Here is a 144179-nt window from a genome sequence, read left to right on the forward strand (position 1 = left end):
TTTAGCAATGTTTTGTATTTCTTCAAGATCTTTATTAGCTAAAATCACTCTCTCACATTTTCCTTGTATGTCTTTACCTACATCGCCAGGAACTTTATGAATATCGTCAGTTACTTTGTTTATAACCAGCAAGTTATTCACTAATGTTTCGCCACGTTTCTCAAGGGAAGTGATAGCTTGTGGGAAGTTTGCAAAATTGGAAGCAATAAACACAAGATCGCGGTGGAGGGACTTTTTCTGCATGATTTCACTGACGATCCTGACTGCAGCAGATTCTTCTTATTCAAAACAGTTGACGATTTATTTTATCTTTTCAAAATTTGCAGCAAAGTAGAGTACAGCAGAGAGCCATGTACCCCACCTAGTCATAACGGGCTGAGGAGGTAGCGGAGTCTCGGTTGCCATTTCCTTGAACAACTGCACACGTGACGGTGCTTTGAGGTAGATTTTCTTGACACTGGAAACTAGGCGATTGACATTTGGAAACATGCATGTCATCATAAAGTCCTTGAGCTGAGCATGTCAAATGCAACATTTTGGGAATAAAACTTTAAGACGACGAGCAGCATTTTTCATGTGTGGAGCTGCATCAGTCACAAACAGGAGAACATTCTCGTATTTTATACCTTCTGGCCAAAGTACTGCAAGTGAAGATGTAAACAACTGAGCAATAGTTGAGCTGTTTGACTTCTCCAATACATCCGATGTCAACAAATACTCCTTTGATGGTTGACCTGCCTCCAGTGTACCGATGACCACATCGGCCAACATATCTCCATATCTAGCATTAGTTGGCTCGTCTATTGGGATCTATATATTATTGCATGCAATTTCATCTCTAATTTTCTGCACAACAATGTTGAAATTGGTGTCAACATAATTTTTCCATAATGATGACTTGCTTGGTATATGTTCCTCTGTGTATTTCTCTAAAAAACCTCTGAGAGATTTGTTTTCCAATTTCCACAGTGGAATTCCAGCATCAATGAATGCCTTGCACAAATCAATCAGATTTGGGACTGGAGCCAGCAGTAAATGTAGTGAGGAGACAAGCTTGGGTATTTTGCTTGGGTAGTCTACACCCCAACGGTATCAACATTGACTTCTCTAATTTTAGATAGCCCTTGTCTTCTCCCTCCTCCCCTTCCCCCTTCCCAGTTCTCCTTTTAGTCCTACTGCCTCCACCTCTTCCATTCTTTTTCCCGCCCACCCAACATCAGTCTGAAGAAGGGTCTCGACCCGAAACGTCGCCTATTCCTTCTCTCCATAGATGCTGCCTCACTCGCTGAGTTTCTCCAGCATTTTTTGTCTACCTTCGATTTTTCCAGCAACTGCAGTTTTCTTAAATAGAACTTGGAGATGACTGAACCAGCGGGCAGCGGCACGAACGAATGAATGACCGATGGTGGCGCCCCCGGTTTTGCCCAGGTGGTGGAAGTTTTCTTGTAAGTTATACTATGTTAACGTTAATTAAAACATTAATATTAACGTGTTAACATAGAAAACGTCATTGTAATCAAGGTACAACTAGAGAAGGTAGCACGACCTTTTAGCAAAACGGCAAAAATAGGCTAATTTAGGCATCTGATCGTGAAAAAGGCATTATCCTGGTGAAATCACCAAAAACGGCATGAACAGGCACATGGCATTTGTGGCAAAATCCTGGCTCTAGTAATCATGTACAGTCTTTTTTCTGACTGGTTGGCATGCAACAAGAAGCTTTACACTGTACCTCAGTACACATGACAATAAATCTTCTTCTTGCGTGTGGCATGCACAGCCTAAAATTGTAAGGCAATGTGTTCTGTTTGATCTTCTGTTTGCGCACGCCAGGTTGATTGCATTCGTTGAAACAGGGCGGACCACGGGAAGGTTGCAATCTTCCCACCCCGTAACAACAAATAAACTAAACTAAACTAAAAACAGCACCCGAGGTCAGGATTGAACCCAGGTTTCTGGCGCTGCGAGGCAGCAGCTCTACCCGCTGCACTATTGTGCCTTCCTTATGGTCCTGTCCCACCAGCATACGATAGCATGTATCTAGCGCGACCAAACGTGCTCGCTTGTGGCATACGGCCTCGCAGGGTCGGTCCCAATTCGAACCACGGAGACATCTGGGGTTGTGCGGGGCTGGTCCCGACATCAAACTCACCAATCAACAGGGCAGGAGGCGGGCCGACTGAATTTGGACGTCGCACGTCGTCGGGTGGTGACGTCATCACGCAACGGCATGCTGGGCGGTGATGTCATCGCGCAACGCCACGCACTAGGTGTACGCCGTCAAGACGCTGTGTAGCCTGTCGAGACGCTGCGTACGGCCTCAATGCGGCTGCGGGCCGGCAGGCCGTAGTCGCGTGGGATTTTCGGGCAGTGCAAGATTTTTGGAGCCCCGCGCGATGTCGGGACCAGCCCCGCACAACTCCATACGCCTCCGGCGATCGAAGTGGGACCGGCCCCGCGAGGCCGTATGACTCAAGCGACCACGTTTGGTCGCGCTAGACGCATGCTATCGCATGCTGGTGGGACAGCCCCTTAAGTTAGTTGCAGCCGACATTCGAAGATGGTGCAAGTTAATTTTTGGCAAACGTGAAAAGGCGAGAACTACAGAGGCAAACTTTAAAGTGCTCATTGGATATTCAGAGGATAAATCCCTGTTTGATATGATTATTTATGTCTGAATTATTGTTAATGAAGTGAGACAGGAGGTGACAAATTAATGCTTCATCTAGTTAAGAAAATAATCAAAGCACTACATCAAGGAGTCCCACTTGTTTCAGAATCAGGCATTACATTCAATGGTTTGATAGATAAAGAGAAGAGAAACTGCGCTTACAAAATTCAACACTTTATAATTACAGACAGTACCTTCAGGGAAATTTCACATTATTTTTGATGTGGATTGCTGACATCAGCTTTTCTCTGTGCCTCCGTGCCGACTACTTTTTGATCTGCCTGATATCTTAATGCTCTGATATTTTATCCCTCATCAATTAGTAGATGCTTCCATCCACCCTGATTTTCAGACTAAAAGATAAGCCAATAATAATAAAAATAATAAATTAAGTTATTTTATATTTATTTATTATATAATGACAACATATAAAAATTTTAATAGACAATAGGTGCAGGAGTAGGCCATTCGGCCCTTCGAGCCAGCACCGCCATTCACCGCCATGCCTGATCATCCACACTCATTACCCCGTTCCTGCCTTCTCCCCATATCCCCTATCTTTAAGAGCTCTATCCAACTCTCTCTAGAAAGCATCCAGAGAATTGGCCACCACTGCCTTCACAGAATTCCACAGATTCACAACTCTCTGGGTGAAAAAGTGTTTCCTCATCTCCGTTCAAAATGACTTACCCCTTATTCTTAAACTGTGGCCCCTGGTTCTGGACTCCCCCAACATCGGGAACATGTTTCCTGCCTCTAGCGTGTCCAAACCCTTAATAATCTTATATGTTTCAATAAACATAGAAACATAGAAAATAGGTGCAGGAGTAGGCCATTCGGCCCTTCGAGCCTGCACCGCCATTCAATATGATCATGGCTGATCATCCAACTCAGTATCCTGTACCTGCCTTCTCTCCATACCCCCTGGTCCCTTTAGCCACAACGGCCACATCTAACTCCCTCTTAAATATAGCCAATGAACTGGCCTCAACTACCTTCTGTGGCAGAGAATTCCAGAGATTCACCACTCTCTGTGTGAAAAATGTTTTTCTCATCTCGGTCCTAAAAGATTTCCCCTTTATCCTTAAACTGTGACCCCTTGTCCTGGACTTCCCCAATATCGGGAACAATCTTGCTGCATCTAGCCTGTCCAACCCCTTAAGAATTTTGTAAGTTTCTATAAGATCCCCCCTCAATCTTCTAAATTCTAGCGAGTACAAGTTTCTATAAGATACCCTCTCATCCTTCTAAACTCCAAACTACATGCCCAGCTCTCCATTCTCTCAGCCTATGACAGTCCCGCCATTCTGGGAATTAACCTTGTAAACCTACCTCAACAGCAAGAATTTCCTTCCTCAAATTTGGAGACCAAAACTACACACAATAGTCCAGGTGTGGTCTCACTAGGGCCCTGTACAACTGCAGAAGGACCTCTTTGCTCCTATACTCAACTCCTTTTGTTATGACGGCCAACATGCCATTCACTTTTTTCACTACCTGCTGTACCTGCATGCTTACTTTCAGTGACTGATGAACAAGGACCCCCAGATCTCGTTGTACCTCCCCTTTTCCCAACTTGACACCATTCAGATAATAATCTGCTTCCTGATTTTGCCACCAAAGTGGATAACCTCACATTTATCCACATTAAACTGCATCTGCCATGCATCTGCCCACTCACCCAACTGGTCCAAGTCACCCTGCATCCTCATAGCATCCTCCTCACAGTTCACACTGCCACCCAGCTTTGTGTCATCTGTTAATCTGCTAATGTTACCTTTATAACATTTATAATTTGTTATTATAATAGTTTAGTTTTGTTTAGTTAAGCTTAGAGATACAGCGCCCTAAAGACTAAAATATTCAATCAATCAATCAATGAAGTTTTATTCGTCATTTGCACATAAGTGCAGTGAAATTAATTTACCAGCAGCGGTACAATAAAAAAAAGAACACACACTACACAATAAAAAAATGTAACACAAACATCCACCACAGCATTCATCACTGTGGTGGAAGACACAAAATGTGGCCAGTCCTCCTCCTCCATTTTCCCCCGTGGTCAGGAAAGGTAAGTCCTGAATAAGTCCTGAATCGGTGCCTCCCCACCGGAGACCGCAGCTTCAAGATGATGCCGCGGTCGAAGATTTAAAGTCCCCGCCGCGCCGCGCCGCCGCAGCCAGAAGCACCGCTTTTGGGGATTTCCGAAGATCTTTCCTGGAGCCAGCACACTGATGCAATTATAAAGAAAGCACATCAATGCCTCTACTTCCTGAGAAATTTGCAGAAGTTCCGTATGTCAGAGAGGATTCTCTTGAAATTCTACAGTAAAGAGCACATTGACTGGTTGCATCACGGCCTGTTTCACCAACTCGAACGCCCAGGGGTGAAGAAGACGGCAAAAAGTGGTGACCACTGCCCAGTCCATCACGCGTACTGACCTCCCCACCATCGATGGGATCTACAGGAGTCACTGCCTCAAAAAGGCAGCCAGCATCATCAGAGACCCACACCATCCTGGCCACGCTCTCATTTCACCATTTCCATCGGGAAGAAGGTACAGGATCCTGAAAACTGTAACGTCCAGGTTCAGGAACAGCTTCTTCCCTACAGCCATCAGGCTATTAAACACGACAACCTCAAATAAACTCTGAACTACATAGACTATTATTGTTATTATGCACTATTATTGTTTGTTTGCTTATTATGCGTATATGTGTGTGCATGTGAACGTTATTTTCTCGTTTATCAAATTGTTCACAGTGTACTATGTTTACATATCCTGTTGTGCTGCAGCAAGTAAGAACTTCATTGTTCTATCTGGGACACATGACAATGAAACTCTCTTGACTCTTGAATCTATACGACCAAGTTATCATGAATCCCGTTCATCTTAATCTTCTGGATCAATCTGCCATGAGGGATCTCATGTTCATAAATGATAGGAGCAGAATTAGGCCATTTGGCCCATCAAGTCTACTCCGCCATTCAATAATGGCTGATCTATCTCTCACTCCTAAAGGGCCTTGTCCCACTTACACAATTTTTTTCGCTTGCCGGCACCCGACATTAGTCGCCGCAGGTGGCCGAAAATTTTCAACGTGTTGAAAACCCAGCGGTGACCAGAGCAAGGTAGACTCTTTATGCCACTACTCACGGCCATACAGGCGTCACTCTGTAACATGTGGTGAGTAGTCGCCCAAAGAGTCGTGTATGGTCGTGAGTAGTGGCTCAAAGAGTCGTACATTTTTCTGGTCGCCGCTGGATTTTCAAAGTTGAAAATTTTTTAAATAAAAATGCCTAAAAAAATCGCTTAGGTGGGACAGGCCCTTCATTCCATTCTCCTGCCTTCTCCCCGTAGTCCCTGACACCCGCACTAATCAAGAATCTATCTATCTCTGCCTTTGTAACATCCATTCACAGCCTCCACAGCCTCCTGTGGCAATGAATTCCACTTATCTTACCAAAAACCTTATTAAAAACCATGTATACAACAACCATGTATAGGAGCAGGGAGGTTTTACTGCAGTTGTACAGGGTCTTGGTGAGACCACACCTGGAGTATTGCGTACAGTTTTGGTCTCCAAATCTGAGGAAGCACATTATTGCCATAGAAGGAGTGCAGAGACGGTTCACCAGACTGATTCCTAGGATGTCAGGACTGTCTTATGAAGAAAGACTGGATAGACTTGGTTTATACTCTCTAGAATTTAGGAGATTGAGAGGGGATCTTATAGAAACCTACAAAATTCTTAAGGGGTTGGGCAGGCTAGATGCAGGAAGATTGTTCCTGATGTTAGGGAAGCCCAGGACAAGGGGTCACAGCTTAAGGATAAGGGGGAAATCCTTTAAAACCGAGATGAGAAGAACTTTTTTCACACAGAGAGTGGTGAATCTCTGGAACTCTCTGCCACAGAGGGTAGTTGAGGCCAGTTCATTGGCTATATTTAAGAGGGAGTTAGATGTGGCCTTGTGGCTAAGGGGATCAGGGGGTATGGAGAGAAGGCAGGTACGGGATACTGAGTTGGATGATCAGCCATGATCATATTGAATGGCGGTGCAGGCTCGAAGGGCCGAATGGCCTACTCCTGCACCTAATTTCTATGTTTCTATGTTAACCACTAACGTGCCGTCTCTTTTGTCACCTCCTTAAAAACCTCACTCAAGTTAAGGGCCTGTCCCACTTTCAAGACCTAATTCACGGCCTGCCGAGTTTGCCCTCGAATCATTCTCGCAGCATGGTCATCACGAGGTCGTAGGCAGGTCGTAGGAGGTCGTAGGGGGTTGTAGGTAGGTCGTGAAGCTAGTCATAGGTAATCGTGGCATCAAGTAGGTCGGGTGTTTTTCCAACATGATTAAAAATGGCGACGAGTAAAAAAGGTTGTGAATTAGGTCATGAAAGTGGGCCAGGCCCTTTAGCATCATAACATATGTGTGTGAAGAGAGGCCCCATCCAAAACGTCACCTGTCCGTGTTCTCCAGCAGGCCAGACGGCTTCTGGAGAACATGGACAGGTGTGTTTCGGGTCGAGACCCTTCCTTCACCCATCCGCAGACAAAGTTGTGCTGGCTATCCCTATTTAGCCCGTTCTCGTCCAAATGGGAGTAAATCTTATCTCAAAGAATTCTCCCCAAGCTAAACATGAAACTAAACCGTTCCCTCTTCTCTGCTTTTTGCCTCCAGTTGACTCAACAGACAATAGGTGCAGGAGTAGGACATTATGCCCTTAGAGCCAGCACCGCCATTCAATGTGATCATGGCTGATCATCCACAATCAGTATCCGGTTCCTGCCTTCTCCCCATATCCCCTGACTCTGCTATCTTTAAGACCCCTATCTAGCTCTCTCTTGAAAGTATCCAGAGAACCTGCCTCCAACACCCTCTGAGGCAGGGAATTCCGCAAACTCACAACTATCTGTGAGAAAACGTGTTTCCTCGTCTCCGTTCTGAATGGCTTACTCCTTATTCTTAAACTGTGGCCCCTGGTTCTGGACTCCCCCAACATCGGGAACATGTTTCCTGCCTCTAGCGTGTCCAACCCCTTAATAATCTAATATGTTTCAATGAGATCTCCTCTCATCCTTCTAAACTCCAGAGTATACAAGCCCAGCTGCTCCATTCTCTCAGCATATGACAGTCCCGCCATCCCGGGAATTAACCTTGTAAACCTACGCTACACTCCCTCAATAGCAAGAATGTACTTCCTCAAATTAGACCAAAACTGCACACAATACTCCAGGTGTGGTCTCACTAGGGCTCTGTACAACTGCAGAAATGACCTCTTTGCTCCTATACTCAACTTCTCTTGTTATGAAGGCCAACATGCCATTCGCTTTCTTCACTGTCTGCTGTACCTGCATGCTTACTTTCATAGACTGATGAACAAGGACCCCCAGATCCCTTTGTACTTCCCCTTTTCCCAACAGATGTCAAGTTGTGTAGGTAAGAATAAGAAAGACAGACAGAAAACTTCACCATGCACCATGCCTTGTAATACGCTGAGCATTTTAACTACACACATTAAAAATGTAGGAACTCAGAAACATAGAAAATCGGTGCAGGAGTAGGCGATTCGGCCCTTCGAGCCAGCACCGCCATTCAATATGATTATGGCTGATCATCCAGAACCAGTACCCCGTTCCTGCCTTCTCCCCATATCCCTTGATTGCATTAGCCCTAAGAGCTAAATCTAACTCTCTCTTGAAAACATCCAGTGAATTGGCCTCCACTGTCAGAGAATTCCACAGATCCACAACTCTCTGGGTGAAAAGGTTTTTTCCTCATCTCAGTCCCAAATGGCCGACCCCTTATTCTTAAACTGTTACCCCCTGGTTCTGGACTCCCCCAACATGGGGAGACATTTTTCCTGCATCCAGCCTGTCCAATCCTTTAAGAATTTTACATGTTTCTATAAGATCCCCTCTCATCCGTCTAAATTCCAGTGAGTACAAGCCAAGTCGCCCCATTCGTTCATCGTAGGTCAGTCCCCCCATCCCTGGAATTAACCTGGTGAACCTGCGCTGCTCTCCCTCAATAGCAAGAATTCTGACCCCCAGTGTATTAACCCCGTGCTTTGGAATAAGGAATATAAAGAAATCAGATGAGCCTCCGAGCGATTGATGTTCAGTTACAGCACCAGTTCCTCCCGCTCTGGAGAGCACCTGTGCATAGAAGCTGGGAGAGAACATGAAGAGACAAGTGCCAAATTGGCACCTCTATAAAGACTTGAACAAGAGGTTGAGGGCTTGCGAGCTTTTATTTCTGATAGATTCCTTTATTAAGAGGCCAGACAGAGAGGATCTTTGATCCATAAAGAAATTCATCACAAAGAATTGGTGAGAAAGAATTCAAGGCGGGTAACGTCATAAATTGTCACACAGACCATTAAGGCAGTCAGACAGGATACGCACAAAATGCTGGAGTAACTCAGCGGGACAGGCAGCATCTCTGGAGAGAAGGAATGGGTGACGTTTGGGCCGGGCAGCCTTCTTCATACCCCGGACCAAGGGTCTCGAACTGAAACATCACCTATTCCTTTTCTCCAGAGATAGACAACAGACAATAGACAATAGACAACAGGTGCAGGAGTAGGCCATTCGGCCCTTCGAGCCAGCACCGCCATTCAATGTGATCATTGCTGATCATCCACAATCAGTACCCCGTTCCTGCCTTCTCCCCATATCCCCTGACTCTGCTATCTTTAAGAGCCCTATCTAGCTCTCTCTTGAAAGTATCCAGAGAACCGGCCTCCACCGCCCTCTGAGGCAGAGAATTGCACAGACTCACAACTCTCTGTGTGAAAAAGTTTTTCCTCATCTCTGTTCTAAATGGCTTACCCCATATTCTAAAACTGTGGCCCCTGGTTCTGGACTCCCCCAACATCGGGAACATGTTTCCTGCCTCTTGCGTGTCTCGTCGGGATGATCAACGTTGGGACGGATTGAACACACACTTGGAGTTCCCGATTATGCCACTTCCTTACCGGAGACCGTGGCTTCAGGTCAAAGGCCATGGTGGAAACGACATGTTTCCTGCCTCTAGTGTGTCCAAGCCCTTAACAATCTTTTATGTTTCAATGTGATTCCCTCTCATCCTTTGAAACTCCAGAGTGTACAAGCCCAGCCGCTCCATTCTCTCAGCAAATGACAGTCCCGCCATCCCGGGAATTAACCTTGTAAACCTACGCTGCATTCCCTCAATAGCAAGAACGTCCTTCCTCAAATTAGGGGACCAAATAGTGGAAGTGAGTCCTAGGCCGCTGAACGTCTCCCTTCAGCTCGAGCCCTCAAATACTGGCAACATCCTGGCGAATCTTCTCCAGCACTCTTTCCAGCTGAACGACGGCCTCTGATGGGCCTTGGGCAGAGGGCATGTGTCCAGCAGCTGCTTGGCCGCGACCAAGGTTCGTGCTTGCCTCGCCCGCTGGCAGTATGCCTCCAAAACAAACAGGGATTATGCGTGTTGTGTCAAGCGGTCAGGAGCCATGAATCATTCTGGAGAGCGTTGGTTATGTACACAATTAACCAGAGTTTACTTTCTTCAGCAGGCTTCCTGGAAGTCTCTGAGACAGTTACTGACAGACCATTACACAACATTGGCGAGAAAGCTTCGACTGACTCACCAGAGCCTGCAAAAGTGACATTTTGATAAAATGATGTACGGGTGTCCGATTGAAAATTTAGCGCACGGCTCTAACATTTTGTGTGGCACGGTGGCGCAGAGGTAGAGTTGCTGCCGTACAGCGCCAGTGACCCAGGTTCAATGGACAATAGACAATAGACAATAGGTGCAGGAGTAGGCCATTTGGTCCTTCGAGCCAGCACCGCTATTCAATGTGATCATGGCTGATCATCCCCGATCAGTACCCCGTTCCTGCCTTCTCCCCATATCCCCAGACTCCGCTATTTTTAAGAGCCCTATCTAGCTCGCTCTTGAAAGCATCCAGAGAACCGGCCTCCACCGCCGTCTGAGGCAGAGAATTCCACAGACAAGCGAGCGATCCCGACTACGGGCGCTGTCTGTACGGAGTTGGCACGTTCTCCCCGTGACCTGCGTGGGTTTTCTCCAGGGTTACGGTTTCCTCCCACACTCCAAAGATGTACAGGTTTGTAGGTTAATTGGCTTCTGTAAAATGTAACTTATCCCCAGCATGTAGGATAGTACTAATGTACGGGGTGAAGGGCCTGTGTCCATGCTGGATCACTAAAGTCTAAAGTGTAAAGGTGGTAAGAGGTTTCAGTTTAGAGATATAGGAATGGAAACAAGTGGACACACTGGGTTCACTCTGACCATTAGTCACCTGTTTACACTAGTTCTATGTTATCTCTGTGGATTGTCACCTTGTCGTGGTAGAAAAGCTTGTGTGGACCTGAGATCCTGAGAGCGATGCCGTCTGGAGCTACGCTCCTGGTAGGGCCACCCATGGCGGTAAGGTCGAGGGGGAGGTCCCTGACAAAGAGCAATCCAACCAAGACCTCAACGGTGGAACAGGCGGAGGACGATGGCTGACCTTAGTGGGAGCGTCACAACGGCTGGAAAGGCGGATGAAGGCTGCAGCTGAAAAGGGTCTCCGGTCGTCTTGGACTCCATGCCACTGGATCCTGACCCAGATCTGTCAAGGACCGTGGGGTGGCTGTCTGTGCACCAGTCTCCCCACGTTAAACAAAGTCACGCACAGGCGTCCTCCAACCCTGGAGACACCCATGGTCAGCCATGACCGAAGGGGGCCTAAGAAATGTTATCCCACTTTCGTATCCATTCCCGACACACAAAGGACAATGGACAAAGGGCCAATTAACCTACAACTCCGCGCGTGTTTGGCATGCATGGGGGAAAACCGGAGCACTTGGAGGAAGCCCATGCAGCCACAGAGAATGTGCAAACTCCACACCGACAGTACCCGAGGTCAGGATCGAACCTAGTCCACTGGCGCTATGAGGCAGCAGCTCCACCCGCTGCGCCACCGTGCCACCCTACTGAGATTTCCTTTCACGTTTTAATCACCTCTTAACGGGAACATTTTTAAATCCGAGACAAATATATGAGGTAATTGGCCAACTTGACTGCAACAGGCCCTGGGCAAGTTGGGCCGAAGGGCCTATTTCTGCGCTGTGTCACTGTATGATCCTATGACTCTGACAACTGGAAATGGAATTCCTTCCCCTCGCCATCCTTCATGCAACCGTCGAAAAGATGGTGAACGCAAGTCCAGGGACTTGCAAAACACTCAATCCTCACAGCCGGTTGAACAACAAGCTCGTTTCCTGCCAGTCTGATTCCCCTGGTACCTGGTGTATGGAGTAATAACCAGGGGCCTGGACGATTGAAATGAAAATATGTCTAGACCCTGCAGAAGCTGTTGAAGTGTGTTCTTGCAACTAAATAAAAAGCTCGAATTGGTAAAGCTGGGATTGGTAATGGTGGCCACGCAATTTCCAGGTTTTAGTAAAGCTGAACTTGATTTATAGGGTACTCAAGCACTTTTTTTTTACCCAGGTCATTTCCTCTTTAAGAATAAGGGGTAAGCCATTTAGAACGGAGACGAGGAAACATTTTTTCTCACAGAGAGTTGTGAGTCTGTGGAATTCTCTGCCTCAGGGGGCGGTGGAGGCAGGTTCTTTGGATGCTTTCAAGAGAGAGCTAGATAGGGCTCTTAAAGATAGCGGAGTCAGGGGATATGGGGAGAAGGCAGGAACGGGGTACTGATTGGGGATGATCAGCCATGATCACATTGAATGGCGATGCTGGCTCGAAGGGCCGAATGGCCTCCTCCTGCACCTATTGTCTATTGTCTATGGTCTATTCTACCCTCTCCAGTTGTGCAGAAGGTATCCAAGCTTGCAACGCTTGCAGCACCAGTTTCAGGAACAGCTTCTTCCATGCTGTTATCAAATTACTGAGCAGGCTGGGTTAGCACTCCAGTCTGTGTCTTCCGTGAGAAAGTCACCCAATAAAGCTACGGAAAGGCCTAATGAACCACTATGGCCTAAAAATCCATCAGGCGAGAACAAAATGCTCGGAGAAGGAGAAAAAGGTGCAGGGCACAGGCCTTGAACCTGGTGAGATGCAGAAGGAGCCCAGCCAGGACTCACCCCCTCAGAGCCCAGTCCCTCCACGCACTAGAGTCTCCCAACCCCTGCAGAGTAGCAAAAATGTTCCCAATGTTGGGCGAGTCCAGAACCAGGGGCCACAGTCTTAGAATAGTAGTTATTAGGTTCAGGTTTAGGAATAGCTACTTCCCCACAGCCATCAGGCTATTAAACTTGGCTCGGACAAAACTCTGAACATTAATAGCCCATTATCTGTTTATTTGCACTTTATCAGTTCATTTATTCATGTGTGTACATATTTATACAATGGTATATGGACACACTGATCTGTTCTGTAGTCAATGCCTACTATGTTCTGTTGTGCTGAAGCAAAGCAAGAATTTCATTGTCCTATCAGGGACAAATGACAATAAACTCTCTTGAGAATCTTGGGAATTCTCTCTTGAGAATCTTGAGAAGATGGCTGATCCGTGGGAGGTTGCTGCTGGGACGCGAGTCGGGCCTGATCAACCCCGGCTGGGTTGCCTGGGCGATGGTGTCTGATGTTGTGAGACCCGAAACACACGATGACCACAGATCACATCACTGAGGATGTGTCCCAGCACATCTAGAAGGTGCATATTGTTCACATAAGCCATATCCTAGCGATTGAGGCAGTGCTGCCTCACGAGGTTAATCTCCGGGATGGCGGGACAGTCGCGCGAGGAAAGGCTGGAAATACTGGGCTTGTCCTTACTGGAATTTAGAAAGATGAGAGGATATCTTATAGGAACGTATAAAATTATAAAAGGACTGGACAAGCTAGATGCAGGAAAAATGTTCCCAATGTTGGGCGAGTCCAGAACCAGGGGCCACAGTCTTAGAATAAAGGGGAGGCCATTTAAAACTGAGATGAGAAAAAACGTTTTCACCCAGAGAGTTGTGGATTTGTGGAATTCACTGCCACAGAGGGCAGTGGAGGCCAAATCACTGGATGGATTTAAAACTCATGGGCCTGTCCTACTTAGGCGATTTTTTAGGCAACTACAGGCGACTAATTTGTCACCACATGTTCGCCGGTGGTCGCTGGGAGTCGTCTCCTCAGTCGCGCAAAAAGTTGTAGCGGCTTTCTGGTCGGCACTAAATTTTCAACATGTTGAAAATGTTTTGGTGACAGTGGGTTTGACGCCAATGAGCGTAGCTTGACTTCTCCTGACGTAGGTGTTGTCATAGGTTGGCGCCAGGATGACGCCGGCAGTTGCCTAAAATAATCGCCAAGTGGGACAGGCCCATTAGATAGAGCTCTATGGGGCTAGCAGTGTCAGGGGATATGGGGAAAACGCAGGAACGGGGTACTGATTGGGGATGATCAGCCATGATCACAGTGAATGGCGGTGCTGGCTCGAAGGGCCTAATGGCCCACTCCTGCACCTATTTTCTATGTTTCTATGAGCTAGGGTTTAGTCCCTACCTCATTACAGCCTCTGGAACTGCAACATAATCACACTGTCACAATATATTCCGCACTCTGGTATTTTTCGGTTTCTATGTTTTTATTAGAAGCATTTGCGCAAAGAACTTGGCCACAAGCCCACTGTCTCCGCCTCTTCCTTTCTTTTTCCTGCCCTCCCCCCCCACCCCCACCCCACATCACTCTGAAGAAGGGTCTCGACCTGAAACGCCACCTATTTCTTCTCTCCATAGATGCTGCCCGTTGAATTCCTCCAGCACTTTTGTCTACCTTCAATGTTACCAGCATCTGCAGTTCTTTCTTAAACCAGTACCAATACTGTCTATTTGTGGCGTTACGAGCTTAATGCTGGATCAGGATACGTGGACGATAGGACGTGAGTGTTTAGCATTTGTTGTAAAGTGAATTAATCAGTAGTTTCCTTTATTTAGTAGATATCTCTGCCTTAAAAAAATTATCCACTGACTTGGCCTCCACAGCCTTCTGTGGCAATGAATTCCACAGGTTCACCACCCTCAGACTAAAGAAATCTCTCCTCATCTCCTTCCTAAAAGAACGTCCTTTAATTACCAGGCTATGATCTCTGGTCCTAGACTCTCCAACTAGTGGAAACATCCTCTCCACATCCACTCTATCCAAGCCTTTAACTATTCTGTACGTTTCTATGAGTTTCCCCCTCATTCTTCTAAACTCCAGCGAGTACAGGCCCAGTGCCGACAAACGCTCATCATAGGTTAACCCACTCATTCCTGGGATCGTTCTTGTAAACCTGCTCTGGACTCTCTCCAGAGCCCAGCACATCCTTTCTTTGGATGTTGCTATAACCAGTTGAGTTGCTACTTTGGCTTTGGGCTTGGGCTTTCTTGGTTGGCGGCTTATCCTGGTGTTACAAGTACTTTGTGATATAATTGTAATCTGTGGACAGGACTCTTACAACCACCTGAAGGCCCTGGCAAACACGCATAGTTCATGTCAAACACCAAAACACCCATCAAAGGCATTAAGAAGAAAAACAAAGACACTCCCAAATATTTGTGCAGTCAAATTAAGTAGAAAGGAAGTGGCTTGTCCTCGACGTTTTCACAAGGGAATTTATATTGGGCACAGATGACAGACATCAAAACAAAACAACCGATCAACTCCGATAAGACTTGTTTCAGGCCGATGAGATTTCAGTAGAAATGACATTAGCCATAATTAGTTCTCTTTCAAAGTTTCAGGGTTAGGACCAAATAGACTCGTCTGCGGAATTCTCTGCCTCAGAGGCTGGTTCTATGGATGCTTTCAAGAGAGAGCTAGATAGGGCTCTTAAAAATAGCGGAGTCTGGGGATATGGGCAGAAGGCAGGAACGGGATACTGATTGGGGAACTTCTTCTTCTTTCATGTGGCGTGCACAGCCTAACGTTGTTGGACAACTTGTTCTATTTGATCTTCCGTTTGTGCACGTCGAGTTGATTGCATTAGTCGAAACAGGGCAGACCACGTGAAGGTTGCAATCTTCCACCCCCCTGATTGGGGATGATCAGCCATGATCACATTGAATGGCGATGCTGGCTCAAAGGGCCGAATGGCCTACACCTGCACCTATTGTCTATTGTCTTTTTATCCAGGCAGTCCCCCTGATAGCTTGTAGAAACAAGGAACTGCAGATGCTGGTTGACAAAAAGAAACTACACAGAGTGCTGGAGTAACTCAGTGACTCAGAAGGACAAGGAAGAGCATGAGGGTCATCATTTAACTTATTCTGTCTCGGTTACTAAGGTTGACTGCAAAAGCAGTAAGAGACGCAAAAGCAGGCATGGACACTAACTCAGCTCCAGGTTAATCCAGAATAAACATTATAAGAAGATAGACACAACATTCTGGAGTAACTCAGCGGGACAGGCAGCGTCTCTGGAGAGAAGGAATGGGTGACGTTTCGGGTCGAGACCCTTCTTCAGACTGAAGAAGGGTCTAGACCCAAAACATCACTCATTTCTTCTCTCCAGAGACGCTGCCTGTCCCGCTGAGTTACTCCAGAATGTTGTGTCTTGCTTCAGTTTAAAAGCATCTGCAGTTCCTTCCTACACATAAATATTACAAGGCAGACAAAATTGCTGGAGAAACTCAGCGGGTGAGGCAGCATCTATGGAGAGAAAGAATAGGTAACGTTTTGGGTCGAGACCCTTCTTCAGACTGATGTCGGGGGGGTGGTGGGAAAAACATCACCTATTCCTTCTCTCCATAGATGCTGCCTCACCTGCTGAGTTTCTCCAGCATTTATGTCTACCTTTGATTTTTCCAGCATCTGCATTTATTATAACATAAATATTACAAGGTCATTTGATCTAAATCATGGGTGCTGTTTTTCTTCTACCCATGGATGGGTAGAAAGAAACAGCATCCATTTCTTGATAATTGGGATTCTAATATCAGCCTTTGAGACAGGAATAAAAGTGGATGTTAAATACTGAAGAAACAAAGAACTGCAGATGAAATGTGTAAGAGGAACTGCAGATGCTGGTTTAAACCGAGGATAGACACAAAATGCAGGAGTAACTCAGCAGGACAGGCAGCATCTCTGGAGAGAAGGAATGGGTGATGTTTTGGGTCGGGACCCTTCTTCAGACTGAGAGTCTGGGGAGAGGGAGACACAGAGATAAGGAAGTGTAGGTGTGAAAAGAGACATCAAAGGGGATAAAATTCGAGGAAAATGTAGAATAGATTGGTTAGCTCGGAGAAAGTGACAATGAAGCAGACAGAGATAACATTTAATCGGGTGAAAGACAAGAGAACTGGGAAGGGGAAGGGATGGAGTGAGAGGGAAAGCAAGGGCTACTTGAAGTTAGAGAAGTCAATGTTTATATCACTGGGCTGTAAGCTGCCCAAGCGAAATATGAGGTGCTGTTCATCCAATTTGCGCTGGGCCTCACTCTGATAATGGAGGAGGCCCAGGACAGAAAGGTCAGATTGGGAATGGGAGGGGGAGTTGAAGTGTTGAGCAACCGGGAGCAGGTAGGTTAAGACGGGCTGAGCGGAGGTGTTCAGCGAAACGATCGCCGAGCCTGCGCTTGGTCTCGCCGATGTACAGGAGTCCACATCTGGAACAGTGGATACAGTAGATGAGGTTGGAGGAGGTGCAAATGAACCCCTGCCTCACCTGAAAAGACTGTTGGGGTCCGTGGATGTAGTCGAGGGAGGAGGTACAGGGACAGGATTTGCATCTCCTGCGGTTGCAGGGGAAAGTACCCTCAGTGCGTCAGGCAGCATCTGTGGTGAACATGGATAGGTGATGTTTCGGGTCAGGGCCCTTCTTGAATGAATGAATTAATGAATTAATTAATTAATTAATACGTTTATTGGCCAAGTATTCACATACAAGGAATTTGCCTTGGTGCTCCACCCGCAAGTGACAACATGACAAGTGACAATTAGGAATGACACATAAAACATTAAAACATTAATAATAAAACATTATTGATTAAACATGTGAATTAAATAAAATACCAGAACAAAAGGAGGCTACAGATTTTTGGTTATTGAGTAGAGCTACTACTCGTTGATAAAAGCTGTTTTTATGTCCGGCTGTGGCAGCTTTGACAGTCCGGAGTCGCCTTCCAGAGGGAAGTGATTCAAAGAGTTTGTGGCCAGGGTGAGAGGGGTCAGAGATGATCTTGCCCGCTCGCTTCCTGGCCCTTGCAGTGTACAGTTCATCAATGGAGGGAAGGTTGCAGCCAATAACCTTCTCAGCTGATCGGACGATTCGCTGCAGCCTCCGGATGTCGTGTTTGGTGGCTGAGCCAAACCAGACCATGATGGAGAAGGTGAGGACAGACTCTACGATGGCCGTGTAGAATTGGACCATCATTGCCTGTGGCAGATTGTGCTTCCTCAGCTGCCGCAGGAAGTACATCCTCTGTTGTGCCTTTTTGACTGTGGAGTCAATGGTAGCCCCCTATTTAAGGTCCTTGGAGATGATGGTTCCCAGGAACTTAAAAGACTCCACAGATGTGACTGTGGTGTTGTTGATGGTGAGTGGGGTGAGGGGAGGGGGAGCTCTCCTAAAGTCTACAATCAATTCCACTGCCTTACGAGCATTGAGCTCCAGGTTGTTGTGATGGCACCAGGACGCCAGTCTTCTTCAGACTGATAGTGGGGCTGGAATAAAATTGGAAGCAAGGAGGAGCAGCACCAAGCATGGCAGATAATGTTGATTATAGGTGTGGGGGTTATTGATAGGCAGATGCACCAATTAACGTTCAGTGAAATGAATTACCATGCAGCCATACGATTAAAAAGAACACACAATACACAATAGGATTAACATAAACATCCAACACAGCATTCTTCACTCTGATGGAAGGCAATACAGTCAGTCAATTTTCCTCCTTTGTTCACCTGTGGTCGGTGCTAAACCCTCAGTAGTCGCCGCTAGGGACGGCCCGATGTGTAAGCCCTCTCAATAGACAATAGACAATAGGTGCAGGAGTAGGACATTCGGGCCTTTGTGCCAGCACCGCCATTCAATGTGATCATGGCTGATCATCCCCAATCAGTACCCCGTTCCTGCCTTCTCCCCATATCCCCTGACCACTATTTTTAAGAGCCCTATCTAGCTCTCTCTTGAAAGCATCCAGAGAACCGGCCTCCACCGCCCTCTGAGACAGAGAATTCCACAGACTCACAACTCTCTGTGAGAAAAAGTGTTTCCTCATCTCTGTTCTAAATGGCTTACCCCTTATTCTTAAACTGTGGCCCCTGGTTCTAGACTCCCCCAACATCGGGAACATGTTTCCTGCCTTGAGCATGTCCAAACCCTTAATAATCTTATATGTTTGGGGAGTGGATGAGAAAGTGTGAATGGGTGATCGATGGTCAGAGGGCTGAAGGGCCTGTGCCCATGCTGTATCTCTAAACTAAACTAAACTAAACTCCCCAAATGCTGCCCGACCCGCTGAGTTCCTCCAACACTTTGTGGTTATTATTTCACCCTTCGTAAATGTGATCAGCCATGATCATATTGAATGTTGGTGCTGGCTTGAAGGGCCGAATGGCCTACTCCTGCACCTATTGTCTATTGTCATCGTGCCTTAAAACAAACACAGACGAAACGAAAGGATTTTTCCTCTGAGCTCTCTGCATCTCGCAACATGCTCCATATTAAGATGCCAGCTCCTTCCCAGCCTGACGTCACTTGACTTTGGTCTGCAGGTGTGTTGTACACCTTGTCAGGTAGCCGCTGTGCGTGTGTGCATGTGGCAACTCGCTCCCCCATCTGCAAAAAGCACAAGTGGCTGCCAGATTCTCCCTGACTTGGCAGCGCAGCCAGCTTTCTGACAACAAGGTGGGGCATCAAAACACCAGGGAGGAGCCGCCCTGCTTTTGTCTTCTTATCATGGTCTCAGTCCAACCATTCAACTGCTTCCAGAAATGCTAATATCAACCTCATCCCTTCAGCTGAGCAGTGGCAGGTTGCAGTAAAACGATCTGCAAATTCCTCGGCGTGCTCTGACATATCGCACTTCACACAGACTGAATCCTTGCCTGGGAATCGCAGCGCATGGACTCAGCCCAGTACCACTCTTAACTCTGTGTGACTTGAGCAGTTAATCTGGTCTGACACTGAGAAAACAACCCCATTGGCAAGCAGAAGAAGGGATGATTTAGATTCATATTTCCTAATCTCTCAAAGGGGGATTTTAACTCATAAATTTAAGTCATATTTCAGATTCTGAAGCAACAACAGGCAGATACTATAACAATGTTGTTTTGTATGGGGCAGCCATGGCGGTAGAGTTGCTGCCTTACAGCGAATGCAGCGCCGGAGACCCGGGTTCCATCCCGACTATGGGCGCTGCCTGTACGGAGTTTGTACGTTCTCCCCGTGACCTGCGTGGGTTTTCCCTGAGATCTTCGGTTTCCTCACACACCCCAAAGACGTACGTACGGGTTTGTAGGTTAATTGGCTTGGTGTATGTGTAAATTGTCCCCTAGTGTGTGTGGGATAGTGTTAGTGTGTGCAGGGATCGCTGGTCGGCGCGGACTCGGTGGGCCATAAGGCCTGTTTCCGCTCTGTATCTCTAAACTAAACTAAACTAAAGTCACAAGGCCAGATGCTGAGGGTCAATATATAAGCTTGAACCACAATGGCTGAAAAACATGGTTAAGTTTCTAAAGGGCTGCTAAGGGGTTGATTGGCCAGGGAGTTGCTACGAGGTTGACTGGTCTCTCACCCAGATATTGTAAACACCTGCCATTGTTTGGTAATAAATATATATATATAAACCAGCTGTGAGGATCACTCAGTCAGAAGGTGGTCTTGACCAAAGATCCTATAGCGAGCAAGATAGTGCACTCGACGAAAAAGACGTAGTAGGGTCATGGGCAGATTCATGGGCAATCTTCGGCCCCATTTCCGTAACCGGCTTCCGTCTCCGCACTCCTATCTTTGCTTTGGCCATGGCGTCCACATCTTGTGAACAGTGCGATCAAATGAATTACAGAGTGCAAGTTTAATACAAACATCAACTCAAACACAGCACATGAGCCATTTAAAAAAAAAAATTCTTAACTTAAAAAAAAAAGAAAATTAAAAAAAAAAACATTTAAAAAAGAAAAATTAACAGAATTATAATTTTTGACATATTAATCAGTAACAAAAAATTATGAATTGACAGAACTATGAATAATGGGTCTAACACTATATCACACACACAAACTGTTCCCCCGCAATGCTGATTACACTGTGAGAGGGTTATACAAAGTCGGGTCGGGTTACTGAAATGGCCGACAAAAAGGCTGACGTTCCGCTCCGTAGCGTACTACACGTCAGCCCGTTGGTTTTTAGCAGGAGTGGACTATCTTGCTTGTTATAGGATATTTGCCCTTGACACTTCTCCCAGGGCTCTGTCGACAATAAGGTTGCAGCTTTTCTCTTACTCAGTGAATATTTTCACTAACAGTCCCAGGGCATTTGGCATCTCAGGGGGATAATATTAGCATGAATATCTTGTCATCTGGATGAATGAATCCCACATGCCTCATCAACTCCTGTACGGAGATCTGATACAGGGTCACGGAAACGCTTAAAGAAATGGTTCGACGACCTTTCTGTCCTGGGCCTCCTCCATTGTCAGAGTGAGGCCCAGCACAAATTGGAGGAACAGCACCTCATATTTCGCTTGGGCAGCTTACACCCCAGTGGTATGAATATTGACTTCTCTAACTTCAAGTAAACCTTGCTTTCCCTCTCTCTCCATCACTCCCCCTTTCCCAGTTCCCCGATCAGTCTGACTGTCTCCGACTACATTTTATCTCTGTTTGCTTTGTTGTCACCTTCTTCCAGCTAACAATGGTCTATTCTACATTCTCCTTGATCTCCGTACCCTTTGTCCTGTTTTCACACCTTACTCTTCCTTATCTATGTACCTCCCCTCCCCTGACTCTCAGTCTGAAGAAGGGCCTCGATCCGAAACATATGGAATTCTCTGCCTCAGAGGGAGGTGGAGGCCGGTTCTCTGAATACTTTCAAGAGAGAGCTAGATAGGGCTCTTCTTCTACTTCTTCTTATGTATGACGTGCACAGCCTAAAGTTGCAGGACAACTTGTTCTATTTGATCTTATTTGATTGTGCACACCAGGTTGATTGCATTCGGCGAACCACGTGAAGGTTGCAATCTCCCACCCCGATAGGGCTCTTAAAGATAGCAGTCAGGGGATATTGGGAGAAGGCAGGAACAGGGTACTGATAGTGGATGATCAGCCATGATCGCATTGAATGGCGGTTCTGGCTTGAAGGGCCGAATGGCCTAGTCCTGCACCTATTGTCTATTGTCAATTATCTATTGTCACCCATTCCTTCTCTCCAGACATGCCGCCTGCCCGCTGAGTTACTGCAGCTTTTTGTGTCTATCTCAGTTCAAAGACTTTGTATATTGAGGACCACCTCCAGCCCATAGGCCTAGTCCCCCAACGAACTGAAATCCGGTGCCAGTGACAGGACTGGCTGACGTTACAACCACTAGGAAGCCGGTCAGAAGTTTCGAAGACATTCTCCGAAGCCGACTCGTTAGTGCAAGAGGCAGGAGGAAGGCTGCAACCCTAATCCTCCCACAGCGGCCTTCATCTGTCCCCACTGCTCCCACATGTGTGGCCCGCGCATCGGACTTGTGAGCCACACTCGATCCCACAAGACAGCACAACAATGCTATCGTCATCCGCAACGGGCCAGTACCATACCATAACCAATATCTTTCCAAACCCCTTGACCGCGTGGGTTTTGTCAGGGTGCTCCGATTTTGAATGAATTAATAGGTTTATTGGCCAAGTTTTCACATACAAGGAATTTGCCTTGGTGCTCCGCCCGCAAGTGACAACATGACATACAGTGACAGTTAGGAATGACACATAAAATATTCAACATTAATAATAAAACATTATTGATTAAACATGGGAATTTAATAAAATACCAGAGCAAAAGGAGGCTACAGATTTTTGGTTGTTGAGTAGAGCTACTACTCATGGGAAAAAAGCTGTTTTTATGTCTAACTGTGGCAACCTTGACAGTCCGGAGTCGCCTTCCAGAGGGAAGTGATTCAAAGCGTTTGTGGCCAGGGTGAGAGGGGTCAGAGATGATCTTACCCGCTCACTTCCTGGCCCTTGCACATCCCAAAGACGTGGGGGTTTGAGGGTTAATTAGCCTCTGTTAATTAGCCCCTGGTGTGTAGGGAAAGGATGAGAAAGTGGGATAACATAGAACTAGTGTGTGTAAGAAAGAACTGCAGATGTTTAAGAAAGAACTACAGTAGCTGGTAAATCTAAGGTGGACACAAAATGCTGGAGTAACTCAGCGGGTGAGAAGGAAGGGGCAACGTTTGATACAACTTCAAAAGCTCAAGAACACAAAAGAAAATGGCAGACACAAAAAGCTGGAGTAACGCAGTGGGTGAGGCAGCATCTCTGGAGAGAAGGAGTGGGTGACATTTCCGATCGAGTCTGAAGAAGGGTCTCGGCCCGAAACGTCGCCCATTCCTTCCCTCCAGAGATGCTGCCTCACCCACTGAGTTACTCCAGCATTTTGTGTCTACCAAAGAACTGCAGATGCTGGTTTAAATCGAAGGTAGGCACAAAATTCTGGAGTAACTCAGCAGCTGAGACAGCATCTCTGGAGAGAAGGAATGGGGAACGTTTCGGGTCGAGACCCCGCTTCAGGAAATATCGCCCATTCCTTCTCACCAGACATGCTGCCTCACACGCTGAGTTACTCCAGCATTCTGTGTCTACCTTAGAACCAGCGTGAACGGGCGCGGGTTGAGTGGGCCGAAGGGCCTATTTCCATGCTGTATGTTTCAATCAATAGAAAATGAAAAAAAGAACAAAAATAGAGATTTGCGATGTATGGGTCATTTTCAGGTTGCTAATGGTTGTATCACATAGATTAGTGCTGGAGCCTCAACTATTTATAATCCACGCTAATCGCTTGGGTGACGGAACTGAGTGTATTATACACGAATGATACTTATGATGCGTTCATAGCCTGTTATTGTTCGTGGAGATCTGTGCAGAGATAATATAAATTAGAATGTAACAAAGCGGAAAGTAAAAGTCTGAATTCTAGTCAATCATTCATTTGGCCAAAGTGCCAAATACTGTCACAGTAAAGAATTATATACCGAGGAGTAACTAAAATTGATTCCTGTCAAAACTATTTGGAACAGGAGGCTCTTAATACAATTTAAGTGGTAACTTAATACTTTACTACAATGCTGAATTGAAATTTCAGCAGCTCGGTTGGGATTGACTGAGATTCTTGGAGTCGGTTCAAGGCTGACATTGATAAGGAACATTCAGGTGCAGAGAGAAATTAGATTCCCATTATATCCAACTGTAAAGAGCTTGTCGCACTTGGCGATTTTTTCGGCGATTGCCGGCGTCATATCAGTGTCGCCAAAAGATTTTGAACATTTCAAAATCCAGCGGTGACAAAAAAAATGTTGCGACGCTTGAAAAAACACCGCACGTCAATACGTCGTTACACCGCAAATTTTTCGGTGACCTGATATACGTCAGTCAATGATGCTGGCAGTCACCGATAAAATCACCCAAGTGGGACAGGCCCCCTTAACTCTTGTGTTATAGTCATACAGCGTGGAAACAGGCACTTCAGACCAACTTGCCCACGCCAACCAACATACCCCATCTACACTAGTCCCACCTGCCTGCATTTGGCCCATATCCCTCTAAACAGTTAGACAGGTACATGTATAGGTCAAGTTTGGAGGGATGTGGACCGAATGCTGGCACATAGGATGAGTGTAGCTGGGACATGTTGGCCGGTGTGGGAAAGTAGGGCCGAAGGGCCTGTCTCCTCACTATGACTATGATTAAAACTTTCCTATCCATGTACCTGAATAATTGTTTTTTTTTTAAATAGTGATAGTACCAGCCTCAAGTACCTCCGCTGGCAGCTCAGTTCATATACCTACCGCCCTTTATTAAAAAATGGTGCCCCTCAGGTTCCTTGTAAATCTTTCCCCCCTCACCTTAACCCTACTACATCCATCCCCTGGTTCATCTCCCCACCCCTCAGCCTCTTTCCTCGAAGAAATAAAGTCCTAGCTTGCCCAACCTCTCCCTGCAGCTCAGGCTCTGAAGTACTGGCAACATCTTCATAAATCTTCTCTGCACTCTTCCCAGCTTAATCACATCCTTTCTGTGGCAAGGTGACCAAAACTGGGCACTATCCTCCAAATGCGGCCTCACCAATGTCTTAAACAACAGTAACATAACGTCCCAACTTCTAGTTTAGTCTAGTTTAGAGATGCAGCACAGAAACAGGCCCTTCGGTCCATTTAAGAATAAGGGGTTAGCCATATAGAACGGAGACGAGGAAACATTTTTTCTCACAGAGAGTTGTGAGTCTGTGGAATTCTCTGCCTCAGAGCGCGGTGGAGGCCGGTTCTCTGGATACTTTCAAGAGAGAGCTAGACAGGGATCTTAAAGATAGCGGAGTCAGGGGATATGGGGAGAACGCAGGAACAGGGTACTGATTGGGGATCAGCCATGATCACATTGAATGTGGTGCTGGCTCGAAGGGCCGAATGGCCTACTCCTGCACCTATTGTTTATTGTCTATTGCCCATCGAGTCCGCACCGACCAGCGATCCCAGCACACTAACACTATCCTACATACATTGGGGACATTTTATTACATTTATACCAAGCCAATTAACCTACAAACCTGTACGCCTTTGAGGGAGGAAACCAAAGTTCTCGGAGATAGAGTGTCACGGGAAGAACGTACAAACTCTGTGCAGACAAGCACCCATAGCCAGGATCGAACCCAGGTCTCTAATGCGATGTGCTGTCAGGCAGCAACTCTACCATTGTGTCACTGTACTGCCCCCTAGGTTCTATAGTTAATACACTGACTGATAAAGGCCAATGTACCCAAAGTCTTCTTCACCACCCGATCTAATGACATCCTTCTGATGTCAAGGTGAACAAGACTGAACATTATAGAAACATAGAAACATAGAAAATAGATGCAGGAGTAGGCCATTCGGCCCTTCGAGCCTGCACCGCCATTCAATATGATCATGGCTGATCATCCAACTCAGTATCCTGTACCTGCCTTCTCTCCATACCCCCTGATCCCTTTAGCCACAAGGGCCACATCTAACCCTCGTAAATATAGCCAATGAACTGTGGCTCAACTACCTTCTGTGGCAGAGAATTCCACAGATTCGCCACTCTCTGTGTGAAATCTTTTTTTCTCATCTCGGTCCTAAAAGACTTCCCCCTTATCCTCAAACTGTGACCCCGTGTTCTGGACTTCCCCAAGATGCGGGAACAATCTTCCTGCATCTAGCCTGCCCAACCCCTTAAGAATTTTGTAAGTTTCTAAAAGATCCCCCCTCAGTCTTCTAAATTCTAGCGAGTACAAGCCGAGTCTATCTAGTCTTTCTTTCTTCATTTGAAAGTCATAGTGGCATGGTTGAACACACGATCTCACATAGGATAATTACCCACAGACCACGACTCTGGAATATAACATCACCAGGATACTTGAACTCACCTTCCATGGCTGAAAATATGTCAGAGAGAGAGAGAGAGAGAGAGCAATATTATTGTATTGCCATTTTAGTCAAATGCAAATGTCAGCAGCCAACAAAGTCGATCATTGGGTCAACAGCTCAAAATGCTCCATTCATAATCACCCAATTTCAATCTCTTCGCATAACCAGTCTGATGTTGAAGATGATAGGATAGAAGTTGTTAACGTTTAGTATTTTAACTAGTCGTATATGAAGAGGACTCAGGCTGTTTATTCCCATTGAATGAAAGAATGAATGAATAAATGAAATGAATGAATGAATACGTTTATTGGCCTTGTAAATTCACATACAAGGAATTTGCCTTGGTGCTCTGCCCGCAAGTGACAACATGACATACAGTGACAGTTAGGAATGACACATAAAACATTAAACATTAATAATAAAACATTATTGATTAAACATGTGAATTAAATAAAATACCAGAGCAAAAGGAGGCTACAGATTTTTGGTTGTTGAGTAGAGCTACTACTCGTGGAAAAAAAGCTGTTTTTATGTCTGGCTGTGGCAGCTTTGACAGTCCGGAGTCGCCTTCCAGAGGGAAGTGATTCAAAGAGTTTGTGGCCAGGGTGAGAGGGGTCAGAGATGATCTTATCCGCTCGCTTCCTGGCCCTTGCAGTGTACAGTTCGTCAATGGAGGGAAGGTTGCAGCCAATAACCTTCTCAGCTGATCGGACGATTCGCTGCAGCCTCTGGATGTCGTGTTTGGTGGCTGAGCCAAACCAGACCATGATGGAGAAGGTGAGGACAGACTCTACGATGGCCGTGTAGAATTGGACCATCATTGCCTGTTGCAGATTGTGCTTCCTCAGCTGCCACTGGAAGTACATCCTCTATTGGGCCTTTTTGACTGTGGAGTCAATGGTGGCCCCCCCCCACTTAAGGTCCTTGGAGATGATGGATCCACGGAACTTAAAAGAACTTAAATTGATCTTTTGGTACGAAAAACAGAGGAATACCTTTTTAGGATTCTGTCTCAATATATGTATTAAGAATTGTGCGCGTAATAAGTGGATGACCCAGTACATTGATGCAATTAATTAGAAAGCCCAACAACACCGCTAATAGTAGATTGAGGAGATTCAGTATGTCTACAAATACATACAGGTATACAGTAGAAAGCTCATTGACTGGTTACATCATGATCTGGTTTGGCAACTCGAATGCCCATGAATGAGGGGGGTAACAAAAGGTGGTAACAATGCCCAGTCCATCATGTGTATTGACCTCCCAACCCAAACCACCCCCTCCCCGGGCACTTTCCCTTGCAACCGCGGGAAATGCTACACTTGTCACTTTACCTTTCAAGATTCAAGATTCAATTTATTTGTCATTTGGACCCCTTGAGGTCCAAACGAAATGAAGTTTCTGCAGCCATACCTTACAAACAAATAGACCCAAGACACAACAACACAACATAATTTACATAAACATCCATCACATCGCTGTGATGGAAGGCCAAAAAAACTTATCTCCCCCCTGCACTCTCCCCCCCCCCCCCCGATGTCAGAGTCAAAGTCAAAGCCCCCGGCTGGCGATGGCGATTGTCCCGCAGCCATTAAAGCCACGCCGGGTGGTGCAAGGTCGCACACCGGGTCTTGATGTTGGAGCCCCCGGCGTGCGTTCGCAGAGTCCCACGGCCATTCCAAGCCGCGCGGGGCGGTGCTGTAAGGCCCCGCTCCAGGAGCTCTTCGACCCCGCAACTCGGGCGGGAGAAGTCGCGTTGCGGGAGCCCTGAAAAGCGGTCTCCCTCCAGGGACCCGCGGGCTCCCGGAGCCGCCGTCGTCCGCCAGACCCGCAGTTGAAGCCTCCGAATCTCCGGAGGTCGGGCCGCAGCAGCGCAGCCGCTCTCCACCACCGCTCCACCCGCTCTGGACTCCGCCAGCTCCGCGACGGTGAGGTGAGTCGTCGGCACCAGAGCCCCCGGTCTTCTCCTGTTGGAGGCCGCTCCTCGTTGCAGCCCCAACGACAACGGAGACCCGACAAAGAAAAGGTCGGGTCTCCCGTGCAGGGAGAGATTAAAAGTTACCCCCTCCCCACACACACACACCCCCCAACGAAAAATAACAAAAACTACATAAAAACATAGACAAAAAATAATAAAAACGCAGATGGGCTGCAGAGGCCGCTGCTGACGAGAGTCGCGCCGCCTTACCTCCCCCCTCGACTCCATCCAAGCACCCAAGCAGTCTTTCCAGGTGATGCAGAGGTTCATCTGTGCCTCGTCCAACCCCATCTATTGCATCCGCTGCTCCCGGAGTCAACTGCTCTACATTGGTGAGCAAGTGCAGGCTTGGCGATCGCCTCGCCCAACATCTCCCCACAGTTCGCATTAACTAACCCGATCTCCCGGTGGCTCAGCACTTCAACTCCCCCTCCCATTCCATATCCAACCTTTCTGTCCATGGCCAGTGTGAGGCCCACCATAAATTGGAGGAGCGGCACCTCATATTTTGCTTGGGTACTTTAAAGTGCGAGGATCATTGGTCGGCGCGGACCCGGTGGGCTGAAATGTCTGTTTCCGCACTATAACTCTAAAACAAAACATGCGAAACAAAGCTTTACACTCTACATGTGTACATGTGACATGTGACAATATTAAACCTAACCTAACTTAACCTAATCTAAATCCTTACTTCATTACAGGTATGTAAACACAACACACAGATAAAGAAGGGTTTTGGCCTGAAACGTTGCCTATTTTCTTCGCTCCATAGATGCTGCTGCACCCGCTGAGTTTCTCCAGTATTCATCAGGGGATATGGGGAGAAGGCAGGAATGGGGTACTGATTGGGGATGATCAGCCATGATCGCATTGAATGGCGGTGCTGGCTCCAAGGGCTGAATGGCCTACTCCTGCACCTATTGTCTATTGTCTATTGTCCACTCAGGAAGTGGAGGCATTGGTGTGCCTTCTTGGCTGTTCCGAAACCAAGCTGTCTTGCAACCTAATAGTGTGCTTTCTATGGTGCATCTGGAGAAGTTTGTGAGAGTCTTTGGGGACGTGCTGAATTTCCTCAGTCCACTCAGGAAGTGGAGGGATTGGTGTGCCTTCTTGGCAGTTGCATCGATGTGGTCAGTCCAGGGGAAGATGGTTGGTATTACTAACGTCAAGGAACGTGATGTTCTCAACCATTTCCACTTTGGCACCGTTGACGCTGATCCCATCATTCACTCCGTCTACACTGCGCTGCCTCGGAAAAAAACAACAACATAACAACAAACATGTTCCCAATGTTGGGGGAGTTCAGAACCAGAGGCCACAGTTTAAGAATAAGGGGTATGCCATTTAGAACAAAGATGAGGAAACACTTTTTGTGAGTCTGAGAGTAGTGAGTCTGTGGAATTCTCTGCCTCAGAGGGCGGTGGAGACCGGTTCTCTGGATGCTTTCAAGAGAGAGCTAGATAGGGCTCTTAAAGATAGCGGAGTCAGGGGATATGGGGAGAAGGCAGGAACGGGGTACTGATTGGGGATGATCAGCCATGATCACATTGAATGGCGGTGCTGGCTCGAAGGGCCAAATGGCCTACTCCTGCACCTATTGTCTATTGTCTATTATCTATTGTCTATAAGTGAAGACTTGTTCAATGCTGAACATTCCTCGGAAAGACACAAAATCCTGGAGTAACTCAGCAGGACCAAGGAAAGATACAAAATGCTGCAGCAACTCAGTGAGGCCCAGGCCATTCCTTCTTCTCCCCACTCTCATCCGGCAGAAGATGCAGAAGACCACCAGGCTTCTTTCCCTCTGTTATCAGGCTGCCATAAGCTAAGCACTGTCCAATTCACCTCAACCCCATAACGGACATTGGACTTTGGCTCTGGAACTGGTGCGCTACAGTGCTGAGAACTATATTCCGCACTCTGTACCTTCCCCTTTGCTCTACCTATTGTACTTGTGTTTGACTTGATTGTTTTCATGTACAACAAGGGTTCCCAACCTGGGGTAAATCTCACCTACCCAGGGGGTAAATTTGTTGATTCCAGATTTGAACATATTTTTTCCCATTGACTGACTGTGTTTGGTTCTGGTATACCGGTATCTGTTCATCATTAGTTGTTCACAAATAAGTGAAATAACATTGTTATATGTGCTATTAATCTTCTGGAATTTTTTGAAGATGTAACTAGGAAAATTGACAAGGGAGAGCCAGTGGATGTAGTGTACCTGGACTTTCAGAAAGCATTTGATAAGGTCCCACATAGGAGATTAGTGGGCAAAATTAGAGGACATGGTATTGGGGGTAGAGTGCTGACATGGATAGAGAAGTGGTTGGCAGACAGGAAACAAAGAGTAGGGATTAACGGGTCCCTTTCAAAATGGCAGGCAGTGACTAGTGGGGTACCGCAAGGCTCGGTGCTGGGACCGCAGCTATTTACAATATACATCAATGATTTGGATGAAGGGATTCAAAGTAACATTAGCAAATTTGCAGATGACACAAAGCTGGGTGGCAGTATGAACTGTGAGGAGGATGCAATGAGAATGCAGGGTGACTTGGACAGGTTGGGGGAGTGGGCAGATGCATGGCAGATGAAGTTTAATGCGGATAAATGTGAGGTTATCCACTTCGGTAGCAAAAACAGGAAGGCAGATTACTATCTAAGTGGCGTCAAGTTGGGAAAAGGGGAAGTACAACGGGATCTGGGGGTCCTTGTACATCAGTCTATGAAACTAAGCATGCAGGTACAGCAGGCAGTGAAAAAAGCGAATGGCATGTTGGCCTTCATAACAAGAGGAATCGAATATAGGAGCAAAGGACATTGTGACCGCCCTGAAAGAATGGTGGCGCAGCGGTAGAGTTATGGCCTTACAGCGCCTGAGACCCAGGTTCGATCCTGACTACAGGTGCTGTCTGTACAGAGTTTGTACGTTCATTGCGTGCAGTTTTGGTCCCCTAATTTGAGGAAGGACATTCTTGCTATTGAGGGAGTGCAGCGTAGGTTTACAAGGTTAATTCCCGGGATGGCGGGACTGTCATATGCTGAGAGAATGAAACAGCTGGGCTTGTACACTCTGGAGTTGAGAAGGATGAGAGGTAATCTCATTGAAACATAGAAGATTGTTAAGGGCTTGGACACGTTAGAGGCAGGAAACATGTTCCCGATGTTGGGGGAGTCCAGAACCAGGGGCCACAGTTTAAGATAGAGTAAGCCATTTAGAACGGAGACGAGGAAACACTTTTTCTCACAGAGAGTGGTGAGTCTGTGGAATTCTCTGCCTCAGACAGCAGTGGCGGCAGGTTCTCTGGATGCTTTCAAGAGAGAGCTAGATAGGCTCTTAAAAATAGCGGAGTCAGGAGATATGGGGAGAAGGCAGCGACGGGGTACTGATTGGGGATGATCAGCCATGATCACATTGAATGGCGGTGCTAGCTCGAAGGGCCAAATGGCCTACTCCTGCACCTATTGTCTATTGTCTATTGTCTATAAGCGAAGACTTGTTCAATGCTGAACATTCCTCGGAAATACACAAAATCATGGAGTAACTCAGCAGGACCAAGGAAAGATACAAAATGCTGCAGCGACTCAGTGAGGCCCAGGCCATTCCTTCTTCTCCCCACTCACATCCGGCAGAAGATGCAGAAGACCACCAGGCTTCTTTCCCTCTGTTATCAGGCTTCTGAATGACCCTTCCATAAGCTAGGGCACTGTCCAATTCACCTCTACCCCATTGTGGACATTGGACTTTGTCTGTGGAACTGGTGCGCTACAATGCTGAGAACCATATTCTGCACTCTATATCTTCCCCTTTGCTCTACCTATTGTACTTGTGTTTGACTTGATTGTTTTCATGTACAGCAAGGGTTCAACCCCCAGGGGGGTAAATCTCACCTACCCAGGGGGTAAATTTGTTGATTCAAGATTTGAACATATTTTTTCTCATTGACTGACTGTGTTTGGTTCTGGTATACCGGTATCTGTTCATCATTAGTTGTTCACAAATTAGTGAAATAACATTGTTATAGGAGCTATTAAAGTTGCCAGGGGTAAACGGGCCGAAAAAGGTTGGGAACCCCTGATGTACAGTATTAAAGTGTGCCAAAAAAAATGTTTCACTCTTCCTCAGTATACGTGATAATAATAATCCTAAGGCTAAACCTAAAGCTGAACACCCTGCCCCCACCTGAACTGCACGCATCCCCCGTGCCACACCTGACATCTTGTACGCTATGGATTCCACGGCCTTTTTACCTTGGTAGTAAATTATTGCTTTTTCCGTAGATGTTCGCTCGCTTTGTTTTCATTGGCAAAATGCCAGCTAGGTGTGGTACAGGTTATTTATGCAAACACCAACCCTGTCATTATATCTGAACTGCTTCACGCTGGCCAAAGTTAAATCACAACCACTCAAATGCTGTGCGCTGGGAAAGATCTTGCCCAAGACTTCAGTATAATAGAACCCCCTTATCTCTATTAATCTTCCCTTTCTCCAGCAATAGCAGACTAGTAAAATGCTGCCCTCGTAACATTGAGCCATTACTTGTTTTGCTTCACATTCTCAGGCATTTAAAAAAAACTGATTACCTTCAAGCCAGCGCCGCCATTCAATGTGATCCCCAATCAGTGCCCTGTTCTTGCCTTCTCCCCATATACCCTGACCGCTATTTTTAAGAGCCCTACCTAGCTCTCTCTTGAAAGCATCCAGAGAACCTGCCTCCACCGCCCTCTGTTCTAAATGGCTTACCCTTTATTCTTAAACTGTGGTCCAGAACCAGGGGCCACAGTTTAAAAATAAGGGGTAAGCCATTTAGAACGGAGATGAGGAAACACCTGTGGAATTCTCTGCCTCATAGGGCGGTGGAGGCAGGTTCTCTGGATGCTTTCAAGAGAGAGCTAGATAGGGCTCTTAAAGATCACGGAGTCAGAGGATATGGGGAGAAGGCAGGAACGTGGTACTGATTGTGGATGATCAGCCATGATCACATTGAATGGCGGTGTTGGCTCGAAGGGCCAAATGGCCTACTGCTGCGCCTATTGTCTATTGTCTATTGTCTACTGCATTTTTCTCATTGCAGCTTGATTTTTCTCAACTGAGGCTTTATACTAAAATTGAACATTGGCTTCTCTGTTGCAGAGTGAATAGTTATTTTCCGATGTCCACCTTTAGAACTCGATGGAAGCCATTTAGATCGGAGATGTGGAAACACTTTTTCTCACGGAGAGTTGTGGATCTGTGGAATTCTCTGCCTCATAGGGCGGTGGGGGCCAGTTCTCTGGATACTTTCAAGAGAGAGCTGGATAGGGCTCTTGAAGATAGCGGAGTCAGGGGATATGGGGAGAAGGCTGGAACGGGGTACTGATTGTGGATGATCAGCCATGATCACATTGAATGGCGATGCTGGCTCGAAGGGCCGAATGGCCTACTCCTGCACCTATTGTCTACTCATGTAGACAGATAGGAAAGATTGAAAAGACCAGGCTTGCATTCACTGGAGTTTAGAAGGATGAGGGGGTATCTTATAGAAATATATAAAATCATGAATGGGCTGGACAAGCTAGATGCAGGAAAAATGTTCCCAATGTTGAGCGTCCAGAACCAGGGGCCACAGTCTTAGAATAAAGGCAGGTATGTTGCAAAACATACCTCAGCAGTGCCGCAGTTCTGTCACTGCATGTGTGCGCGACTTTGGCGCCTCTGAGAGGGGGGCGGGTTTAAAATGCCGTTTCCTCCAGGCTGTTGAAATCAATGTTGTTCAGCCTGTTTAGCTGCTGACGAAAAATCGCTGCGACATTTGTTCTCTGCAGTTATTTTTAAACTAAGTTGGATCTTTTAATTGCTATAGTAAATTAAAAATTATCTTCTAAAGCCGCGAACGCCGACAACGAGACAGATCTCACGTATTGGACAAGGCAAGTTTATTTTTACTTTAAAAAGTGCTTCTTAAGATCCCTTTAATCAAAATTTCAAGTTGCGAGAAAGTGACTTGGAGCCCATCAGAATCAGCAGTATTTTTCCTGCCAATATGCGGTTCAATTCACTGCAACCGCAACGTTCCAAATGATCGCGTTCCAGAAAAACCCACTCGCAAGATGATTTAAATGGCCATTAATTTGCAGGTATTAAACACTAAATTCCTTGCATTTGGCCTATAAATCCATGACAATGAGATTTAAAAATCATGTTATATTGTGAATTCTTGTGTGTATGTTATTTGGACACAGGCTATTTAAAAATGTTGATCTTTTCTTTAGAAATGGATAGATGTTTAGATCTAGTAATTGAATTGTGTAATTAGCTACAATTAGGTAGCTAACTAATGATATGCTTTAATTTCAGGTCATCGAAGTAAGATTGTTTCATATTTGTTTCAGAATGCTTCAATCTACAATAACTGAAAATGTCTTTCAGTTCTCTTAATTTTTAAGGAAGTTATGGGCTTTTTACTGCCCTCGATCACAGCTTTTGTGTTAAGTCAACGGAAAAGCAATAGGGAACAAGATGCTAATTTCTGAGTATGAAAATGGCCATAACTTTTTAATACTGAAGATATGAAAGTGAATTAGGTGTCAAATTAAACTTCTTTTTATGCTTTATCTGATGGGATAAATTGCAGACTTGATTGAGATGAGAAAAAACTTTTTCACCTAGAGAGTGGTGAATTTATGGAATTCCCTGCCACAGAGGGGAGTGGAGGCCAAGTCACTGGATGGATTTAAGAGAGAGTTGGATAGAGCTCTAGGGGCTAGTGAAGGGATATTGGGAGAAAGCAGGCACGGGTTATTGATAGGGGACGATCAGCCATGATCACAATGAATGGCAGTTCAGGCTCGAAGGGCCGAATGGCCTCCCTCTGCACCTATTTTCTATGTTAGTATGTTTCTATGTGACTGTGTGGGTTTCCACCGGGTGCTCCGGTTTCCTCCCACATCCCAAAGACATGCTAGTGTATAGGTTAATGGGCCTCTAATAATTGCCCCTTGTGTGCAGGAAGTGGATGAGAAAGGAGGATCACATAGAACTGGAGTGAACCGGTGATCCACAAAAGAACACGACGCTCTGGAGAAACTCAACGGGTCAGGCAGCATCTCTGGAGTACATGGATAGGTGACGTTGCAGGTCAGGACACTTCTTCAGAAATGAACAGGCGATCAAGTGCAGGCACGGACACGGATCACTGAAGGCTTGTTCCATGCTGTATCTCTAAACTTCATTGGGTGTTTTATTTTCTAGGTTTAGTTTAGTTTGGAGATACAGCGCAGAAACAGGCCCTTCGGCCCACTGTGTCCACGCCGACCAGCGACCCCCCCCCCCCACACATTAACACCACCCCTACGCACACTCGGGACAATTCTTACATTGATACCAAGCCAATTAACCTAGTAAACCTGTAAGTCTTTGGAGTGTGAGAGGAAGCTGAAGATTTTGGAGAAAACCCATGCAGGTCAGGGAGAGAACGTACAAACTCAGTGCAGACAGGCACCCGTGGTCAGGATCGAACCGGGTCTCCGGCGCTGTAAGGCAGCAGCTCTATCGTGTTTCATTTAATAAATGATTTGACATTTTCCATACATGATACTTGCCCCCACTGTGTTCTACGTTTTGATTGATGCATGTTTCATCGATCTGAGTTCTGTTCGACGGGTGGTTCATAAGGTTCACATTCCATCTTATAAATATATTGTTTTTTGAAAGAAGCACAAAAAACAAAAAATCGCAAAGTTGTTTAAGTTGCTGAAAACTTAATTATAGATTTCTTGCCAAACATTGTTCAACTTTGGATAATCACACCTGTTTTTAGGAAGAGGTTTGTGAGTTACGAGACCCTCAGTAGAACTCTGAGTCACTTGCTTTAAAGTCCTGTCCCACTGTATGAGTTCATTCAAAGAGTTCTCCCGTTTGCCCTGATTCTAATGGTGGCTTGGGAAAGGGGGAGATGCAGCGAGATGGGTGTCATGGTACACCCAAAGGTAGCATGCAGGTGTTAAAGAAAGCGAATGGTATGTTAGCTTTCATTGCAAAAGGATTTGAGTATAGGACAGAGGTTCTACTGCAGTTTACAGGGTCTTGGTGAGACCACACCTGGAGTATTGCGTACAGTTTTGGTCTCCAAGAGGAAGGACATTATTGCCATTTGCAGAGACGGTTACGAGACCCTCAGTAGAACTCTTATGAGTCTGGACTTGCTTCTAAAGAGAGGGATCTTATAGAAACTTACAAAATTCTTAAGGGGTTGGACAGGCTAGATGCAGGAAGATTGTTCCCGATGTTAGGGAAGTCCAGGACAAGGGGAAATCCTTTTCCCAACTGTATGAGTTCATTCAAAGAGATTCTCCCGAGTTTGCCGCAGAGATTCGAACTCGGAGATTTTCATTGGCTATATTAAGGAAGGAGTTAGATGTGGCCACTCGTCAAAACCGGTATGGAGAGAAGGCAGGGCTCTCGTGGACATGAGTTTCATCATCAGCCAAATCATCTTCATGAGTCTTCGGTGCCGAAGGGCCGATGCCTACTCCTGCACCTAATTTCTATGTTTCTATGTTTCTATGATTCGAACTCGGAGATTTACGGTAATGGCCACTCGTCAGTACTCGGGGCTCTCGTGGACATTTTTCATCATGTTGAAAAATCTTCACGAGTCTTCCCGTGCTTACCTGCTGTTAGCGAGTCTTCCCGAGTACCTGCCGTTAGCGCTAAGAGACGTCCCCGAGCTCCGACGTACCCGCTACGTTCATTCTCCGTGCTTACCACGAGTTTGATTTTTTTTAAAACTCGGGAGAGCTCTTGGAATGAACTCGTACAATGGGACAGGGCTTTCAGACACTATTTCACTATTTTCTGAGTGAAAATATTTAATTTCTGACCTAAATGGTCGACTCATTATTTTGATTTTTTTAAAAGACACAGTGTGCTGGAGTATCTCAGAGGGTCAGGCAACATTTCTGGAGAACATGGAGAGGTGGCGTTTCAGGTCGGGACCCATCTTCAGACCTGAAACCTCACCCAAGCATTTTCCCCCGGGGATGTGGCCAGACCCACTCAGCACTTTGTGTCTTTTTCTGCAATACAGCATCTGCAGCTTCTTGTTTCGACTTCTCTACTTTGAGAATTTGGCGCTTGGGTCTAAAAACGTCAGGCAAAGGAAACATCAGACCTGTGTTTACCAAGTCAAGCCCTGGATGAAGCTTCAATTGAATCATCTCTTGTTCTTTCAAACTACTGAGTCGTACCCCAGTGTACTCAATCTCGACATGTGCGATAACCAGACACACCACCAGTCAACCAGTGGACTGCTTGCTGCCCTCTCTCTCCGATGCAAGTGTTCCCTACCTGTCCTGGGCTCAGCATATCAATTCAATTATTTTTCCTTCATCATATTCTATTCGCCATGTACGCACTCGTTCACGTAAACCTGCACAAAAACGTTTGAAGATTCAAGGAGCTGTAGATGCTGGAATCTTGAGTGAAACACAAAAAGTACCAGTCACTCAGCGGGTCAAGCAGCATCTCATAACTTCATGAGTGATAGGCTCAGAATTAGGCCATTTGGCCCATCTAGTCTACTCCAACATTCAATCGTGGCTGATCTATCTTTCTCTCTTAACCCTATTCTCCTGCCTTCTCCTCATAACCTCAGCTATTGATTGAATGGTGCAGTATTGTTGGGCCGAATGGCCTAATTCTGAGCCTATCACTAATGAACATGAGATGCTACATCGGGCCGTCCGTGGTGGCAGCTGCAGAAGGTTCATGGCCCCGACCACGGATGAACAAAGGAGGAGGACTGACTGAACATTATTGCCTTCCACCACAGTAAAGAATGGTGATTCCACTGTGGTGGATGTTCATGTTGTATTTTATTACATATTGTGCTCTTCTGTTTGTATGGCTGCATGGTAAGTCAAATTCCACTGTACCTTAACTGGTGCATGTGGCAATTAATGTGAACTTGAACTTCAACTTGAACTATTGAAGGGCAGGAGAAGATTGCAACACTTTCACAGCTTCAGGAAACTCACCGTTGTTATACAGCCTGACAGGCCTGGAAAGAGTGGATAGAGTGGATGTGGAGAGGATGTTTCCACTTGTGAGAGAGTCTAAGACCAGAGGCCACAGCCTCAGAATTAAAGGATGTTCTTTTAGAAGAAGATGAATAGGACTTTATTTAGTCAGAGGATGGTGAATCTGTGGCATTCTTTGCCACAGACGGCTTTGGAGGCCAAGACAAGGGATATTTTTAAGTCAGAGATAGATAGATTCTCGATTGGCATGGGTGTCAGGGGTTATGGGGAGAAGGCAGGAGAATGGGGTTTGGAGGGAGAGGTAGATCAGCCATGACTGAATGGCGGAGTGGGCTTGATGGACCGAATGGCCTAATTCTGTTCCTATCACTTATGAACTTATGAAGCCCCAACACCCATACTAATCAATAATCTATCTATCTCTGCCTTAAACAAATATCTATTGGCTTGGCCTCCATTGCCTTTTGTGGCAATGGGTTGTACAGATTCACCACCCTATGGAGGGTACATCCATTTTGGGTCAAGACCCATCTTCGGACTCAATCTGAACTTTGTCTGTCCATTCCCTTGAGAGACGCTGTCTGGCCCACTGAGTATTTGATACTTTTGCAGCCTCACTGTATTTTCCTCATAGCCCACACTGACACCTAGATTATATCATCAGACAAGTATGTTCCAGATAGACCTTGCCAGATATTGACCTGTACTCTGAGTTTATTTGATTATCTCTATTTATATTCAATGACCTTGGTCAAATTCCAATCAAACTTAACCACATACTACATATCGTGTGCTTGTTACAGTTATGGGAAAGGTTTGACAATAGACAAAAGGTGCAGGAGTTGGCCATTCGGCCCTTCGAGCCAGCACCATACAATATGATTATGGCCAATCATTCACAATCAGTACCCCGTTCCTGACTTCTCCCCATATCCCCTGACTCCGCTATCTTTAAGAGCCCTATCGAACTCTCTTTTGAAAGCATCCAGAGAATTGGCCTCCACTGCCTTCTGAGGCAGAGAATTCCACAGATTCACAACTCTCTGGGTGAAAAAGTTTTTGCTCATCTCCATTCTAAATGGCTTACCCCTTATTTTTAAACTGTGGCCTCTGGTTCTGGATTCCCCCAACATCGGGAACATGTTTCCTGCCTCTAGCGTGTCCAATCCCCTAATAATTTTATATGTTTCAATAAGATGCCCTCTCATCCTTGTAAATTCCAGCGTAGACAAGCCCAGCTGCTCCATTCTATCAACATATGACAGACCCGCCATCTCGGGAATTAACCTCGTGAACCTAAGCTGCACTCCCTCAATAGCAAGAATGTGGGCCAAATGCAGGCAAGTGTGACTAGTGTAGATAGAGTACCTTGGTCGGCATGGGCGTTGGGCCGAAGGGCCTGTTTCCGTGCTATATAACTCAAAGACTCTAGTTATAGTTGCAATTAGGGTTAGGGTTAGGGTGCTGGTTTAAACCGAAGATAGACACAAAAAGCTGGAGTAACTCAGTGGCTCAGACAGCATCTCTGGAGAAATGGAAATTGTGAATTTGTGAATTTAACTCAATGAATTTTTCTTCAGACTGACCTTTTTCTCCAGAGATGCTTTCTGACCCGCTGAGTTACTCCAGCTTTTTGTGTCTATGGGCAGGCAGATGGATGGGAAAGGTTTAGAGGGATATGGGCCAAATATAAACACTTGGGACTAGTGACAATGGGACATCTTGGTCGGCCTGTTGGGCCGTGGAGAATAGACAATCGGTGCAGGAGTAGGCCATTCGACCCTTAGAGCTAGCACCGCCATTCAATGTGATCATGGCTGATCATCCCCAATCAGTACCCCGTTCCTGCCTTCTCCCCATATCCCCTGACCGCTATCTTTACCAAGTCTGTTACCAAGCTGTATGACACTAAGGCTCCATGGTGGAAAAACTGGGTGTGCATCCAGGGAGGGCACAAGGAAGAGAAGAGGGAGAGTGTTGTTGGTTAGTTTCCAAAAAATTGATATATTTAGCTGCTTAGGAAATAAGATATCCTAAAACGCCCTCTGCTGTTCTGGCTTTACTGGAGGGCAGCTAGAGATAGCAAGGCCTTTCAGCACCACCTTGTGGTTTAACTCAGTGACAGTATGAATGAATGAATGAATGGATGTATGAATGAATGGATGAATGGATGAGTGAATAAGTTTATTGGCCAAGTATGTACACATACAAGGAATTTGCCTTGGTGCTCCACTCGCAAGTAACAACATGACATACAGTAAGTCATGAAGAATAAACCATAAAACATTAAAACATAAATGGGCCTGTCCCACTTATGCCATTTTTAGGTGACTGCCGGTGACTTAGAACGGAGCTGAGGAAACACTTTTTCACACAGAGAGTTGTGAGTGTGGAATTCTCTGCCTCACAGGATGGTTCTCTGGAAACTTTCAAGAGAGAGCTAGATAATGCTCATGAAGATAGCGGAGTCAGGGGATATGGGGTGAAGGCAGGAACGGGGTACTGATTGTAGATGATCAGCCATGATCACCTCGAAGGGCCAAATGGCCTACTCCTGCATCTATTGTCTATTGTCTATTGACTATTGACTGTCATAGTCGTAGCAGGTCGCCGAAAAACCGACAACTGGATCCCCCCTGCGACATAAAATTCGAAATAGAATCATTACGTTAACAACAAAAAAAAACAAAGTCAGCACCTGGCAACAACTGCGTCAGCACCAACGTCAGGAGAAGTCAAGCTACGCTCATTGTCACCGACTGTCTCTGAAAATGTTTCAATATGTTGAACATCCAGCGGCGACCAGACTCTACAACTCTTTGGGCGACTGAGGAGACGACTCACGACAACACAGGCGAATTTTGGTTATTGAGTAGAGCTACTGCTCGTGGGAAAAAAAGGTGTTTTTATGTCCGGCTGTGGCGGTTTTGACCGTCCGGAGTCGGCATTCCAGAGGGAAGTGGTTCAAAGAGTTTGTGGCCAGGGTGAGAGGGATCAGGCAGTGTTTGGGGAAGGAGAATTTCGTGATGTCACAAACATTGCTATAAACTCCCCAAATCTAATGTTCTTTGTAACCTTGCAAGATAAAATTCCATCTTCACAGTCAAGAGCTCCAACTGCTTCGAATACATTAAATAAATAGCCCACCAAACCCCCCCCCCCCCCCCCCCTCACATGTATGCACCTACCACTTACAAACATCACAAAGTACTGGAGTAACTTGGCAGGTCAGGCAGCATCTGTGGAGGGAATGACCAGGTGATGTTTCAGGTCAGGACCCTTCTTGTATTGTTGTGGTGGAGAGAAAGCTGAAAGAGATGGGACAAAGACGGGCAAGTGATGGCTGTATTTAGGTGAGAGGGGTTTGACCGGCTGCTGAATGGATAAAGAAAAGAGAATACATAGACAACAGGTGCAGGAGTAGGCCATTCTGCTTAACCCTTATTCTTAAACTGTGTCCTCTGGTTCTGGACTCCCCCAACATCGGAAATATTTTCCTTTCTCTATCGTGTCCAAACCCTTAATAACCTAAACAGCCACCACTCCCTCCCTCCTTAATAATCTTATATGTTTCAATAAGATTCCCTCTCATCGTTCTTCAGTCTGAAGCAGGGTCTTGACCCAAAATGTCACCTATACCTTCGCTCCATAGATGCTGCCTCACCTGCTGAGTTTCTCCAGCATTTTTGTCTACCTTTTGAGTAATCTCTTATTGGTTTTAATGGGTGGAGCTGGAAATTTGATGTGTTTTTTTTCTCTCTATCTATTTTTTTAATTTCAAAGTAGCAGGATATTTCCCAAATTTACTGTATTTTTAGGATGTTCACAAAGTTGAATAAAATAAACACATTAAGAAATGAGTTAATTTATGTTTTTTGCTCATGTGACAAAATAAATTATATATAAAATTATACACAAGACGAAAATTACCAAAAGAAACGTAAGAAAATTTAGCCGAGGGTGAATGATATTTTGTGATAAAGACTCAAGGGTGAATAACAATTAAATAGTTTAAGAAGCACTGACTTTGATAGTAAAGCATAAATAACAACTACAAACGTACAGCTTAACAGAAAAATGTAAGAATGTTTTCACAGGAATGGATTTTTTAAAGACATGGGCAAAGAATGAATATACAGTTAGTCTGTATGAGATTTTATATTATTTCAAAATAAAACTTTATTCAGAATAAACAATATTTAATGGTCAAAACCTTCATACATTTTTGTGTCTATACGTTTAATAGTGTCTTACTCAGTAGTGTTCGCACCTATTTTTACACAAAACACACTTGACACTCATGTGGCCTCCTGGAGTGATATCCCTTCTCTTGCTTGAGGGGTGTCCCCATCAGATTCTGACCCTCAATGTCCAGCAGTGGAAGGACCCGAGACTGTAGTTCTCCCCCACAGAGCCTTGACGTTGGCTGCACCGAGCTTCAGTGTGTTCCTCGGCACATACTCCTGCAGACAGGAATGGGCTAGCCGGCAACATTCCCTGACGGACATCCAACTGTGCTCGGAGACCAACAGGTTTTGGCAGACCAAGGAGCGTCTTTCACCGAGCTGATGGTCTTCCAGCAGATGCAGCTCCCATTTTAAATGGCAATAGGATTGTTGCTTCATCAACAGAACCGGACAAGCCCAAATTCCATCCACTAGAACTACCTTAATGCACTGCTGGTCATTTTTGTATTGCTCTATTTTATAGAAAATAGGTGCAGGAGGAGGCCATTCGGCCCTTCGAGCCATTCATTGCGATCATGGCTGATCATCTCCTATCAATAACCCGTGCCTGCCTTCTCCCTATATCCCTTGACTCCACTAGCCCCTAGAGCTCTATCTAACTCTCTCTTAAATCTATCCAGTTACTTGGCCTCCACTGCCCTCTGTGGCAGGGAATTCCACAAATTCACAACTCTCTGGGTGAAAAAGTTTTTTCTCACCTCAGTCTTAAATGACCTCCCCTTTATTCTAAGACTGTGGCCCCTAGTTCTGGACTCACCCAACATTGGAAACATTTATCCTGCACCTAGCTTGTATAGTCCTTTTATAATTTTATATGTTTCTATAAGATCCCCCCTCATTCTTCTAAACTCCTGTGAATACAAGCCTAGTCTTTTCAATCTTTCCTCATATGACAGTCCCACCATACCAGGGATCAATCTCGTGAACCTATGCTGCACTGCCTCAATCACAAGGATGCCCTTCCTCAAATTAGGAGACCAAAACTGTACGCAATACTCCAGATGTGGTCTTACCAGAGCCCGATACAACTGCAGAAGAACCTCTTTACTCCTATACTGAAATCCTCTTGTTATGAAGGCCAACATTCCATTAGCTTTCTTCACTGCCTGCTGTACCTGTAAGCCAACCTTCAGTGACCGGTGTACAAGGACGCCCAGGTCTCGCTGCACCTCCCCCTTACCTAACGTAACCCCATTGAGATAATAATCTGCCCCCTTGTTTTTGCCGCCAAAGTGGATAACCTCATATTTATCTATATTATACTGCACTATAAATTTTAATTCATAAAATTGTTGTCGGCTGTGATCCTGCGGATGTGGGATTGAGCTTCCTCTTGCTGGAACCACTCCTGGGGCTGCGAGATTCAGAAGGCGGGCAGCTCAAGTGTGACCACGTTTTGTTGGTCCTGATCGGCGGCAACAGCGCGTTGAGTGTTGGCCGCGTCCATTATTGCAATCCAAGATACGTATTTCGGACCGTCGGGGTCACCAATGAAGCGCGGCACGAATGTCAAGCAAAGTTTTCTTTATTCAACAGCTCTCTAAACCACAACGAGTACCACTCCAACGGCCAATCCTTCCAAATCCAACTGCCGACTTAGAATTCCAATCACCCAACCAAGTCACGTGACCCAACCCCTAGAGCTGAGGGTTCGTACCACGTGTGACTGACCACCGCAAAATAATGAATATTTTATTTTATTACGAGTTTTATTTACAACACAAACTGTTACTGAGCCCCCAGGTTTACAGCGTCTGTCAAAATGATTACCTTGTCAAACTCAATGCTTTGCACTTTAAGTAAGAAAACCGTTATTATATGGTTGTTATCTGGCAGAAATGTGAAGTGTTAACCTTTCTTTTACTTCAAAGACCTGGATCAAGAGTCAGACGCTATTTCTCACATGAAATAAAGTGTTGGAGGAACTCAGCGGGTCAGGCAGCTTCTGTGGAGGGAATGGAAGGCGAAGTTTCATATCAGGATCCTTCCTACGACAGGTTGTGGGTAGGGGGCGCGGCGAAGGCTGAAAAAGAGGTAGGGGGTGGGACAAAGTCTGGCAAGTGATAGGTGGACACAAAGTGCTGGACTAACTCAGCTGGTCGGGCAGCATCTCGGAAGAACATGGATAGGTGGCGTTTCAGGTCGGAACCCTTCATCAAATTGTAGCAGGCCGGAGTTGTCGACTTAACTGGGTTCTAAGCCCCTTTCCAAGGTTTCCTGCTGTCCCCCCATCAACATGGAACCTTCATTATTGCACCATTGGGTCCTACTGCCCTTCCCCCTTGCCAATCATGCCTCCTATTCCCGCTATGCCATTTCTCCTATCCTCAGAAGGCAGTGTAGGCCTTTCTCAGGATACTTTCAAGACAGAGTTAGGTAGAGCTCTTAAAGATAGCGGAGTCAAGCGATATGGGGAGAAGGCAGGAACAGGGTACTGATTGTGGATGATCAGCCATGATCACAGTGAATGGCGGTGCTGGCTCGAAGGGCAAATGGCATACTCCTGAAGCTTTAGTGTAGACAAGGAACTGCAGATCGTGGTTTACAAAAAATGACACACAAAGTGCTGGAATAACTCAGTGGGTCAGACTGCATCTCAGGTGAACACAGGTAGACATCTGAAGAAAAAACTGAAATTTATCCATATTCACTCATCCATGTTCTCCAGAGATGCTGCATGACCAGCTGTGTTACAGCAGCACTTTGTAAAAATGGCAATGACCTATGGGGTTTTGTCGACAGGAAGTAGTTAGGGTGTCATGCTTTGGTGATTCCTCTGGTCCAAAGATGTTGTCAGCTATTCATGTGCAGTACAGCAGGTACAAGAGCTTTGTATTAAAGGCGATTGCGGAGGCCTCAATAGGCCCGACTATGGGTGGACAAGGGGATGGGGACTGGACATTGTGCCTTCCCTCACAGTGGGAACCATCGTGGGGGGATGTTTTTTATGTTAAATTTCTTTATTATTGTTATGTTGTTTTCTTTTTTATGTGCTGCACTGGCAATACACATTTCACTACACCAATTAATAAAGAACCTTTGAGCCTTTTGAGTTCAAGAGAGTTTATTGTCATGTGTCCTGGATAAGACATTGAAATGTCTTGCTTTGCTTCAGCACAACAGAATATTGCAGGCATAATTAATACAGAACAGATCAGTGTGTCCATATACCATTGAATATATATATATATATATATACACATAAATAAGCATATAAAGTGCAGTAGGCTAATTAAAGTTCAGATTTTTGTTTGAGTTAAATTTAATAGTCTGATGGCTGTGGGGAAGTAACTATTCCTGAACCTGGTTGTTGCAGATTTCAGGCTCCTGTACCTTCTACCTGAAGACAGGAGAGAGATGAGTGTGTGGCCAGGATGGTGTAGGGCCTTGATGATGCTGCCAGCCTTTTTGAGGCACTGACTTTGGTAGATCCCCTCGATGGTAGGGAGGTCAGGAAAGAGCCGATGATGGACTGATTCAAACTAGTTTCAATATCTGTCAAGGCAGCAAAGCAAATTAGCAATCTGGCAGGAAGGGCTTGAGATATGGAGACACGAGGAACTGCAGGTACTAGAAAGTTGAGCAAAACACAGTGCTGGAGGAACTCAGTGGGTCAGGCAGCATCTCTGTAGGGAATGGACAGATGACTTTTTGGGTCAGGATAGTTCCTGAGGAATTGAGATACTATTGGTGAGTGTGTAACAGTTAAAAAAAAAAGACATTTAAGGAAAAGATTTATTGAAAAATATAAGATTATTAAGGGTTTAGACACGCTAGAAGCAGGAAACATGTTACCGATGTTGGGGGAGTCCAGAACCAGGGGCCACAGTTTAAGAATAAGGGGTACGCCATTTAGAACAGAGACGAGGAAACACTTTTTCACACATAGTGGTGAGTCTGAAGAATTCTCTGCCTCAGAGGGCGGTGGAGGCCGATTCTCTGGATACTTTCAATAGAGCTAGATAGGGCTCTTAAAAATAGTAGAGTCAGGGGATATGGGGAGAAGGCAGGAACGGAGTACTGATTGGGGATGATCAGCCATGATTACATTGAAGAGCCGAATGGCCTACTCCTGCACCTATTGTCTATTGAAAACTGTAAACACTCAAATTAAAGGAGTTGAATCAGTCCACGAGATATTCAGCACAAAACTGGCGGCACATGTAGGCAACTTAATCGGTGTTACAGAGACAAAATAACGTGGAAGTTTAAATATGTCGGGGTTCTTGACATTTAGAAACGTCGTGTGAAGTGGAAAAGAAACGGAGGGATATCTCTTATAATAATAACGGATGACGTAAAACAGTACAAAGGATAGAACACTCCTTTGGAACAGGAAGTAGAAGCAGTATGTTGGAGATAATATATAACATAGAACAAAAACACACACCAGCTTACTGGTTCATCATCAGCAAACGGAGAGGAAATTATTACGAAATTAATAAGAAATGCTTGTAGGATGGGGTCATATAACAATAATATGTGCATTATTGCCATATGGGCTGAGCAACTCAAATTGGTAAAATCAGTTTAAAGAATGTTTCATAGATTCATTTTGAGGGCGTTTTCACCAATTGCCTCACGGGGGAACAGGTTATCTTTAGAATCCACCTTGTGCAATGAATGAGGCATAGTTAATTAGTGACCTAACTGTAAAACTTCCTCGGCAAAAGTGATCCGGTTTAATCAAGCCACGCAAGGTGGTTTAAATGCTAGGGAAACTCAGCGGGTGAGGCAGCATCTATGGAAAGAAGGAAAAGGCGATGTTTCGGGTCGTGACCCTCCTTCAGACCCTTAATCAAGGCACAGTTCAATCAGAAACCAGAGAGTAGCATTTCATTCTAGCTAATTATCAAGTTAAAATGGTTACCAGTTAAATTAAATGCTGACAAATAGATTTATCTGCCAATTGATAAAGATTGTGAAAGAAGAATTTCAAAAATCTAATAATTACATTCTATTGAGAATTAAAATTCCACGTAAAATGATTATTTTATGCGTAAGATTGCTTATGCCTTAAAAGAAGAGGCATTTCATAACATAAAGTAAAAAATCCAAGGATTTGGAGTTTACAAAGTAGTTGTAAATGGTCATAAATTGATAAAGAGCAAACACAGAACATGGAGCATAGGAACAGGCCGATCGGCCCACAATGTTTGTGTTGAACGATACCAAGACCAATGTTTATCTGCCTGCACATGATCCATATTCCTCCATTCTTTAGACTTTAGAGATAGAGCACAGAAACAGACTCTTCGGCCCACCGAGACCGCGCTGACTAGCGATCATCCTGTGCACTACCACACCAGAGACAACTTACAATTTTAGCAATTAACTTACAAACCTGTATTTCTTTGGAGTGTGGGAAGAAAGCGGAGCACCTGGAGAAGAGCCACGCAGTCACAGGGGGAATGTATAAACACCGTCCGGACAGCACCTATTGGACTGAACCCTGGCGTCACTGGCGCTGTAAGGGAACAGTACCGCTTGCATATCCACATGCCTATCCAAAAGTCGGGTATATGCCACAATCACCGGACCTTTCAGCTTCTTCCCACATCCTAACGACTTACTGGTTCATTCTTCGTATGCCTTTGCAAATTGCCGCTGGGGGAGGGGGAGGGGGTTGATGGAAACGTGTCCCTTCCTTTTGGAAGAGTGTGATGTGTGAGGAGATGTGTCCCCGACTTCTACGAGGAGATGTGATTGATTTTTAACTTTATTCAGGATGTAAAAGTACATACAAAACAAAACAGTTGCCCCGGGCGCTAAATATTTAGGGGCGCAAAAAAATTGTTGGATAAAAAAAAAAATAATAAAATTAAGAGGCCTGGGGAGCTGTTGGAGCGAGGAGGAGTTACCTGGAGCTGTGAGTATAAAAATAGCGCGGGGCTTGCCTCTACAGAGGCCCGGGGAGCCGTTGGAGCGAGGATTGGTTACCTGGAGCTGTGAGTATAAAAACAGCGCGGGGCTTGCTTCTACAGAGGCCCGGGGAGCCGTTGGAGCGAGGAGAGAAGGACTTACCTGGAGATGTGAGTATAAAAAAAGCGCGGGGATAGCTTCTACGGAGGCCCGGGGAGGCGTTTGTGTGAGGAGGGTTTACCTGGAGCTGTGAGTAAAAAAAGCAGCGCGGGGCTTGCTTCTAAATTAAGAGGCCCGGGGAGCCGTTGGAGCGAGGAGGAGTTACCTGGAGCTGTGAGTATAAAACAGCGCGGGGCTTGCTTCTACAGAGGCCCGGGGAGCCGTTGGAGCGAGGAGGGGTTACCTGGAGCTGTGAGTATAAAAACAGCGCGGGGCTTGCTTCTACAGAGGCCCGGGGAGCCGTTGGTGCGAGGAGGAGTTACCTGGAGCTGTGAGTATAAAAACCGCTGTCGTCCACTGGGCCCGCGCTCGGGTTGAGTGGCCGCAGCCGCCGGAACGTGCCCCAGCTCCGAGTTCTGGTCGCCGCTGCCGCTGTCCCAGCTCCGAGGCCGCCAGCTCCGCATCCCCCGAAGGAAGAGACCAAAAACGTGTTCCTTCCCCTTCCCTTCTCCCCTTCCCTTCTCCCCCTCCCCCCCTCCGCTAATGAGGAGGCGCAAAACTTTAAACTGCCCCGGGCGCTCAAAACCCACCCTACGCCACTGTTCGCAGCTATCATTAAAGAACACACCCTTGCCACAACTGTAGCCCCTGTGGTGATGACCTTTCCTTGTTTGAGGTTCACGAGTTCTATGTTATCATGGGCACCCTACATACGAGACATCTCCTCCACTCCACCTCTAACTCCTTCACCATAAGACCTCCTTCACATTAACACCTTCTGCACCTCTTCATCTCCTCATTCCTCCATCCCTTCCACCATCCCCATATCTCCACTCCTCATCCCCTCTCACTCCTCCCTCCTCACCTCATCTGCTCCTCACCTCCTCCATCACTTCACCTCCTCCAACTTCTCATCTCTTGGACTCCTCACCCACCTCCTCCATCTCCTGCATGATCTAACCCCACTCCTCAATCTCCTCCACCTCGTTCTCCCACTGTACTCCTGCACCTCTCCAACAACCACTCCATCACTCCATTCATCTCCTCAAACCTCCCCCACCTCATTTCTTTATCTCCCCTTCCTGCATCTCCTCATCTCCTTCTCTTTCCACTCGCCTTCTCCACCACTCCATCTCGCCACCTCCACATCCCGATCCCCTCACCACTCCCCCAATATCTCTCCTTCATCGCTTCTACTCCTCAATCCCCTCACCGTCCTTCCTTACCTTCAACTCCTCACCTCTGCCATCTCCTCCACTCTTCCAATCCCCTCCACCACCTCATCTCCACCCCTCACCTCCATCCCTTCCACTTCTCCATCTCCTCACCTCCTGCATTCCCACCTCATCTCCTCCATCCCTCCCACTTCAACTGCTCCATCATTTCCTCTTCTATCTCCTCGCCGCCTCCATCTATTCCACTCCCCTACCCCCTTCCTTCCTCCTTCCCTCATTTCTGCTCATCCCTCCCCCACCTCCCTATCTCTTCATCTCATCCACTCCTGCATCTCCTCAAATCCTTCCTTCTCATTCCACTCCCCTCCTCATCCTCACCTCCTCCACCCAACCTCCTCATCCCATCCCACCATCTCCTCCATCCCTTCCACTCTTTAATCTCCTCACCTCCATCTCCCTCCACAACACTCCCTCACCTCCACTCCCTCAACCACCTCTCCACCTCCACCCTCTCTCACCTCCATCCCTCACCTCCACTCCCTCCCCCACCCTGACCTTCCTACCCCCTCCACTCCCTCCCCACCCTGACCTTCCTACCCCCTCACCACTCCTCCTCCTCCTCCTCCTCCTCCTCCCTCCTCCTCCTCCTCCTCCTCCCTCCTCCTCCCTCCCCCCCCTCCCCTCCCTCCTCCTCCCTCCCCTCCTCTCCTCCTCCCTCCTCCTCCCCCCTCCTCCCTCCCCCTCCCCCTCCTCCTCCCTCCTCCTCCTCCTCCTCCCTCCTCCCTCCCTCCTCCCCCCTCCTCCTCCCCCTCCTCCCCCTCCTCCCCCTCCTCCTCCTCCTCCCCCCCCCCCTCCCGTACTGATGTGTCTGACGTCAGGACGCCGCTCGCCCCCGCGACGTCCCTGGGCATGACGTCACCCCGCCACACACACACACACCCCTCCCCCTCTCCGCGCGTGCCCGTGCGCGCTCCACCTGACGTGGCGCTCGCTCGCTCACCATCACCATCACTGGCGCAGGCAGAGCGAGAGAGCGCGCGCGCGCGGGCCACCGAGAGAGAGAGAGAGAGCGCGAGAGGAGCTCGAGCGGCGCCCGCTCGTCGGCCATCACCTTCCCGTTATCACCTCCCCGTTATAATCTCCACACACCGAGCGCCGTGAGGAGAAAACCAACACGCACACGGCCCCGACGACGCCCGCTTCGAGGTGAGCCGTTTTAATAAGAGAGAGAAATACTTTTAATGATGGCCGGGCCGGGCGGGGCTGCGGATAGCACAAGGCCGCGGCCATTCGCCCGCCCGCCATTCCCCGCACACACACACACACACACGGTGCAGGCAGGCAGGCAGGCAGGCATCGGCTCTCCGCGAGTTACCTACATGGTTGTGGTTTGGTTTATTTTTTGCTCGGAGGGGAGGAGAGGGGAACTCGATGCTGTTCGTGTCTTGGAGAGGAAGGAGGGGGGGAGGAAGAGGGAGGGTGCGGGTTGGAGAGCCGCCATCTTGTGTTGTAGAAGTAGAACGGTTCTCTTGTTGGAGGAGGAAGAGGAGGGGGGAGAGAATGGGAGAAGAGATGAGGAGCGTAGGGGGGAGGAGGGGTAGAGAATGTGAGAAGAGATGATGAGGGTGGGGGAGGAGGGTAGGAGGGGTAGAGAATGGGAGAAGAGATGAGGAGGGAGGGGGAGGAGGGGTAGAGAATGGGAGAAGAGATGAGGGTAGGGGTAGAGAGGGGGGGGGAGAGTAGGAGGAGAAGAGGTAGAGAATGGGAGAAGAGATGAGGGTAGGGTAGAGAGGCGGGGAGAGGAGATCAGGAGGAGGGGGGGAGGAGATACGGAGAGGGAAAGCGGGTGGTGGTGGGTGATGGTAAAGATGGGGGGGGGGGAGAGGGGAAATGGAAGGTGATGGTGCAGTGAGGAGGAGGAGGGGATGGTGGTAAAATTGGGAAAGGGGAGAAGTAAAGGGGTGGTAAAGCGGTGACATTGAAGGAGGGTGGTAAAGAGGGATTGCAGTGAAGGAAGAAGGGGTGGAAAGAGGAGGTGGTGCGGTGACAGCATAGGGGGCCGTGTTAGGTGGATGATGAAGTGGTTGACGGGAAGGTGTGGTAAAGGGGGTAACGGTTAGGGGAGTTGGTAAAGCGGGTGACGGGAAGGGGGTTGGAAAACGGGGTGACAGGGAAGGGCGGCAGATGGGATGGTGAAGGGGCTTGTGAGGGGCGGATGGTAAAGAGGGTGATGGGGAGACAATAGACAACAGGTGCAGGAGTAGGCCATTCGGCCCTTCGATGCGTCGATAAAGGGGGTGATGGGGGAGGGGGTTACAGCGAGGGGGGTTGGTACAGGGTGTGACGGGGAGGAGGGTGGTGAATGGGGGGACAGATGACAAGACGAGGTGATGAAGGGACATGATAAAGAGGGTGGCAGTTAAGGTATTTTGTGTCCATCATCTATGTTTCAAACGTTGGGCCAGGCTCTTGCACAGTGGAGAGCCTTCTCGTTTGCCACCGCTATATCTTCCAGGCAGCAATGTTCACCAAGAAGTGGGCATCTTAGTAGATTCACATTATGTGTCTGCTGCTAAGGTAGGCCCTAAGTTAAGGTAACTTAACTTAGGCCCTAAGTTAAGGTAAATAGTGGTAGTTATAAAGGGTAACGGTGTAGGAGTGGTGTGGTAAAGGGGTTGTTGATGGGAACGGGAAGGTGGTAATGGGATGAAGGGGGGGGGGGGGGGGCAGAAAGGGGCAAGTGGAGGAAATGGGAGTAGGGATGACGGAGGGGAGAGGAAGAATAGAGGCTGGAGTGATGAAGGGTGGGCAAAAAGGAAGGGCAGAGGATTGAAAGGGGAAGGAAGCGGGAGCAGGGAATTTTGGAGAGAGGGTGGGGGAAAGGGTGTAGAGGAGGAGGAGGGGGGTGCTGTGGCTTTATTATAAAATGGGCTTTAAGTATTAAAGAATTTTGCCTCCCACCCGTTATTTGTTTCTGATCATCGTAAATTAATAAACCTGAATGGGGGGGGGGGGGAGAAAGTTGTTTATCTATTCAATAAGATTGGGGTCAATGTTCCAGCATTGACATTGAATAGTACAGCACAGGAATGGGCCTTTCAGTCCATGCTGTACACAGTCATCATTGGTGGTCATTCAAAACGATTAGGACTGTCTTGGTGCAACGTGGGCAATGGAGACTTGCAGTGGTTGGTAGTCACCGGGCCTCCTCTGTCTCTCCTTATGGTGCTGATGCCTTGTCTCTGCGTCACAGAGTAGTTCCGTTTCATGACATGCAGCTCATTCCTCCAGGAGTGCCTGTCCAGTGCAATGTGCTCCCAGTTGCTCGATGTTATGTGGAATTTCTTCAGACTGTTCTTGATGTCCTTGAAGCTTTTCTTTGGCCCGCCGGGAGCTCGCCAACCTTCCTTCAATTGAGAGTACAGGATTTGTTTAGGGAGGTGTGTTGTACATGCGGATGACATGGCCAGCCAATCGAAGTTGGTGCTGCATTATTGTGGTGGTGATGCTGGTCATGTTGGCTTCCTCCAAAAAGATGTTGGTGCGTTTGCCATCCCAGCTGATCCTCAGAATCTTTCGTAAGGATCTCTGATGGTATTGTTCCAGGGCTCTCAGGTGCCTCCAAAGAACCTGGGGGTATACCGAGTCAAAAGCCATGTCGGCCATGTACAAAGGCTGCCTTTAGGCACAGCATTTTTCCTTGAGTTGGCGTGCTGTGAATCATGTTTGCTGTATCTGGATGGGCGGAAGCCACACTGTGACCTCCTCAGACAGTGGTAGAAGTCAGTTTGCGAGGACACGAGCAAGGGCTTTACCTGTTGTTGACAGAAGCGAGATTCCCCTGTAGTTTCCACATTCAGCCTTGTCCCCCTTCTTGAAACTGGTCACTATTAGAACATCCCTGAGTTCTGTGGGAAGTTCCTCTTTTTCCCAGACCTTGTGGAGTAGGGTGTGGATGTGGTACAGGAGCTCCGGTACACCTTCCTTTTAAGATCTCAGCTGGGATCCCATCTGGACCGGTGGCCTTGTTGTTCTTAAAGCTCTTAATGGCAACTTGAACCTCGTTCATAGTGGGAGGTTCTTCCATGTCTTCTCTGATGGGACTCTGGGGATGTGGTGGGTTGTTCCTGGTTCAGTTGTGCTGTCACGGTTGAGGAGTTCCTGGAAGTGCTCCTTCCATCAGGCGTTAATGGACTCATTGTCCTTCACCATAGATGGCCTTAGTAGCACTGAAGAACCTTCTGGTGTCACCCGAGTCTGCCAGTCTGGATTTCTAGAGCCTTTTCTGTCCACCAAGAGTTCTTAAGCTCCCTCACCTGGCTCTGGACGTCCTCCTTAGCTCTGGATTGAGCCGCTCTTTTGGCCTTGCAGGTTACATCATTTTGCCAGGCATGAAAGGCTTTCCTTTTCATGGAGATGAGCTGTTCTATCTCTGTGTCGTTCTTGTCAAACCAGTCCTGGTATTTTCTGGACTTGCACCCAAGGATGGTTTTGCAGGTATCAAGGATGGTGGATTTGAGCTGGCTCCAGTGCCAGTTTAAAGAATGAATTTCATTGTTCTGTTGTTACATTTAACGACTCTTGAACTGATCTCCTCTGCCTGCACTTGATCACATCCTAGCATTCCCTGCACATCCATGTGCCCATGTAAAAACCTCTTTTTACGGCAATATTGTATCTGACACCACCACCATCACTGGCACCGCACCACGTTCCAGACACCTGCCAATCTGTAAAATAAAATCCAGTCTTGTATATTTGCCCCTTTCACCTTGAATCTTAGTGTCACTGATTTCTCTAATGTTTTGGATATCTGTTTTAGTTTAAATTTAATATCTGTGTGAGCATTCATTGCATTTGGTGTTAGAAAATAAAAAAAATATCTTAATTGCCATGGAGGGTCTGTTTCCATGCTGAATTACTACAAATAACAATATGGTCCCCAGGTTTTGGGTAGCCTTGTCAATAAAAGCACCTCCCACTGTATCTGCGCCATTCATCCCACTCAGAATTTTGTATGTTTCAGTGAAATCAAATTCTTCGAAACACTAAATGGAGGCCAGATCGATCTCTTTATAGGACAGATCAACAATTCCAGTAATCAGTTTGGAGAACCTTCATTTTGAGAAACTTTGTGGCAGGTCTATCCTTCTTTTGGAGTGAGGAGACCAAAATTTGACACCATACTCTAGGTATGGTCTTGCCACGACCCTTTAAAATTGTAGTGAAACAATTCTGTCCTAGTTCTCAAATCCTGTTGCAGTGATGATTTTGCTACTTTTAGTGATTTGTTTATTAGGACACTCTTTGAATGCAGTATTTTCCAGTCTTTTACCATTTATTTAAAAAAAAATCTACAATTTACTGAACTTTGTTTCCAATTGTACACCTAACTGTCATGTTGCATCTTAGCTTCTCCTCATTGCATTTCTACTTGGATTTGTGTCCTCAACAAACTTGGAAATGTTACATTTCGTTCCCTGAGCCAACTATGTTGTAAACGTTTGTGATCCCCTTCACTAATTGCAGCTTGTCAATCCAATCCTGTTGCTTTTTGTTTTCTATTTATTTACCCCCCCCACGGATAATAGCAGTATATTAGCAGTTAATGTGGGAGTTTTGTAATGGTCAGCTCTTAAATGCTACTCAGTGACATTGGAATCAGCTATAATTATATTCTTCATGTAAGTTTTGAACTTTTTCAGCCGAGAATCAACTGAATTCCCCAATCTCCAGATATTCCACCACTAGCACCTTGTACCAATCCCTTTAACGATATGTGGTTTCTGCCACATCATAATTACAGATACAAATATATAGTGAAGCAATGGGAATAGTTCACTGGTAAACTGGTCATTGCTGTGATTATACCACCTTCGGGTCAAGGAGAATGCATTTCAGTATATGTTTACCTGGATATTTTCCAATATAGTAGGAATTTACACCATCTCGTGTTATGCTCCCCAACAGTGGCCTTACTTGGCTTAATTTTAACTTGTTGCATCCACAGAACCTCCTGTTCCTTTATGTTCTTCTTGGTTCACTTTAAATATTTAAACTCTGAGATAATCTTATGTGATTCAACTATTGCCATGTGATTTTGAGTTGTAACCATTCTTTTCTAAAAAAAATGTTCATCTTAGATTTGCAAACTTTGATTTCTCCACATGTGGAAATATCCTCTATAGGGTGATTTCACGAAAGGTCACCCGCACCCATGTGGCCGAAAATCTGAAGTGGAGTACATGCTATACATCCGGTACATGTTAGTGAATGGGAAAACACGCACTTTCACACCCGTTAAAAACATCGAAAACGGCCAGTTTTTGAGCTGCAATTTACTGTACCAGTCGGGGTGACCGTGAGGCACAGCTACCTAAATTTACAGTCCAAAAAAAAGATAGAAACTAAGGTAAATTCGAGAGGGAGCTGAAGGTGCAAATCCAGCGGATATTTGCCGTGGAGATTTAAAGATCCAAAATATCGGGAATTATCACGTTTGCTCGCTGCATTTCATCAAAAGCAAGGCATTATTGACTTTTTTATCTTTATTCATTTGTTATATGAAAAGTTTTAAAAGTGAAAAATCCGTCAGTAAAATTGCAAAATCGCCCATGGTTCTCAGGTGGGGTTTAACATGCAAAATGAAAACGCTTCTGAAGCTCCATTTACCATTTAAATAATCGTAAACTATCAATGCGTTTTGAATTTATTGAATTTATTTCAAAACGCATTGAATTATTGAATTTATTTCAAAACGCATTGATAGTTTACTTGCTTTTGATGAAATGCAGCGAGCAAACGCGATAATTCCCGATATTTTGTATCTTTAAATCTCCACGGCAAATGTCCGCTGGTCACTTCCGCTGGATTTGCACCTTCAGCTCCCTCTTGAATTTACCTTAGTTTCTATCTTTTTTTTAGACTGTAAATTTAGGTAGCTGTGCCTCACGGTCACCCCGACTGGCACAGTAAATTGCAGCTCAAAAGCTGGCCGTTTTCGATGTTTTTAACGGGTGTGAAAGTGCGTGTTTTCCCATTCACTAACATGTACCGGATGTATAGCATGTACTCCACTTCAGATTTTCGGTCACGTGGGTGCGGATCTACGCTCCAGTGACCTTTCGTGAAATCACCCTATAGACCATCATTCTTGCAAGGGAAAGGGCCCTAGTGCATTTAGTTCCTTAATGAAGAATCCAACTGTGGCTACACTAATGACTGCTGCATCCTAATCACTAGGTTGCAAGTCAACCATACATTGTACAATTATTCTAAGGTGTTTGCTGAGAAAGAAACATGCATTTTTGTGAACAGGTTGATAAGGTATTAAGTTGCAGGAAAATATATTGCTTTTGGCTTTCATATGCTGCCAAGGAATTGAATTTTATAAGAACCAGATGAAAGACCAGAGTAAAATATGATGTGTGCAGACTGAAATATGTTGGCCTTAAATTGATGGAAGGATTGTTCGGAACCATTTCCAGTATAGAATTGACCATCTACTAAAAGCAAAACCGTACGAAAGTACAACTAATTGGATGTTGTGTCCATGCTAACTTGTTCAATGGGTCGAACAGCATTCTTCTGTTACGCAGAATTCCACAGATCAGTATTGAAACCAGGATTAAAGCACATGACGAATTCTTCCTCTGCCTAGTGCAGGATCAGTATGCCCCATGGCTCAATATTATTGCCTACATAGTGCTGTCAGGCTTTTGAACCAATCACCTCTTTCACATCCACTTCCAGAGGTGTCGTATCTTTCAGTTATTTTTTTATTGTCCATTTAACATATTTTGGGCTACTATCTTGTACCAAATCTGCATTTTTGCATTCATCACTGTATTTATTGTTGAGGGGTAGTTATTGACAGCTGGTAGAGCTGTCACCTCATATGGCAAGAGACCCCGGTTCAATCCTGACCATGGGTGCTGTCTGTGTGGAGTTTGCACATTGTTCCTGTGACCGCGTGGGTTTCCTCCTACATCCCAAAGACGTGGGTTTGTAATTTAATTGCTCCCTGTAAATTGTCCCTAGCGTGTTGGGAGTGGAAGAGAGAGTAGGATAACGTAAAACATGGTTGGGCCGAAGGGCCTATTTCCATACTGCTTCTTTCAAATCAATTCATAATTACTGTATGTGTACTGTCTACAATGTGAACTTCATTTGAACAAGGAATTTCTTTGCACCAAGGTGTATACGACAATAAACTAGTCTGAATCTATTATTTATGTCTAATTATTGAGAAATTGCAGTTGCTAATCTAGTGCCGTTACGGGGCCAGATGATCAAGAAATAATAACATGCTAGAATTTTTTTAATGTTGATTGACAGATGAATATTGACTGGTATATTAGGAAATAATCTATTTTAAGTAGTTCGATGGGGTCGTTATCAGATCTTACAGCATTAACATCCATTTCAAGATATTCTGGATTTTGCATTGATCATTTTACTCATCCTATTCCCATTCTAAAATCTAGATTACTTGTGTACAGATTTGTTGATATTAAATTAAAATCATAATGAAACCCTTTGTTAAGATCCAGTGAATGCTGGTAATGTATCAACTGTTATCTTAAAATGTCTGCTAATAACTGGCTAAACGTAAAATAAGCTCTCAGTGGTCTGGTGATTTTTTTTTTCCCTCTTTCTACCGTCCCCTCAGCTCTTCATAATAGTTATACTACTGGTGCAAAGCTACTAGCTCATTTTGGATGTCCATGTGCATTTTTCTAAATCATAAATAATGCAATGGACGTCTGAATGTAGGCTTTCAGAATCCGAAGGTAAGGAGTAACAACAATTTAACCTGATAGCTTTACAGCTGATTGCAACTTCCAATCTTGCGTTAAGTTTTAAAAAAAAATGATTTTGACAACTTAAACTGGTTCCAGTGTATGCAATCTGTTTGTCATTAAACTCTTTCTCATAATCTAATTCCAATTTGAGATGTAACCTATTAGCTGACTACACCTTCCTAATATTTGTATCATCTATGTTACATCATAAATATATCTTCCCAAAACGGGAGATGATGTAATTGACGCGCTGTTACGAGTGAGCCAAAAGGTTTCTGCCTTATTTATAATTGATATCTTTCGACCTCCAGTCCTCTTTTGTTCTTTTTCGCTCTTTTATAAAAGGAAACAATGTAATGGTTTGCAAGTAAAATATGCTTGGACAGTCTCCTTTCAAATAAGTGCAAGAATCACATGTAAAGCAGTTTTTAAAAAAGGCATTAATGCAAGTCGGAATTCTTCTCCAATTGCCATTTTGGTAATGGTTGAACTGATGGAAGTTTAGAATGCAGGCTGTTCGTTGCATCTGGGGGGCTGTGGACTTTTGAGAACTACACCATGCTTCTTTTGATGGAACGTATTTATTCTTTTTATTCTCTTTTCCCCTCCCCCATTTGCTACAGTAAAACTATGATTACTGCATATTTTCCTTTTTGAAGATCAAACCGCAGATGATAGAAATATGAAAAACACCCCTGAAATATCTCAACATTCTGCAGATGAAGTTGCATCTGTGTGGGCAGGGAGTTAAAGTTTCAGACTGCGTCCAATGTCAACAGATTGTGATGAAGGGCTTTTGTTATGAAATGTTAACTGTTCTCTTTCCACAGATGCAGCATTTTCTGTTTTTTATCATTTTTAATAATAATATAGGAAGAGTGTTTCCCTTGAAATAATCTAGATATCTAATTTATCTTTAATTATAGACATTTGTGATAAGGGTGATATTTTTGCTATGGGAATGAGCGAATTTCTCCAGGATTAAGGATTGCATTTAGTAAAGCAAAATGCTAAAAAATACTTGGTCAGACAGTGTTTTAAGTCAATAAGCATTAATCAGGAATCCATTCGTATTTGCTTGTGCAATGTCTGGGTGAGGTGGGGCTATGGATTGCTACATTTAAAATTAATATGGGAAGAAATAAAACTGGATATCATGTGAGCAGTCAGCTGATATATTTCGAAATGTGAGGGCATCATTTCCTTATTTGGCCTTTGTAGAACAATCAAGGTTTTCAAAATTGAATCATTCATACACTTTACTCTGCTTAGAAATGTAGTTTCTTTGCTTGTTTCTATTTTTTGATGTGAACTATTGGAAGTGTTCAAGGTTATTCTTTCTTTGCTTCCAGGATAGTTTTATTTCCCTCAGTTTCAAGGAATTATCCGTTTAAATTCCTTGTGTTTGGCTAGTTTTGTAACACAACTAGTAGAGCTACTGCCTCACACCTTCGATCCAGACCTCCGGTGCTGTCTGTGTGGAGTTTGCATGATCTCCCTGTGACTACGTGGGTTTCCTCCAGGTGCTCTGGTTTTCTCCCACATCCCAAAGACGTGCAAGTTATAGCTTAATTTTCTACTGTAACATTGCCCAATGTGTTAGGGAATGGATGAGAAAGTGGGACAATGTAGAACTAGCGTGAACGACTCGGCGTGGGCTGGTGGGCCGGAAGGCCTGTTTCCATACCAAATCTTAACTTGAAGATGACGCAGTGATTGGAGCTTCTCATTTTCTATGGTCTCGCATCTCTGGTAGACTCTTCTTTCTCTGACATCGGCCTGATAATCTTATTTCATGCAGATTCTGGCTTTAATGCTGTAATGTAAGGCAAAGTAAAGCAAAGAACACTGTGTACTCATCCTGAGCAGCACATAATTTACTCTGCTTCCTCTTCTTCAGCCAGCATTATGTGCATGCCTGTACATTCCACCATAATGGTTTCATGGATATGGGCAGGCAGTCGGTTACCACGTCAACATAAATCATGTTTCTGGTTTGCAAACTCCAGCAATTCAGCAAACTGTACTTTACACTACTGGTTTTGCTAAGATGAAGATGCACTCATCCCTTGGGCAATGACTACACCTGAAAAACATGAATGCTCAGTTGATGTTATAATCGTATTAGCTATGATCTTATTTAATGGTAGAACTGGCTTTGGAGGTCCACTGACCTCCTCCCTCTTATCTCCCATCATCAGCTTTTTGCTATACCTTGGTACACATGACAACAATAAACCTTAGTCTAAGATGGTAGAATGTGGTAGTGTACAAAGTATTTATAGAGATTGACTGCTGATAATAAGATGGGCATGGACACTTATCTCTGGTCTCTGTACTATGCAGAACCTGTGACTTGAACTTGCTATTTCTATGATGAACACTCATTCGGATTGATGCTTGTTTCTGTGTGTCTGGGAATATTAGTTAACTTTCAGATAGACACAAAATGTTGGTGTAGCTCAGCACTGGTCCGGTAGCATCTCCGAAGAACATGGATAGGTGACGTTTTGGGTTGGGGCCCCTCAGAGTTACTCCAGCATTTTGTCTTTCCTTGGTAAACTGCCATTAGTAGCTCCGGTGTAGACAAAAGTGCATCTATGGAACAAATGAAATAGGCAACATTTCGGGCCAAACCCCTTCTTCAGTTTGTAGTTCCTTGTTTCTGCATCTTTCAGATAAACCCATACAGCACGGAAACTGGCCCTATGGCCCAACTTGCTATGCAAATTAAGCTGTCCGATCTATGCTAGTCCCACTTACCTGCGATCTGAGACCATGGCGAGATTTGTGGATGAGAGCTAGTTTACATAAAGTAAATATGAACGGTGTACAATATCAAATGATTAGATGTAACTGAATGTAGTGCTTGAATTTATGCAATGTTTTGCAGTGTATATGTCCAGCCACCTTAACCTGCTGGAAATAAAGACATTACTAGGCTAAATGCAACTTTTCGTGCAAATTGTCTTAATTAATTCACAATATCTAATATCTCTGCTTATAAATTCCAAGATTATCCATGGCTAACAAGTAACATATCTATTGTAAACCAAGATAACACATTGGGTCGGGCAGCATTTCAAAGTTCATGACCCTTCATACCCAAAACATCGCACATTCTTTTTCCCCAGAGATGCTGCCTGACCCACTGAGTAACGGCAGCATTTCGTGTCTGTCTTCGGTGTAAATCAGCAGCTGCAGTTTCTACCTACACAATGAGATTTGTCCGTCTGGTGTTCTGCCAAAATGTACATATTTAAAGACAGTTAAGTAACACTGTTATAATATTGGTATAATTGTTACAAATAACAATGATCCATTCACTGGAAAGATGGGATGCTTCCCATTATTTGAGGAAAATGTAGTACAAGGTATTTAAATTATTTTCTTCATTATCCTTTCTTTTACCATTAGTCTCCTCCACTTCATTAAATATTTAACTTCTAGTTTTACTGATTCATAAGAGCAAGTATTACTTTTTTATATTTTCTTCACGTATACTTGGTTTGTAAATTTCCTATTTCAATTTCCATTGGTTTATCACTGTTCCTCAAATTTCTTTGCTTCCCCTTTAAGCTTATTTGATTTTAGAAATGATTTCCCCCTTTTGACATTGATATTTAATTTATATTATGTGTGTCTTATGATTGAGTATTTCTCAATGCTAAGAATCTGTCTGCAGAAGGGTCCCGTCCCAAAACCCAATGTTCCCCATAGATGCTGCCTGACCCACTGAGTTACTCCAGCACTTTATGTTAGCTGCTTTTCCAAGGCAGTTTGAAGTGTGGATGGAGTCGACAGTGGGGAGTCTGGTCTGTGTGATGGCCTAAGTTTCATCCACAACCCCATTATAATTTCTTGCAGTCTGAGGCTGAGCTGAGCTGAACCAGACCAAGCTGTGAAGCAATCTGACTTTGCATCGGACTATGTTTCAATGGTTCATCTGTACAATCTTTTTCTATCGTGCATTCTCCCTCTTGAACATATTTTGATCAGAAATCAATTATCCAATACCAATTTTCTTGTTTCAGCTACTATATTGTATACTTCCAATGTTATTCATATATCTCAAATTTATTTTGAAAAATAAAATATTATTTCCTTTTCCCTATGTTTAAATGTTTTTTTAATTTTACACCAGTACTTTGCGTTCTCTTTTGTTGCTATTTGTAAAAGTCTGTTCCTCTTCTGCAACCACTCTGCTCCTGCTTGCCTTTCATTTTCAATAAAGCCATTAATGTTATCAGATTTCATATTTAAGTATTCCCAATGTATTAGCTTTCTTGCTCGGCTCTCGTTCTGAGAATAAAAATGTCCCTCCTACTTCAGCTCTTGTTGTGATTGAATAGTTTATTCTCATACACACATGTGCAGTGAAGTTCCTTGTTCACGTGAAGTGCACAGTCATGCTGATGTATTGAATCATACTCTGCTTGATCTCGTAGCACAAGAAAAGCTTACACCCCCCTTGAAGATTTGTCATTGAGCTACTTCTGCACAGCCCTAACCTCTGGTTGTTCCTCCAGCAGTGTGTAACTTGTTTTTATTGATTCTAGCATTAATAATCTATGGTGTTTAAATGTAGGTTGTCCCAATTGATAAATATTTGAATTTGTCACACCACCACAATTTGTTATGGTAGACAGGCACGTTGTTGGAAAGGATGAGGTGAAAAATCTGCTTAAGGTTTCCCCCAGAATTGCTTCAGTTGAGAGTCCTAGCAATTTCCTGTCTCTGGGTGCTTTAAATGCGAGGCCTGCTAAAGTACAATATTCAAATGTCTGATCATGTTAAGTATGTTTTAGTATAGATTGTTTGGGCAAATGGGAGGGTCCAATCAGACTGCACTTGAAGGTCAGTTGTGTGGATAGTTTTGTGAATTGAGTCCTAAATTTGAAGTTATCTGATTAGATTAATTCATTTCCTTATACACCAGAGTGCAGTGAAATGTTTTGTTTGCATCAAGCTCACAGATCAAACAGTATAGGAATAGTGGTGATAAATACAACAGAAGAAGCTGCTAAGTAGGGATGTTCAAGGTCATTTATTTTCACCCCGAAGATAGAATAGAGGAAAAAGGACTGGCCAGAGTGACAGGCAACATTGACGATACTTCCATCAGGGAAGTATGCAATGTACCATGAAGATGGACTGGATGGAAAGAAGTGACGAGCCTGTGATAGACTGAGCTGTGTTCACATTCTCTGTGGGTTCAGGTGATCAGGAGCATAGTGGTTGCCCTACCATGTTGCGATACATCCTATCAGAATAGTTTCTCAAGCACATCTGTAGAAGCTCAAGAATATCCTCAAGGACATGCCAAAGCTTTCAAACCACCTAAGATATAAAATAAACTGATGCCCTTTTTTCACCGCTGCATTGGTTATTAAGAGACCAGCTTAGATAGCTGGTGATATAGCTGTCTAGGAACTTGAAGCTATCGATCATTTGTATTGTAGAGCCATTGATGAGGGCTCTGGTTTCCTCCCACGTCCCAAAGACGTGTGGGTTGTAGGTTAATTAGCCTTTGTAAAAAAAGCGCCTTTAATGTGTCAGGAAAGTGAAATAACAAAGAAAAAGTGTGAATGGTGATCGATGGTTGGCGTGGATCTGGTGGGTTGAAGGACCTGTTTTCATACTGTTACTAAGGTTGGGTTATTGTCCTGACACCATGAGTCAAGGTCACTTTCATGTATACACCTCATCAATCTCATCTGGCCAACGGCATCATTGATGAATGTGAGGATTGTTGGCATTGACTTGGCCTGCAGTCGTGGGTGTATAGGGAAAAGAGCAAGGGACTAAGAAGCACCAGTTTTGAGGGTCAGGGTGGAGGAAATGTACTGCTCAATTCTAAATGACGGGTCTGCCAGTGAAGAAGTCCAGAAGCCAGTTGCAGTGCAATTAGTTTAACATTTTGGATTCACAGTGCCCTCCATAATGTTTGGGACAAAGACGCATCATTTATTTTATTGCCTCTGTACTCCACAATTTGAGATTTGTATTAGAAAAAAATCACATGCGGTTAAAGTGCGCATTGTCCTATTTTAATAAAGGGTATTTTTATACATTCTGGTTTCACCATGTAGAAATTACAGCAGCGTTTATACATAGTGTCCTGTCCGTGTCCCCCCCCCCCCCCCCCCCCCCCCCCCCCCCCCCCCCCCCCCCCCCAGGGCACCATAATGTTTGGGACACAGCAGTGTCATGTAAATGAACTTTTTCACACAGAGTTGTGAGTCTCTGAATTCTCTGCCTCCTTACTGTCCATGCCTTCACTTTGAAAGGGCTCACCCACCTCTTTTCCCCGTTACTGCAATTTTTCCTTTTAGTTAAACTATCATACCACTTGCAGAGAAAAAATATGAAATCTCTTGAAACCACTTATGTGTTGTTCCTGCAGATAACATAAAACAGCTTTATCTCAATGTAATGAATTGATTGATGAATGTTTTCTGCTGCACGCTTTAGTTTTGAGTTCTTCATGAGTATAGAAGTGTTGACTGGTTCAATTTTGTAATTGCTTCAGAATTGAAGCCTTTTAAAATTACCACCACCTTCACGCTGAAGATATCTCAATTATTATAAATGTGCCTTTCTAAACTTGGCAAACAACATGGAAAAAATAATATTTGCCTCGTTTTATGCACAACTCAGGAAAAAATTGCACTACTAAGACCCACCCTTGTATCCCTTTACCATAATTCTAGGCAAACATTTTGGTATCAATGAATACTTTATGAAGACCCAAAGGAAATTTGATGCACTGATGACGTGGAAATACTATCCCAGAGGCTCTTATGTTGATGTATCGTGTTGCCACTAGAATGTCATTGAAGCATGTAATATTTAGTCCGTGTACAGTGAAGAGCACCCAGCAATGTAACTTCAGAATTTTCAATTATGTCTTGAACAGGGGTGAATTCCTCATGTCCATGGATCTGCAGTTAATTACAATAACGGGCAAATCAGTTAATGAACTAAGATAATAACTTGCAATTGTATCACTAAACTGAAGGATGAATTGGGTTGGATGCATGACAACTTGATGGGGAGATGGTGGTTTATCAAGAGGAGAGTGTAGCCAACTGGCAGAATAGGAATATAAAGCAGTATTTACAAAATACAAGTGTATTCAATTTATAACACCTTAATGAATTACAGGATTCATATCAATCCACTTAACTGTACTTGAGTGCAAATGGGTGAGATTGCTGTAAGTAATCTTTAATGATGTGCAACACAAAATAAAGCTACTTTATTGTAATTTGGGGAAATGCCTTTAACAAGTTGAGAAAACAATATATTCTAAAACCTTAAACAAAGAACTGTTTTACAAATAAAGATGCACAGTGCTGCAGTGTCTCAGCTGGTCAGGCTGCAACTGTGGATGTTTTGGGTCAGAACTCTTCAGGCTATTTGTCAGATTTCTTTGCTCACTGCCACCACAATCAGTCCGGCTGTGGCAAATTAATTTCTGTTCTCGAGACACAATTGCAAACTTCAAAGTAGCCACATAAATATTGCCACTGAAAGAGCAGTGAGAGGCAGGTATAAAGATGTCTATTTGTCATGTGCACCAAAACAGTGAAATTCTCATTTACTGCAGCTTTACAGGCACAAACATAAAATTAACTGTCAGTAACTTAAGTCCTCAAAAGCACACACAAAAAGGACACTGCTAGGATAAAGCAGTGTATAGAGTAGACTGTTTTGTCAGCTTTCCTGGTATATCTGTTGTAATTTCCTGCACTGAGCTGGTAGCCTGCAAAGATTGTGTATGTTAATTGTTTGTAATTTGGATGCAAATAATTTTTGGTTCTGGTTTGGATGAATGGTCTACCTGATTGTGGCTGCTGTTCCCTAACAGCTTCAGAATTCAATGATGGAAGAGTATTGACACCTTTCCAAGCCACCAGACCTGTGAAATTTGAGGAGGAGGAATAAACAGCAAATAGGAAATGTAATCAGGGCTTGTGACCATGACTAGAGCACTGCTGACATCTTATTCTTACATACACTTGAAATGTATTCCTTGATGTGGCTCTTATTTCTGCTGACAGGCTGAAATTGGTTTTAGTTTAAACCTGTCCCCAGTGCACACAGTGGGTAGTCCCTTGATGGTGCAATCCATTAGTTCCTCTGGTAGTGCTCATTGGATTTATAAGCATTATGATGAATTATGTTCAAGCTAAAGTAAGGTATTTTGTTTACTTAAATATAATTGTGCTGGGCTACTCAAGAATACAGATCATGAGAAATCTATGATGGGCAGGATCTTCATTAGCCAAGGTCAACATTTTGCGAGGAAACCTTGCGTATGGCGTGCACAGCCTAAAGTAGATCAAGGGTAGACATCCAGGCCACGACTATTGCGTTTCTATTGTATTGTATTGTATTCAAATTTATTGTCATTGTCTCAATTTGAGACAACGAAATGAATTTCCCTTACAGGCAGTATCATAAAAAAAAATCATTAAAAAAAAAATGGAAATGCAATAGAAAAACATTCATCTTTGTTCTTGTTTGATATGTCCTAACCGCGGAATATAAGAGCTAAAGACGTGGTGTCAAGCTATGGATATCTATCAACCCACATCCAAAAGATGTATGGGTTGGTGGGTAAATTGGCCACTGTTAATTGCCCCCCAAGTGGGTAGGTGAGTGGTAAAGTCTCAGTGGAGGCATTGAAGGGTATGTGGGGTGAAATAAGATGGGGTTATGGGAAGGATAAATATAAAATATAATGAATTGATGGTTTGTGTCTAGGTGAAGGGCCTGTTTCCATTGGGTATAACTGATTATGACTAAGCTGTTTGGGGAATCCCTCAATATGCGATTACTGGAGGAGCTGTTCTGGTTTGTCGTATGTTTTAGTGGTATTGCAAATCTATTTTGTGCTATTTTTTTATGTGCACTTGGTGTCTGACATGTTTTATTGTTTTCTTTCAGAAAAATATTTGTGCCTTGGGTGTGTCTGTCAAACACTGCAAATATGGGGGCGGTTTTCTCCGCTGTGTTTAAAAGTATGTTCGGAAAAAAAGAAATGCGCATTCTGATGGTGGGACTGGATGCAGCTGGCAAGACCACCATTTTATACAAACTTAAACTGGGTGAAATTGTAACCACTATTCCCACTATAGGTAAGTGAATTATTTGAATTTGCCACTTAGAGATGTGATATTGAAGATGTGAAAACATACAAGTTAGCAAATTTGAAAATTGTGCATCGTGGTCATCTCAAATTAAAAACACAAATTGCTAGAAATGCGTAGGGCTGCACTGGTGTAGCTGTCTCTCAGCCAGACCTCGGGTGCAGTCTACGTGGAGTTTGCAATTTCTCTGAATACGTGGGTTTCCTCTGGGTGCTCTGGTTTCCTCAAACATCCCAAAGGTTTGTAGGTTAATTGATCTCTGTAACATTGTCCCTGGTGTGTAGGGAGTAGATGAGAAAGTGGGATAACTTGGATCTGGTGTGAATGAGTGATTGATGGTCAGCATGGACTCGGCTGAATTACCTGTTTTCATGCTGCATCTCTCTGAACTAAACGTAAGTAATGCAGAATTATGGATCGAGGAATTCTTGGATTGATCCCCTGCAAGTAATGACCACAAATGCCAGGTGCCAGTATTTCCAACCTAGTCTGATTTTATTTGGTGGTGTACCTTATTGGCTACCAACTGGTAGGGAGGATGTTAAGGAGTACATTTAATTACAGTTATACAAAAATCATAGTGATGGCTTCAACTGTACAAACAGTTAAAGTTTTTCACACAGAGAGTGGTGAATCTCTGCAACTCTCTGCCACAGAGGGTAGTTGAGGCCAGTTCATTGGCTATATTTAAGAGGGAGTTAGATGTGGTCCTTGTGGCCAAGGGGATCAGAGGGTATGGAGAGAAGGCAGGTACGGGATACTGAGTTGGATGATCAGCCATGATCATATTGAATGGTGGTGCAGGCTCGAAGGGCCGAATGGCCTACTCCTGCACCTAATTTCTATGTTTCTATGTTTCCTGAAATGTATTTATGAGTGAATTAAGGGCTATTAACAATAAGACAATAGGTGCAGGAGTAGCACCTTCGAGCCAGCACCGCCGTTCAATGTGGTCATGGCTGATCACCCCCAATGAGTACCCCATCAGGACAAATTTGGATTGTTTTCACTGGAACGCCAGAGGCTGAGTGGAGACCTAATAGAACGTGTTGCCAGATTTGGTGGTAGTGGATGCAGATACAATAGTGACATTTAACAGGCATAGGCATGTGCAGGGAATGGAGGGACATTGATCACAGGGCCTATTGCTGTGCATTATGAGTGCTTTCTTTATCATTACATTTGGTATGATGCAGGATGAGTTGCTGACCTCAGTTTGTGGAAAATGAGTCAGGACAAGATGAGGAAATGGAAGTGGGGCAATTTCTTGGAAATAAAACATGATATAAAGTTTAGAAATCGCAGAGAAAAGGCAGAGCTGATGGGATACCCAAAGGGTGCAAACTGCAGCAGAGACAAAATTGATTACAAAGTTTGAAGAAGAATTTTACTTAATAAATGCATTTGAACAGACTGACATCAAGGATGAAATGAAATCGCAAAATATTATGTTTGGATGTGTACTGAACAAAATTCTATGAGGGGCTGCTCAAAGACCAAAAATGTAAATGCCCTGGGGTAGAGGATGTGGCTAAGGCACAGCATGGCTATTTTGCATCGGAGTATCGTGTTAAAATCTAAGCAAAGGTAGATGATGATCTCAGATGGACAAAAAACCCATAAAGGTGCAGAAAAGAACTGCAGATGATGGTTTAAATCGAAGATAGACACAAAATGCTGGATTAGCTCAGCGCGACAGGCAGCATCTCTGGAGAGACGGAATGGGTGACGTTTCGGGTCGAAACCCTTTTTCAGACTTGTGTCAGAGGACTAGGAGGTACGTAGATAAGGAAGTGTATAGATAAGGAAGTATAGGGTGTGAAAACAAGACAAAGGGAATGCAGATTAAGGAAAATGTAGAATAGATCATTGTTAGTTGGGAGAAGGTAACAACAAAGCAAACAGATAAAATGTAGTCGGAGACAGTAAGACTGGTGATAGAACTGGGAAGGGGGAGAGGATGGGGAGAGAGGGAAAGCAAGAGTTGCTTGAAGTTAGAGAAGTCAATATACATACTGCTGGGGTGTAAGCTACCCAAGCAAAATATGAGTTGCTGTTCCTCCAATTTGCGCTGGGCCTCACTCTGACAACGGAGGACACCGAGGACAGAAAGGTCAGTGTGGGAATGGGAGGGGTAGTTAAAGTGCTCAGCAACCTGGAGATCAGGTAGGTTTTGGCGGACTGAGCGGAGGTGTTCAGCAAAACGGTTGACGAGCCTGCGCTTGGTCTCACCGATATACAGGAGACCACACCTGGAACACTAATACAGCAAATGAGGTTGGAGGAAGTGCTAGTGAACGTGAACTTCACCTGAAAAGACTGTCGTGGTCCTTATTCAGAGTCGAGGGGGGAGGCATTGGGAGAGGTGTTGCATCTTCTGCAGTTGCTGGGGAATACCTGGGGAGGGGGTGGTTTAGGTGGGAAGGGACGAGTTGACCAGGGAGTTGCGGAGGGAACGGTCTCAGCGGAAAGGGGTGAAGATGGGAAGATGTGGCTAGTGGCGGGATCCCATTGGACATGGCGAAAATGTCGGAGGATTATGTGCTGAACACTTTAACTCCTCCCATTCTGACACTGGCCTTTCTGGTCTGGACCTCCTCCATTGTCAGAGTGAGGCCCAGCGCAAATTGGAGGAACAGCACCTCATATTTTGCTTGGGTAGCTGGCATCCCAGCAGTATGTATATTGACTTCTCTAACTTCAAGCAACCCTTGCTTTCCCTCACTCCCCATCCTCTCCCCCTTCCCAGTTCTATCACCAGTTTTACTGTCTCCGACTACATTTTATCTGTTTGCTTTGTTACCTTCTCCCAACTAACAATGATCTATTCTACATTTTCCTTAATCTGCATTCCCTTTGTCTTGTTTTCACACCCTATACTTCCTTATCTATACACTTCCTTATCTACGTACCTCCCACTCCTCTGACATAAGTCTGAAGAAGGGTTTCGACCTGAAACGTCACCCATTCCGTCTCTCCAGCATTTTGTGTCTATCTTCGATTTAAACCATCATCTGCAGTTCTTTTCTGCACCTTTATGAGTTTTTATGGACCCAGCAGTATGATCATGGGTCCTGGCGAGACCACACCTGGAGTATTGAGTGGAGTTTTGGTCTCCTAATTTGAGGAAGGATGTTCTTGCTATTGAGGGAGTGCAGCGTAGGTTCACGAGGTTAACTCCCGGGATGTCATATGTTGAAAGAATGGAGCGACTGGGCTTGTATTCACTGGAATTTAGAAGGATGAGAGGGTATCTTATAGAAACATTTTAAATATGGCTGATGGGGTGCAAGGTGAGGACAGGGGGGACTGGCACTGTTACGAATGGGGGAGGGGGAGCAAGAATGGAGCTGTGGGATATCGAGGAGACGCGAGTGAGCGCCTCATCTATAATGGAAGTGGGGAACCCACGTTCCCTAAAAATTGAGGACATCTCCGATGACTTGGTAATGAACACCTCATCTTGGGTGCAGGTGTGGCATAGACGGAAGAATTGCGAGTAGGGATAGAGTCTTTACAGAAAGCAGTGTGGGAAGAAGTGTAGTCTAGATAGCCATGGGAGTCAGTGGGTTTATAATAATGTGAGTTGATAGTTTTTCTCCGGTGATGGAGACAGCGATCAAGAAATGGTAGGGAGATGTCGGAGATGGTCCAAGTGAATTTAAGTGCAGGATGGAAATTAGTAGTAAAGTTAATGAAGTCAGTGAGTTCTGCATGGGTGCAGGAGGTAGCACCAATGCTGTCGTCAATGTAGCAGAGTTAGAGTTCGGTGTTAGGGCCAGTGTATGCCTGGAATAGTGATTGTTCAATGTACCCGACAGAGGCAGGCATAGCTGGGGCCCAGGCCAGTGCCCATAAGTACACCTTGGATTTGAAGAAAATTAGAGGAAGGAGGAGTTGTTAAGGGTAAGGGCCAGCTCTGCTAGGTGGAGGAGAGTGTTAGTAATATATTGTTAGTAAATAAAGGAGGTACAGGGAAGGCTAGCCTCGCTTTGCTGATAAAGCACTGGGCCCAGGTGACAATGCCAAGAAACTTCTTGTGGGAAGAATGGAGAAAGTTGTAGAGTCTTAAGGATGGAATCTATCAAATATCTGGTGACTGAAATTTGTGCTATTTTCAAAAACAAGCTAACTACAGATCAGAGGATTTTAAACGTTGCTGGGAAACATTCCAATGCTTTGGGGAAATATACAGTGCCACCCATAATGTTTGAGACAAAGACTACTCCTCTACTCCACAATTTGAGATTTGTATTAAAAAAAATCACATGTGGTTAAAGTGTCAGATTTCAATAAAGGCCATTTTTATACATTTTGGTTTCGCCATGTAGAAATTACAGTAGTGTTTATATATAGTCCCACCATTTCAGAGCTCCATGTTTGGGACACGGCTATGTAATGTAAATTAAAGTAGTCATGTTTAGTATTTTGTTGCATATCCTTTGCATGCAATGACTGCTTGAAGTCTGCTATTCATGGGCGACTTCACCCTCTCCGAAGACTATGTAAAGCAGGCCTCCCCACCACACACCTACGGACTTTTTATAGGGGGACTGTCGAGAGCACACTGACATACGGCATCACTTCCTGGTTCGGGAGCTGCAAGGCGTACGAACGGCACCAACTGGACAGGATAGTGAAGACCGCAAGCAGGATTATTGGTGCTCCACTCCCCTTCCTGCTGGACATATACAAGAAGAGATGTATCAACAGAGCCATCTCCATCATCAAAGACCCTTACCACCCATCGCATGACATTTTCTCCATCCTCCCATCTGGGAAGAGGTACAGGAGCATTAGCTGCAAAACCAGCAGGATGCTCCTCAGCTTCTTCCCACAGGCTATAAGACTGTTAAATGGACTTTGCCCCCTGCCAAGTATCGCGCACAAACCCCCACACTGCAGCAGAGCCACTGTTGTGCCGCTGCCAGTCGGAACGGCTGTTGAATGTTTAGTAGAGTGTTAAATTTGTTCATGACATGTATTTTTTAATTTTAATTCCTATTTATTTTTTAATGCAAACTGAATGGACACTGGTTGAGCAACGTTTTTTTTGTTTCCTCTGGGTATGCCAATACTCAGGAAATGACAATAAAGATTTACAATTACAATTACAATTACACCAGTTGCTGGGTGTCTTCTCTGGTGATGCTCTGCCAGGCCTGTATTGCAGCCATCTTTAGCTTGTGCTTGTTTTGGGGGCTAGTCCCCTTCAGTTTTCTTAGCATATAAAAGGCATGCTCAATTGGGTTCAGATCAGGTGATTGACTTGGCCAATCAAGAAATGACCATTTTTTAGCTTTGTAAAACTCCTTTGTTGCTTTAGCAGTATGTTTGGGATCATTGTTTTGCTAGAGAATGAATTGCCAGCCAATGTGTTTTGAGGCACTTGTTTGAACTTGAGCAGATAGGATGTGTCAAACCACTTCAGAATTCATTATGCTACTACCATCAGCAGTTGTATCATCAATGAAGATAAGTGAGCCAGTACCTTCAGCAGCCATACATGCCCAGGCCATAACACCCCCACCTCCTTGTTTTACAGATGAGGTATGCTTTGGATCTTGGGGAGTTCCTTCTCTCCTCCATACTTTGCTCTGTCCATCACTCTGATATAAGTTAATCCTCGTCTCATCTGTGCACAACATCTTTTTCCAGAACTGTGGTTGCTCTTTTAAGTACTTCTTGGCAAACTGTAACCTGGCCATCCTATTTTTTGCAGCTAACCAGCGGTTTGCATCTTGTAGTGTAGCCTCTGTATTTCTGTTCATGAAGTCTTCTGCGGACAGTGGTCATTGACAAATCCACACCTGAAAAGTGTTTCTGGTCTGTCGGACAGGTGTTTAGGGATTTTTCTTTATTATAGAGATAATTCTTCCGTCATCAGCTGTGGAAGTCTTCCTTGGCCTGCCAGTCCCTTTGCAATTAGCAAGCTCACCAGTGCTCTCTTTCTTCTTAATGATGTTCCAAACAGTTGATTTGGTATGCTGAAGGTTTGGCTGATGTCTCTTAACAGTTTTATTCTTGTTTCTCAGTCTCATAATGGCTTATTTGATGTTCATTGGCACAACTTTGGTCCTCATGTTGATAAACAGCAATAAAAGTTTCCAAGGGTGATGGAAAGACTGGAGGAAAGACTAGGTGCTGAGAGCTCTCTTATACCTGCATTAAGGAGGCAATTAAACACACCTGAGCACTTACAAACACCTGTGAAGCCATGTGTCCCAAACATCATGGTGCCCTGAAATGGGGGGAACTATGTACAAACACAACTGTAATTTCTACATGGTGAAACCAAAATGTATAAAAATGCCAATTGATAAAATCCAGCAATGTGCAGTTTAACCACATGTGATTTTTTTTCTATTACAAATCTCAAATTGTGGAGTACAGAGGCAATGTAGCATTTATTTGGCTTGGCTGTTGCTTTTAGTAATTGCCAATGACTGGAACTAGGATTTAAAGGGCACAACCTTCAAGTTTACACGTGACACTAAACTTGGAAGTCTAGCAAACTGATCAGTCAAAAAGCATAGATTCTTTAGTGAAATGTGGGAAATATAAAATATGCTTATTGCAGTGGCTGGGCTGGTGGAAAAACTTGTAAAATCCAAGAATACCAAATGCTTTTCTTATAACTAGAGGCATGGAGTACAGGTGCAAAGAGATTATGAAAACTGTTTCATTGATGGGATTAGGTTATCAGTTGATCGAGGTTGCATCTTAAACGTACTAATTGGATGGCACAAGAGCTGGCAATGGTATATTCAGCAGATTTGTTAAATCATTTTTTTATTTTATTTCCTAGGTTTCAATGTAGAAACTGTGGAATACAAGAGCATCAGTTTTACTGTATGGGATGTGGGTGGACAGGACAAAATCCGTCCTCTTTGGCGCCATTATTTTCAGAACACACAAGGTGAGCACAAGTTGCGGGCTGTTTTTTACTATTTACAAAATAGCTTTGTTCACAGGCTTTTCCTTTGAAAAAACATTTAATCTATGTGGGAGAATGTTGTCTTTGCACATTTCTAAGGCAGATCCAGGATAACTTGCCTCCAATTCTGGTTCTGAGGTGACTGCATTATGTGGCAGAGCTGGACGAGCCGCTGCCTCACATCTCCACAGACCCAGATTCGATCTTGACTTTGGGTCCCGACTGTGTGGAATTTGTATGTTCTCCCTGTGAATGTGTGGGTTTCCTCCAAGTGCTCTGGTTTCCTCCTACATACCGAAGACGTTCAAGTTTGTAGGATACTAGGATGCTACTTTGGCCTCTGTAAATTGCCCCAAGCGTGTAAGGAGTGAATGGGAAAGTGGGGTAACATAGAACTAGTGTGGACAGGTGAGCAGTGGTTGATGTAGATTTGGTGGGCCGAAGGGCCTGTTTCCATGCTGTATCAAATTAAGTAATGGTGCATGAGACGCATGGAGAGATATTTAGGTGCTCCTTCTGCCACTTGCACTAAGTTTCCATATAGAATGATACAGTGCCCAAACAGGCCCAACATGTTCCAGCTATACTAGTCCCACCTGCCTGCACTTGGCCCATATTCCTCCAAACCTGTCCTATCCATATGCTCCCAAAGTGTGGGCTTTATATTAATGTTATAGTCCTACAGCACAGAAACAGGCCCCTCGGCCCAATTCGGCCATGCCAAAGTAAATGCTCAATCTAAACTAGACCCATTTTCCTGCATTTGGACCATATCCCTCTAAATCCTTTCTATCCATGTACTTGTCGAAGAGTCTTTTAAATGCTGCTATAGAACCTGCCTCAACCTCATCCTTTGCCAGATTGCTCCATATACCCACCACACTCTTTGTGAAAAATATTGTCGGAGCGGAATGCTTTTCCACTTTGTACAAGCAAGGGCCAGAGATTCTAATGGTTCAAGATAGCGGCGCTGCCTTAGCAGCTGCAGCTCGCCTGCAGTCTGTCTGTTTTTTCTTTCTTTTTTTGTGTTGTTCTTTTGTCCTGTTTAGTTGATTTTTGGTTTATTATGTTGTGTATGTGGGGGGGGGGGGGGGTGGGGGACACGTTTTTGGTCTCTTCCTTCGGGGGATGCGACTTCTTTTGTCGTATCCCCCGTCTCCACCTGCGCCGAGGCCTAATGGCGGAGCTGGCGACCTCGGAGCTGGGCAGCGGCATCGGAGCTGGGACAGCGGCGGCAGCGATAGCGGCGACCTGGCCTCGGAGCGGGGGCAGCGGCAGCGGCCACACGGCAACGGAACTGGGACGGCGGCCGTAGCGACAGCGGCGGCCTAGCCCCGGAGCGGGGACAGCGACAGCGGCAGCCTGGCCTCGGAGCGGGGGCAGCGACAGCGGCCACACGGCATTGGAGCTGGAGCAGCGGCAGCAGCGGCCTGGCCTCGGAGCTGGGACAGTGGCGACCAGAACTCGGAGCTGGGGCACGTTCCGGTGGCAGCGGCCACTCGACCCGACCGCGGGCCCAGTGGAACGACAGTGGCGGCTGGGACAACGGCAGCGGCCTCGGCGCAGAAGGAGAATAAGAAGGGATGAGACAAAGACTTAAGACTTTTGCTTTCACCACAGTGAGGAGGTGCCTGGTGAACTCACTGTGGTGGATGTTAATTTGTGTTTATTGTGTGTTTTGTCATTTTTACTATATGTAGGACTGCAAGGCAACTAAATTTCGTTCAGACCGCAAGGTCTGAATGACAATAAAGGCTACTTGTTACTTGTTGTTATTAGATGTACAGACTTGCAGTTAAAAAAAAATCCCATGCAGTTCATAAAGTATTGCCATACCTGAGCACAATTGCCAAATGTGTATAAGTGCATACAAGAGTCACCAGGTTTTAGTGTCATTTTCAAAGTCCAGTCCACGCGCTCTGTCTTCTGGAGCAGCGCCCAATCCAGGCGTACCCCAGGGCCTTCAGTGGTCGCCTCAATCTGGATCGTCCAGCAAACCATCGTCCCTCTCTTTGCCCGACCACCTTCAGCCTTTGTGCCCGTGGGCGACTCCCGCAGCCGACCTTGAGAGCGTGGAAGCTTCACTCTCTTACCAGCCTGTGCCCTTGGTCTGCCTTTGCAGGCTCCCTCTATCTAGCTGGGGCCGGGCTCCACGGCTAACTCTACAGGCCCGATCCTTCCCAGCCACACAGCCTGCTAGGTCAGTCTGGGCATTTTCTTCTCTATGAGGAGGCAATGAGAACATCTTTCAATCTCTTGTCCACCTGGTTTTCTCTTTCCTTTGCAGAGCTCAGATTGATGGTATTATTTTGAGAGTCTGGCATCAGGCAGCTGGACTCCATTGATGTGATGGGATTATAATTAGGGTTTCTGAGCTGGCCTGGGAAAAGACATTGACTTTTTTGTTTAGTTTAGGAATACTGAATGGGAACGGGCTCTTTGACCCAGTGAGTCCACGACAACCATCAATAACCCATTCACACTAGTTCTATGTTATCCTGCTCTCTCGTCCACTCCCTACACACTAGGGTCAATTTAGAGGCCAATTAACCTACAAACCGGCACACCTTTGGGATGTGGGAGGAGACCAGAGCACCTGGAGGAAATCCACACATTCACAGAAAAACATGCAGACTGCATCAGAGGCTGGGGTCGAACCCGAGTTGCTTGTTCTTCCAGTGGATTTGAGGGGTTTGTGGAGATTATATGCTGGTATGATCCCAGGCCTCAAGGTATCTGCTACAAGGAATCTAAGTCAGAAGTCCATGGAACTGCAGGTTTTGCTGCTCCCCCCCCCCCCCCCCCCCCCCCCCCAAGAAATACAGAAGTGTGGAAACGCATTCTTCCGGATTCAGAGACATTCCCATCCCAGCTTTTATAAAGCAACTAAACTGTCCTAGAGAATGGTCCTGACCTCCTATCAACCTATGGACTATCTTTAATTAGACCTTACTCTGCCTTATCTTAACACTAAACGATATTACCATTTACCCTGTATCTGTACACTGTTGACAGCTTAATTGTAATGTATAATCTTTCAGCTGACTACAGCAAACTACTACTGCTTGGTAGACGATGAGTTTTTTGCCAACCTTGACCGTTTGATTTTTAAACTCCCTTTTCCTCAGTCAGTCAAAAGTTATGTGCACTCAAGGCGAGGGTGGACTTCATTATGGATGCCTGTTTTCACTGAGAGGTGGCACTTGATACTTGGAACTTTGGTCATATTTTACAGATTCTTGTTATGAATCTTTACAGATGGACAATATCGTATGATTGGGACAGACTTTTAAAACCTTTGTCAAGCCCTACCCCTTGTATCATGCAGTAAATAATTTGACCCTGAAGCTAAGCTTTTGTGCGCATACAATGATTGTATTCATACTGCAATTCCACGGCTGAGTTTGTGGTGCCCTTGAGACAGGAGTGGAAATATAATAGGTTAAACTACTTCCCGTTAATGCTGTGGATTAATTCCACTTGTTGGAGGTGAAGTGAAACTTAGCAATTTCACTTTGGTGCGGCGCGGTAGCGTTGCTGCCTGACAGCCCGAGGCTGGTTCGATCCCGACTACAGGTACTGTCTATATGGTGTTTGTACGTTCTCCCCGTGATGACATGGATTTTCTCCGAGATCTTCGGTTTCCTCCCACACTCCAAAGACATACAGGATTGTAGGTTATTTGGCTTGGTATAAATGTAAAAATTGTCCTGAGTATTTGTATCAATAGAATAGATCGCTGGTCGGGTGCGGACTCGATGGGCCGAAGGGCCTGTTTCTGCGCTGTATTTCTAAAATAAACTAAAGATGGGGGTGGGGGTTGAGATAAGGTGGTAAATACATCGGGCAACAAGACACCCGCATTTGACATCAATCTGCATAGAGAGAGTCGCTTCATTCTTTCATCATATGATAGTCCCGCCGTCGTGGGAATTAGCCTTGTGAACCTACGCTGCACTCCCTCAATAGCAAGAATGTCCTCAAATTAGGAGATCAAAAATGCACACAATACTCCAGGTGTGATCTCGCCAGTGCCCATGTTCATACTGCTGGGGTGCAAGCTACTCAAGCGAAATATGAGGTGCTCCAATTTGCGCTGGGCCTTACTGGCAATGGAGGAGGCCCAGGACAGAAAGGTCAGGGTGGGAATGGGAGGAGGAGTTAAAGTGTTCAGCACATAATCCTCCGACATTTTCGCGACCTCCAATAGGATCCCACTGCTAACCACATCTTCCCATCTCCATCCCTTTCTGCAGAGACTGTTCCCTCCATAGCTCCCTGGTCAACTTGTCCCCCAAACCACCCCCTCCCAGGTACTTTCCCCTGCAACCGCAGGAGATGCAACACCTGTCCTTCGTCTCCGTCCAAGGACCCCGACAGTCCTTTCAATTGAGGCAGAGGTTCACTTGCACCTCCTCCAACCTCATCTACTGTGTCTGCTGTTCCAGGTGTGGACTCTTGTATATCGGCAAGACCAAGCGCAGGCGCAGCATTCGTTTTGCTGAACACCTCCGCTCGGTCCGCATAAACCTACCTGATGTCCCGGTTGCTAAACACTTTTAACTCTCTCCCAATCAGTCTGAGGAAGGGTCTTGACCCGAAACGTAACCCATTCCTTCTCTCCAGAGATGCTGCCTGTCCTGCTGAGTTACTCCAGCATTTTATGTCTACCTTAGAGATTGCATTTGTCTGGTTAGGATTATGGCTCGCATGCTACTGTGAAGTAAACAAAAAATGGCAGAGAGGTGAGTCTGGGCAGTCAAAGTTCAGGATGATCCCATTTTCCTTTCTAGTTGACAAAATCAAAGGCTTCAGGTCAAAGAAGGTGTTGTGTATGGTTGATGCTACTCCCTGCATTTCTTTGGGGTTGTCAAACAGTGCATATCATGTCCACTGTATTTCAGTGGATGGTAACCAAACCAATTCGTGAGCTGTTCTCCAGCTACTGTGAGAAAGCACCTGAAAACACTGATGATTGCACTCCCTCTATTATTGCTACTGCATAATCAGCACAAAAGCTCCCAGTGATCCTTCTCTAATAGTTAAGTCCATGCCATCCTGGGAATTATCCTCCAAGGCATTCAATTGTCAAGGTCAGAGATCAATGTCAAATAAACCTGGCAAATGTCTGGAACAGATGATAGACACAAAAAGCTGGAGCAACTCAGCGGGTCAGACAGCATCTCTGGAGAAAAGAAGTAGGTGACATTTTGGGTCGAGACCCTTCTTCAGATCTGAAATGCCTCCCATTCAAGCTTTTTGTGTCCATCTTCAGTGTAAACCAGCATCTGCAGTTTTTCCCACATGTGCCTGGAACATTCAGCTTTCACCCACTGGCTTTAGAAAAAAATCCATTCTGCTCCAGAATCAAACCCAAATTAATCATTCTGTTCTAAATTCAATTTGGGATGTAATCTTATACTGAACAATTGACTGAAACCTGAAGATACCAGCCTGGATATGTTCATAAACTGCATCCTTGTGTTTTCAAGATTGTTTTTGGTGCTTACCATGTGTCAATAATGGATATTGATGTTCAGGAATCATTGATCCAGCTTATTGACAAGTAAACAACAGAAACTTTGAGTTTAGTTTATTGTCACGTGTAAATACGGGCAAATGGGATTGACTAGTGTTGGCAATGCATCTTGGTCAGCATGGACAAATTGGGCCAAATTGCCTGTTTCCAATGACTAACAGACCAAGTTCAGTTTTGAAATGGGTACCAATGGCTCCCTACACTGCATGCTGACTATTAACAATCTATTGATCTATCAATCTGTCTCTGTCAAACACAATAGTAGCCATCTTCAAACGGGGCGTTCTTGAATCTCTCGCCCACCATTCTGATGTCCACCTGTTTCCCTCTTTAAAACAATTCCCTAGTGTTTCGTAATGGATTCTAGTTTCTTCATAGAACAACCTACCTATTGGGATTGTACGTGTTTCATGAAAAGACCAGTGAATTCAAGCTGCAAGGATACAGTACCACTACATTTTAGCTGAGATGTTCCTGTCATTGTTTAAATGGTCAATTATATCATGGTATTGAATAGTCATTTGGACAGATCTCATAACGACTCTGTACAGTGGGTTAATACTATGACAGATGTAAATGTTTGTATTCTTGTCACATCCTCTTGTTGCTGGGTTCCAGGTTTGATTTTTGTGGTTGACAGTAATGACAGGGAGAGAGTGAATGAAGCAAAGGAGGAATTGATGAGAATGCTCGCTGAGGATGAGCTCCGAGACGCTGTGTTGCTACTTTTCGCAAACAAACAGGTGAGCAAATAGCAATAAGTAGGAAAATGAATGGCATCGTCACAACCCTTAACCTACTGGGCAGCATCTGTGAACAAAGATACTGTTAGTGTGCAGGGATCGCTCGTTGGCGCACTCTGTGGGCCGAAGACCCAGTTTCCACGCTGTATCTCTAAACTAATCTACAAAGATCTACCATCCAGTTTAATTTGGACATAGTAGAGACATTCCGGATATCCCAAATCTAAACTGAATTATAAACTTATTCCATTATTGAGTGTGATGAGCGGTCCCAACCCGAAACGTCACACATCCTTTCCTCCGGAAAAGCAGCCTAATCCGCTAAGTCATTCCAGCACTTTGTGTGCACCTTTGGAATAAACCTGCATCTGCAATTCTTTCTTTCTAACGTCTTCCACTATTGTGGCATGTTTTTAGAACATAAAATAGCACAGCACGGGACAAGCCCTTCAACCCCCAATGTCCGTGCTAAACAGGATACCACGATATCCGAGTCTCCTCTGCCTGCACATAATGCATATCCCTCCATTCCCTGTGTATCTCTGTGCCTATCTAAAAGCCTCTTAAATGCCACTATCATATCTGCCTTAAAGTGTAACCCCTTATCTGCCTGCACATAATCTATATCCATGTGCCCATCTAGTCTCTTAAATACCACTGCTGTATAAAGCATTTTATTGGGATGCATCACAGCATGGTTTTTGAACAGCTCCATCCAAGACCGCAAGAAATTGCCGTGAATTGTGGACGCAGCCCAGACCATCATACAAACCAACCTCCCTTCCATTGACTACATTTCTACCTCTCACTTCCTCGGCAAGGCCAGCAGCATAATCAAGGACCAGTTGCACCCCGGCCACTCCCTCTTCTCCCCCATCGGGGAAACGGTATAGAAATGTGAAAATGCACACCTGATTCAGGGACAGTTTCTTCCCAGCTGTTATCAGGCAACTGAACTATCCTACCACAACCCGAGAGCAATCCTGAACTACTGTCTACCTCATTAGTGACCGTCGGACTATCTTTGATCTGACTTCACTGGCTTTATAATGCACTATTTATTCAAGTTATTCCCTTTATCGTGTATGTACATTGTGCATGGCTCAATTGTAATCATGTATTGTCTTGCCGCTGGCTGATTAGCACACAACTAAAGCTTTTCACTGTACCCCAATACACATAACAATAAAATAAACTAAATCAAACTCTCATATCTGCCTTCACCACCAACCCCCCCCCCCCCCCAAAAAAAAAACATTCCCTGCATGTCTCCTTTAATCTTTACCTCTCTCACCTGAAAGTCTTTAATTTTCCCTTTCATAAATCCATATTGATTCTCCCAAATGTTATTTTTTTTTTTCCTTGAATTCTTGTTTCTTTCCTACTATCATAGAAGATAGGTGCTGGAGTGGGCCATTTGAGCCAGCACCGCAATTCAATATGATCATGGCTGATCATCCAAAATCAGTACCCCGATCCTGCTTTTTTCCCCATATCCCTTGATTCCCTTAGCTCTAAGAGCTAAATCTAACTCTCTTGAAAACATCCAGTGAATTGCCTTCTGTGGCAGAGAATTCCACAGATTCACAACTCTGGGTGAAAACGTTTTTCCTCATCTCAGTCCTAAATTACCTACCCCTTATTCCTAAACAGTGACCCCTGGTTCTGGACTCTCCCAACATTGGGGACATTTTTCCTGCATCTACCCTGTCCAATCTTCTAAGAATTTTATATGTTTCTATAAGATCCATAGAAACATAGAAAATAGGTGCAGGAGAAGGCCATTTGGCCCTTCGAGCCAGCACCTCCATTTATTGTGATCATGGCTGATCGTCCCCAATCAATAACCCGTGCCTGCCTTCTCCCCATATCCCTTGATTCCACTAGCCCCTAGAGCTCTTTCTAACTCTATCTTAAATCCATCCAGTGACTTGGCCCCCACTGCCCTCTGTGGCAGGGAATTCCACAAATTCACAACTCTTTGGGAGAAAACGTTTTTTCTCACCCCAGTCTTAAATGACTTCCCCTTTATTCTAACTGTGGCCCTTGGTTCTGGACTCGCCCAACATTGGGAACATTTTCCTGCATCTAGCTTGTCCAGTCCTTTTATAATGATATATGTTTCTATAAGAATTACCCCTCATCCTTCTAAACTCCAGTGAATACAAGCCTAGTCTTTTCAATCTTTCCTCGTATGACAGTTCCGCCATCGCAGGGATCAATCTCGTGAACCTACGCTGCACTGCCTCAATCACAAGGATGTCCTTCCTCAAATTAGGGGACCAAAACTGTACACAATACTCCAGATGTGGTCTCACCAGAGCCCGATACAACTGCAGAAGACCCTCTTTACTCCTATACTGAAATCCTCTTGTTATGAAGGCGAGCATTCCATTAGCTTTCTTCACTGAATGCTGTACCTGCACGCCAACTTGCAGTGACTGGTGTAGGAGGACACCCAGGTCTCGCTGTACCTCCCCCTTACCTAGCCAAAGTGGATAACCTCACATTTATCTATATTATACTGCATCTGCTACACATCTGCCCACTCACTCAACCTGTCCAGGTCACCCTGCAACCTCCTAACATCCTCTTCACAGTTCACACTGCCACCCAGCTTTATGTCATCCGCAAATTTGCTAGTGTTGCTCCTAATTCCCTCTTCCAAATCATTAATATATATGGTAAACAGTTGCGGCCCCAACACCGAGCCAACACTCTGCCGTATCTGCATGCTTGCTTTCAGTGACTGATGTACAAGCACTCCCAGGTCTCGTTGCACCCCCCTTCTAATCAAACACCATTCAGATAATAATCTTCCTTCCTGTTCTTGCCACCAAAGTGGATAACCTCACATTTATCCACATTATACTGCATCTGCCATGCTTCTGCCCATTCACCAAACCTATCCAAGTCACCCTGCAGCCTCATAGCATCTTCCTTGCAGCTCACACTGCCACCCAGCTTTGTGTCATTCGCAACTTAGAGATGTTACATTTAGTTACCTTGTCTAAATCGTTAATATATATTGTAATAATAATATAGTGGCCTCCATGATGTTTGGGACAAAGACTCATCATTTATTTATTTGCCTATGTACGCCAGAATTTGATACCTGTAATAGAAAAAATCACATGTGGTTAAAGTGCACATTGTCAGGTTTTAATAAAGGCCATTTTTATACATTTTGGTTTCAACATGTAGAAATTACAGCAGTGTTCATAGTCCCACCATTTCAGGGCTCCATAATGTTTGGGACATGGCAGTGTCATGTAAATGAAAGTAGTAATTTTTAGTATTTTGTTGCATACCCTTTGCATGCAATGACTGCTTGAAGTCTGTGATTCATGGACATCACCAGTTGCTGAGTATCTTCTCTAGTGATGCTCTACCAGGCCCTGTATTGCAGCCACCTTTAGCTTATACTTGTTTTGGGGGCTAGTCCCCTTCAGTTTTCTCTTCAGCATAAAAAAAGGCATGCTCAATTGGGTTCAGATCGGTGATTAACTTGGCCACTCAAGAATTGGCCTTTTTTTTTTTTTTGCTTTAAAAAACTCCTTTGTTGCTTTAGCAGTATGTTTGGGATCATTGTCTTGCTGTAGAATGAACTGACGGCCAATGAGTTTTGAGGCATTTGTTTGAACTTGAGCAGATAAGTGCCTATACACTTCAGAATTCATTATGCTATTAGCATCAGTAGTTGTATCATCAATGAAGATAAATGGGCCAGTACCTTCAACAGCGTTACATGACCAGGCCATAACACCCCCACAGAAATGGTTTGCTTTGGATCTTGGGCAGTTCCTTCTCTCCTCCATACTTTCCTCTGTCCATCACTCTGATATAAGTTCATCTTCGTCTCATCTGTCCACCAGACCTTTTTTCCAGGACTGTGGTTCCCCTTTTAAGTACTTGGTAAACTAACCTGGCCATCCTATTTTTTCGGCTAACCAGTGGTTTGCATCCTGCAGTGTAGCCTCTGTATTTCTGTTCATGAAGTCTTCTGCAGGCAGTGGTCATTGACAAATCCACATCTGAAGAGGGTTTCTGAACTGTCGGACAGGTGTTTGGGGGTTTTTCTTTATTTTAGAGAGATTTCTTCTGTCATGAGCTGTGGAGGTCTTCCTTGGCCTGCCAGACCCTTTGCAATTAGTAAGCTCACCAGTGCTTGCTTTCTTCTTAATGATGTTCCAAACAGTTGATTTTGGTAAGCCTTTCTATTTTCTCAGTCTCATAATCGCTTCTTTGACTTTCATTGGTACCTTTGGTCCTCGAGTTGATTAACAGCAATAAAAGTTTCCAAAGGTGATGGAAAGACTAGGTGCTGAGAGCACTCTTATACCTGCATTAAGGCGGCAATTAAACACACCTGAGCAAGATTCAAGGGTTTATTGTCGTGTGTCCCTGATAGGACAATGAAATCCTTGCTTTGCTTCAGCACAACAGAATATTGTAGGCATAAATAAATACAGAACAGATCAGTGTGTCTATATACCACTGAATATATATATATATATCTATCTATCTATCTATCTCAAATCCATCCGACGTCCGCCTGCAGTACAAGCACTCCCAGGTCTCGTTGCACCCCCCTTCTAATCAAACACCATTCAGATAATAATCTTCCTTCCTGTTCTTGCCACCAAAGTGGATAACCTCACATTTATCCACATTATACTGCATCTGCCATGCTTCTGCCCATTCACCAAACCTATCCAAGTCACCCTGCAGCCTCATAGCATCTTCCTTGCAGCTCACACTGCCACCCAGCTTTGTGTCATTCGCAACTTAGAGATGTTACATTTAGTTACCTTGTCTAAATCGTTAATATATATTGTAATAATAATATAGTGGCCTCCATGATGTTTGGGACAAAGACTCATCATTTATTTATTTGCCTATGTACGCCAGAATTTGATACCTGTAATAGAAAAAATCACATGTGGTTAAAGTGCACATTGTCGGGTTTTAATAAAGGCCATTTTTATACATTTTGGTTTCAACATGTAGAAATTACAGCAGTGTTCATAGTCCCACCATTTCAGGGCTCCATAATGTTTGGGACACGGCAGTGTCATGTAAATGAAAGTAGTAATTTTTAGTATTTTGTTGCATACCCTTTGCATGCAATGACTGCTTGAAGTCTGTGATTCATGGACATCACCAGTTGCTGAGTATCTTCTCTGGTGATGCTCTACCAGGCCTGTATTGCAGCCACCTTTAGCTTATACTTGTTTTGGGGGCTAGTCCCCTTCAGTTTTCTCTTCAGCATAAAAAAGGCATGCTCAATTGGGTTCAGATCGGTGATTGACTTGGCCACTCAAGAATTGGCCTTTTTTTTTTTGCTTTAAAAAAAACTCCTTTGTTGCTTTAGCAGTGTGTTTGGGATCATTGTCTTGCTGTAGAATGAACTGACGGCCAATGAGTTTTGAGGCATTTGTTTGAACTTGAGCAGATAAGTGCCTATACACTTCAGAATTCATTATGCTATTAGCATCAGTAGTTGTATCATCAATGAAGATAAATGGGCCAGTACCTTCAGCAGCGTTACATGACCAGGCCATAACACCCCCACAGAAATGGTTTGCTTTGGATCTTGGGCAGTTCCTTCTCTCCTCCATACTTTCCTCTGTCCATCACTCTGATATAAGTTCATCTTCGTCTCATCTGTCCACCAGACCTTTTTTCCAGGACTGTGGTTCCCCTTTTAAGTACTTGGTAAACTAACCTGGCCATCCTATTTTTCGGCTAACCAGTGGTTTGCATCCTGCAGTGTAGCCTCTGTATTTCTGTTCATGAAGTCTTCTGCAGGCAGTGGTCATTGACAAATCCACATCTGAAGAGGGTTTCTGAACTGTCGGACAGGTGTTTGGGGGTTTTTCTTTATTTTAGAGAGATTTCTTCTGTCATGAGCTGTGGAGGTCTTCCTTGGCCTGCCAGACCCTTTGCAATTAGTAAGCTCACCAGTGCTTGCTTTCTTCTTAATGATGTTCCAAACAGTTGATTTTGGTAAGCCTTTCTATTTTCTCAGTCTCATAATCGCTTCTTTGACTTTCATTGGTACCTTTGGTCCTCGAGTTGATTAACAGCAATAAAAGTTTCCAAAGGTGATGGAAAGACTAGGTGCTGAGAGCACTCTTATACCTGCATTAAGGCGGCAATTAAACACACCTGAGCAAGATTCAAGGGTTTATTGTCGTGTGTCCCTGATAGGACAATGAAATCCTTGCTTTGCTTCAGCACAACAGAATATTGTAGGCATAAATAAATACAGAACAGATCAGTGTGTCTATATACCACTGAATATATATATATATATATATCTATCTATCTATCTCAAATCCATCCGACGTCCGCCTGCAGTACGGATCCCTTCCTGCCTTTTGATTCGTTGACGGCTGCTCCTTCCTATCAGCTTCCAACACACTTCGAAACAATGTTGCAAGACGGGAACACTGAACTTTTCACTGCTGCATCAGGCAGGGGAGGTGCAATTGAGGGAGGCAGGGGAGTGCTGGAAACTTACATTTGGCAACGGCTTCAGTTCCATTGGAGGAGACGGGTGCATGGTGGAATATTGGGTTGGGGGAATCACACCATTGGGGGATTGGTCTAGTATATATATATATATATATATATATATATATATATACTAGACCTGCACTTGGTCTAATATATATATATAACCAGATAAGGCTATTAAAGTTCAGATTTTTGTTTGAGTTTAATGGCTGATGGCTGAGGGGAAGCAGCTGTTCCTGAACCCGGATTTTGCAGATTTCAGGCTCCTGTACCTTCCACCTGAAGGCAGTGGAGAGATGAGTGTGTGGCCAGGATGGTGTGAGTCTTTTTGAGGCAGCGACTGCGATAGATCCCCTCGATGGTAGGGAGGTCAGAGCCGATGATGGACTGGGCAATGTTTACTACTTTTTGTAGTCTTTTCCGCTCCTGGGCGCTCGAGTTGCCGAACCAAGCTGCGATGCAACCGGTCAGCATGCTCTCTACTGCGCACCTGTAGAAGTTCGAGAGAGTCCTCCTTGACATACCGACTCTCCGTAATTTTCTCAGGAAGTAGAGGCGCTGATGTCCATTCTTTATAATTGGATCAGTGTTCTGGGACCAGGAGAGATCTTCAGAGATATGCACACCCAAGAATTTGAAGCTCTTGGGCCTTTCCACCATTGACCTGTTGATATAAACGGGACTGTGGGTCCCCATCCTACTCCTTCTAAAGTCCACAATCGGTTCCTTGGTTTTACTGGTGTTGAGAGCCAGGTTATTATGCTGGCACCATTTGGTCAATCGGTCGATCTCACTTCTATACTCTGATTCGTCTCCATCAGTGATACGTCCCACAACATGCGTCGGCGAACTTGATAATAGAGTTTGTACTATGACCGGCTACGCAGTCATGAGTATAGAGTGAGTACAGCAGGGGGCTGAGCACGCTCCCGTGCTGATTGTTATCAAGGCTGACATATTTCCACCAATACGAACAGACTGGTCTGTGAATGAGGAAGTCAAGGATCCAATTGCAGAGGGATGTGCAGAGACCCAGTTCTGAGAGCTTGGAGGGGATGATGGTATTAAATTTCGAGCTGTAGTCAATGAATAACAGCCTGACATATGAGTTTTTGTTGTCCAAGTGGTCCAGAGCGGAGTGGAGGGCCAGCGAGATCGCATCCACCGTTGATCTGTTGTGGCGGTAAGCGAACTGCAGTGGATCCAGGTTTTTGTCGAGGTAGGAATTGATTTGCGTCATGATCAGCCTCTCAAAGCACTTCATCACCCCAGGCGTTAGTGCCACTGGTCGATAGTCATTGAGGCACGTCACCTTGCACTTCTTGGGCACAGGTATTATTGATGCCCTTTTAAAGCAGGTGGGGACCTCAGAAGTGAGAGGTTGAAAATGTCTGTAAAAACTCCAGCTAGTTGGTCTGCACAGGTTTTTACAACATGACCGGGTATACCATCAGGTCCAGTCGCTTTACGAGGGTTCACCCCTCTGAAGGATTTTCTGACGTCGACCTGTGACTGTGACCAAAATACCATCACAGCGAAGGGGGGCTCGGGAAGGCACATCAATGTTCTCCCTATCAAAGCGTGCGTAAAACGCATTGAGCTCGTCAGGGAGTGATGCTTCCCTGACATTCGAGCTGCCTCCTGATTTCGCCTTGTAGGAGGTGATTGCATTCAGGCCCCGCCATAGCTGCCGAACATCTGTCTCATCCTCCAGCTTGGAGCAGGTCCCTTTTGGCCTTTTTGATGGCCTTACCAAGGTCGTATCTGGACTTCTTGTAGACCATTGTATCATTGGAAGTGAATGCCCTGTGTCTGGACTTCAGAAGAGTGCAGATCTCATAGTTCATCCAAGGATTGGGAAACACTCGGAAGGATTTTGTTGGGGTGCAGTCCTCGACAGATTTCTTTATGAAATCTGTAACGACTGTGGCGTATTCGTTCAGGTCCGTTGCCGAGTCCCTGAACATTGCCCAGTCTACAGACTCCAAACAGTCCTGGAGTTGTTCCTTAGCCAGTGTACGGTCTATGCGATGGATGGAGAAACCTTCAGGCTGGACTGCTGAGTCTGGGGAGCTGGGGTTGAGCCATGTCTCTTTGAAACAGAACACAGCATTCCCTCAGCTCCCTTTGATAAAGCAGCCTTGCTCTTAGGTCCTCCCCTTTATTTTCAAGGGACTGTACATTGGTCAGAAGGATGGTAGGGAGAAGGGGTCGAAGTCTCCTGTGCTTCAGTCTGACCTGAAGTCCTGCCTGTCGGCCACATTTCCGGACACAATGTTTTCAGGTACCATACCTGCTGTTTCTGCGAACCTGCGCTGGAACGAGGATTTCTTCAGTCGGCAACTCCAGCTCCGTTACGAACGGGGGTTCTCTCGCAGACGTCAGCTCCGTGCTCCGGAGGTCATCCTGGAGTTTTCAGGTACAGTACCTGCGATCCTCCGTCGGGTCGGGTGTTTTCCAGCGTGCGAGGGAACGTTTACAGTCAGAGACTCCCGCAGCTGCAGGAGATCGCGATATCGCTAGTGCATTCAAGTACACTTGCAATTTGTCCTATACGGTGCCGATTTCTGCCGTTTTCCTGATCCAGGTGATTTGATCAAAGCTGTAAATGATCCTTTTCTGTTGGGCTGCTTTGCAAATGTCACCACAGGCAGGCGCCATCTTTACTGCAACTTTGTTACAATTACAAACGCCTGTGAAGCCATGTGTCCCAAACATTATGGTGCCCTGAAATGGGGGGGGGAGCTATGTATAAACACAGCTGTAATTTCAACATGGTGAAACCAAAATGTATACCTTTATTAAAATCTGACAATATGCACTTTAACCACATGTAATTTTTTTTTCTATTACAAATCTCAAATTGTGGAGTAGAGGCAAATAAAAAATGATGGGTCTTTCTCCAAACATTATGGAGGGTACTGTATGTAATTGTATAATGTATAAACATGCTGGTGTCAGGCTAACTGATCTTGGGTTCCCATTTTCTTTCCCACCTTTCTTAATGATACGAGATGTGACTTGCCCCTCCCGCCTGAAAGCAACACCCTCTTAATATTTTAAGATTATTTTTAGTGTAACTTACTATTCATTGTCAGCATGGTGCCTCCATTTTGTAGCAATGTTAGCTGCTAATACACTACCGTCTCCAGCTTTCAAAGATGTCACATCGGTGGTGGTGAGAGTGTCAAATTGTGTGTGTGTGTTCTCTTCTCAGGATCTGCCTAACGCGATGAATGCCGCAGAGATCACTGACAAACTGGGCCTGCACACCCTCCGCAATAGGACCTGGTACATCCAGGCAACGTGCGCAACCAGTGGTGACGGTCTATATGAAGGACTGGACTGGTTGTCCAACCAGCTCAAAGCTACCAAATAGTCCATTTTCTTTCTTCCTTCCTTTCCTGCCCTCCCTCCTTCCCCTTCTTTCTGCTTCATTTCTTTTTTCATTTGTGGTATTGGGTGCCAGGAACCTGCTTCATTACATCTGATCACTAGAACTATAAATAACACCGTACTGTATGGGTGAGAAGTGCAGACTTGAAAGCAAACGTGGTTTCTTATTTAAAATGTGTATATATCGTCCCTTTTTGTAACGAGGCAGTTTCCTGCTACTCCTATGCAATATTTACCCCCCCCCCCCCCCCCCCCCCCCCCCCCCCCCCCGATTGTTCTTCGTTTTCCCTTACAGTTTAAACTGACTTGTAAGAATTTAATGTTGGAAAGGGACAAATACAGCTTGGAATTGGGAGATGTATGCACTCCCGACATTACAATGCACAATGTCTCATCACAGATATGGTCTCCCAGCTCTGGAATGAGGCTTTCCTGCAGTTTGGGGCATGGCTTTTGATGGAGGGAGGGGAAAACTTAAATCAGACCTTTTTTTTTTTTTTTTTCCGCTTGTTTCCCTCATTGCCCAAAGCTGGGATTTCAGCAGTGAAGGATTGCTTGTGTTTTTTGGTTTTAAAACTGCCGACACAAAGATTTCCGAGCTCAGATTCTCTTGTACTCAATTACTCAAATCTCCCTTTCCCAAGCACGAAGGCTGGAATTGAAATACAGAAATAAATAAAATTGAAATCCACTTTTTTTTTTGCCTTTTTGAATAATTTAAAATCCAACTCTTAAATTGCATAAGTTAAAACTGATTTGAGTGATTAAATTATTTTACAGTGAAGAACTGAAAGTTTCATCATCTAGGAACAACTGTTAAAATCATGGCTTTATATCATGAATTGCATTTGGGGAAAGAGCCAGACAGAAAGGGAAGAGATAATTGGTAATCATAGCAACAAGTCTTGAGTGGTTACCTGAAATGCCTATTTAATTTTGGTTTTGTTTGAATCCTGGTCTCATGTGCTGGTCGACTTTCTTCCTTGTGGTTCACCCCATACCAACACGGTAAACTGATCACAGCATGCAGGCACTGTTGGATCAGATGAGAAAGGAGTATTTTTTTGTTTTTCGGCTGTGTTAGCTAATCCCTCGGCTGATGTATAGCAGGTAGCAATGTCGATGAATGCACCTATGCCCTTGCCCCCCCCCCTTTGCTTTTCCCGATGTGTGAAACTACATGTATGAGTCATTCCATTTTTGTTGTTGTGCAGGATACTGTATGACCATCAGTTCCAATTCCCTTTTTCTCCCACACCATTCTCCAAACATCCGATAATAAAATTACTGCACTCAGCCTGCCAGCGGAAGCTGAGGACGGGGCAGTGAATACTTGGGTCTGAGCAGGATGAGTTATTGGTGTGAAGTTGATCCTTTCATTACACACTACTAATCAAATGTTTTGTATACGTTTCAATTTTCATTTTGACAAAACAAGCACTGTAATTAAAGCTGTTAGAATAAAATCTAAGATTCCTGAACTTGATTCCTGCCCTTGTTGCAGTTTTTAATTCAATGCAGATGATTTGGGTAGACAATAAAATTTTCCACATGTTCTTTGTAATGCCTTCCTTGTACTTCCTACAGCAATCTAGTATTTAAGTAGTACTGATATTCAAATACTAATCAGCACCTTTCATTGGACACAAGAAGGTATGAGAGTGACATGGTTAATCCTACCAGATGCTGCTCTCACCAGGCTGTCGGTAATTTCCAGTAAACTAGTCAATTTGTTAGGGTGGTGCAGCTGCTGGAGCCAGGTTTGAGACTGACCTCAGGTGCAGCCTGTGTGGGTACCACTTTATCCCTGCCACTGCGTGGATTTCCTTCCAAAGAAGTGTAGGTTTATCAATTAATTGGACTGTAAGAATGAGCCTGATGCGCAGGGAATGGGTGCGAGTGGTAACAGGTGTTCAATAGGTGCAGGAGTAGACCATTTGGCCCTTTGAGCCAGCACCGCCATTCAATGTGATCATGGCTGATCATCCACAATCAGTACCCCGTTCCTGCCTTCTCCCCATACCCCCTGACTCTGCTATTTTTAAGAGCCCTATCTAGCTCTCTCTTGAAAGCATCCCGAGAACCCGCCCTCCGAGGCAGAGAATTCCACAGACTCACCACTCTCTATGAGGAAAAAGTATTTCCTCATCTCCGTTCTAAATGGCTTACTCCTTATTCTTAAACTGTGGCTCCTGGTTCTGGACTCCCCCAACATCGGGAACATGTTTCCTGTCTCTAGCGTGTCCAATGAGATTCAATGAGATACCCTCTCATTCTAAATTCCAGAGTATACAAACCCAGCTGCTCCATTCTCTCAGCATATGATAGTCCTGCGATCCCAGGAATTAACGTTGTAAACCTATGCTGCACTCCCTCAATAGGAAGAATGTCCTTCCTCAAATTAGGGGACCAAAACTGTACACAATACTCCAGGTGTGGTCTCACTAGGGCTCTGTACAACTCGTATTCGATGATCAGCGTAGACTTGGTGGGCCAAAGGGCTTTTTTCCAATGCTGCATCTTTCAATCAATCACAAAGTCCCTTTAAACAATGAATCTGGACATGGATTATTTGAACAGCATTTTATTTAATAAAACAATAAACATTTTTACATCTTGGGCCAAAAAATCTCTAAGTAACTGCAATCCCTGCACTTAAAGGCAGGAACAGTGGGACTGCTGCTAGTTCAGGGGATAGATTTATTTTAACCTGTCGCTAGTCTCTTAGATTAAAAGGCGTTAATAAAATTCACATGGCTAAATTTTAAATTGATAGGTACGCATTGCTGCGAAATACATTTGCTTCAGTCCATAACTATTCAAGTTACTGATTCTCGGGAGATCATTCTTCCCATTGAAGCAACCCTTGCTGCTAAGTCCAGCCCATGGATACAATGAGCATAGGGAGGTTCTACTGCTGTGGAATGAATATGTTATCTGCGCTGTTCATCTACTTCTTGCTCTGAACGGTGATGCTTTCTAGAAAATGGAGAAGAAAAATTGTTAGAAGGCAAAAAGTAACCAGTCCAAATAATGCATCCCGTGAGAAATACATCATTTGTAGCCCCCCCCCCCCCCCCAACGTAGTCACAAAAAGAACGCACAAACACCATCCGAGGTCAGGATCGAACCCAGGTCTCTGGCGTACCACCGCATCATTCACACATGGCTAAACCAGAATGGGAACTGTCCTTGGACAACTGCCAGCTTGTCCTAAACACCATAAACAGAGTTGTTATGCTTATAAACTTGTGCTGCTTTGGTTAAATTTACAAAACTAAGTGGAAGTTCAAAAACAATTTGATCTTAACAATAAGTATTGGGGAATTAGCACAAATGGTAGAGTGCTCGCTTAGCATGTGAGAGGTAGCAGGATCGATGCCCGCATTCTCCATTGGTATTTTACAGAGAAAGGTTGAACAAGTTAGGGCTTTATTCTTTGGAGCGCAGAAGGTTAAGGGGGGACTTGATAGAGATTTTTAAAACGATGAGAGGGATAGACAGAGTTGACGTGGAAAAGCTTTTCCCACTGAGAGTAGGGAAGATTCAAACAAGGGGACATGACTTGAGAATTAAGGGACTGAAGTTTAGGGGTAACATGAGGGGGATCTTCTTTACTCAGAGAGTGGTAGCTGTGTGGAATGAGCTTCCAGTGAAGGTGGTGGAGGCAGGTTCGTTTTTATCATTTAAAAATAAATTGGATAGTTATGTGGATGGGAAGGGAATGGAGGGTTATGGTCTGAGCGCAGGTAGATGGGACTAGGGGAGATTATGTGTTCAGCACGGACTAGAAGGGTTGAGATGGCCTGTTTCCGTGCTGTAATTGTTATATGGTTATATCTTGTACTACTTTTGACTCTTGACTGAATCTGGCAGTTTAGAGCTAGTGTGAAAACGAGTCCACAGCAACCAGTGATCACCCCGTACACAGACAATAGGTGCAGGAGTTGGCCATTCGAGCCAGCCAGAATGGCGGTCCATTCAATGTGATCATGGCTGATCATCCCCAATCAGTACCCCATTCCTGCCTTCTCCCCATATCCCCTGACTCCGCTATTTTTAAGAGCCCTATCTAGCTCTCTCTTGAAAGCATCCAGAGAACCTGCCTCCGCCGCAAAGTTATTCATTCTTTGCCTTCTCTTGACTTTGTTACACCAAACCCTGCCTCGGATACAATATAACTTTATTCATCCCGAGAGGGAAATTGGTCTGCTAGCTAGCTAGTTGACATACCATACTCCCAAGAATTACTTAAAACTCCTGCATGAATCTTACTTCACACTGTCCTTATCACCCATCTTTGTCAGTTTAGTGATACGGCGCGGAAGCAGGCATTTCGGCCCACCGAGTCCGCTCCGACCAGCGATCCCCGTATACCGCCCTACACGCACTAGGGACAATGTAACCAAAGCCAATTGACATACACACCTGCATGTCTTTGCAGTGTGGGAGCAAATCTGCGCAGGTCACTGAGAGAACATACAAACAGCACCTGTGGTCAGGGTCGGAACCAAGTCTGGCGCCGTGAGGCAGTAACACAACCGCCATGCCACTGTGCCTCCCCAAGTTCTGACAAGAATGTTATTGCATGTAGGTGTTATCTGTGACATCCCCGGCCCAACAGATTTTGTCTATCTCCTTTGCCTTAAAAGTCCTCTTCGATAATTGATAGTTATCCAATCTATTTCATCTTTTCATGGAATAATTATATTCCCATGCATCTTCTCAATGAGAGACACAGGGTGCAGAGAACGTTGGAATCTGGAGCATATAAATTGCTGGAGGAATTTAGTGGATTAAACAGCAATGGTGAAGGCAAAGGAATAGTGGATGTTTCAGGTCATAACTGCATAAGGATGCAGAGGGGGAAAAAGAGAGAGAGGCAAAGTTTGGAGGAGATCTTAGTTTTTTTAGTTTAGAGATGCAGCTCGGAAACCAGCCCTTCGGACCATCGAGTCCGCACCGACCAGCGATCCCCGCACATGAACACTATCCTACACACACACTAGGGACAATTACACATACACCAAGCCAATTAACCTACATACCTGCACGTCTTTGGAGTGTGGGAGGAAACCGAAGCCAAACAGCGCCAGAGACACGGATTCGATCCTGACTACGCGTGCTGTCTGTGTGGAGTCTGTACGTTCTCTCTGTGACTGCGTGGGTTTCCTCCCACACTCCACAGTCCAAGACTAACTGGATTTTAGGTTAATTGTCGGCCAATTGGCTTCTGCAAATTGTAAGTTATCCGGTTTCCTCCCACACTCCAAATTGGCTCCCATAAATTGTAAATGATCCCGAGTGCGTAGGATAGTGCTAACGTACGTGGTGAATGTCGGTCGGCGCGGACACGGTGGGCCGATGGGCCCCGTTTCCATGCTGTATCTTTACAGTAAGTCAGGGTTGAACCCGGGTCTCTGGCGCTGTGAGGCAGTGGCTCGAGCCGCTCAGTGGATCTCTGTCCTGATGCAGGTCTCGACCCATAATATCAACCATTCCTTTGTCTCCAGATGCTGCAAATGCACAATGCAAAGCCTGTCCCCCACATCACCCAGTGCCTTCCCTGGTATTTACCTGTCTCGATGCTTCGTCTTTGGACATGATTTTTCTTGGCTCTTGTGCTTCTTCTTCTTCTTCTCCTTCTTTTCCCTTTTGTGTTTTTTCTCTTTCTTGTGTCGCTTATGACTCACTGACCTAGAGTGGGAACAAAGATGGTGATGGTTTACACGGTGGCGCAGCAGTAGAGTTGCTGCCTTACAGCGTCGGAGACCCGGGTTCGATCCCGACTACGGGTCTTGTCTGTACAGAGTTTGTACCTTCTCCCCGTCACCTGCGTGGGTTTTCTCCAGGATCGCCGGTTTCCTCCCGCACTCCAAAGGCGTACAGGTTTGTAGGTTAATTGGCTTTGGTAAAATTGTAAATTGTGTAGGATAGTGCTCGTGCATGGGGATCGCTGGTCGGCACAGACTCGATGGGCCAAAGGGCCTATTTCCGGCGCTGTATCTCTAAACTAAACTAAAAGGACACCGAGTAACTCAGCGGGTCAGGCAGCATCTGTGGAGAACATGGATAGGTGACGTTTCACAGAGTGCTGGAGTAACTCAGCGGGTCAGGCAGCATCTGTGGAGAACATGGATAGGTGACGTTTCACAGAGTGCTGGAGTAACTCAGCGGGTCAGGCAGCATCTGTGGAGAACATGGATAGGTGACGTTTCACAGAGTGCTGGAGTAACTCAGCGGGTCAGGCAGCATCTGTGGAGAACATTGACGTTTCACAGAGTGCTGGAGTAACTCAGTGGGTCAGGCAGCATCTGTGGAGAACATGGATAGGTGACGTTTCAGGTCAGGACCATTATTCAGACTGCTTAAAGGAGATGTGGTGATTTTTTATAAAACAGAACAGTTCCGACTTGAAATGTCCCCTATGCATGTTCTCCAGGGATGCTGCCTGACCCGTTGGAGAACATGGAGAGGTGACGTTTCAGGTTGTGACCCTTCTTCACACAAATGTTAAGAACACGTTAGCTCAAAATGGCACAGCTTATGGGATGGGCAGATTCAGACAACTGTCCAATCACTCACAAATAGGAGAACATTCTCACCCCTTTTACGAGATCATCAACATCATCATTGCAAACATCAGTGGGCACGGGTGCCTTACAATGCCGTATACGACAGTGATCGCAACTTCTACTGAAGTGTGGATGGCCGTTGGCTCGCTAGGAGCTCATCCGCCCTTTGACAGGTCTTGTTTTTGGTCCTGCTGGGGGTCCACAGCCCCCTCCTCACCTAACAAACTAGGTGGGGGAGACGGTTTAGTCGCTGACTATCCGACCATGGAGCAGGTAGCACGGGGGTTACATGGTACCCGTGGTGGGGGGGGGGGGGGGGGGGGACTAGGACTAGCGTTTAGTGCAAGGTAAATCCACCAAAGTCCGATCAAGGAAAGTCCGAAGGTCACCAAAGAGATCGATAGTAGTTCAGCACTGCTCACTGGTACCTCAGCACAGGTGTCAATAAACATAGAAACATGGACAAATAGGTGCAGGAGTAGGCCATTCGGCCCTTTGAGCCAGCACCGCCATCCAATATGATCATAACTGATCATCCACAATCAGTAGCTCGTTCCTGCTTCTTCCCCCATATCCCCCCCCCCCCCCCCCCCCCCCCCGACCTTACTAAAAAAAACATTTGCTCTCAACAAAATAAAGCCCCTCAATTATCGTGACTGCACCTCAATTGCATGCAGCTTACTGCGAGTACAGCTGGGGACCCTCTGAAAGTCTCCAGTGTTAATCCAACCCCATTTTAAATCACAGGGCTGTTTATCAATGAGCAGCAAACAGCAACAATAGAAACTGGGGCACAGAGGGCAAGGAATACTACATTCACACTGTGTAGGAAAGAACTGCAGATGCTGGTTTTAACCGAAGATAGACACGAAATGCTGGAGCAATTCAGCAGCATCCCTGCAATGCCTGCACACCTCAAACATTTTTTTTCCTCAAAGAGAATCACAAATTTCCTGGAATTTGATGGTATTTCCTGAAATTTTCAAAATGCTTCCTGCGTGCTATTTGTTGTTGGGTTTTTTTCACGGGCACACGTTAACAACACAAAGAAGAACAAGGCAAAACAGATCTATGGAACTACACCGTATCTGCCTGCTTCTGTCACTCACTCGTAGTGTTATGCAAGGCAGCTTTCGTTGCCGCCAACAGCTTTCGTTGTCTTCGTTTTCTCAACATGCTCTCATGTGTCTCTCCCTCCCTCCATCCCTCTCTCCTACTCTCTCTCCCTCTATCTCTCCCTGCCATCTCTCACAGCCTCCCTCTCTCTCTCTTTCTCCCTCCCTCTATCAATTTCAATTCAATTTTCAAACGTTATTGGCATGATAAAAAAACATTGTTATATCCCTCTCACTCTCCCTTCCTCCATCCCTCTCTCCATACACGTATTTATCTCCCTCCCCCTCTCTCTCTCTCCCTCCCCCTTTAACTCCCTCCTCTCTCTTCCTTTTCTTCTCCCTCCCTCTTATTCCCTCTCCTTCTCCCTCCCCTCTCCATCCTCTTCCTCTCTCCACCCCACCCTCTCTTCCTCTCTACACCCCTCCCTCTCTGCTCCTTGAGCCCACCCACCGTTCTGTAAAATCGAGGCCAATCCCAATGGAACTGCAATCCCATGGGTAACCTTTCATCACCTTTATCCAAAATTCTACCACTGCCTGAAAAATAATCAAAGGATCAACTTCCACTGAGAAAGAGAATTCCAAAGACTAATTTTTATACGAGAATTTTCCCGAACAGTCTGTGCCTCATGGCTCCGTGGCCGTGGCGTTATGTGTAAAGCCCATAGAGCTCCAGCCAGTAGCGTTAAACTGACAGAGCTCCGTTTAAACCTTTGAGCACCAAACCGGCAGAGCTGTGTGTGTGTTACGCACCCCTTCGCGGGCCAGGTGCGGAGATTTCCTGAAATTATTTCATTTCCCTAAAATTACCTGAAGATAACCAGAATTTCCTGAATTTCGGGTAATTTCCTTCACTGCATCTCTGGAGAGAAGGAATGGGTGACGTTTCAGGTCTAGACCCGTCTTCAGTTCAACGGAAATTCAGTATGGAGAGGAGGTGGAATTTCTTTACTCAGAGAGGTGATTCATTACCTGTGGAATGCATTACCACAGACAGCTGTGGAAGCCAAGTCAGTGGATATTTTTAAGGCAGAGATTAATAGATTCTTGATTTGTACGGGTGTTGGGGGGGTTACGGGAAGAAGGCAGGAGATTGGGGTTGAGAGGGGAAAATAGATCAGCCATGATTGAATGGAGGATTAGGCTTGATGGGCCGAATGGCCTAATTCTGCTCCTATTACTTCTGAACATGAACTTCTGAATCTTGAATCAGAATCTTGAGTAAAGCACAAAGAGCTGGAGTAACTCAGGGGGTCAGGCTGCATTTGCGGAAGGAATGGATGGGTGACATTTCTGATCAGGGGTAGAGGGTAGAGGGACTGATTGAGGTAGAGGGTAGAGAGCTGCAAAAGAGAGGGGGAGATGGGAGAAAGCCTGTAAAGTGATGTGGATAGAATCGAGGGAGTGTTGACTGGGAGATGGTTGAACGAAGGCTGGGGATGAAAAGGAGACAAAATGGTGTCAAGATAAAGAGGGGACACAATGACACAAAATCATGAGAGGAATAGATCGGGTAGACGCACAGAGTCTCTTGCCCAGAGTTGGGGGAATCGAGGACCAGAGGACATAGGTTCAAGGTGAAGGGGAAAAGATTTAATAGGACTCTTAAGGGGTAACTTTTTCCATACAAAGGGTAGTGGGTGTATGGAACGAGCAGCCAGAGGAGGTAGTTGAGGCTGGGACTAACCCAACGTTTAAGAAACAGTTAGACAGGTACATGGATAGGACAGGTTTTGGAGGGAAATGGACCAAGGTGGGACTAGTGCAGCTGGGACATGTGGGCCGAAGGGCCTGTTTCCACACTGTATCACTCTGTGACTCTAGGAGAGAAATGTTAAGCCAAAGGTGGGGGGGTGGGGGTGGGGGGGCAACTGAACGGAAGCTACTTTTTTCCACTCCTGTCCTCTCACCTCTCGGTCTCCAGTTCTGCACTCTCCTCTGGTTTCCGCTTTTGACTCGCTGACTCCTCCTCCTCACTGCATTTGTGGTGCTGTAACAAGAGCAGAGAAGGCACGGATGACACCGGAGAGAAAGAGAAACTCGAGAACACAGGGATGTTGCACAAGATCGGTGGAGGTAGTCAACAAGTAGGATAGTGCTAGTGTGCGGGGTGATCGCTGGTCGGTGTGGTCTCAATAGACAATAAGTGCAGGAGGAGGCCATTCAGCCCTTCAAGCCAGCACCGTCATTCAAAGTGATCATGGCTGATCATCCCCAATCAGTACCCCGTTTCTGCCTTCTCCCCATATCCCCTGACTCCGCTATCTTTAAGAGCCCTATCTAGCTCTCCCTCGAAAGTATCCAGAGAACCGGCCTCCACCGCCCTCTGAGACAGAGAATTCCACAGACTCACAACTCTCTGTGAGAAAATGAAATCCTCATCTCCGTTCTAAATGGCTTACCCCTTATTCTTAAACTGTGGCCCCTGGTTCTGGATTCCCCCAACATTGGGAACATGTTTCCTCCCTCTACGTGTCCAAACCCTTAATAAACTTATATGTTTCAATAAGATCCCTTTCATCCTTCTAAACTCCAGAGTGTACAAGCCCAGCCGCTCCATTCTCTCAGGATATGACAGTCCCGCCATCCTGGGAATTAACCTTGTAAACCTACGCTGTACTCCCTCGGTGGGCAGTAGGGTCTGTTTCCACCCTGTATCTCTGATGAAGTCTAAATCGCAGATCTTGGACGTGGCATGGGGCGTCAGAGACCCGCATTCAACCCCGTCTACGGGCGCTGTCTGCACGGAGTTTGTACGTTCTCCCCGTCACCTGCGTGGGTTTTCTCCAAAGTCGTACAGCTTTGCAGGTTCATTTGATTGGTATAAATGTAAAATTGTCCCTGGTGCGTGTGTAGGGTAATGTTAGTGTGCGGGGATCGCTGGTCGATGCGAACTCGGTGGGCCGAAGGGCCTGTTTCCACGTGGGATCTCGAAACTAAACTAAACCATGTTCCTTCCCCTCAGATATTTAAACGCTCACACACTGAGGCAGCATCGATGGAAAGGATAATAGAGTTTAGTTTATTCATTTTAAGAGTACCTTGAGAGGAATAGAAAGGGTACATTTCACAAGGATGTTGCCTGGACTCAAGCGCCTGAGCTATAGGGAGAGGTTGGGCACGCAGGAATGCAGGAGAATGAGGGATGATGTATAAAATTATATGGGGGATAGATAGGGTGAATTTCTTTTACCCAGAGTAGGGGGAATCAAGTCAGAGGAGGGTCTGAAACATAGAAACATAGAAAATAGGTGCAGGAGTAGGCCATTCAGCCCTTCGAGCCTGCACCGCCATTCAATATGATCATCCAACTCAGTATCCTGTACCTGCCTTCTCTCCATACCCCCTGATCCCTTTAGCCACAAGGGCCACATCTAACTCCCTCTTAAATATAGCCTCAACTACTTTCTGTGGCAGAGAATTCCATAGATTCACAACTCTCTGCGAAAAAAAAAATTCTCATCTCGGTCCTAAAAGATTTCCCCCTTATCCTTAAACTGTGACCCCTTGTTCTGGACTTCCCCAACATCGGGAACAATCTTCCTGCATCTAGCCTGTCCAACCCCTTAAGAATTTTGTAAGTTTCTATAAGATCCCCCCTCAATCTTCTAAATTCTAGCGAGTACAAGCCGAGTCTATCCAGTCTTTCTTCATATGAAAGTCCTGCCATCCCAGGAATCAGTCTGGTGAACCTTCTCTGTACTCCCTCTACGGCAAGAATGTCTTTCCTCAGATTAGGAGACCAAAACTGTACACAATACTCCAGGTGTGGTCTCACCAAGGCCCTGTACAACTGCAGTAGAACCTCCCTGCTCCTATACTCAAATCCTTTTGCTATGAAGAAGGGTCTTGACCCAAAACGTCACCCATTCCTTCTCTCCAGAGATGCTGCCTGTCCCGCTGTGTTACTCCAGCATTTTGTGTCCATTTAGGGGAATCCAGAACCGGAGGGCATAGGTATAAAGTGAGGGGGAGGAGGGGAAGATTTAATAGGAACCTGAGGGGTAACTTTTTTTTTTTACACAAAGGGTGGTGGGTGTATGGAACGAGCTGCCGGAGGTGGTAGTTGAGGCTGGGACTATAAACGCATGTTAGTCAGTGTGGGGATATTTCCATGCTGTATAACACTATAAAAAGATTGAAGCAAGGTACGGCAGATGCTGGTTTACACAAAGTGAGGAAGTAACTCAGCAGGTCAGGCAAGCAATGAAGTCCTAGTTACACGGGCAAGTATTGGTTTATCCCAAAGTTTAGTTAACTAAATGTACATCATGAGCTGCCTTCGTAGAATTTCAACTCATATTTCTGGCCCATCAGTCCAGTCAAATGTAATTCTTGTCTAGTAGCATAATCTTTATGTTATCATTTCACACAGAGGGTGGCGAGTGTGTGGAACGTGCTGCCAGGGGTGGTGGTGGAGGCAGATATGATTGTGGCATTTAAGAGGCTTTTGGATAGACACATGGATATGCAGGGAATGAAGGGATATGGATTAAGCACGGGGTCACAGCGGCAGAGTTGCTGCCTTACAGTGCCAGAGACCCGGGTTCAAACCCGACTGTACAGAGTCTGTACGTTCTCCCCGTGACCACGTGGGTTGCCTCCGGGAGCTTAGGTTTCCTCCCACACTCCAATGGCATACAGGTTTGTGGGTTAATGGCTTTGGTATAATTGTAAATTGTCCCTGAGTGTGTGTGGACAGTGTTAGTGTGTGTTGCAAAGAGTAGGAGTAAACGGGTCCTTTTCACAATGGCAGGCAGTGACTAGTGGGGTACCGTGGCTCAGTACTGGCCCCAGCTATTTACAATATATATTAATGATCTGGATGAGGGAATTGAAGGCATATCTCCAAGTTTGCGGATGACACAAGCTGGGGGGCAGTGTTAGCTGTGAGGAGGATGCCTGGAGACTGCAAGGTGACTTGGATAGGCTGGGTGAGTGGGCAAATGTTTGGCAGATGCAGTATAATGTGGATAAATGTGAGGTTATCCATTTTGGTGGCAAAAACGGGAAAGCAGACTATTATCTAAATGGTGCCGATTGGGAAAGGGGGGAGATGCAGCGAGACCTGGGTGTCATGGTACACCAGTCATTGAAGGTAGGCATGCAGGTGCAGCAGGCAGTGAAGAAAGCGAATGGTATGTTAGCTTTCATTGCAAAAGGATTTGAGTATAGGAGCACCGAGGTTCTACTGCAGTTGTACAGGGTCTTGGTGAGACCACACCTGGAGTATTGCGTACAGTTTTGGTCTCCAAATCTGAGGAAGGACATTATTGCCATAGAGGGAGTGCAGAGACGGTTCACCAGACTGATTCCTGGATGTCAGGACTGTCTTATGAGGAAAGACTGGATAGACTTGGTTTATACTCTCTAGAATTTAGAAGATTGAGAGGGGATCTTATAGAAACTTACAAAATTCTTAAGGGGTTGGACAGGCTAGATGCAGGAAGATTGTTCCCGATGTTAGGGAAGTCCAGGACAAGGGGTCACAGCTTAAGGATAAGGAGGAAATCCTTTAAAACCGAGATGAGAAGAACTTTTTTTCACGCAGAGAGTGGTGAATCTCTGGAACTCTCTGCCACAGAGGGTAGTTGAGGCCAGTTCATTGGCTATATTTAAGAGGGAGTTAGATGTGGCCCTTGTGGCTAAGGGGATCAGGGGGTATGGAGAGAAGGCAGGTACGGGATACTGAGTTGGATGATCAGCCATGATCATATTGAATGGCGGAGCAGGCTCGAAGGGCCGAATGGCCTACTCCTGCACCTAATTTCTATGTTTCTATGTTTCTATGTTGGTCGGTGCGGACTCGATGGGCAGAAGTGCCCGTTTCCACGCTGTATCTCTAAACTAAAGGTAGATAAGTGTTTAAGAAAGAACTGCAAAGACTGGAAAAATCGAAGGTAGGCGGAATTGCTGGAGAAACTCAGCGGGTGAGGCAGCATCTGTGGAGCGAAGGAATAGGCGACGTTTCGGGTCGAGACCGATGTGGGAGTGGGGGAGGGGGGAGCGGGAGGTGGGAAGAAGCTTAGGTAGATAAGAGTTGATCCTGGCATCATGTTTGGCACACACATCATGGGCTGAAGGGCCTGTTCTTGTGCTGTACGGTTCTCTGATCTATCATATTGCTACAGACAGGCACAATTCATCAATCAGTACCGGTTGGTCAGCTATTACTTGCAGCCCCTCATTCAACTTTATTGAGAGAAGAATGTGCCATTCCTTACCGTGAAGATGGCCAGTCCAAGTTTGGCTGCTTCTCGGTCTTCCTTGGTTAGAGTCATCCTGGAACTCGTGCCGCTGCAAGGGGGACAGGTTGAATTAGAGAGTCGTACCCACAGCAAGGAGACACCCCTTCGCCCCACTGAGTCCACACTTACCAAACATCCCTTCACGCTAGTTAGTTCTAGGACATTCAGAGTCTCTCTGAGGATCCTCCAGTGCTTCTACTCTGGGGTTGTAGAAAGCATATTGTCCGGTAACATCTCGATCTGGTTTGGGAACAGCTCTGCCCAAGACAGGAAGGCTCTGCAGAGAGTAGTGCGTTCGGTCGAACGCACTATGGGAACTACACTCCCCCCCCCCCCCACACACAGGACCTATACACCAGGAGGCGCAGATCTAGAGTCAGCAAGATAATGAAGGACCCCAACCACCCCAGCACGGACTGTTCCAGCCGCTACGGTCAGGCAAGCGTCTCCGCTGTCAAAACAGAGAGGATAAGACTTGAGTTTCTTCCCATAGGCCATTGGGACTGTAAACTCTAATCTCACCAGGGCGTAAAGACTGTTGCATCGTTTTTTAATGTAAATACTGGTTCTGTTCTGTTCTGTTGGTTTGCACAATCCCGCAGGCATTGCCACTTTCATTTCACTGTACATCTTGTATGTGTCTGCGACAAATAAAGTTGACTTGACTTGATATCTATTCCCAACACACCAGGGGCAATTTACAGAGGGCCAATTGAGCTACGAACCTGCTCGTCTTTGGGATGTGGAGTGAAGCCACAGGGAGAACATGGGCGGCACGGTGGCGCAGCGGTAGAGTTACTGCCTTACAACACAACAGACCCGGGTTCAATTCTGACTACGGGTGCGGTCTGTATGGTGTTTGTAGGTTCTCCCTGTGACCTGCGTGGGTTTTCTCCTGGTGCTCTGGTTTCTTCCTCACACGCCAAAGACGTACAAGGCTGGTGGTGAATTGGCTACTGTAACTTGTTCCCTCCTGTGTAGGACAGTGCTATTGTACAGGGTGACTACTGGTCTGCCCATTTCTACGCTGCATTGCTAAACTAAACTCTACGCGAGTCCAACCTGCCTGGATTTGGCCCATGACCCTTTAAACCGTTCCTATCCATGTACCTGTCCAAATGTGTAGGAAGGAACCTGTAGATGCTGGTGTGCCCCAAAGATAGACACAGAATGCTGGTGCAACTCAGCGGGTCAGGCAGCATCTCAGGGGTACACAGAAATGCTGGAGAAACTCAGCGGGTGCAGCAGCATCTATGGAGCGAAGGAGATAGGTAAAGTTTCGGGCCGAAACCTTTCTTCAGACTGATCTTATGAGCGATGATGATCTTATGACTGATGGGTAATTCCAGCATCTCAGGAGGTTAGGTTAGTAAGGGGGAGGTGCAGCGAGACCTGGGTGTCCTTGTACACCGGTCACTGACAGTTGGCGTGCAGGTGCAGCAGGCAGTGAAGAAAGCTAATGGAATGTTGGCCTTCATAACAAGAGGATTTCGGTATAGGAGTAGAGAGGTTCTTCTGCAGTTGTATAGGGTTCTGGTAAGACCACATCTGGAGTATTGTGTACAGTTTTGGTCTCCTAATTTGAGGAAAGATATCCTTGATTGAGGCAGTGCAGCGAAGGTTCACGAGATTGATCCCTGGGATGGCGGGACTGTCATATGAGGAAAGATTGAAAAGACTGGGCTTGTATTCACTGGAGTTTAGAAAGATGAGGAGAGATCTTATAGAAACATATAAAATGATAAAAGGATTGGACAGGAAAAATGTTCCCAATGTTGGGTGAGTCCAGAACCAGAGGCCACAGTTTTAGAATCAAGGGGAGGCCATTTAAGTGAGAAAAACCCTTTTCACCCAGAGAGTTGTGAATTTGTGGAATTCCCTGCCACAGAGGGCAGTGGAGGCCAAATCACTGGATGGATTTAAGAGAGAGTTAGATAGAGTTCTAGGGGCTAGTGGAATCAAGGGATATGGGGAGAAGGCAGGCACGGGTTATTGATTGGGGATGATCAGCCATGATCACAATGAATGGCGGTGCTGGCTCGAAGGGCCTAATGGCCTCCTCCTGCACCTATTTTCTATGTTTCAGGAGAGAAGGAATAAGCGACGTTTCGAAGGAGACCCTGACTCTCAGTCTGAAGAAGTGATTCAACCCGAAACGTCATCTATTCCTTTTCTCCAGAGATGCTGCCTGACCCGCTGAGTTACTCCAGCATTTTGTGTCCACCTTCGATTTTACCACCATCTGCAGTTCTTACTTACATATTACTCGTCGAGCTTTATCCCATCCCCCCCCCCCCACCTCTCTCTTCCAGCTTTCTGCCCTCATACAGTGCAATTCATTGCCACAGAAGGCTGTGGAGGACAAGTCAATGGCTGAGATAGATAGATTCTCGATTAGTACGGGTGTTATGGGGAGATGGCAGGAGAATGGGGTTGAGAGGGAGAGTATGATTGAATAACAGAGTAGACATGATGGGCCGAATGGCCTAATTCTGCTCCTATCGCTTGTGAACACCTGACACGAAACGGTGCCTGAGCACCCCCTCCACAGACACTGCTTTTGACCCACTGAGTTCCTCCAGCACAGTGGGTTTTTTCTGTGACCCAGCATCTGCAGTTGCGTTCTTCCTACCGTGAACTGCCGAGGCCAAGCACCCGGTCAACGTCTTTGCTATCTGGGTCCACACCCTCACGCTTGCACACCTCGGCCAGCTCCTGAAACCAGACAACATTGTGGTTTAAAAAGGCCGCATGCTGGAGGCACATATCTCCTGGAGTTGCCCAAAAATAGAACCATTTTGGGACAGAGTGAATTCAGAATTATAGGAGGTGTTGGGATATATAGTCTCCAAAAAGTGTTCCATTTTATACCTGGGTAATATAACTACAGTGGTGCTGAAGGGAGGTCTGTGGAATTCTCTGCCTCAGGCCGGTTCTCTGGATGCTTTCAAGAGAGAGCTAGATAGGGCTCTTAAAAATAGCGGAGTCATGGGATATGGCGAGAAGGCAGGAACGGGGATTGGGGATGATCAGCCATGATCACATTGAATGGCGGTGCTGGCTCGAAGAGCCAAAGGGCCTACTCCTGCACCTATTGTCTATTGTCTATTACTTGGTTAAAATCCTACTCACAGCTGGCAGAAAGGCCATTACAAGAAACTGGCTTGCAGCGATCCCACCCAGACTTAGCCAATGGTTAGACATCGTACAGGAAATATTTGTGATGGAGAAAATGACATATTCTCCAAGAGTGAAAGAAGTCGAGTTTAACAGAAAATGGGAAAAATGGATTAGGTATGGAAATAAAGACATCAACACTGTATCATTTTATTGTCTATAATGTAAGTTATTGGAAAACGTTTTAATAAGAAAATAGTTCTGTATACTGCATCATTAACTGTAAACGGAACCCGCTTCTGCACTGTTGTACATTTCACTGCATTGTTGTATGTTTCGTTGTTATATTTGTGTTGTATTTGCGCATGCATAAAAGCAATGAAGACTAAAGTGAAAAAAAGGCCGCATCTTGCCACTTTGCTTTCGACTTTAGAGACACAACACGGAGACAGGCCCTACGTGTGGGCACTCACCAGCACTGTCCAACACACGAGGGACCCTCGGCTATCTTTGATCGGTCTTGACCCCGGTAAATGTGACAATGAACCAAATCATGACCATGAGACCCGGGTTCAATCATGACTACGGGTGCTGTCTGTACGGAGCTTGTCTATTCTCCCCGTGACCGCATGAGTTTCCGCAGCGGTGCTCCGGTTTCCTCCCACACACTAAAAACAATAGACAATAGGTGCAGAAAAAGACCATTCGGCCCTTCGAGCCAACACCGCCATTCACTGCAATCGTGGCAGATCATCCACAATCAGTACCCCATTCCTGCCTTCTCCCCATATCCCCCGACTCCGCTATCTTCAAGAGCTCTATCAAACGCTCTCTTGAAAGCATCCAGAGAATTGGCTTCCACTGCCTTCTGAGGCAGCGAATTCCACAGATTCACAACTCTTTGGGTGAACAAGTTTCCGTTCTAATACTTAAAGGTTTATAGGTTAATTGGCATGGGTAAAAATTGTAAATATTCCCTAGTGTGTAGGATAGTGTTGGTGTACGGGTAATCGCTGGTCAGCGTGGACTCAGTGGGCTGAAGGGCCTGTTTCTACACAGTATCTCTAAAGTCTAATCAATCTTTATAGCCTTTATAGCCTTTATAAATCAGAGCATTGAGTATAGAAGCTGGGATGTAATGTTAAAAATTCCAAAGGTGAGACCAATCTGGAGTATGGTGTACAATTCTTATAGGGGATGTGAGAGAGTACAGTTTCCGGGTTCAATGTAAGTTACAGAGATAGGTTGAATAAGTTAGGTCTTTATTCTCTGGAGCGCAGAAGGTTAAGGGGGGACCTGATAGAGGTCTTTAAAATGATGAGAGGGAAAGACAGAGTTGATGTGGACAAGCTTTTCCCTTTGAGAATAGGGAAGATTCAAACAAGAGAGGACATGACTTCAGAATTAAGGGACAGAAGTTTAGGGGTAATATGAGGGGAACTTCTTTACGCAGAGAGTGGTGGCGGTGTGGAATGAGCTTCCAGTGGAAGTGGTGGAGGCAGGTTCATTGGTATCATTTAAAAATAAATTGGATAGGCATATGGATGAAAGGGAATGGAGGGTTATGGTATGAGTGCAGGCACAGTATCGGCATAAAGTCTAATATGGTTATATGGTTAATCTGCAGGAGGGTCCCAACCTGAAATATTATCTGTCCATTCTCTCACCAGATGCTGCCTGACCCACTGAGTTCCTCCAGCACTTTGTGGTTTGCATAACACACACACATAAGATATACACTACCCCATGGGGTTTAAAACATGAAACACTGGCAAATTCATTTATATCATGAGGACTGGAATACAAAAACAGTGAAGTAATGCTGAGGCTCTATAAGGCGCTGGTCAGGCCGTATTTGGAATATTGTGAGCAAATTTGGGCCCATATCTGAGGAAGGATGTGCTGCCTCTGGAGAGGGTCCAGAGGAGGTTTACGAGAACGATCCCAGGAATGAGTGGGTTAGCGTATGATGATCGTTTCACGGCACTGAGCCTGTACTCGCTGGAGTTTAGAAGAATGAAGGGGGACCTCATTGAAACTTACAGAATAATTAAAGGCTTGCTGTGGATAGAGTGGATGTGGAGAGGATGTTTCCGCTGGCGGGTGGGTCTAGGACCAGAGGTCACACCCTCAGAATTAAAGGGCGCTCTTTTAGGAAGGAGATAAGGATTTTTTTTTTAGTCAGAGGGTGGTGAATCTGTGGAATTCTTTGCCACAGAGGGCTGTGTAGGCCAAGTCAGTGGATATTTTTATGGCAAGTTCTTGATTTTCTGGGGAGAAGGCAGGAGCGGGGTACTGATTGTGGATGATCAGCCATGATCACAGTGAATGACGGCGCTGGCTCGAAGAGCTGAAGAGCCCACTCCTGCACCTATTGTCTATTGATTGGAATGGGTGTCATGGGTTATGGGGAGAAGGCATTTAAGACTGAGGTGTGAAAAAACGTTTTCACCCAAAGAGTTGTGAATTAATGGAATTCCCTGCCACAGAGGGCAGTGGAGGCCAAGTCACTGGATGGATTTAAGAGAGAGTTAGATAGAGCTCTAGGGGCTAGTGGAGTCAAGGGATATGGGGAGAAGGCAAGCACGGGTTATTGATAGGGGACGGTCAGCCATGATCACAATGAATGGCGGTGCTGGCTCGAAGGGCCTAATGGCCTCCTCCTGCACCTATTTTCTATGTTTATAGGAAGGAAAATGGGATTCGGAGGCAGAGATCAGCCGAGATTGAAGGGCAGGAGCCGTTGATGAGGGAGGGGCGACCTCCGTGCGGTGAGTTCAAAAACCCAGCGCGGGCCGTGTTTTAGCAGAGGCGCAGGAGCCGTTGGTGAGGGAGGAGGAGCCAAAATCTGCAACGTTCCATTCGCAGATCACACTTGAAATTAAGTGGGCTTGAGGAAGCCGCTGATTGGTCGAACGGACTAGAGGAAGCAGCTGATTGGCTTGTATCCCGGGTAAGGCTTTGTATTCTATTTGGATAAGGGGGAGAATGAGGGCCGGGGCAGTTTACTGTTCTGGATGTCAGATGTGGGAGGTCACGGTGTGCCCTCCAGACGTCCACATCTGCGCAAGGTGCGTCGAGATGGGTCTCCTAAGGGACCGTGTTAGGAACCTGGAACAGCAACTCGATGACCTCTGTCTGATCAGGGAGAGCGAGGAGGTCATAGATAGGAGTTACAGGGAGGTGGTCACTCCAAGACCACGGGAGACAGAAAACTGGGTCACAGTTAGGAAGGGCAATGGGCAGAGGCAGGGACTGGTGAGTACCCCGGTGGCTGTACACCTTGAAAATAAGTACTCATGCTTGAGTAAGGGTGGGGGAGACAGCCTACCTGGGGGCAGCGACAGCGGCCGGGCCTCTGGCACAAAGACCGGTCCTGTTGCTCAGAAGAGTAAGGAAAAGAAGGGGAGGGCAATTGTAATAGGGGACTCTATAGTCAGGGGGTCGGATAGGCGATTCTGTGGACGCAGACAGGAGTCCCGGATGGTAGTTTGCCTCCCTGGTGCCAGGGTCAGGGATGTGTCTGAACGGGTCCAAGAAATCCTGAAATGGGAGGGAGAGGAGCCTGAGGTTGTGGTACATATAGGTACCAACGACATAGGTAAAAAAAGAGAAGAGGTCCTGAAAGAAGAATTTAGGGAGTTAGGTAGAGAGTTAAGGAGAAGGACTGGAAAGGTAACAATCTCAGGATTACTGCCTGTGCCACGCGACAGTGAGAGTAGGAATGGAGCGAGGTGGAGGATAAATGAGTGGATGAGGGACTGGTGCAGTGGGTATGGATTCAAGTTTCTGGATCATTGGGACCTCTTTTGGGGAAGGTGCGACCTGTACAGAAAAGACGGGTTGCACTTGAACTAGAGGGGGACCAATATCCTGGCGGGAAGATTTGCAAAGGCCACTGGGGAGACTTTAAACTAGTATGGTTGGGGGGAGGGACTCAAATTGGGAAAACTAGCAGTCAGTGTGTGAGGCAGGAGGCAGAGAATGGTAGCACTCTGACCCAAAATGTAGGGGAGAAAGAAGAAAAAGACAATAAACAGAGAATAAGAGAGGGTGGGTTTCTTAAATGTGTGTATTTTAATGCTAGGAGCATTGTAAGAAAGGTGGATGAGCTTAGAGCCTGGATAGACACCTGGAAGTATGATGTTGTGGCGATCAGTGAAACATGGTTGCAGGAGGGCTGTGATTGGAAACTAAATATTCCAGGATTTCGTTGCTTCATGTGTGATAGAATTGGAGGGGCAAGAGGTGGAGGTGTTGCATTGCTTATCAGGGAAGATATTACAGCAGTGCTTTGGCAGGATAGATTAGAGGGCTCGTCCAGGGAGGCTATTTGGGTGGAACTGAGAAATGGGAAAGGGGTAGCAACACTTATAGGGGTGTATTATAGACCGCCAAATGGGGAGTGAGAATCGGGGAGTGAGGTATTGAATGGCAGAGTAGACTCGATGGGCCAAATGGCCTAATTCTACTCCTATAATTTGTGAACTTGTGACAGGTATATAGAGGATCACATTGTGGCTATAATGACTCTCCCTAAAATTCATGGTCATGCAGGTTGGAAACAGGCCCTTCGGCCCAACTCACGCATGCTGACCAAGATGCCCCATCTAAGCTAGTCCCATTTGCCCGCATTTGGCCCACATCCCTCTAAACCTTTCCTATCCAGGTACTTCCTAAAGTCTGAAGAAGGGTCTCGACCCAAAACATCACCCATTCCTTCTCTCCAGAGATGCTGCTTGGCCAGCTGAATTACTACTCCAGCATGTTATATCTATCCGTGTCTTTTAAATGCTGTTATAGTACCTGCCCTAACTACCTCTGTTCCGTATACCCAGCACCCTCTGTGTGAAAAAGACACCCCTCAGTTTCCTATGAAATCTTCCCCCCACCCCCCCTCACTTTAAACCAATGGCCTCTGGTTCTTAAATCACATACTCAGGGTAAAAGACTGTGCAAGGTTAATTCCCAGGATGGCGGGACTGTCATACGCTGAGAGAATGGAGCGGCTGTGCTTGTACACTCTGGCATTTAGAAGGATGAGAGGATATCTCATTGAAACATATAAGATTGTTTAGGGCTTGCACATGCTAGAGGCAGGAAACATGTTGGGGGAGTCCAGAACCAGGGGCCACAGTTTAAGAATAAGGATTAAGCCATTTAGAACGGAGACGAGGAAACACTTTTTCTCACAGAGAGTTGTGAGTCTGCAAAATTCTCTGCCTCAGGTGGAGGCAGGTTCTCAGGATGCTTTCAAGAGAGGGCTAGATAGGGCTCTTAAAAATAGCAGTCAGGGGATATGGGGAGAAGGCAGGAACAGGGTACTGATTGAGGATGATCAACCATGATCACATTGAATGGCAGGTGCTGGCTCGAAGGGCCGAATGGCCTACTCCTGCACCTATTGTCTATTCTATCACATGATGTTATACACAATAAATTCTACACATGTTTTTGTTTTGTCCTATAGTACATACTGCTTACCTCTTTGGTTACACCAGTGGGCTTCCTTTTGGGATTCTTGTACCCTCTAACAGAAAGAGAAACAAAACAAAAAACAGAATCACACTTCATTTATGCGAGCACACAAAGGCTCGTAAATGATAGGAGCAGAATTAGGCCAATCGGCCCATCAAGTCTACTCCGCCAGTCAATCATGGCTGATTTATATCTCCCTCCTAACCCCATTCTCAATAGACAATAGACAATAGGTGCAGGAGGAGGCCATTCGGCCCTTCAAGCCAGCACCGCCATTCAATGTGATCATGGCCGATCATCCCCAATCAGTACCCCGTTCCTGCCTTCTCTCCATATCCCCTGACTCCGCTATCTTTAAGAGCCCTATCTAGCTCTCTCTTGAAAGTATCCAGTATTCAAGAGAGAGCTAGATAGGGCTCTTAAAGATAGCAGAGTCAAGGGATATGGGGAGAAGGCAGGCACGGGTTATTGCTTGGGGACGATCAGCCATGATCACATTGAATGGCGGTGCTGGCTCGAAGGGCCGAATGGCCTCCTCCTGTACCTATTATGTATGTTTCTATAATGGGCCGAATGGCCTAATTCTGTTCCTTTCAGTTACGAACATAGTCTATGGAACCTAGCACAAGCCTTCGGCGGAGTGAGGTAATGTGGGGGGAGGGGGGGGGATGTGGAACTCACAGCGCTGCCATGAGGGCTTCTTGCTCAGCTTTTCGAACGGCCGTCAGCTCCTCCGCCCGGGACTGCGCCGCCTCCGTCTGCTTCCCCTTGGCGTACCAGGTGAGGTCCCGCCCTTTCTGCCACCGGCCGACCGGTGCCATCAGCGAGTTTCCTGCACGCCGACAAACACGAGCCAGATATTTATTCAGAAACAACGAAAATAGGTACTGGGGTAGGCCATTCGGCCCTTCGAGCCAGCACCGCCATTCAACACGATCGTGGCTGATCACCCAAAATCAGTACCACGTTCCTGCCTTCTCCCCATAATCCCTTGATTCAGTTGGCCCCAAGAGCTATATCTACCTCTCTTGAATACACTATTGAATATTTTTATACTAATATAATAAATTCAGCGCATTGGATTTATTGCTACCATCCTAGGCGGCTATTTCCGTGCCAGCCACAGACACAGATCTACAACCACGTTACAACACTCTTAAATCTCTGCACCCACAGCAACATTTCTTACTTTACACAGTCGACGCCTCAAGTGTAATCATGTATTGTCTTTCCACTGACTGCTTAGCATGCAACAAAACCTTTTCACAGTACCCCGGTACACGTGACAATAAACTAAACAGCTGGTTGAGCCCGCCACTTCTCAGAGCCAGAGACCCTGGTTCGATCCTGACTACGAGTGACAATACACAATAGATGCAGGAGTATGCCATTCGGCCCTTCGAGCCAGCAAAGGGCCGATCATCCCCAATCAGTACCCCGTTCCTGCCTTCTCCCCATATCCCCCGACTCCGCTATTTTTTCAAGCCCTATCTAGCCCTCTTGAAAGCATCCAGAGAACCTGCCTCCTGAGGCAGAGAAATGCACAGATCACCACTTTCTGTGTGAAAAAGTGTTTCCTCATCTCCGTTATAAATGGCTTACTCCTTATTCTTAAACTGTGGCCCCTGGATCCAGACTCCCCCAACATCGGGAACATGTTTCCTGCCTCTTGCGTTTCCAAACCCTTAACAATCTTATATGTTTCAATGAGATATCCTCTCATCCTTCTAAACTCCAGAGTGTACAAACCCAGCTGCTCCATTCTCTCAGCATATGACAGTCCCGCCATCCCGGAAATTAACCTTGTAAACCTGCGCTGCACTCCCTCAATAGCAAGAATGTCCTTCCTCAAATTAGGGAACCAAAACAGCACACAATGCTCCAGGTGTGGTCTCACTAGTGCTGTCTGTACACAGTTTGCACATTCCCCCAGCTCCAGTTTCCGCCCACACTCCAAAGACGTACAGGTTTGTAGGTTAATTAGCTTCTGCAAATTGCCCCTAGTGTGTGCAGGATAGAACTGGTGTAGCCGGTCGGTGTGGACTTGGTAGGCTGAGTCACTATTGCTGACTTGATCCATGTCTGGTTTGCTATTACCAATCTGATCCACGGTCCATGCCAGGTTTCCATTAGGCCATCTTGTGGTGTATGCATTAGCTAAGATATTTAAGAAGGAACTGCAGATGTTGGAAAATCGAAGGTAGACAAAAATGCTGGAGAAACTCAGCGGGTGAGGCAGCATCTTTGGAGCGAAGGAAAGAGGCAACGTCTGAAGAAGGGTCACGACCCAAAACATTGCCTATTTCCTACGCTCCATCGATGCTGCCTCAGCCGCTGAATTTCTCCAGCATTTTTGTCTACCATGCATTAACTAAGGGTCAAAGGTAGACAAAAATGCTGGAGAAACTCAGCGGGTGCAGCAGCATCTATGGAGCGAGGGAAATAGGCAACGTTTTGTGCCGAAACCCTTCTTCAGACTGATGGAGGGTGGGGGGGTGGGGGTGGCGGGGAGAAGAAAGGAAAAAGGAAGAGGAGGAGCCCGAGGGCTGAAGAAAGGCTGAAAAGGGGTGGAGACAGCAAGGGCTACCGGAAATGGGAGGATTCAATGTTTATGCCACTATGGTGCAGACTGCCCAAGATGCTGTTCCTTCAATTTCCGGTGGGGCTCACTCTGGCCGTGGAGGAGGCCTAGGACAGAGAGGTCGGATTCGGAATGGGAGGGGGAGCTGAAGTGCTGAGCCACGGGGAGGTCAGGTTGGTTAATGCGGACCGAGCGGAGGTGTCAGCTGATCTACATCGGTGAGACCAAGCATAGGCTTGGCGATCGTTTCACCGAACACCTCCGCTCGGTCCCTTCTCAGCTCTCCCTCAGCCCTCTGGCTCCTCCTCTTCCTTTTTCCTTTCTTCCTCCCGCCTCCCCCTCCCCCTCTGAAGAAGGGTTTCGGCACGAAACGTTGCCTATTTCCCTCGCTCCATAGATGCTGCTGCACCCGCTGAGTTTCTCCAGCATTTTTGTCAACCTTAGCTAAGGGTCAGTTTGATCTATGATGCAGTACCTGGTAGACGCTAATGCTATGGTCTCTACATGTAATCTTAATAAAATACTTTATAAGAAGTTAAATGACTGAGTGTCCTCACACTTCTTTACAAAAGGGCATGTTTTTGTGCGGTATTAAAGTCTAAATCACAGACCATTTCAAGCAGAGTGGTCAAAACAGAATGGCGGTGGCAAGGGAGTTCAAGAGTGTTTACTGTCCTGTGTCCCAGATAGAACAATGAAATTCTTGCTTTGCTTTCGCACACCAGAACATAGTAGGCACGACTACAGGACAGATCAGTGTGTCCATATACCATTGTATAAATATCTACACACATGAATAAATAAACTGATAAAGTGCAAATAAACATATAATGGGCTATTAATGTTCAGTGTTTTGTCCGAGCCGAGTCTAATAGCCTGATGGCTGTGGGGAATGACCAGCAGCCCTTCTCCTCAGGATCAGCCCATCCAGCTTTAGACCTTAGAGATACAGCGCGGAAACAAGCCCTTCGGCCCATCGAGTCTGTGTTGACCAGCGATCACCCCCGTACACTAGTATTGTCCTACACACCAGAGACAGACAATTTACAATGTGGGAGGAAACCGGGGCACCCGGAGAAAACCCACGCACCCCATCCCTCTCTCCCCATCCCTCTCTCCCCACCCCCTGGAGCCTCCCCCCCCCCCAATCTCCGTCTCCGTCTCCGTCTCCGTCTCTGTCCTCCCCTTCTCTTCTCTCCCCCCCCCCCCTTCCCTCTCCTCTCCTTCTCCCCCTCCCTCTCTACCCCCCCCTCCCTCCCCCTCCCCTCCCCCCCCATCCCCCCATCTCTTCTCACCCAGGTAGTTCTCCCGGTGTTTGTCGGCCTTCACCTCCTCCCAGGTGAACTGATCCTGCCCGCCGCGCACCCCACCCCGGGCCGAGCCCATCGCTCCCGCCGCTGCCGCTGCCGCTGCTCCCACCAAAGATCGCTCTGCTCTAGGATCTTTGGCCGCCACTGCTCTCCCCGGGCACGTCCGGCGCAACTAGATGATGACGTCGTCCTCAGCGGGGCATCGTCGACATCACATCGTCGCCGCCATCTTACTGCGGGGCCTAAACGTCACCACCGCCGCCATCTTACAGCGGGGCGTCGGCGCCGCCATCTTACTACGGGGCATTAACGTCACCACCGCCGCCATCTTACTGCGGGGCCTAAACGTCACCACCGCCGCCATCTTACTGAGGGGCATCAACGTCGCCACCGCCGCCATCTTTCTGAGGGGCATCAACGTCACCACCGCCGCCATCTTACTGAGGGGCATCAACGTCACCACCGCCGCCATCTTGCTGCGGGGCATCAACGTCACCACCGCCGCCATCTTACTGGGGCATCAACGTCACCACCGCCGCCATCTTACTGAGGGGCATCAACGTCACCACCGCCGCCATCTTACTGAGGGGCATCAACGTCACCACCGCCGCCATCTTACTGAGGGGCATCAACGTCACCACCGCCGCCATCTTGCTGCGGGCATCAACGTCACCACCGCCGCCATCTTGCTGAGGGCATCAACGTCACCACCGCCGCCATCTTGCTGAGGGGCATCAACGTCACCACCGCCGCCATCTTGCTGCGGGCATCAACGTCACCACCGCCGCCATCTTGCTGAGGGGCATCAACGTCACCACCGCCGCCATCTTACTGAGGGGCATCAACGTCACCACCGCCGCCATCTTGCTGCGGGCATCAACGTCACCACCCGCCGCCATCTTGCTGAGGGGCATCAACGTCACCACCGCCGCCATCTTGCTGAGGGGCATCAACGCCACCACCGCCGCCATCTTGCTGAGGGGCATCAACGCCACCACCGCCGCCATCTTACTGAGGGGCATCAACGTCACCACCGCCGCCATCTTGCTGAGGGGCATCAACGTCACCACCGCCGCCATCTTACTGAGGGGCATCAACGTCACCACCGCCGCCCATCTTGCTGAGGGGCATCAACGTCACCACCGCCGCCATCTTACTGAGGGGCATCAACGTCACCACCGCCGCCATCTTACTGAGGGGCATCAACGCCACCACCGCCGCCATCTTGCTGAGGGGCATTAACTTAACCACCGCCGCCATCTTGCTGAGGGGCACCACTTTTAACCCAATCAGAGACACAAAGTGCTGGAGTAACTCAGCGGGTCAGGCAGCATCTCTGGAGAGAAGGGATAGGTGAGACCCTTCTTCAGACAGAGTCAGGGGAGAGGGAGACGAGAGATATAGATGATGGTGATGTGGAGAGATAAATAACAAATGAATAGAAGATATGCAAAAAGCTGACGATGATAAAGGAAACAGGCCATTGTTAGCTGTGGGCCGGGTGAGAACAAGGTCATGTGATAGGAGCAGAATTAGGCCATTCGGCCCATCGAGCCTACTCCGCCATTCAATCATGGCCGATCTATCTCTCCCTCCTAACCCCATTCTCCTGCCTTCTCCCCGTAACTCTTGACACCCGTCATAATCAAGAATCTATCTCTGCCTTAAAAATGCCTAATGATAAGGGCAACACGGTGGCGCAGCGATAGAGTTCCTGCCTCACAGCGCCAGAGACCCGGGTTCGATCCCGACAACGGGCGCTGTCCGTTCACCCCGTGACCGGGTGGGTTTTCTCCAAGATCTTCGGTTTCCTCCCACACTCCAAAGACGTGCACGATTGTAGGTTAATTGGCATGAATGTAAATTGTTCCTGGTGTGTGTACAACAGTGTTAGTCAAGTCAAGTCAACTTTATTTGTCACAAACACGTACAAGATGTACAGTGAAATGAAAGTGGCAATGCCTGCGGGATTGTGCAAAACAACAGAACAACAGAACTGAATCAATATTTACATTTTTTAAAAAGACACAACAGTAAATGAGTCCCTGGTGAGATTAGAGTTGACAGTCCTGATGGCCTGTGGGAAGAAACTCCGTCTCGTCCTCTCTGTTTTCACAGCGTGACAGCGGAGACGCTTGCCTGACCGTAGCGGCTGGAACAGTCCGTTGCTGGGGTGGTTGGGGTCCTTCATTATCTTGCTGGCTCTGGGTCTGCACCTCCTGGTGTATAGGTCCTGCAGGGGGGCGAGTGTAGTTCCCATAGTGCGTTCGGCCGAACGCACTACTCTCTGCAGAGCCTTCCTGTCCTGCAGAGCTGTTCCCAAACCAGCCTGAGATGTTACCGGACAGGATACTTTCTACAGCCCCAGAGTAGAAGCGCTGGAGGATCCTCAGAGAGACTCTGAATTTCCTCAGCTGCCTGAGGTGGTAAAGGCGCTGCCTTGCCTTTCTCACCAGTGCGGCAGCGTGTGTTGTCCATGTCAGATCCTCTGTGATGTGGACTCCCAGGTATTTACAGCAGCTCACCCCATCCACAGTAGTCCCATTTATTTCCCGTGTACGTCCTCGGTTGTTGTGCCCTTTTAAAGTCCACAATCAGCTCCTTAGTTTCTGTGCCATTCAAGAGGAGGCTGTTGTCCTGGCACCAGAGTGCCAGATCAGCCACCTCCTCCCGGTAGGCCTTCTCATCGTTATCGGAGATCAGGCCCACCACCACAGTGTCATCAGCAAACTTAATTATTGAGTTGGAGCTGAACCTAGCCACACAGTCATGTGTGTACAGGGAGTACAATAGGGGGCTGAGGATGCAACCCTGGGGCGATCCTGTGCTCAGGGTGAGGGGGTTGGGGGTATGTCTTCCCATCTTGACCACCTGGGGCCTGGCGGTGAGAAAGTCCAGGACCCAGGCACACAGGGGAGTGTTCAGTCCCAGTTCCAGCAGCTTCTCAGCAAGTCTGGTAGGGACTATGGTATTGAAAGCTGAACTGAAATCAATGAACAGCATCTCCACATAGCCCCCCTTCTGGCTGTCAAGGTGAGAGAGAGAGCGGTGTGCAGAACCTGGGAGACCGCATCATCCGTGGATTTGTTCGGACGGTATGCGAACTGCAGCGGGTCCATGGTGCGAGGGAGGAAGGCGCAGATGTGGTTCTTTATCAGCCTCTCGAAGCATGTGCGAGAATCGCTGGTCGAGGCGGACTGGGTGCCGAAGAGCCTGTTCTCGTTCCATACTCTTCTATACTCGTTTCGATGCTGTGTCTCTAAACTAATCTAAATTAAAATGCACAGGAGTGGATTGGAGAGCATTCCGTGTAGTAAGACAAACTAGCATCGTGCCTTTGGCCACAAGAGGGCATATTTCCCTTGTCCATATCCCTCTAAACCGGTCCTATCCAGTACCAGTCGAAATGTTTCTTAAACATTGCAATATTCTCTGCCTCAACTAACTCCTCTGGCAGCTCGTTCCATACACCCACCACCCTTTGTGTTAAAAAGTTACTCCTCGGGTTTCTATTAAATCTTTCCCTTCACACCTCAAACCTAAGTGCTCTGGATCTCGATTCCCAAACTCTATGCAAGTGCATCTACCCGATCTATTCCCCTCACGATTTTGTACACTTTAAAGCAACCATCCATAATCACCCTCTGCTTCCTTCCACAAAGCCAATTTTCTATCCATTCAGCTATCTGTCCTTGGATCCCATGTGATCTAAACTTCCAGAGCAGCCTACCATGCGGAACCTTGTCGACAAGAGACAACAAGTGCAGGAGGAGGCCATTCGGCCCTTCGAGCCTGCACCGCCATTCATGGCTCATCCCCAATCATCCCCAATCAGTACCCCGTCCCTGACTCCGCTATCTTTAAGAGCCCTATCCAGCTCTCTCCTGAAAGATAGATTCTTAATTAGGACGGGTGTCAGAAGGTTATTGGGAGAAGGCAGGAGAATGGGGTTCGGAGGGAGAGCTAGATCAGCCATGATTGAATGGCAGAGCAGGCTTGATGGGGCGAATGGCCTAATTCTGCTCCTATCACTTATGAAGATTATAAACCTCCAAGCCAACAATTAATGGACTGATTATTCTCCCATGCTTTTATATGAAAATATGCTGGAGCAGGAATTTCAATACTCAAAATCTGCTAGACCAATTTAAAAACATCATCTTAACAATCAGCTCTTCTCTCAAAGTTTAGTTTAGTTTAATGTCACGTGTACCGAGGTACTGTACAGTGAAAAGCTTGAAACATGAGAAAAACATTTTTCACACAGAGAGTGGTGAATCTCTGGAATTCTCTGCCACAGAAGGTAGTTGAGGCCACAATTCATTGGCTATATTTAAGAGGGAGTTAGATGTGGCCCTTGTGGCTAAAGGGATCAGGTGGTATGGAGAGAAGGCAGGTACAGGATACTGAGTTGGATGATCAGCCCTGATCATATTGAATGGCGGTGCAGGCTCGAAGGGCCGAATGGCCTACTCCTGCACCTATTGTCTATGTTTCTATGTTTCTACCCCACTAGTCACTGCCTGCCATTGTGAAAAGGACCCGTTTACTCCTACTCTTTGCTTCCTGTTTGCTAGCCAGTTCTCTATCCACATCAATACTGACCCCCCAATACCGTGTTTTTTATGTTTCATATAAAAAGCAGTTTATAAAATAAACATGTTTAAGAAGGAACTGCAGATGCTGGAAAATCGCAGGTAGACAAAAATGCTGGAGAAACTCAGCGGGTGAGGCAGCCTCTATTGAGTGAAGGAAATTAGGCAACGTTTCGAGTCGAGACCCTTATTCAGACTTAACCTATAAAAGAAACATATAAGGTTAAGATGAACAGAATTGACAATGACTTGGTCATTTGGATTCAAAACTGGTAGGTAGATAGATAGATAGATAGATAGATAGATAGATAGATAGATAGATAGATAGATAGATAGATAGATAGATAGATAGATAGATAGATAGATAGATAGATAGATAGATAGATTGCGGTGGCAGGACTATGTTCAGACTGGAGGTCTGTGATCAGTCGAGTTTAGTTTAGAGATACAGCGCTGAAACAGCCCCTTCGGCCCACCATGCCCGCATCGACCAGCAATCCCCCGCACATTAACACTACCTTACACACACTAGGGACAGTGGCGACCAGAACTTGGAGCTGGGGCACGTTCCGTCGGCAGCGGCCACTCAACCCGACCGCGGGCCCAGTGGAACGACAGCGGCGGCTGGGACAGCGGCAGCGGCCTCGGCGCAGAGGGAGAATAAGAAGGGATGAGACAAAGACTTAAGACTTTTGCCTTCACCACAGTGAGGAGGTGCCTGGTGAACTCACTGTGGTGGATGTTAATTGGTGTTTATTGTGTGTTTTGTCATTTTTACTATATGTAGGACTGCAAGGCAACTAAATTTCGTTCAGACCGCACACAATAAAGGCTACTTGTTACTTGTTACTTGTTGTAGAATTATACCAAGCCAATGAACCGACAAATCCGTACATCTTTGGATTGTGGGAGGAAACGGAAGATCTTGGAGAAAACCCACGCAGGTTACAGGGAGAACGTACAAACTCCATAACAGACAAGCACCCGTAGTCAGGATCAAACCCTGGTTTCTGGCGCTGTAAGGCAGTAGCTCCATCGTGCCACCCAGTTCTGCAGGGATCTGTGCTGGGGTTACTGTTGTTTGTGATATAAGTAAATGACCTTGACATAAATGTAAGGTAGACAAAAATGCTGGAGAAACTCAGCGGGTGAAGTCTGAAGAAGGGTCTTGACCCGAAACGTCGCCTATTCCGTTGCTCCATAGATACTGCCTCACCTGCTGAGTTTCTCCAGCTTTTTTATCTACCTTCAATAATTCCAGCATCTGCAGTTCTCTTAAACTTGACATGAAAGTAGACGGGTTGGTTAGTAAGTTTGCAGGTGGCACCAAGATTCCCGAGGTCACGGGCTGTGTGGAAAGCTATCAAAGATTGCAACGGGATGTAGATCAGCTACAGAAATGGGCAGAGAGATGGCAGATGGAGTTTAATCCAAGCCAGTGTGAGGTGGTGCATTTTAGGAGGTCGAATGTAATAGGAAAAATATATATTTAATGGCAAGACCCTTATCAGCATTATTGTACAGAGGGATTTTGGGATGCAAATCTATAGCTCCCTGAAAGCAGCAAGACATGGATAGAGTGGTTGTAGTGACAGGTTATTATATCGTTCAAGGAATTAGAATAGAATAGAATAGTTTCTTTATTGTCATTGTAACATGAACCATGTACAACGAAATTTAAAAATGTCAGCCAGTCAGTGCACCATTCAAACATTTCTAAAAGCTAACGATACATACAAGGTAAAATATTAAAAGATAAACAACTAAATAAATATCACGAAAATAGCACGCATAAACACCCAACCCTCCATCCTTCTGTCGATTTCACAGTGTACCACAGTCCCTTAGTATGTCTCGCCCCTGCGTTCCTTGGCGGCTACATTTAGTGCTTTTATAGCAGTGGGGTAAAAACTGTTTTTTAGTCTGTTCGTCCTTGTCCTTGTAGATCTGTACCGTCTGCCTGACGGCAACAGTTCAAACAGGGAGTGTCCGGGGTGGGAAATGTCCTCTATCCGCTATGATTGAAGACAGGGGTAAGGAGATAGTTTCTTTATGCACCCACGAGCTCTCCACGAGACATTCAATGCCGTCGAAAGATAAATCTTACAAACACAGTCTCTTGATTAATAGTTTATTTATTGGAGCTTTCAGAGCTCCCGCGGCGGCAGCTTCTCCCGCCGGAGTTGCGGGGCTGAAAACGGCCCGGAGCGGGGCCTGACATCGTCCGGCGCGGCTTTAACGGTCGCGGGACTTACCATCACCCACAGGGGGCTTTAACATCAGGAGAGGATGGAGAGCAGGGGAGAGACAAGACTTTGCCTTCCATCACAGTGAGGAGGAGATTCACTCTGATGGATGTCTGTGTGAATTGAGTTGGTTGTGTGTCTTGTAAAATTGTTTATTTTTGTTGTATGGCTGCAGAAACCAAAGTTCCTAATGGAAAAATAAAGTTCATTGTATTGTATTGTAGTAGTAAAAACAGTGAGATATTCACCCAAACTTCTTCTTGTCTAAGTACATTTTGATCGTGCATGGTCATCCCATGTCTTCCCCATGTCTTCTTCAACTAAACTAAAACTAAAAGCACGTCGACATGAAAATCCCAGCTACAAACACTCCTCCGACTATGCATAGATCCCACCCACATAATTACAGGCAGATCAAATTTAAAAGTAACTGGTTATAACTGGTTATAGTTTGTAACATACTGAGTTCAGTCAAATGGCCACTACAGTGGTAAAAAAGGCGCATGGTATGTTTGCTGTCATACATCGGGGCATTAAGCCCAAGAGCTCTTTGGGCTCACAGAATCAAGGGACATGGGGAGAAGGCAGGAACGGGGTACTGATGTGGATGAATAGCCATGATCTCATTGAATGGCGGTGCTGGATCGAAGGGCCGAATGGCCTACTCCTGCACCTATTTTTTATGTTACAATGTATAGCCCCTGTCCCACTGTACGAGGTAATTCACGAGTTCCCCCGTGTTTTCCCCCGATTCGAACTCGGAGAATGTCCGCAGTTCATTGGATGTAGGAGTTTGTGGATGTCTCGTAGCGGCTCGTACGAGTAACGAGTAGGTACTCGGGACATCTGGTAAACTCGTGAAGTTTTTTCATCCCTGCAAAAAATGTCCACGAGTAAAAAAAATACTCGTGATGAAAAAAAATGGTTACTTTTTATACCTACCTACCGTTAGCATTACGAGCCGCTACGGGACATCCACGAACTCCTACGGACCCGCTACGGACATTCTCCGCGTTCGAATCAGGGGAAAACTCGGGAGATCTCGTGAATTACCTCGTACAGTGGGCAGGGGCTTTAGAGTAAGAACATCATGATGCGGCTCTACAGGCTACATTGGGAGCATTGCCATACAGTTCTGGTCGCCCCTCTACAAAAAGGATGTAGAGGTTTTGGAGAGGGTGCGGAGGAGGTTTCCCAGAATGATTACTGGATTAGCGGGTGATAGCTACAGGGTGAGGTTGGACAGACTTGGATTGCTTTCTCTGGAACCGCAAAGTTTGTGGGCAGAAAAAAAAAATACATAGGGTGAACAATCAGAACTATTTCCCTGAAGATGGAAAAAATCAAACACTAGAGGGCATAGCTTTAAGGGAGTGGCAAAGTTTGGTGGTGACTATCCCAACGGTTTAAGAACAGTTAGACAGGTACATGGACAGGACAGGTTTGGAGGGATATGGACCAAGCGCAAGCAGGTTGGACCAGTGTAGCTGGGATATTGTTGGATGTTGTGGGCAAGTAGACAATAGACAATAGGTGCAGGAGTAGGCCATTCAGCCCTTCGAACCAGTACCGCCATTCAATATAATCATGGCTGATCATCCACAATCAATACCCCGTTCCTGCCTTCTCCCCATATCCCCTGACTCCGCTATCTTTAAGAGCCCTATCTAGCTCTCTCTTGAAAGTATCCAGATAACCAGCCTCCACCGGCCTCTGAGGCAGAGAATTCCACAGACTCACAACTCTCTGTGTGAAAAAGTGTTTCCTCGTCTCCGTTCTAAATGGCTTACTCCTTATTCTTAAACTGTGGCCCCTGGTTCTGGACTCCCCCAACATCGGGAACATGTTTCCTGCCTCTAGCGTGTCCAAATCCTTAATAATCTTATGTTTCAAGGGGGAGGGAGGAACGAAGAAGGGACCCGGAGAAAACCCACGTGGTCTCAGAAAGAACGTGAAAACTGCCTGCAGACAGCAACAGTAGCCAGGATTGAACTCCGGTCTCTGGCGCTGTAAGGCAGCAACTCTACCGCTGCGCCACCGTACCGCCCTGCAAGAATATTGTCGAAATAACAGAATTCACCGAATATGCAATTGGTTCCTAATTTTCTATTCTGCATATTATTTCACAGAAATGTTATCATTTTCTGTTTTTGATCCATAGGGCGGTCACGGTGGCGCAGCGGTAGAGTTGCTGCCTTACAGCGAATGCAGCGCCGGAGACCCGGGTTCCATCCCGTCTACGGGTGCTGTCTGTACGGAGTTTGCACGTTCTCCCCGTGACCTGCGTGGGTTTTCTCCGAGATCTTCTGTTTCCTCCCACACTCCAAAGACGAAGGTAGACAAAAGTGCTGGAGAAACTAAGCGGGTGCGGCAGCATCTATGGAGCGAAGGAAATAGGCGACGTTTCGGGCCAAAACCCTTCTTCAGACCCTCTGAGGATAGTTCAATTTAGAGATAGTTCAGTTTAGAGAAACAGTCTAAAGACGTACGGGCTTGTAGGCTAATGGGCTTGGTAAATGTAAATATTGTCCCTAGTGGGTGGAGGATAGTACTAATGTGCGGGGATCGCTGGTCAGCGCGGGCCCCGTGGGCCGAAGGGCCTGTTTCCGCGCTGTATCTCTGAACTTTTTGCACATAAATATCACACTGCATTAAGAATTTCTTGACGTAGAACACAGTTCAGCACAGGAACAGGCCCTTCGGCCCACAATATCTGTGCTGAACACGATGCCAGGTTAAATTAATCACCTCTGTCTGCACTTGATCCATATCCCTCCATTCTTTTATCTTGCACCAAATGTTATTAATGTTACTCCCTGTATTTGTACACTCAAGTCAAGTCAAGTCACTTTTATTTCTATAGCAAATTTAAAAAACAACTCTCGTTGGCCAAAGTGCTTTACATTGGTGGAGGTACTAACGTTATACAACACTGGTCCATAGATTAATTACATACATAAATATATACATAAAGCCCTCGTTCACAGGACGTCAAGAAAAGCTTGGGAGTAGAGATGAGTTTTTAGTCTCGACTTAAAGGAGTCGATGGAGGGAACAGTTCTGATGGGAAGGGGGATGCTGTTCTACAGTCTAGGAGCTGCAACCGCCCCTGAGCTTATGCCTAGACCGCGGGATGTTCAGTAACCCCAAGTCGGCCGGTCTGAGGGACCTGGAGGTGGTGTGGTGGGTGAGCAGACTTTTGATGTAGGTGGGGGAAAGCCCATTGAGGGCTTGGCTGTGGGTGGCTCGATTGTAACCATGTATAGTTTTTTCTGCGGACTGGGTAGCACGTATTAAAACAGCTTTTCACTGTCTCTTGGTAACATAGAAAAAGAGAAAATAAGTGCAGGAGTAGGCCATTCGGCCCTTCGAGCCAGCACCGCCATTCAATATGATTGTGCTGATCATCCAGAATCAGTACTCCACAGGCCAACCCCCCCCCCCCCCCCCCCCGTAACCGTGCATTGAGGGGACAGCACCCAACGGGTCCCCCTTGCTCTAGTCTCCTTTATGTGACCCCCATCTGCCTTTGAAGCTCTGCCTTCACGCCCTTAGCGTTTCCACCCAACAGTTTAATGTCAAAACTGCAAATCTGTCTTTTCTCTGGAACTCTACATTCATCAGGGGCCTCGGTTACAGGCTGATCTTCCAACTATGTTCAGACTTGGGATTTTGCAAATGTCTCTTCACAACCATATGATGAATTTATGTGAGATTCCATGTAACTGTAACATTCTCCTTGTGACCACGCGGGACACAAGATCAGAACCCAATAAATATTATGCTGTTGACTTGACTTGACTTGTCTTCAGAGATACAGCGTGGAAACAGGCCCTTCGGCCCTGCACATCCTGACCTACCAGCTGTTGTGTCCTGCAGTCACCACTAGAGGGCTCTGTCTCAAAATGAATGTTTCCTCAGGGAGAGTCCCAGGGGCTAAGCAGCAGCCATGTTGGCTTGAAATAAACACAATTTGGGTTTTGTACACCAAGGGTCGTTTGTGAGTTATTTAGCCCTTGAATATAACACCAGCCACTAGTAAAGTCGTTACTTTTATTTCTATAGCACATTTATAAAACAACTCTCGTTGGCCAAAGTGCTTTACATTGGTGGAGGTACTAACGTTAAACAACATTGGTTCATAACACTATCCCACAGGGCAAGGGCACTTTACAATTTTACAGAAGCCAATTAACTTGCAAACCTGTATGTCTTGGGAGTGTGGGAGGGAACCGGAGCACCAGGAGAAAACCAATACATACGGTGACAGGGAGAACTCACAAAACTCCACACAGACAGCAGCCTTAGTCAGGATCGAACCTGGGGCTCTGGTGCTGTAAGGCATCAACTCTACAACTGCGCCACCGTGCCACCCTTTTAAACCACAGGGGAAATTAAAATTGCTTTTTATTATTGTACCAAGATCTAGGTGTTGGTACAATAAAGAAATATAATAAAGGGTTTTTCTAGTAGTGGGTGTTTCTAGGACCAGAGGGCACAGCCTCAGAATAAGAGGACGTACCTTTAGAATGGAGGAGGAATTTCTGTAGTCAGAGGGTGGTGGATCTGTGGAATTCATTGCCACAGACGGCTGTGGAGGCCAAGTCAGTGGATATTTTTAAAGTGGAGATTGGTAGGTTCTTGAATCATAAGGGGGGGGGGGTGGGAGATTGCAACCTTCACGTAGTCCGCCCCTGTTTCGACGAACGCCCAAACCCCCCCCCACCCTCCTCACCAGCACCTGCACCCCCACCCAAACCCCCCGCCCCACCTCGTCACCATCACACCACACACACACACACACACACACACACACGCACACACACACACACACACACACACACACACCACACACACACACACACACACACACACACACACACACACACACACATACGCACGCACACACATACACACACACACACACACACACACACACACACACACACACACACACACACACACACACACACACACATACACACACACACACACACATACACACACACATACACACACAGACACACACACACACACACACACACACACACACACACACACACACACACACACACACACACACACACACACACACACACACACACACACACACACACACACACACACACACACACACACACACACACACACACACACACACACACACACACACACACACACACACACACACACACACACACACACACACCCACACACACACACACACACACACACACACACGCACACACACACACATACACACGCACACACACACACACACACACACACACACACACACACACACACACACACACACACACACACACACACACACACACACACACACACACACACACACACACACACACACACACACACACACACACACACACACACACACACACATACACACACACACACATACACACACACACACACACACACACACACACACACACACACACACACACACACACACACACACACACACACATACACACACACATACACACACACACACACACACACACACACACACACACACACACACAGGACTGAACTGGATGGAACACGCTGTCATCACAGGGGCTCCACGGCACTTGTCACTTTGCTTGTAACAGCACTACTTGTTATGTGGTATATTTATGGGGTATGTGTTATATGTGGGTATTGTTTTATGTGGGTTATGTGTAAGTGGGGAACCTTGCACAACTGGACAGGCACTTAAGCATTTCACCACTGGTTATACCTGTATAATTGAGTATGTGACCAATAAACTTGAATTGAATTGAATTGAATTGAATCAAGGGATATGGGGAGAAGGCAGGAACGGGGTACTGATGGTGGATGATCAGCCATGGGACTAGGGGAGAATACGTGTTAGGCACAGACTAGAAGGGTCGAGATGGCCTGTTTCCATGCTGTAATTGTTATATGGTTATATGATCATATTGAATGGGGGTGCTGGCTCGAAGGACCAAATGGCCTCCTCCTGCACCTATTGTCTATTGTCTATTGTCTATTGTCTATTGTCTATTGTCTATTCAGACTAATAGTGAAAGGCCTTGATAGAGTGGATGTGGAGTAATGTGTCCACTCGTTTAGTGTAGTTTTAGAGATACAGAGTGGAAACAAGCTCTTCGGCCCACTGTGGGAGGGGATGGGGGAGATTTAGTAGGAATCTGCCAGTTAACATTTTCATGCAAAGGGTGGTGGGTCCCTGGTTGTCGAGGCAGGGACTATCCCAATGTTTAAGAGGTACAGGTACATGGATAGGACATGTTTAGAGGGATATGGATCAAGTAGACAGGTGGGACTAATGCCATGTACACATCCCACCTGTCTGCATTTGGTCCATATCCCTCCAAACCTGTCCTACCCATGTACCTGTCCAACTGCTTCTTAAACATTGGGATAGTCCCTACCTCAACAACCTCCTCCGGCAGCTTGTTCCATACACCCACCAAAGATGGCTAAAAAAGATACCCCGTTTGTAACTGTGTGAAAAAGTTACCCCTCAGATTCCCATTAAAACTTTTCCCCTTCACCTTAAACCTGTAGAAGTTCGATAGAGTATTTGGGCAACATAACCAAATGCAAAATGGAGGAACAGCACCTCATATTTCGCTTGGGCAGTTTACAACCCAGCGGTATGAATATTGAATTTGCAAACTTCAAGTAACCTCTGCAGTCCCTCTCTCTCCATCCCTCCCCCATCCAAATTGCACCAGCTTCTCGTTCTCACCCAGCAAACAGCAAACAATGGCACGTTTCCTTGATTATCATTACCATTGTTACATACCTTTCATTCATTTGTTCTATATCTCTCGTTTCCTTTCCCCCGACTCTCGACCCGAAACGTCACCCATTCCTTCTCTCCAGAGATGCTGATTGTCCCGCTGAGTTACTCCAGCATCCTGCATCTATCTTCAGTTAAAGGGCCTTGGCGGTTTTTTCAGGCGACTGCCGGCGCCATTGACTGACGCATCGGGGTCGGCGAAAGATTTTGAACATTTCTAAATCCAGCGGCGACAAAAAATGTTTGCGACACTTGAGGAAACACGTCACGTCACGCCACGACTTTCTCCGTGACCTGATATGTCAGTCGTTGATACCGACAGTCTCCGAAAAAAAATCGGCAAGTGGGACAGGCCCCTTTAAAGCAGCAGCTGCAGTTCCTTCCGACACACTAACGTGTCTCCACAATCGACAAAGGAAGTGGAGGCGTCGATTAACTTTTCTTGCCTGGCTTAGCTGATTGCTTAATCATGTCATATCTTGCTACATGTTGTTCTTCAACTGATAAACCGTCTCCCCGTGACCTGTGTGGGTTTCCCCCGGGTGCTCTGGTTTCCTTCCATGTCCCAAAGACGTGCAGGTTTGCAGACATCCGTGTAGATTCTGATCAGTTCTGTGAAAATGAGAGATCGATACAGGAATCTAACCTGCATGTTACATTTGCAGCAAATTGATTTCTGATCTGGCTAATCCTAGTAAAATTTGTATCGTTGAAAGAAGTGAAGGTTTGCAGATTATTATCAGAAACATTCTTAATTAACTTTTCATTTTTCAATGTCAAGTTCTGTTTTTCAATTTAATTTTAACCATATAACCATATAACAATTACAGCACGGAAACAGGCCATCTCGGCCCTACAAGTCCGTGCCGAACACAACTTTTTTCCCTTAGTCCCACCTGCCTGCACTCATACCATAACCCTCCATTCCCTTCTCATCCATATGCCTATCCAATTTATTTTTAAATGATACCAACGAACCTGCCTCCACCAAAACCCCTAAACTTCTGTCCCTTAATTCTCAAGTCATGTCCTCTTTGTTTGAATCTTCCCTATTCTCAAAGGGAAAAGCTTGTCCACATCAACTCTGTCTCTATCCCTCTCATCATTTTAAAGACCTCTATCAAGTCCCCCCTTAACCTTCTGCGCTCCAGAGAATAAAGACCTAACTTATTCAACCTATCTCTGTAACTTAGTTGTTGAAACCCAGGCAAACATTCTAGTAAATCTCCTCTGTACTCTCTCTATTTTGTTGACATCCTTCCTATAATTGGGCGACCAAAATTGTACACCATACTCCAGATTTGGTCTTACCAATGCCTTGTACAATTTCAACATTACATCCCAGCTTCTATACTCAATGCTCTGATTTATAAAGGCTAACATACCAAAATCTTTCTTTACCACCCTATCTATATGAGATTCCGCCTTCAAGGAACTATGCACGGTTATTCCCAGATCCCTCTGTTCAACTGTATTCTTCAATTCACTACCATTTACCATGTACATCCTATTTTGATTTGTCCTGCCAAGGTGTAGCACCTCACATTTATCAGCATTAAACTCCATCTGCCATCTTTCAGCCCATTCTTCCAAATGGCCTAAATCACTCTGTAGACTTTGGAAATTATCTTCATTATCCACAACACCCCCTATCTTGGTATCATCTGCATACTTACTAATCCAATTTACCACCCCTTCATCCAGATCATTGATGTACATGACAAACAACAAAGGACCCAACACCGATCCCTGAGGCACCCCACTAGTCACCTGCCTCCAACCCGACAAACAACCATCCACCATTACCCTCTGGCTTCTTCCATTCAGCCACTGTTGAATCCATCTTGCTATTCCTGCATTTATACCCAACAGTTTAACCTTCTTAACCAACCTTCCATGAGGAACCTTGTCAAAGGCCTTACTAAAGTCCATATAGACAACATCCACTGCTTTACCCTCGTCAATTTCCCTAGTAACCGCTTCAAAAAATTCAAGAAGATTAGTCAAACATGACCTTCCAGGCACAAATCCATGTTGATTGTTCCTAATCAGACCCTGTTTATCCAGATGCTTATATATATTATCTCTAAGTATCTTTTCCATTAATTTGCCCACCACTGAAGTCAAACTAACAGGTCTATAATTGCTAGGTTTACTCTTAGAACCATTTTTAAACAATGGAACAACATGCGCAGTACGCCAATCCTCGGGGACTATTCCCGTTTCTAATGACATTTGAAATATTTCTGTCATAGCCCCGGCTATTTCTACACTAACTTCCCTCAATGTCCTAGGGAATATCCTGTCAGGACCTGGAGACTTGTCCACTTTTATATTTTTCAAAAGTGTCAGTACTTCTTTTACTTTGAAACTCATAGTATCCATAGCTACTCTACTCGTTTCCCTTACCTCACATAATTCAATATCCTTCTCCTTGGTGAATACCGAAAAAAATAAATTGTTCAATATCTCCCCCATCTCTTTTGGCTCTTTTGGCTCTTAAACTGTTGGGTATAAATGCAGGAATAGCAAGATGGATAGCTGTCCACTCTGTCTCTCCAATGGACCAATTTTATCCCTCGTTATCCTTTTGCTATTAATATAGCTGTAGAAACCCTTTGGATTTACTTTCACCTTACTTGCCAAAGCATCTTCATATCTTTTTTTAGCTTTTCTAATTTCTTTCTTAAGATTCTTTTTACATTCCTTATACTCCTCAAGCACCTCATTTACTACATGCAGCCTATAAATATTGTAGATCTCCCTCTTTTTTCCGAACAAGATGTCCAATTTCCCTTGAAAACCAGGGCTCTTTCCAATTTTTACTGTCTCCTTTCAACCGAACAGGAACATAAAGATTCTGTACTCTTAAAATTTCCCCTTTAAATGTCCTCCATTTCTCTTCTACATCTTTCCCATAAAACAAAATGTCCCAGTTCACTCCTTTTAAATCATCTCGCATCTCATCAAAATTAGCCTTTCACCAATCAAAAATCTCAACCCTAGGTCCAGTTCTGACCCTCTCCATAGTTATATTGAAACTAATGGTATTGTGATCACTGGACCCGAAGTGCTCCCCAACGCATACCTCCGCCACCTGTCCTGTCTCATTTCCTAACAGGAGGTCCAGCACTGCCCCTCCTCTAGTAGGTACCTCTATGTATTGCTGCAAAAAACTATCCTGCACACATTTTACAACCTCCAAACCATCCAGCCCATTTACAGAATGTGTTTCCCAGTCTATGTGTGGAATGTTGAAATCTCCCACAATCACTACCTTGTGCTTACTACTAATATCTGCTATCTCCTTACATATTTGCTCTTCCAATTCTCGTTCCCCATTTGGCGAACTATAATACACCCCTATAAGTGTTGCTACACCGTTCCCACTTCTCAATTCCACCCAAATAGCCTCCCTAGATGAGCCCTCCAATCTATCCTGCCAAAGCACTGCTGTAATATCTTCCCTGACTAGCAATGCAACACCTCCACCTCTTGCCCCTCCAATTCTATCACACATGAAGCAACGAAATCCTGGAATATTTAGTTTCCAATCACAGCCCTCCTGCAACCATGTTTCACTGATCGCCACAACATCATACTTCCAGGTGTCAATCCAGGCTCTAAGCTCATCCACCTTTCTTACAATGCTCCTAGCATTAAAATATGCACATTTAAGAAACCCACCCTCTCTTATTCTCTGTTTATTTCCTTTTTTTTCTTTCTCCTCTTGTGACCGAGTGCTTCCCTTTTCTGCTTCCTGCCTCCCATTCTGTCTACTACCTTTCGCTATTTGAGTCCCTCGCCCCCAACCATTCTAGTTTAAAGTCTCCCCAGTGACCTTTGCAAATTTCCCCACTAGGATATTGGTCCCCCTCGGTTTCAACTGCAACCCATCCTTTCTGTACAGGTCCCACCTTCCCCAAAAGAAGTCCCAATGATCCAGAAACTTGAATCCCTGCCCTCTGCACCAGTCTTTCAGCCACACATTTATCCTCCACCTCGCTCCATTCCTACTCTCACTGTCGCGTGGTACAGGCAGTAATCCTGAGATTGTTACCTTTTTGGTCCTTTTTCTTAACTCTCCTCCCAACTCCCTAAATCCTCCCTTCAGGACCTCTTCACTTTTTTTACCTATGTCATTTGTACCAATATGTACCACGACCTCAGGCTCCTCTCCCTCTGATTTCAGGATATCTTGGATGCGTTGAGACACGTCCGAGACCTTGGCACCAGGGAGGCAGACCACCATCCTGGTTTCCCGACTGCGTCCACAGAAACGCCTATCCGACCCCCTAACAATAGAGTCCCCAATTACAATTGCCCTCTTCTTTTTTTCCCTACCTTTCGGAGCAACAGGGCCGGTCTCTGTGCTGGAGGCCCGTCCGCTTTCGCTACCCCCGGGTAGGCTGTCACCCCCATCCGTACTCAAACAGGAGTACTTATTTGCAAGGTGTACCGACATTGGAGTACTCACTCGTTCCTGCCTCTGCCCCTTGCCCTTCCTTAGCGTGACCCACATGTCTCTCTCCCGTGGTTTTGGAGTGACCACCTCCCTATAACTCCCCTCTATGATCTCCTCACTCTCCCTGACCAGACAGAGGTCATCGAGCTGCTGCTCCATTCTTATATTCCAATTTCCAGGCATCTGTTTTACTTTCCATTTTTTTGTCTTATTTCATCTTTTCTCGGAAAAAGATGACTACATTGTCAATTCATCCTCTGGTGCTTATTCTCAAATCCAATCTTGCAGCCAAATGTCAATACATTTTACTTTTTATTTTGTTGTTGTATTAAAAGCACTGGTAGAGTTGCCACCTCACAGCGCAAGAGACCTGGGTTCGATCCTGACCTCGGGTGCCGTCTGTGTGGAGAATGCACCTTCTCCCCTTGACCGGCTTTCTCCCACATCCCAAAGACATGCAATGTGGTAGGTTCATTGGCCCTCTGTAGAGATGTCCCCTATTGAATGGCGGTGCTGGTTCGAAGGGCCGAATGGCCTAGTCCTGCACCTATTTTCTATGTTTCTAAACCTAACTCTCAATAAGATTCCCTGGCCCAGCACAGAAGCCAAAATAGTGAGGTTTAATTACATTTAGTTTAGTTTAGTTTATTTTAGTTTATAGATACAGCGCGGAAACAGGCCCTTCGGCCCACCGAGTCCGCACCGACCAGCGATCCCTATTACATTACCACTATCCTACATACACTAGAGTCAATTTACACATACACCAAGCCAATTAACCTACAAACCTGTACGTCTTTGGGGTGTGGGAGGAAACCGAAGGTCTCAGAGAAAACCCACGCAGGTCACGGGGAGACAATAGACAATAGACAATAGGTGCAGGAGTAGGCCATTCGGCCCTTCGAGCCAGCACCGCCATTCAATGTGATCATGGCTCCCCGTTCCTGGGATCCCCGTTCCTGCCTTCTCCCCAAATCCCCTGACTCGGCTGTTTTTAACAGCCCTATCTAGCTCTCTCTTGAAAGCATCCAGAGAACCTGCCTCCACCGCCCTCTGAGGCCGAGAATTCCACAGACTCACAAATCTCTGTGAAAAAAAGTGTTTCCTCGTCTCCGTTCTAAATGGCTTACTCCTTATTCTTAAACTGTGGCCCCAGGTGCAGGACTCCCCCAACATCAGGAACATGTTTCCTGCCTCTAGCGTGTCCAAACCCTTAACAATCTTATATGTTTCAAACCTACGCTGCATTCCCTCAATAGCGAGAATGTCCTTCCTCAAATTAGGGGACCAAAACTGCACACAATGAACGTACAAACTCTGTACAGACAGCACCCGTAGTCAGGATCGAACCTGGGTCTCTGGCGCTGTGAGGCCATAACTACCGCTGCGCCACCATTCTTGAGGGCGGTCACAATGTCACGGAATTATTTTACCTGTAAAGGAAGAGAAACTCCAAAGTCATTGAGCGGACAAGGGCAATGTCATGGTTGGTTCACAAGCTCGATCTACCATCTGCATTCCCCTCGTGTTATTCTGTTTCTCCCCGTGCCAGACCATGAAAGACCAACAGCATGAATTGCTCTCGCATCATGTTTACTTTGGATTCTGTGCTAATATTTCGTTTTGTTCGCACTAAGCATTTTAACGCTCTGGAAATAAGTAAAGGCTGCACATTCCTGATTGTTTTTGTTCCACATCAGCGGACTTGTCAGGTCGTCATGGAGTGTTTGAGTGATACAGCCCACGAGCCAATAGACCTCTCAACCTTTCCATTCCATGTACCTGTCCAAATGTCTTTTAAATGCTTTTATAGTTGCTTCTGTAAATTGAAAATTGTCCCATGTGTGTAGGATGGTGCTTGTGTACGGGATGATCGCTCTATGTTCCTAATGGACATTATTCTACCTTCTCATCCATGCCCGTCACACTAGGGGCAATTTACAGTCACCTTTGAAGGGTTATTTTTGTCCTGCTCTTAGCTGAGTTTAGCTTAGACTTTAGAGATACAGCATGGAAACAGGCCCTTTGGGGCCCCCAAGTCCGCGCTGATCACTAGTTCCACCGTACACACTCGGGACAATTTACAGAAGACAATTAACCTACAATAACCAACCTGGTCTCCCTGTGGCTCAGCACTTCAATACCACCTCCCATTCCGAATCCGACCTTTCTGTCCTGGGCCTCCTCCATGGCCAGAGTGAGCACCATTGGAAACTGGAGGAGCAGCACCTCATATTCCGCTTGGCCAGGCTCCATCCCAGTGGCCTTCTTCTTCTTTCGTGTGGCGTGCACAGCCTAAAGTTGTTGGACAACTTGTTCTATTTGATCTTCCATTTGTGCACGTCGAGGTTTTGGCCTATTTCCTTTGCTCCATAGATGCTGCCGCACCCGCTGAGTTTCTCCAGCAATTTTGTCTACCATTAACCTACACACCTGTGCGTCTTTAGAATGTGGGAGGAAACCGGAGCGCCTGGAAGAAACCCCATACGGTCACAGGGAGAACGTGCGAACTCCACACAGACACCTGCCCATGTTTGGCCCATATCCGTCTGCAGACGGGTCTCAACCCAAAACGTCACCCATTCCTTCCCTCCAGAGATGCCCCCTGTCCCGCTGGGTTACTCCAGCGTTTTGTGTCTATCTTCTGTTCGCTCCATGTACCCGTCCAAATGTCTCTTAAACATTAAAATAGCACCTGCCTCATCTACCACCTCTGGCAACTCATTATATACACCCACCACCTTTTATAGAAAAATAGTTAGCCTTTCATGTCCCTATTAAATCTTTCCCTCTTCACCGTAAACCGATGACGCCTGGTCCTCGATTCCCCTGCTGTGGGTTAAAGGCTCTGTGGGTAAAATTCCCCTCATGATCTTATACATCTCTATAAGATCACCCTCATCCTCCTGCACTCCAAAGAATAAGGTCCTAGAGAATCCTCTACCTCTGATGGCAGTGGATGCCAATTTTCTGGATCCTTTCAAGAGAGAGTTAGATAGGGCTCTTAAAGATATCGCAGTCAGGGGATATGGGGAGAAGGCAGGAACGGGGTACTGATTGTGGATGATCAGCCATGATCACTGTGAATGGTGGTGCTGGCTCGAAGGGCCAAATGGCCTACTCCTGCACCTATTGTCTATTGTCTATTGACATAAGGGCCAACTCAACCTCTCCCTGTAGCTCAGGATCTCGAGTCCTGGCAACATCCGCGTACATTTTCTCTGCACCCTTTCCATTTTGACAAATCAATGGTCAAACCAGAAGACATGGTAGACAGTCAGAGTCTTTTTTTATGTTGCCAGAATGGAAGTGTCAAAGACTGGAGGGTATAGCTTTAGGACAAGAGGGGCAAAGTTTAAAGGAGATGTTTTTAACACAGGGCCCCTGGAACGCGTTGCGATAGTGGTGTTTGAGGCTTTTAGACAGGAACATGGACATGTGGGAATCATGTGCAAGCCGATGAGATTAGATTAATTTGGCATCATGTTCAGCACAGACATTGTGGGCTGAATGGCCTGTTCCTGCACTGCACCGTTCTATGTTCTAACACACGAGTCGTAAATTTCTAATTCCAGGTGCCCAATGCCTTCAGATTATTAAGGGTTTGGACACGCTAGAGGCAGGAAACATGTTCCCGATGTTTGGGGGAGTCTAGAACCAGGGGCCACAGTTTAAGAATGAGGGGTAAACCATTTAGAACGGAGACGAGGAAACACTGTTTCTCACAGAGAGTGGTGAGTCTGTGGAATTCCCTGCCTCAGAGGGCAGTGGAGGCCGGTTCTCTGGATGCTTTCAAGAGAGAGGGCTCTTAAAAATAGCAGAGTCAGGGGATATGGGGAGAAGGCAATAACGGGGTACTGATTGGGGATGATCAGCCATGATCACATTGAATGACACTCCTGCACCTATTGTCTATTGTCTATTGTCTATTGTCCTGCACCTATTTTCTATGTTTCTAACCAGAAATGCCACCTAATCATGGGCTTCAGAGATACAGCCTGACCCGCTGAGTTATTTGTTGTTTTTGCATAAATCAGCATCTGCAGTTCCTTGCACCTCATATTTTACTTCTTCTTAACCAAAGGTTTTGTTTAATGATCTTTATCAGTGCTACATTTTTATCTTCATCAGAAGTCGCAGATATGGTTCTCGTAGAGTTATAGTCTTAAGAGTTATTCCCTTATCATGTATCTATAAATAGTAAATGGCTCGATTGTAATCTTGTATTTAGTTTAGTGTTGTTTAGTTTAGAGATACAGCACGGAAACAGGCCCTTTCGGCCCAGCGGGTCGGTGCCGACCAGCAATCCCCGCACATTAACACCATCCTACACACACTAGGGACAATTTTTACATTTATCAAGATAATTAACCGACAAACATGTACGTCTTTGGAGTGTGGGAGGAAACCGAAGATCTCGGCGAAAACCCACGCAGGTCACGGGGAGAACGTACAAACTCCGTACAGACAGCGCCCGTAGTCGGGATCAAACTGGTGTCTCTGGCGCTGAATTCCCTGTAAGACAGCAACTCTACCGCTGCGCCACCGTGACCGCCCATTGTCGTTCCATTGGCTGGTTCGCACGCGACAAAAAGCTGTTTACTGTGCCTTGGTACACGCGATAACAAACAGCATGGAAACAGCCTCTTCGGCCCAACTTGCCCACACCGACCAACATGTCCCAGCTACACTAGTCCCACCTGCCTGCGTTTGGCCCATATCCCTCCAAACCTGTCCGCGTATCTGTCTCATTGTTTCTTAAAGATTCAAGATTCACGATTCAAGAGAGTTTATTGTCATGTGTCCCAGAATGGACAATGAAATTCTTGCTTTGCTTCAGCACAACAGAACATAGTAGGCATTGACTGGAGAACAGATCAGTGTGTCCATATACCATTATACAGGGCTGCCAACTCTCACGCTTTGAGCGTGAGACTCACGCCCTCAAGCAAACTCTCACGCCCTCACGCTGATCAGAAGTTTCTCATGCTCAGCGGTGAGAAATTGTGTGATAAACAAAAATGTCAAAACTCGGATAAACTGCACGGTCCGCGGGTGTTGGAGAGAAGAGGCTGCGGGAGGGATGGGAGCAGAACCAGCTGGGTGTTGGAGAGCAGAGGCTGCGGGAGGGATGGGAGCAGAACCAGCAGCCGGAACAGATGCGGGGAGTGGGATGGACGAGTGTTTGCCGGATCCAGCGTGTGGCTCGCTGCAGCTCTGGCCACGGAGCACTCCGGACAGTGCATGTCCCGGGCGTCGGAGGCGTCGGTAGCGTTGCGCCGCTGCCGCGAGAGTCTCTGTGCCGAAGGGACAGACTCTCAAAGGGAGGTGGAGAGAGAGAGAGAGAGAGAGGGGAAGGAGACAGGGAGACAGTGGGGGGAGAGACGGGGGGGGGTGAATGGAGAGAGAGAAGAGGGAGAGGGGGGGAGAGGTAGGGGAGAGTGAGGGGGGAGAGGGGGGGATGTGAGAGAGTAATGAGATGGAAGAGAGAGGGAAGAGAGAGAGGGGAAGAGGGGGGGAGGGGGAAAGAGCGAAACGGGGAGAGAGAGAGATAGGGGGCAAAGAAAACGAGATAGAGACAGAGGAGAAAGAGGGGGGAAAGAGGGCGTGTTTATGCGTGCTATTTTCGTAATATTTATTTTGGTTGTTTATCTTTTAATATTTTACCTTGTATGTATCGTTAGCTTTTAGAAATGTTTGAATGGTGCACTGACTGGCTGACATTTTTAAATTTCGTTGTACATGGTTCATGTTACAATGACAATAAAGAAACTATTCTATTCTATTCTAGATGAAGAATGAGGTAGGAGGGAGAAAAAGGGATGAGAGGGGGAGAGAGGGGGAAGAGAGAGAGGTGAGAGGACAGACAGATAGAGGGGGGAAAAGAGAGAGGGGAGAGTGTGTGGAGAGGGGGAGAGAGGGGGAGATAGAGAGAGAGGGAGAAAGAAGTTGGGGGGAAGCGAGGGGGAGAGAGAGGAGAGAGAGGGGGGGAGAGAATGGGGAGAGAGAGAGAAGAAAGAGAGGGGAGAGGGAGGGGAAAAGAGAGGGGAGAGAGAGAGAGAGGGGGGGGAGAGAGAGAGGAGGAGGGAGGGGACAAGAGAGAGGGGGGAAGAGTAAGGTGGGAGGGAGAGAAGGGGGGGAAGAGAGGGGAAAGAGAGGGGGGGGAGAGGGGGGAGAGAGAGAGGGGGAGAGAGAAAGGGAAGGGGGGAGAGTGAGAGGGGGAGACAGGGGAGTGAGAGGGGGTGAGAGGAGAGAGAGGGAGAGAGGAAAGAGAGAGAGGAGAAAGAGAGGGGGAGAGAGAGAGAGGGGGGGGTTGAGAGGAGAGAGAGCGGAAGAAAGCGGAAGAGAGAGAGCGGAAGAGAGCAGAAAAGAGAGAGAGTCTCTGTGTTGAATTTGCCCAGGTGACCGGCATGGATCAGGCTGCGGCTCGGTGCATCCTGGAGGACAACCAGTGGCTGCTGGAAGTAACTACCAAGCACTGGGTAGAAACGGTGGAAGATAGTGGACTTCAAATGGGGTGGTTGGTGAAAGCATCCTGCTTGCCTGCTAGATTTTCACTTACTGTAACTGCAGGAAAACTGTTCCCGATGTTGGGGGCGTTCAGAACCATGGGTCACAGTTTAAGAATAAAGGGGGGGCAGTTAGGACTGAGATGAGGACAAACTTTCTTCACGCGGAGAGTTGTGAATCTGTGCAATTCTCTGCCACAGAAGGCAGTGCAGGCCAATTCACTGGATGTTTTCAAGAGAGTTACATTTACTTCTTGGGGCTAATGACATCAAAGGACATGAGGAAAAAACAGGAAAGAGGTACTGATTTTAGATGAATAGCCATGATCATATTGAATGGCGGTGCTGGCTCGAAGGGCCGAATGGCCTATTCCTGCACCTATTTTCTATGTTTCTATGCTTGAGTAATTGGCAATAAAACTCGATCACTTGATTTTGAAGCATTCATGCATGGTGGAGGTATAATGTAGTCATAGAGTGATACAGTGTGAAAACAGGCCCTTCGGCACAACTTCCAACACCTGCCAACATGTACCAGCTATGCCACCTGCTTTTGGTCCATACCTCCAAACCTGTCCTATCCATGTATCAGTCTAACATTTTCTTAAATGTTGGGATGGTCCCTGCCTCAACTACCTCCTCTGGCAGCTTGTTCCATACACCCATCTCCCTTTGTGTGGATAAAGTTACCCCTTAAAAAGTTACCTCTTAAAAATACTTCATACAAAAAACATTGAAATCATACTTCTACAGTGCACTAAAACATGATTATAATACATCAAATTTCGAAAAGTTCCTACCCTTCTTCCACACCCTCTCCCCACTCGGTTGCTCCACTCCCTCACCAGGTACCCCCAAAGCCAGTGATCAGTGATCGCACAGCCTCCCCCCTTTCAAAAACGCTCCAATCCAATTTAAAGCATAAATATTGCATTCAAGTGTAAGTTATAAGACTCGCTATAGTACAATATACAATTGTGCACCATATTGCACAATTTCAAAAAGCAAATGTTCCGTAACTGTTCCGTACCAATGGGAGGTGGAACCCCTCCACCCACCCCCCCCCCCCCCCCCCCCCCCCGGTCCCCGATGCTCCCTCGGGCTTGGTCTCTCACAAATTTCTCACTCCCAACTTTCACCCAATGTTGGCAGCCCTACATTATATAAATATATAAATACATACACACATGAATAAATAAACTGATAAAGTGCAAATGAACAGATAATGGGCTATTAATGGTCAGAGTTTTGTCCGAGCCAAGTTCAATAGCCTGATGGCTGTGGGGAAGTAGCTATTCCTGTGCCTGGTCGTTGCAGTCTTCAGGCATTGTGTTAGCACCTGCTGGCCACCAGAACTCCAGAAAATCCATTCTCGCAATATCCATGGCATATATCCCCTGGTCTATAGATAATGGTATAATAAAATTAATCCCATTTAATCATTCAACAGAAGCAGGAGAGAAGTTAAACAGGAGGAGGGCCAAAAGAGATCCAGAATTGTCCTTGCTTAATCGGATTAAAAAGATCAAGGACAAGTGGGGGAGTTTCAGCATGGAGGCAGAGAAAGTTGGCAGGGTAATGAACAATTAGTTTGCATCAATATTCAGCAAAGAGGAAATAAGGTCATAAGTGATAGGGGTAGATTTCAGCCATTCGGCCCATCAAGTCTACTCCACCATTCGATCATGGCTGATCTATCTCTCCCTCCCAACCCCATTCTCCTGCCTTCTCCCCATAACCCCTGACACCCGTACTTATTAAAAATCTATCTATCTCTGCCTTAAAAATATCCACTGACTTGGCCTCCACAGCCGTCTGTGGCAAAGAATTCCACAGATTCACCACTACCTCACTAAAGACATTTCTCCTCATCTCCTTCCTAAAAGAACGCCCTTTAATTCTGAAGCTATCACTTTCCCACTAGTGGAAACATCCTATCCACATCCACTATATCCAGGCCTTTCACTATTCGGTAAGTTTTAAAGAGGTTCCCCCTCATCCTTCTAAACTCCAGCGAGTACAGGCCCAGTGCCAACAAACGTTCATCATAGGTTAACCTACTCATTCCTGGGATCGTTCTTGTAAACCTCCTCTGGGCTTTCTCAAGAGCCAGCACATCCTTCCTCAGATATGGAAGATAGCGAGTACAGAGGGCTGTTTGCTGGTGTTTTAGGGCAGGTTGATATCAAGTATAAAGAGGAGTTGAGTCTCATGGGAACCTAGAGGTGGATAAAATCCCAGTATTGTATACTGGTACTCTATGTCATCAGAGCGTTTGATGGCACTGGGCCTGTACAACCTGGGCCTGTACTCATTGGGCCTGTACACACTGGGCCTGTACACACTGGGCCTGTATTCACTGGGCCTGTAC

General features: G+C 45.9%; 2 protein-coding genes across 2 annotated transcripts; one reads left to right on the top strand and one right to left on the bottom strand.

The window, feature by feature from the left end:
- Positions 1–50687: 50687 nt before the first annotated feature.
- On the top strand, positions 50688–92326 carry LOC129715047 (ADP-ribosylation factor 1). Its single transcript, XM_055664880.1, has 5 exons — positions 50688–50877; positions 67431–67621; positions 74442–74552; positions 80728–80852; positions 90592–92326. The coding sequence occupies exons 2-5, from the start codon at positions 67474–67476 to the stop codon at positions 90751–90753; spliced, it is 546 nt and encodes a 181-aa protein (XP_055520855.1). The 5' UTR covers positions 50688–50877; positions 67431–67473; the 3' UTR covers positions 90754–92326.
- A 1012-nt stretch (positions 92327–93338) lies between these two features.
- On the bottom strand, positions 93339–117341 carry c49h1orf35 (chromosome 49 C1orf35 homolog). The gene is made up of 8 exons (XM_055664879.1): positions 117180–117341; positions 113985–114135; positions 113310–113355; positions 107341–107423; positions 104685–104757; positions 100371–100450; positions 96348–96467; positions 93339–93749 (listed from the first exon to the last, which is right to left on the bottom strand). Exons 1-8 carry the CDS (start codon positions 117268–117270, stop codon positions 93704–93706), a joined length of 690 nt encoding a protein of 229 aa, XP_055520854.1. The 5' UTR covers positions 117271–117341; the 3' UTR covers positions 93339–93703.
- Between the last annotated feature and the right edge of the window lie 26838 nt (positions 117342–144179).

The sequence above is a fragment of the Leucoraja erinacea genome, chromosome 49 (assembly GCF_028641065.1).
Source record: "Leucoraja erinacea ecotype New England chromosome 49, Leri_hhj_1, whole genome shotgun sequence".
In the NCBI taxonomy this organism is placed as follows: domain Eukaryota; kingdom Metazoa; phylum Chordata; class Chondrichthyes; order Rajiformes; family Rajidae; genus Leucoraja; species Leucoraja erinaceus.

Bases quoted from the DNA above. Each gene is read 5' to 3' on its own strand.
- LOC129715047 (XM_055664880.1), top strand. From the start codon at position 67,474: ATGGGGGCGGTTTTCTCCGCTGTGTTTAAAAGTATGTTCGGAAAAAAA. The intron at 67,622-74,441 runs GTAAGTGAATTA...TTTATTTCCTAG, and splicing joins AACCACTATTCCCACTATAG to GTTTCAATGTAGAAACTGTG. The intron at 74,553-80,727 runs GTGAGCACAAGT...GCTGGGTTCCAG, and splicing joins TTATTTTCAGAACACACAAG to GTTTGATTTTTGTGGTTGAC.
- c49h1orf35 (XM_055664879.1), bottom strand. From the start codon at position 117,270: ATGGGCTCGGCCCGGGGTGGGGTGCGCGGCGGGCAGGATCAGTTCACC. The intron at 113,356-113,984 runs GTGAGTTCCACA...TCTTTCTGTTAG, and splicing joins GAAGCCCTCATGGCAGCGCT to AGGGTACAAGAATCCCAAAA. The intron at 104,758-107,340 runs GTAGGAAGAACG...TCCCCCTTGCAG, and splicing joins CTTGGCCTCGGCAGTTCACG to CGGCACGAGTTCCAGGATGA.